Genomic DNA, 102,292 nt, shown 5'->3' with positions numbered 1-102,292 from the left:
AAGTTATGACCAACCTAGACAGCATATTCAAAAGCAGAGACATTACTGTGTCAGCAAAGGTCCATCTAGTCAAGGCTATGGTTTTTCCAGTAGTCATGTATGGATGTGAGACTTGGACTATAAGGAAAGCTGAGTGCTGAAGAATTGATGCTTTTGAACTGTGGTGTTGGAGAAGACTCTTGAGAGTTCCTTGGACTGCAAGGAGATCCAACCAGTCCATCCTAATGGAGATCAGTCCTGGGTGTTCCCAGGACTGTTCCCAATGATCTGTTCATTGTTCATTGGAAGGAATGATGTTGAAGCTGAAACTCCAATACTTTGGCCACCTGATGCAAAGAGCTGAATCATTTGAAAAGACCTTGATGCTGGGAAAGATTCAGGGGAGGAGGACAAGGGGATGACAGAGGATGAGATGGTTGGATGGCATCACCGACTCAACAGACATGAGTTTGGGTAAACTTCAGGAGTTGATGCTAGACAGGGAGGTCTGGCATGCTGTGGTTCATGGGGTCGCAAAGGGTCAGACACAACTGAGCGACTGAACTAACAGAACTATATAATCTCCTGATTTCTCCACTTGCAATCTATCTGTTCTACAACCTTATCTTACTTAACACTCCCACAGTAAATCACCCAAACTGCAGAGCTCTAATCTAGCAACCTAGCTTTAAATAAAATTCCTTAGTTGAGATGTATAAATATTAATCAGCACTTGCCATAAAGAAAAAAAAAACTGTCCAATAATGGCAAAGTATAGTCAACTGTAGCCTTAACTACTTGAAATAATTGTGACAAACACTAGGGAGAGGAGGAAGAGAGAGGAAGAGAAATGGAGAACAAAAATGAATGGGTATAAGAGCTCATCAAGGCTATGGTTTTTCCAGTGGTCATGTATGGATGTGAGAGATGGACTGTGAAGAAAGCTGAGCGTCGAAGAATTGATGCTTTTGAACTGTGGTATTGGAGAAGACTCTTGACAGTCCCTTGGACTGCAAGGAGATCCAACCTGTCCATCCTAAGGGAGATCATTCCTGGGTGTTCATTGGAAGGACTGATGCTGAAGCTGAAACTCCAATACTTTGGCTACCTCATGCGAAGAGTTGACTCATTGGAGGGGACCCTGATGCTGGGAGGGATTGGGGGCAGGAGGAGAAGGGGACGACAGAGAATGAGATGGCTGGATGGCATCACTGACTTGATGGACATGAGTTTGAGTGAACTCCAGGAGTTGGTGATGGACAGGGAGGCCTGGCATGCTGCAATTCATGGGGTCACAAAGAGTCGAACACGACTAAGAGACTGAAATGAACTGAACAGAAGCAAAAATCAGCTGATGGTACTTTTCACCTTAAGTCACTTCTGAGCAAGATGGAAAGGTAAATTAACAGACTATCAACATTATGGAATACTAACAGAATGTAACATTAAAACTAGTTTAGAACATGTAGAATCTTAGAAAAACAAAGGCAACCGCCATATTCTAATGAGAACCATTCTAAGAAATCGTGTCAATTTTTTGTCTTTATCAGAATACTGTTGATTATTTAAAAAAGAATCAAAATTTATTCATCCAAATAATGCCTCTGCTAAAAATATTAGCAATTCTTCCTTCAGGATTTTACAGGTAAAAACTGCAGAAACCTGTATTACTTTATGCCACAATTAGTCCCATATTTTCACCATATTGACATATTTCAGGAGTGCGCTAGCACCAGGAACTTGGAGGTTAATTTAACAAAGGCCTAATCAAGTATAGGTCAGGTACTATATATCTAGGGCGGGTGGCAGCACTGTTCAATTCTCTACCCTACTTGCCCTTTTGAATGAATAGTCATCTACACTCGACTTTATCAACACTCTCCAACACCCTGTAATTCTTTTATGCTCCTGAAATAACTAATTTGACTGTCAGTGGCCTGTCAATCCTCCTCAATCACACGTTACCTAACTCTTAAACCTCAGTGCCTTTTTAGAGTACCTCTTCATGTTCTGTATTCTATCAGTTACCAAATTCTACCACTTACCGCTGATCAATCACTTCTCAACTCACATTTCTTCTAGGTCTCCACCTAAACTGAGGCTTTCATTTCACCATCTGGATTATTTAATAAGAATGCCTATTGACAGACAACTGTTGACATCTGGCCCCCATCCCGTCAGCTCACCTTGAGCTGGCACAGAGTATTCTGCTAGCTTCCCAACTTCAACACTTCTCTGCTTCTAAGTTCTCCAGCCAGACAGGAGCTTGCCCGGCACTAGCTAACCAACAGAAGGACAATCTCAATCAGTGAGGCCTGGGAATAGGTAGAAAAACTCCCCAGCTACCTTTCATTTGCTGGGACAATTCTGAAGCAGTTCTACAAAAATTTCCACAGGATTAAACCCCCAGTTGCCCATCACTGGCTTTTTCCCCTTTCCTGACTCTTTACCCTTGTGCTTCCTGGCATCTCACCTGCATTCACATTATATCCAGGTCTGCTTTCAAGATAGCACTTCAGAGGAACTGTAAGAGTCACAAAAGTGACATTATCAAGATCTTGCTTAGCCTAAAGCTGCCCAGGTGTTCTCTTGGTCTCAATCCTCTCCCAAATCACAGCTCATTCTGCATTCATGTGGATCACATACTGTGTGTGTGTGGTAAGTCGCTTCAGTCGAGTCCGACTCTTTGTGACCCTATGGACTGTAGCCCACCAGGTTCCTCTGTCCACGGGATTTTCCAGGCAAGAATACTGGAGTTGGTTGCCGTGCCCTCCTCCAGGGATCGAACCTTCATCTCTTCTGTCTTCTGCATTGACAGGGCTTTTTTTTTTTACCACTAGCACCACCTGGGAAGCCTGAAACACACACCTCTCCTAACAAAACATCTTCAATGAAGGCTTTCGAAATTTGTCTTTTTCATCTCTTACTACTAGCTTATATAAACCATAACTTATTATCAGCCAAATTCTCAAATATAAGTTGTACCTTCCCAGGAACGCAATAATCTGTTCATTAGAAATGTCCTCCTGTTGAAAATCCTGCAAAGCTCACACACGTCAAATATCATCTCTATCAAGATTCAATCACAAGTAATGTCTTCTTCATCTGAATTCCTGATTATAATACCATAGCATGATTATATGATTATAATACCATAAATACCTGATTATAATACCATAATACCATATACAACCTTACCATAGTTGTATAAAAAATTACCCAAGCCTGACTACAAACCTGACTCTAAGGGCTGAAACCATGTTTCACTCTTTTTCTTTTCCAGAGGGCTTTCCGTGATAGACCCACAGAAACTGACCTACTTGGTATTCTAAAGTAACTTTTGAAAAGAATAGTTATTTTGAAATATGCATTGTCTCTTAAGTATTAGTTCTCCTGATACATGTTCACACACACACTATATTGTAAAAAAATTCATACTTTTTATAGACAAACGAACTATATTCATCTCATTCTCTTTGCAACTACTTATCAAAATGCTCCTGAAATTGCATGCAGACTTGAAAAGTTTAAAAACTGTATGAGGGACTTCGCTGTGGTCCAGTGGTTAAGACTCCGAGCTCCTGAGTCTGATCCCTGGCCAGGCAACTAGATCCCACATGTCACAACTAAGACCCAGCGCAGCCAAATTAAAAAAAAAAAAAAGTCAAACAAAAAATCTACATTAAAAAAAGCTGCTATTTATCCCTTTATTTTTTAGACATGACTACATTTCACAGTTCTCCCCCAAAATCGTTCACTATTTATGCTCTTCATTTCCTTTAAAAGTCCACAGTCTGTCACATGTTGCAGTTCACTGTGCTCCAAAATCTAGCTGAATTCCAATTTATATCAAAGGTTATTTCAGCAAGATTATTTCAGGCTTTAGAGAAATTCTAATCCTTCCACAATCTTAAAATGTCTCTGTTGTGGGAAAAGGCTTTACTTCTTGGAATTCCTAACTCAGTGAACAGGCATGAGGATCAAATAAGATTGTATATTTGAAAAGTCACTGAAGATTATAACAGCAATACATAAACCTTAAAATTATCTCCTCAACGTTGCATTTCAAACGATTAAAATAATTTATCTACTACAATCTAATGCCATTGAATGCATTTACGTTTTTGGTTTCAAATAGGTTATAAAGAATCACAAAAGACAAAAAAGTGAAAGCTGGCTCTAAACCTATAAGAAGCAATGTTAAGCAGACAATCTCTCTTGCATATGGCAAGAGGTCAAATAATTTATTTCTGGAATATTTCTTGTACTGTCCATTTTTTTTCAATCCTGCCAAAGTATAGTAATATAAAGCCCCTGGTGTAGCACAATTTATTCCTAATACTTTTTCTTAAGATTATCATTTCAATAAGATTCCTATTTTCCCTCATGTTTATATTAACAGCATGAATTCACTAACAATATTCATATTATGTTCGGACCAAATAGCTTATTATTTGCTTTGGTCAGACCTTTCCAGATGATACATTTGCTTCAACCAGAAACGAACTAGGACAGCCTCATTCTATTTTGAAAGAGATTTTCCCTAAAAGAAAAATAATCTGATCAAACTAAAAAATTCTACAATTCTATACATCTTTTAAGCAAGAAGTCTAGAGATCCTTGTGGTAAAATTCAGCGTCAGTTCAGAGCCTACGCGCCTGCCGGTGTTGTCACCACTGTCCCAATTTTCCTGGCCTTATACTGATTATATGAAACCGTAAACCCTAAAAATACTTGTGTAAAGCATCAGAGTCACCTAACAATCATTCAAAAGAAGAGCATTTTATAGTGGGTAAATATGTAAGAGTTAAGGTCTGGGAAACCACACACCATGGAAACTGACTCAAACAAAAGCTGCGGATGGACAGACCGCAAGGGCTACCGTAACCTCTGAAAACAGTCGGGATTATATATTCATCGAAGAAAAATTCCAGGGACGACGCCGCCTAGGTTTTCCTGCTGACAACAAAGAATAACGGAGCCCCTGGGGCTGCACAAATGGGTCCGATCATCCCAACTGCACCGCAAAGCGAAACCAGAACCCCGGAGCCAGCGCGCTGCAGGGCTTCCAGTCTTCCGCGCCCACCGTGCCGGGCTGGCAAGCTGGAATGCGGACCGAGGAAGGAACGGAGACCTTCTCAGGGACTCCCCTCACCCCTCCTGCCTTCCAGGGAAGCGCCCCCTGGGCACCCTTCCTCCAATGTACGACTGACTCGCGTCCTCCGCCGACCCCTACCGGGCCGGCCACCAATCATCAGAGCAAAGCACTGGAGGGGTCTAGGCCTTCTACCCACACGCGCGCTCACCACCATCCGGAATCAAGAAAAAGAGGCCGCTACAGCAGCCACAGCCCCGGTGCGCGGCAGCGAGAACACAGATCGGCCCCTGGCTGCAGGCGGGCGCCCTTCGGCCCTGAGCCCCTCCCAGCAGCGTCGCGCTCACCTCCAAGGCCTTCCCCACGGGCCCCGCCAGCGCGGCCAACGGTGGCCTGTGGCCGCACCTTCACCAACTCCTCTTTTCTTCTCCTGACCTAGGAGACGGGAGGCGTCACGTCCTGGGGGCCGGAAAACAGCTCCGCAGCTTAGCCCGCGGGCTCCCCGCCTCCCGCACCCGCCACTTCCCGCAGCAGCTACCGCTCCTTCCGGTGTCTCAGCCGTCGCCGCAGGCGTCTGGGGAGTTGCGGGAGGGCGGGGAGGGGCGGGGCTTCGAAGAGAGCCCGCCCCGCCTCTGGGGCGTGGCCGCGGCGGCCGGGTCCAGGTGCGGAGACCCAGGCTGCTGTCCCCGCTGAGACTTCCTAAGGAGCTAGTGGCTCGGGGAGCGTGTACCTGTAGAGCAGTTTTGGATTTGAAACACTTCGTTTCTACACGAGTTCTCGCCCTCTTGTACAGTCACACTACGACTGTTAACAGGTCTGTCTCGATGCATTACAGAATTTGAGTTTAGGCTGCCCACTAAAGGGGCAAAGAAAGTTTACTTAATTCGACACTTTTTCCTTCCTCTCTTTCTTCTCCCAACATCCTAGGACCTAGACTCTCTGATAGTCATTGTGTTTCTTCTTACACTTCTACAAAGTAGAAATTCATCTCTCCCGTTTTCCCTTAGGCCAAAATCAAGATCAGGTCAAATATTTATTGAAACCTTAGTATCTGCTTAGTGACTAGAGCATTTAAAGAGATCTGCCTTCTATTAATAATTAATGGACCTGTTAAAATCCATTCAATTGATTAATATGCAAACAATAAAACAGTTAATATTAATTGTTTCAACTGTGAATTTCAACGTGTCTGTTTATCTCTAACTTTTTGGTCTCCAAAATGGGAGCTTGAACTCAAGTGTTATGTAAGATGATCAATCTCTGTCAGAAACAAATAGAGAATATGGGAGCTTCTAATTCTATCAATTTATATCAAAGGTTATTTCAGCATCTTTGATATGGTAAAAATGAAAGAAATGAATTTTTGCCATCATCTTATGTAGGAATTGACACCAAGTCCTCAGTTTGCACCACAACCTATCCTGGGTTAACTGACGGTCAGCATATTTCAAAATATGGCAGTTTACATGCTGGAAGATCTCAGCAATGTGTTTAATTTTTATTTCGTGAAACCATTGGTTCCCTGATACCTTGTAGCAAAGTACTGTCTGACAAAAGGAGAGTTTTATAGGTTTATTTGAAAACAGACATTTAAAATTTTATGAACCTTTCTGGTGATAAGTGGCTGTTGTTAGCAATGCAAACAACAAAACAACTTTTTAATGTATACATTTTCCTGTGGCCCTAGAGTAAAAGCTGTGTTTCAAAAATGAGTGAGAACTGCTTTTTGAAAGAAACCTGTGCAGTAAAGAGAGCATTTTGAAAAAGGAGGTTTGAAACTGTTTCCATTATTAAGTAATACTGCTGGCAAAAATTGTCACCTATTAAAAAGTCATCTCTGCATCAAAAGACACTATAAAGAGATGAAGGAGTTAAGTCAGCAAATAGGAGAAAATATTTGAAATATGTATCAATGTAACTAATAAAGGGCTTATATATAAATGTGTATATCCATATATATATATTTCCATGAATCATTAAGATACTAAATAGACAAAAGACAAAAGTCATTGCTCCAAAAATTCCTGTGTTGAAAATGTATCAGTTATGTTATGGTATTGCAGAGTTTGAGCAAATTTAGCTCAGACCCAAAGTCTTCCCACCAACCTGCTTAATAACCAACATCTTCTTTTCTCTTTGACTTATCTGTCCTTCAGGAATTCTAGGACAAAGGGAAAACAGATGATGTGACTTTTCAAGGCAGTTGTGACTCATTGCCTAGATGACAACAGGCAACTGCCTTTCATTTGGACACCAGGTCAAGTCCTTGCTATGGATCAGTCCTTAAAAATGAAGCAAATTCACACTGATAATGCAGTAGCTCTCCCACTTTTAACTTTCATGGATTCCCACCCTTCCTGCCAACCCCTGGTTTACATTTATCCTTTTATCCCTATATATCTAGAATCTTTAATTCCTTACTTTTTTTCAAACGATACCTCAACAATAGGCTATAAGAAAGGATGCTGTCACTGGGAAATCTATCAACTCCCTCTCAGACAGGAGAGATTATACATTCCATAGAGTGGACACCCAGCTGAATCACATTAATTCTGGCACAGAACTCTGGAAGTGCCACTTGTGTCCAGCCTATATGAACTGTACACCCTGAAGTCATGTATCAGGCCAGAGAGTGAAGGCTCTCCAAACGGGATGGGGAGTGGGGCAGAGGGAGGGAATGAACATTGAAACAAATACCTTCGCATTTTTGCAACTAAGAGCAAGTAAAATAGCAAAGCACAAAACATACATTTCAATGCTCCTTAAAACCCTTTACAAATGCTGTTCCCTCAGATACACTTGTATCAGATATAATTTGACCAGATACTCCAAACTCCAATCCCTCATTTACCTAACTCCTACCTAGATAGTCCCTGTTTAAAGAAGCACTCTTGAGAACTTCCCAGGTGGTCCAAGCAGTTAAGGATCTGCCTTGCAATGCAGGGGGCTCAGGTTTGATCCTTGGTCAGGGAACTAAGGTCCCACATGCCTCAGAGCAACTAAACAGATGAACCACACTGGAGAGTCCGTGTGCTACAACAAAAGATCCCATGTGCCATTTAAGACCTGACGCAGCTGAATAAATAAACAAACATTAAAGGAAAACAAAGTAGCATTCCTAAAATAAAGTAGCACTCTTCACTCCATTATTTTTCATTTTAGTATCCCATTTGTTTCCTTCAGAGAATTTATGAATGTGAATTATTTCAAGATTTTTGTGTGCATTTAATTCTTTGCCTATTTTCTCTGAACTGTATTTCTTTATTGTTCTCAATATTCTCAGAGATTGTACTGAAGGACCCAAACCTTTGTTGGCTTTCAACTGGGGGCATTTAACATCGGCCCCCTGGTGGATATTTGGCGACATCCTTCAATAGGACTAGAGAAAAAAAGAATCACATTCCTTTGCATTAACCTGACAAAGGAGTCCAAAATGTTATTAGTGACACTGTTGAGAAACCATATTTGAACTAAAACTGATGCTTTAGAATATGTCTTTGGTTACAAGTGACAGATAAGATAAGGTAAATAGTCACTCAGTGGTGTCTGACTCTTTGCAACCCCATGGACTATACCCACCAGGCTCCTCTGTTCATGGAATTCTCCAGGCAAGGATACTGGAGTGGGTAGCCATTCCCTTCTCTAGGAGATCTTCCTCACCCAAGGCTCAAACCAGGGTCTCCAGCACTGCAGGCAGATTCTTTATCATCTGAGCTACTGCTGCTGCTGCTGCTGCTGCTGCTGCTGCTTCTGCTGCTAAGTCACTTCAGTCGTGTCCGACTCTGTGCGACCCCATAGACGGCCTCCTACCAGGCTCCCCTGTCCCTGGGATTCTCCAGGCAAGAGACTGGAATGGGTTGCCATTTCCTTCTCCAATGCATGAAAGTGAAAAGTGAAAGGGAAGTTGCTTAGTTGTGCCCGACTCTTAGCGACCTCATAGACTACAAGAAAGCCCCAATAAGTGACAGAAATCTAATTAAATCATCATTCCTAATTTGATAAACACACTGGATTTGGTAGGGAGCAAGAAGAAAACAATTTTGTTCTCTCTCATTATTGTCCCTGAATATCTCTAAGGATCCCTCCCTATTCCTCAGACAAATCTGAGTCAAAGCCTTTAGCTTTTTCCCTGGAATTATGATCTCTTTAATATTCTTTTTTTTTGAGTTTGCCATCTTACAGGGTTTTGGTTTTTTTGGCCATGCCGCACAGCTTGTGAGATCTTAGTTCCCCAACTGGCATGACAAAACTCTCCTAGCCTTTCCCCTGCTTCATTTTGTACTTCAAGGCCAAACTTGCCTGTTATTCTGAGTGTCTCTTAACTTCCTACTTTTGCATTCTGATCCCCTATGATGAAGAGAACATCTTTCTGGAGTGTGAGTTCTAAAAGATCTTATAGGTCTTCACAGAACTGGCGAACTTCAGGTACTTCAGCATCAGTGGTTGGGGTATAGGCTTAGATTACTATGATGTTGAGTAGTTTGCCTTAGAAACAGACTGAGATCATTTCGTCATTTTTGAAGTTACATCCAAGTACTGCATTTTGGACTCTTGTTGACTATGAGGGCTATTCTATTTCTTCTAAGGGATTCTCACCCACAGTAGCAGATATAATGGTAATCTGAATTAAATTCTCCCATTCCCATCCATTTTAGTTCAGTGATTCCTAAGATATCTATGTTCAGTCTTGCCATCTCCTGCTTGCCATGTCCAATTTACCTTGATTCATGGACCTAACATTCCAGGTTCCTATGCAGCAATGGACTTTATTTCATCATCAGACACATCGGCAACTGAATGTTGTTTCTGCTTTGACCCAGCCCACTTCATTCTTTCTGGAGCTATTAGTAATTGCCCTCTACTCTTCCCCAGTAGCATATTGGATACCTTCTGATCTGAGAGGCTCAGCTTCTGGTGGGCTGTCTTTCTGCCTTTTCATACTTCTCGGGGTTCTCGAGGCAAGAATGCCAGAATAACTTGGCATTTCCTCCTACCATTTCCTTCTTAAAGAGATGAGAATACCAGATCACCTTACTTGTCTCCTGAGAAACGTGTATGCAGGTCAAGAAGCAACAGAACCAGACATGGAACACTGACTGGTTCAAAATTGGGAAAGGAGTATGACAAGGCTGCCTGCTTACATAACATATGCAGAGTACATCAAGCAAAATGCCAGGCTGAATGAATCACAAGCTGGAATCAAGATTGCCAGGAGAACTATTAACAACCTTAGATATGCAGAAAATACTCTAATGGCAGATGGTAAAGAAATACTAAAGAGCCTCTTGATGCAGATGAAAGAGGAGAATGAAAAAGCTGGCTTGAAACTCAGTATTAAAAAAAAAAGCTAAGATCTCATCTGATCTCATCACTTCATGGCAAATAGAAGGGGAAAAAGTGGAAGCAGTGACAGATTTTATTTTCTTGGACTCCAAAATCACTGCAGGAGGTGACTGCAGCCTTGAAATTAAAAGATGCCTACTCCTTAGAAGGAAAACTATGACAAACCTAGATAGCATGTTAAAAAGCAGAGACATCACTTTGTTGACAAAGGACCATATATAATCAAAGGTATGGTGTTTCCAGTAGTCACATACAGATGTGATAGTTGAACTATCAAAAAGGCTGAACACCAAAGAATTGATGCTTTTGAATGGTGGTACTGGAGAAGACTCTTGAGAGTTCCTTAGACAACAAGGAGATCAAACCAATCAATCCTAAAAGAAATCAACCCTGAATTTCATTGGAAGGACAGATGCTGAAGCTGAAGCTGTAATAGTTTGGTCACCTGATACAAAGAGCTGACTCATTGAAAAAGACCTTGATGCTGGGAAAGATTGAATGTAAAAGGAGAAAGGGGTGGTAGAGGATGAGATGGTTAAGTAGCATCACTAACTCAGAGGACATGAATTTAAACAAACTCAGGGAGACAGTAGAGGACAGAGGAGTCTGGCTTGCTGCAGTCCATAGGGTTGCAAAGAGTCAGACCTGACTTAGTGACTGAAAGACAATTTCCCCAACCAGGTATTGAACGATGACCTTTGGCAGTGAAAATACAGATAACCAGTGGACCATCCAACAGATGATGAGGTGGTTGGATGGCATCTCTGACTCCATGGACATGAGTTTGAGTAAACTCTGGGAGCTGGTGATGGACAAGGTGGCCTGGCATGCTACAATCCATGGGGCTGCAAAGAGTTGGACACAACTGAGCGACTGAACTGAAACTGACTGAACCACTGGACCACCAGGGATTTCCCTTCATCTCACTGTTCTAAGAGCAGAGATTTTAGTTTAAAAAAATCTCAGATTGGGACTTCCCTGGTAGTCCAGTGAGTAAGACTCCAGGCTCCCAATACAGGGGGCCTGGGTTCAATCCCTGGTCAGGGAACTAGAACCTACATCCTACTGTGAGTGAGAGTCTGCAACGAAGATCCTGAGAAAGCCGTAACTAAGACCCAGCACAGCCAAAACAAACAAATACATGAATATTTAAAAAAATGTAAATCCCCAATAATGGGCTTATTGTCTTCACCTGGATTAAATGTATGCCTTGGAGCATTCAGCAAGTGCATAAAAGAACAGAGTAGCTCCAATGACAATTACATGGATGAATGGAATGGAAGTTTCCAAGAGAGAAAAGTAGGGGATCAGGTCAACCCAATATCACACACACACAAACTGATACTGGTTTAAAAGCTGAGGAAGAAGGTTTCTGATGAACCAAAGAGGGGAGAATTTTTTAGGCACAGTGAACTGCTTAGATGAAACCACATCACCAAGAGGCCAAGGGCTAATCTGGGAATTTGCAAGCGGTCAGTTTTACTGGTGCAGAGATTGAGGGGAGGGAATAACAGGACAGACTACACATGGAAGGCAGGTCATGAATGATCATTGCAGTAAAGCAGACTTTCCTCTCTAAAGATCCATGAAGAACTTTGAGAAAACCAACATGATGAGATTTACCAACGACATGAGTTGGATTACTTGGATAGTAATGGTGAGCATAGACTGGAGACTATTGCAGAATCTAGACAAAGCGAAGTAAAGGCCCAGCAGTGGAGATGACTTGAGAGCTACTTAGGGGAATAAAATCAGTAGACTTTGAACTGACTACATGGGGATGGAACCTCAGAAGTTTCCTCCACAGAGTCTCTTCCTCTCTATTTTGATAGTTCCCTACCAAGTTTCTCTGACTCTAGTTTCACTCTACTCTAGTACCGTACCATACTTCTGAACACGACCCTTTCTAAAACACAAATCAAATCACATAATGCTTTAATGATTCCTTGTTGCTCCAGAGATTTTCTTTTTTCTCCTCAAGGATCTACAATGAGAGGAGCAAATTGCCCAGGGTTTAACATCTAAGTATCTTGCACCTGTCTGAACAAGAGACTAGCTTTTCAAATGGTGTGCCCTAAGCACCTGCTTCCCTAATCCTACTCCCCCTTGGCTTTAGTATTAGCCAAATTTACTCCTCTTATCTCATGTTTTGTTTACCAAATGAAACGTCCTATCCTCATCTATTCTAACCTACATCCTATTCTCCTAAAAGGCAAAACACTTGCTTGTGCCCCTCCTATTTAGTGCCGCTTTCCTTAAGCCTAAATCCTTAGAATGCCCCCACTCCTTTTTTTAAAATCTCCTGCTCTGCATCTTCTCTGTAGAGTGCAGGCTCCTTGTTGCTGGAGCGCAGGCTTTCTCTACTTGTGGCACCTAGGGGCTTCTTTCTAGTTGTGGTCGCAGGGCCTTCTCTTGCGGCCTAGCACGGGCTCCAGAGCACGCTAACTCAGAAGTTGTGGCAAGCCGGCTCTCTAGCTGCGGCCCTGGCGCCTGCGGTCACTTGCCCCTAGGTATGTGGAATCTCCTCTCATCAGGGATCCAACATGCATCCCTTGTTAGCAAGGCAAATTCTTAACCACTAGACCCCCAGGGAAGACACTGTATTTTTTGTTAAAAGTGAACCCCCACTCATCTTTCAAGAGTTATCTTCTAGAAGAAGCTTTCTTTAACTTTCCTAGGCCGTGTGAGCCCATTCTTTTATTCTCTAGAGTACTTTCTAGTGATATTATACTGCTGATTATAAATTGTATAGTGTAATATCATTATACATTGCAGTAATTTTTTCAGTCTCCTGAATCAAACCAAGGCAGGGATTTTTCTTACTCATTCTGGTATTTCCAGCATTAAGCATAGTACAAGGCACAGTGTAGAAAACGGACAAATCAATAAATTTGCTGCTTAAAAATATGAATAAATGTGAAAATATGCAAAAATTATGTATGTTCTAACTTGGAGAGAGAGTAACTTTTTTAGGCTTTTCAAAATGTCCGTCATTTAAATATACAGGCAGCAGATGTAGTTCATCTTATTAATTAATTAATTAATTAATTTTTGCTTTCCAGCTGCACTGGGCTGCATGCAAGAGTTCTTTGACCAGGGATTGAACCTGCACCTTCTGCAGCAGAAGCAGGGAGTCTTAACCACTGGACCACCAGGGAAGTCCTTCGTTTTATTTATTTATTTATATTTTTAAAGATTTATTTATTTATTTATTGAAGGATAATTGCTTTACCAACTTTAGTTGTTTCCTGTCAAACCTCAACATGAATCAGCCATAGGTATACATATATCCCCTCCCTTTGGAGCCTCCCTCCCATCTCACTCCCCATCCTACTCCTCTAGGTTGATACAGAGGCCCTATTTGAGTTTCCTGAGCCATACAGTGAATTCCTGTTGGCTATCTATTTTACATATGGTAATGTAAGTTTCCATGTTACTCTTTCCATGCATCTCACCCTCTACTCCCCTCTCTCCATGTCCATATGTCTATTCTCTACGTCTGTCTCTCCTTTGCTGTCCTGTAAATCAATTCTTTAGTACCATTTTTCTAGATTCCATATATGTGTATTCAGTTCAGTTCAGTTGGAGTAATTTAGTTCAGCCGTGTCTGACTCTGTGCGACCCCATGGACTGCAGCATGCCAGCCTTCCCTGTCCATCACCAACTCCCGGAGCTTACTTAAACTCATGTCCATCAAGTCGGTGTTGCCATCCAACCATCTCATCCTCTGTCGTCCCCTTCTCCTCCTACCTTCAATCTTTCCCAGCATCAGGGTCTTTTCAAATGAGTCAGCTCTTCACATCAGGTGGCCAAAGCGTTGGAGTTTCAGCTTAAACATCGGTCCTACCAATGAATATTCAGGACTGATCTCCTTTAGGATGGACTGGTTGGATCTCCTTGCAGTCCAAGGGACTCTCAAGAGTCTTCTCCAACACCACAGTTCCAAAGCATCAATTCCTCAGCTCTCAGCTTTCTTTATAGTCCAACTCTCACATCCATACATGACTACCAGAAAACCATAGCCTTGACTAGACGGACCTTTGTTGGCAAAGTAATGTCTCTGCTTTGTAATATGCTGTCTAGGTTAATTCTTCTAGGTCCTTGTTAATTGATTCTTGCATTTTCTCCATTTTGTTTTCAAGGTTTTTGATCATCTTTACTATCATTATTCTGAATTGTTTTTCAAGTAGTTTCCCTATTTCCTCTTCATTTATTTGGACTTCTGTGTTTCTAGTTTGTTCCTTCAATTGGTAGTTTCATAATTTTTTTTTTAACTTACTGTGTTTGAGGTCTCCTTTTTCTAGGTTTCAAGGTTGAATTCTTTTTTCCTTTTGGTCTCTGCCCTCTTAAGGTTGGTCCAGGGGTTTGTGTAAGCTTAGTATAGGGTGAGATTTGTGCTGAGAATTTTTTTTTTGTTGTTTGTTTGTTTGTTTTTCCTCTGATGGGCAAGGCTGAGTGAGGTGGTAATCCTGTCTGCTGATGATTAGGTTTGTATTTTTATTTTGTTTGTTGTTTAGATGAGGCATTCTGCTCAGGGTGCTCCTGATTGTAGGGTGATGCTGGGTCTTGTATTCAAGTGGTTTCCTTTGTGTCAGTTCTCACTATTTGATATTGCCTAGGTTTAGTTCTCTAGTAGTCTTGGGTCTTAGAGTCAGTGTTCTTACTCCCAAGGCTCAGAGCTTGATCTCTGGTCAGGAATGAAGATCCACAAGTGATTTGTTATGGCATTAAGTGAGATTAAAACAAATACCTCACAACAAGAAACCAAAGTTGAACCCCAGACAAATGGCAGTTACAAAATCAGGCAAATAATAGTTAAAATAATGGAATATGTACATATACGTATACATCCATCAGTCAGTTCAGTTCAGTCTCTCAGTCATGTCTGACTCTTTGCAACCCCATGGACTGTAGCATGCCACGCTTTCCTGTCCATCACCAACTCCTGGAGCTTGCTCAAACTCATGTCCATTGAGTTGGTGATACCATCCAACCATCTCATCCTCTATCATCCCCTTCTCCTCCTGCCTTCAGTCTTTCCCAGCATCAGGGTCTTTTCCAGTAAGTTAGTTCTTCGCATCAGGTGGCCAAAGTATTAAAGTTTCAGATTCAGCATCAGTCTTTCCAATGAATATTCAGGACTGATTTCCTTTAGGATGGACTGGTTGATCTCCTTGCAGTCCAAGAGACTCGCAAGTCTTCTCCAATACCACGGTTCAAAAGCATCAATTATTCAGAGCTCAGCTTTCTTTATAGTTCAACTCTCACATCCATACACACCCATAAGCAAAGTCCAAACAGTCCAGCAAAAATAAAGTACAGTAGATTGACTTGGCAAACAAAAGAAATCAAAAATCATATTTACCAATTAAGAACAAAACTAACTAAAGCACAAACTGGAAAACAAAACTAAAGCAAGGTGCCAAGTGGGGAATAAAGCAATGAAAATAAAGCTAACAAATATATTGAGAGGAAAAGAAAAAAAGAATAGATATGCAAAGTTAAATAGAAGTAGATGAAGAAGATTTATATATATTAAAGATTAACTGCAAGGGGAAAAGAACACAAGGAAAGGCAAACAAAGAAATAAGTGTAGAAAAATATAATAGTTTTAACTAAATTAAAAATCAAAATTATAAAAAAGAGATAAGAAAAAGGAAGAAGAAAGAAAAAAAGGAAAAAAGATAACGCCACAGAACTGCAAAAGCCCAATGTAGAGGCAGAGACTTATAACAACAATAAAAAGTGTGACTGAATATACACATATACATATACACCCATAAGCAAAATTAAAACAGTCCAACAAAAATAAACTACAATAGATTGACCCAGCGAACAAAGGAAACCAAAAATTATATCTACCAATTAAGAACAAAACTAACTAAAGCACAAACTGGAAAACCAAACTAAAGCAAGGTGCCAGCTGGGGAATAAAGCAATGAAAACAAAACTAACAAAAACTAAAACAAAAAAGATGAAAAAAATAGATATGCCAAGTTAAATAGAAGTAGATATACATTAAAGATTAACTGAAAGGGGAAAAGAACAGTAGGAAAAGCAAACAAATGAATAAATATAGAAAAAATAATAATAGGCTTAAAAATTAAAATTAAAAAGATCGGGGAAAAAAAAGGAAAATTCCACAGAATTGCAACAGCCCAACATAGAGGCAGAGGTATATAACAACAATAAAAAATGTGACTGAGAAAGAAAAGAGCTCAAAAGCTTAGTTAGATTTCATAGTACCAATAAAACTGACAATTACAACAGAGGGAGAAAAAAGGAAAAAAAACACCCGAAAGAATCATCATAAATTCATCTGGGCTTCTTTGAAATAGGCATAATATTAAAGATGAAAAAATAACATGCAAAAAAAAAAAAAAAGAATCCACAGAACAAGTCAAAACATAGGAAGAATAAATGTTTCTCTTGAGTCACTGCTATCAGAGTCCTTTCCCTCGCTGAGAGTCACGGTCCACCTCACCTCCCTAAGATGCCCTCCAACACTGTGCTGATTTCTGGACCTGCTGTGGGGGCAGCTCAGATTCCAATCTGGTTCTACCCCTGTGTGTTCTTGCCTCTAATGTCCACAGCTATCAGAATTAGTGTGTTTTCTTTTGTGGGAGCTCTCAGTGTCCTTTTATATATTCCATAGACACAGAGTCTGCCTAGATAATTGTGTGGATTTAATCTGCAGCTTGTACAGCTGGTGGGAAGGTTTTGGGTCTTCTTCCTTAGCCACACTGCCCCTGAGTTTCAATGTGGTTTTATTTCTATCTCTGCATGTGGGTCGTCCACTGAGGGTGCCCTGGAGGACTTGGGTTTGCCCCTGTAAGGGCCAGGTGTGGAGGTGGTGCAGCTGCTTGGGTCGCAGGGGTTCTGGCAGCACCAGGTACTCAGGGGAGTTGGCGGCTAGGGCAGCAGGAAATGGCAACCAGTATTGGGCAATAAGCTCTAATATTCTTGCCTGGAGAACCGCCCCTGACAGAGAAGCCTGGCAGGCCACAGTCTACAGGGTTCGCAAAGAGTTGGACCAAAGACAGATAGACGGAAGGTGCATAGATGAAAGACTTTTTTTTTGCCTGTGACAGCTCTGTTCCAGTAAGAGTTGAGCATGAAGGTGGTGCAGCTGCTTGGCTTGCAGGGATCCTGGTGGTGCTAAGTGTGCAGGGCCACGGACTGCCTCCACTGCAGGAGTTATGGCCGTATGAGAGTCTGTTTTCGAGCCTCTTGTAGCTGGCGATCAGAAGGCCTCTTTGGCCAGACTTTCTCCGTAGCTCTGCCCATTCAGGCACTTAGAGGGTTCCCTTGCCTGGGGTCCTACTCTGCAGATCAGCACATCAGGCACTTAAAGGGGCACCCTGGGTGGGGTCCTACCCTGCCGTTCAGTGCATCAGGCATTTGATGGGCCAGTCTCTTTATTATGCACCTTCCAGTGGAGAAGGAAATGGCAACCCACTCCAGTATTCATGCCTGGAGAATCCTAGGGATGGAGGAGCCTGGTGGGTTGCTGTCTATGTGGTCGCACAGAGTTGGACATGACTGAAGCGACTTAGCAGCAGCAGCAGCACCTTCCAGGGGACCTGTGTCCCTGTCTGGGGTACATATGGCTGCTGCAAGGACTGTCTGATTCTCATTCCATTTAGGCTGCCACAGATCAGCTGTTTCTCTTTCAGCCTTAAATGTTTCTCCTCTGACTCAGACACTTGCCCTGATGTGGGGATTGGACCCCTGTTTCAGTTCCCCTATCCGCCGAGGTCTAATCCTAGTAACACTCCTGTTTTTCCCCCAGTTCCTTCGTCCTACCGAGTTTTGCTGTGATTCTATATATTCTTTCCTGCTGGTCAGGTACTCCTGTCTGCTCTCACCAGGTATTCTGCATGGACTTCTGTGTCTGAAGGTGTATTCCTGATGTATTCATGGAGAGAGATGAACTCCACATCCAACTACTCCTCCACCATCTTGTTCTCTCCCTTCAACTTATTAACTTTAAAAATACAATGCGGTTTTCTAGACCTTTGAAATATTATGAGTTCTTAATGTACAAAATAGGAATTATTGTTTCCTTGAGGTTTGATTCTAATTTTATTACTCTTCACTTTAAAGTAGCGTTAGAATGAAGCTCTTAATAGGAAAACATTTGTGTTGTTTACGCTTTATATTACATTTTCATGTAAATACCTTCTGATAGAATGCATGCATCTTATTGGAGCAGCTCAGTATTTTGATAACTACTGAGGCCCGTGTTCAGTTCAGTTCAGTCGCTCAGTCGTGTCCGACTCTTTGTGACCCCATGGACTGCAGGACGCCAGTTTTCCCTGTCCTTCGCTAACTCCCGAAGCTTGCTCAAACTCATGTCCATCCAGTTGGTGATGCCATCCAACCATCTCATCTTCTGTCATACTATTCTCCTGCCTTCAATCTTTCCCAATCTTTGGGTCTTTTCTAAGGAGTCTGTTCTTCACATCAGGTGGCCAAAATATTGGAGTTTCAGCTTCGGCATCAAAGGAGATCAAACCAGTCAATCCTAAAGAAAATCAGTCCTGAATATTCATTGGAAGGACTGATGCTGAAGCTGAGACCCAGGTGGCTCAGTGGTAAAGAACCCGCCTGCTAACACAGGAGACACGGATTCCATCTCTGGGTCAGGAAGATCCCCTGAAGGAGGAAATGACAATCCACTCCAGGATTCTTGCCTATAAAATCCCTTGGACAGAAGAGCCTGGCAGGCTACCACTCATGGGGTGGAAAGAATTGGACATGACTGAGTGAGCATGTACACAAGGCAATGCAGGAAAAGCATGCTCTGGATCAGTCGCTGGCCTCCCATCTCCAGCTTTTATCATTTTCATTACCTCCTTAAGTCTCAATTTTTTTCACATAAGAAATCTTGGAGGAGAACGCCTTTATTAAGATACAATTCACATGCTATACAATTCACATATTTAAAGTATACAGTTGAATAGTTTTTAGTATATTCACACATTTGCACAACCAGAACCACAATCTAAATTTAGAACATTTCACTATTCCGCAAAAGAAGTATCATGCTGTATAGGAGTCCCCTCCATTTCCCCGCAGCTCTTTCTACCCTGGGTGACCATTAACCTGCTTTCTTAACAGAGTTGTCTTCTGGAAGTTTCACATAAACAGAATAGTACAAATTATTTATGACTGGCTTCTTAACGTATTTTCGAAGTTTACCCATGTTGTAGCATGTATCAGTATTTCAATTATTTTTATGGCCAAATAATATTCTATTATGTAAATTTACCACATTTTATTTATCCATGTATCAGTTAGTAGACATTTGAGTTGCTTTTATTTTTCTTTTTGTTCTTTCTTGATTGTTTCTTAGTTCCCCTACCAGGGATAAACCACGTCCCCCACAGTGGAAGTACATAGTCTTAACCACTGAATTGCCAGGGAAGTCCCTGAATTGCTTTTATTTTTCAGCTATTATGAATAATGTTACTATGCACATTTATGCATAATCTGTACTTTGATATATGTTCTCATTTCTCTTGCGTATTGTCTAGGCGTAGAATTGCTGGGTCATGTAGTAACTCTATGTTTAACATTTTGAGGAACTGAATCTGCAATATTTGGATGCATGGAATAGATGTTCTAAATTAGCATCTAGATGTCTTGGTTGGCTTAGTTCTGACTTGTAGAGGAGGAGTCTTGTCAAACACTCTCGGGTGGGTGAAAAGAACAAAGATACAAGAGCCAGTATGTACCCAATGGCATTCTGTTGATTTAAAGGAAGAACCTGAGTTATTTCTGGGGACTCTGCCAGGTTTTAGCAGTTAATGTAAAAGGTAATTGGATACATGAATTACCTAAAATAATTCATTTACTTAGGTAATGTAATTGGTTTTGTCGGAGTGCTAGACTTTGTTCAGGCTTATGTTGACTCTTGATAAGTGCAGGTTCCACCAATGAACCACATTGTGTGAATATACATTGGATATAACAATGAAGTACATTGGTTATATATTATCTCAGCTGGAATGAGCAGTAATCCTAAGTATCTGGAATAAGATGTCAGATATACCCAATCAGTAGAGTCAAATCCAACTTTGGTGTTTTCTGCATGTGGTCTACTCCTAAGAGCTGGGTCTTTTCTTCGGTCCCTTTAACACATTCCTCCATGATGATCTCCTCCCCTCTCCCAACTTGCTGGGTACTTTTCACTGTCTCATTTCCTAATACTTCAAAAAAAAAAAAATTTCTAGCTAACCATTTAGATGGTCCACTTTTGTCCTGATTTCAAGATATAATCTTTTAAGATATAATAATTCAAGCCTGCTACATTCTGTTGTATTCTCATGGCTCATAGGAAAATTTTCCTTGCAAAATTGCACGTATGGGCCACTTCTGCTGCAGTCCTCTCTCTTTCTGCTGTGTCATCAAATGCCTCTTTGGATAGTCTATTGCCTTTAGATTCTCCCAGGTGACACAGAGGTCAAATTGAGTGTTTTTTTTTTCTTTTTTTGCTGCGTCACACAGTATGTGGGATCTTAGTTCCCTGACCAGGGATTGAACCTGCATCCCCTACGGTGGAAGTATGGAGCCCTAACCATTGGGCCGCCTGGAAATTCCTGTCTGAGTTTCTTAAAGGTCTTTCACTTGGCTCACGTTGGGGGTAGGATGAAATAAGCAAGTACTCTTTTCTCTCCAGGCTTCCCTGGTGGCTCAGTGGTAAAGAATCTGCCTGCCAACACAGGAGACTCAGGTTTGATCCCTGGGTTGAGAAGCTCCCCTGGAGTAGGCAATGGTAACCCACTCCAGTATTCTCGCCTGGGAAATCCCACGGACAGAGGAGCTACAGTCCGTGGGGTCCGCAAAGAGTCAGACGTGACTTAGCGAGTAAACAATAACTTCTTTTTCCATTATGGGAGTGGAGAAAAAAATGCATAGCACTCCAGAAAAATGCCTCGGAGGCATTTCCGTTCCCCAATCTTTTTTGATCAATTTTGCCATATCATTCCCTGAAGGTACTTGTAGACTAAAGGTTGCAAAATGGGCTTCACATTTTCCTAGCATGCCCTGTGTGGATGATCTAGCATTGTTTTTTTTTAGAATGCTCAGGGGACTTGGCATCTATTTTTCTCCGCTTTAGAGCTTCTGCCAAGAGACATGGAAAAGTCCCACTTAATATGCCATGTATCTTAGAAGTAAGTGTTGGGGAGTATTCTAAATTCTTAGCCATGTTTTTTCTTTTGGTGTCATGGGTGGACTCCATTGACATTCTGATAAAGCCTATGGACCCCTTTCTCAAAGTAATGTTTCTATGTTTATATAACAAAATACTTATGATTCTGAAGGAAACCAATTTTATGGAAATAGAGTTTTATCCTTGGATCCCACCGAGGTACAAGTAAGCCAAGTTAAAAACTTATATGAAAATCTTAGTGCTTTACAAGTGTTATTACATTTGTCTTCTCAACATCCCAATAAGGAAACTGAGACATAATGAGGGTAAGTACCTTGCCTAAGGACATGTACCTAGTAAGTGGCAGAGAATGAATTCAAACCCTGGCAGTCTGACCCCACAGTATGGTTTCAATGCTATACACATAGGATCCCCAAATTCACTAATGGCTGGTGTAGCAAGTACCTCAGTTTTTTAACAATAGTAACAATAAATCTTACTTCATGAATTCCACTTCCTGGTTTGCTGAGCTTTACATGATAGCTTTAGTTATCTGGGGGAGGGCAGACCTTTAGAATTAATACAAGCCACATTCTTTTTTTTCCTGGGCCAGGATAGCAGAGGATATCAAGTTCAAATATGAGACTGTGTCATCTGTTGCTAACATCCATGTGGGCCATCCTGTCCAACAGTTTAAGTTACTATTTGTTCAGTTTTCTTCTGTTTCTAGCTAACAGCATCTTACCCGATATATTCAATAATGGCTAAGATTGAATATTCTGATAATCCATGAGAAAGGAGGCTTGGAGCACATTATAATTATTTAGAAAAATAAATAAAATATGGTATTTCCTAAAGAGTAAAATCTATACGCAGTGTGTAACAATATCTTTCTCATAATGGCTATTGTGGTATTAAGGAAGATAGTGTTCACAGGAAAGTTGCTTTAAGTGGAGTCATCATTATTACTTCCCAAGTGGCATTAGTGGTAAAGAATCCACCTGCTAATGCAGGAGATGCAAGAGACGTGGGTAAAGATCCCTGAGTTTGGAAGATCCTCTAGAGTACGAAATGGCAACCCACTCTAGTATTCTTGCCTGGGAAATTCCTTGGACAGAGGAGCCTGGCAGGCTACAGTTCATGGGATAGCAAAGAGTTGAAGAGGACTGAGCACACACATCATCATCATTATTACTCTTTTTCCCATTAGGCTGAAAGTTTGAAAGTTGTGGAAAGTAGGAAGGAGGCAGCAGAGAGAAGATGGAGAAATAAACACAGCCTTACAAATTTCAGGTTCTTCAAGTATCAAGAGCAGTATTTAGTTTATGCTGCTGCTGTTGCTGCTGCTAAGTTGTGTCCGACTCTGTGCGACCCCGTAGACAGCAGCCCACCAGACTCCCCCATTCCTGGGATTCTCGGCAAGAACCCTGGAGTGGGTTGCCATTTCCTTCTCCAATGTGTGAAAATGAAGTCACTCAGTTGTATCCGACTCTTAGCGACCCCATGGACTGCAGCCTACCAGGCTCCTCTGTCCATGGGATTTTCCAGGCAAGAGTACTGGAGTGGGTTGCCATTGCCTTCTCCGATTTACTTTATAAGTGCACAATATTTTTAAATAGGGGCTTCCCAGGTGGCGCTAAAGAATTGGCCTGCCAGTGCTGGAGACAAAGAAATGGGGTTTGATCCCCGGGTTTTGAAGATCTCTTGGAGGACGGCATGGCAACTCACTCCAGTATTCTTGCCTGGATAATCCCATGGACAGAGGAGCCTGGCAGACTACAGTCCATAGGGTTGCAAAGAGTTGGACACGACTGAAGTGACTTAGCACCCACGCATACGTTTTCACTTAGAACTCAGTCTGTACAATTTCAGTTATTATTCATCTAGTAATGTCACCAGTGGGCTTCCCCAGTGGCTCAGCATTAAAGAATCTGCCTGCAATGCGGGAGACAAGGAGACTTCCGTTCCATCTCTGGGTCAGGAAGATTTCCTGGATTAGGAAATGGCAACCCACTCCAGTGATCTTGCCCAGAAAATCCCAAGGACAGGGGAGCTTAGCGGAGTACAGTCCATGGGGTTGCAAAAGAGTCAGACACGACTGAGCCACTAAACAACAATAATGTCACACGTTGGTATTACTGTTCACCCTATTTTCCATTTCACTAAAAGGGAATTTTGAACACCACCAGAAATAATTGTTAATTCTTGTTTCTTAGGAATAGTAACATGTGCTCTCATGTTTTAGCAATCCTTGCAAAATTATTTTGGCTTTTCACCACAAATATGCTCAGAAGATGGAATTTTTAAATCTGCAGTTTGGATGAAACGTTTGGACTCAGGACTGCATATAAAAACAGCATGTTATTTTGTTGTTCTCCGTCCTCCCTCATTAGTGTATGTGTTTTAGATAGAACCTCAGAGCTGTGAATACCTTGCCTAACTTAGGGAAAAGCTAAAGAGGAATTGAAGTAAATAAAAAATCATTAATACAGGATTGGAATGCTCAACATTAATTTGTTTAGGGGCTGAAGGTCTATAGTAGAAGTTCTTAACCTGGGAGCCATGGATTGGTTCAGAGTATCCAACTATATATATATATATATATATTAGACGTATATATTATATATATTCTCTTGGTAATGTACAAGCTATTTTCTTTTACTAATGTATTTAAATGACATATAGAGAAAATGCCCCATATTTTTCACCGGATTCCTGGGATGGTCCTGGGGCCCTCAAAAGGTTACAAACTGCGATGCTATCTCAGCATTGTAACAGGACGCAATTCTTCCACTGTTCATGTCACAGCCATTGGGGAAAGGCAGGAGCCTCTACCCTCAACAAAAATGGCGGGAGCTGCTTCACACGTAGCCCCTCACGCAGAAAGGCTAGGAGGCCCCCGCTACTTTCTCTCCACCTTCCCACTCCTGACCCCGGAAGGACTCCGCCCCCGGGGCCAGGCTGCGGCTCAGAGCCGGGCTGCGGCGGGGAAGCAGGGGTAGACTGGCTTCGCTGGGCCTGGAGCATCAGGTACGTGGGTGGAGGGCTGTGTGGGGTCTCAGCGGCCGCGGGTTAGTGGCAGAGGGGTGGGCGGGAGCTCTGGCCTTCGCCCTCTGGATTCCGTGTATAGGAATAGAAAGCCTAAGGGAGGCCTGCCACGGAGCGCTGAATCAGGGTGGGCTGGCTGGCGACCGCTTGGAGCCCGAGTGAGGGTCTGGGTGGCTGAGCCGAGAGGGAGCCCCTTTCCTGGTCATCTTGGTGAAGAAAAAGAAGCCCGCAGAGGAGAACGCAGTGAGGGCGGAGGAGGCTTGCGGGAGGAGCCGTTGGTGTGGTCCAAGTTTCTGCAAGAATGTCCGTGGTTTGAGCGGGGAGTGGTTTTTGGAGGAGGAAAATTATGCTTTCTTTGAAGGGACTTACTGAGAATGATTTAGCATCAGGAGGTTTGTCGCGTCGGACCCCTCCTGTAAATAAAGTTATTCAACGTTTATTTTATGGAGAGAAGACTCTAAAAGGTTTTGCTCGTGCATAGACCTTTATCATTATTATTTTATCAGTATTTCAAGTAAGAGTTTTTGCTGTATTTCAAATATTTTCTCAGAATTCTGTTGTATAGATTTACATTTCACGACAAAATTTGGGGGATATTTCAGACTGTAATTCTTGCTTGGATTATAAAGTCCAATGGCACCCCACTCCACTACTCTTGCCTGGAAAATCCCATGGACGGAGGAGGCTGGAAGGCTGCAGTCCTTGGGGTCGCTGAGGGTCGGGCACGATTGAGCGACTTCACTTTCACTTTTCACTTTCATGGAGTGGAGAAGGAAATGGCAACCCACTCCAGTGTTCTTGCCTGGAGAATCCCAGGGACGGGGGAGGCTGGTGGGCTGCCGTCTCTGGGGTCGCACAGAGTCGGACACGAGTGAAGTGACTTGGCAGCAAGAAACAAACTGTATATATGACTCATTTTTTAAAGTGTCTCATGGTTAGAATGGAGAGAAGCGAGTGATATTACAGAGTATAATATTTTTGCTGATGATGAAACTGTCTCCATTTTTTTTTATTAATACGTTTGAAAGCAACTGAAATGACTGGTTTTAAAAAGCTGTTCAATTATTAATGATTAAGTTTGGAATCACGCAGCGATTTTAAATGAAAGGGTATGAGGTGGTTAGAATGCAAAAGTGGATGTTTATTTTAAGAAAACCACTGCAGCAAATTGAAGTGTTTGCTTTATTTTCTTTCTCTTCTGCTTCAAAATCTGGAACTGTATTACGGAGAAAATCACTTTGGATGAATTACTTTCAGGAATTTTTTAAAAATGCAATAGTATAGGTAGCTTTATTGGTCCAGAATCTATTTAGTTACTAAAAATGTTTCTCAAAATGAAGTTTTTTTTTTCCAGGGGGAGGGGTAAATGTGCTTCCTTCTTGTTTTGTGAAACATTTGAAAAAAGTAATACATGAATACACTTTAAAAAGCAAATATTACAGAAGCACTTTTAATGAAAAATAGTGGTTTTCTGCCACCCTGCATTCCTAGTCTCATTCCTCAGACTTATTTTTCACTTGTTTAACAGTTTCTTCATGGTTTCCTTGTATTTCTCATTAATATGTCTGTACCACAATTTGTCAGTTGGGATTAACGTATTGATTATACTAAGCCGAAAAATTGTAGTTAGAATATGAGTGTGGGGAAAATTAAGTTTCCACTCCTTCGGTGTCACTAATAGGGAAAAAGTAAACTGTCAGTAGCAGTAACCCACCTTAAGAAATCTTACTGTGTTTGATATGAAAAGGAAACTACTAATCAGTGGTTTTGATAGTCTTCTGGAAAAAAAAGTAGGGTTATTAACAGAAAGGTTAGAAAAAGAGCAGAAATGACTTAAAGAAAGAATAGCAAATAAGCTATAGAGAGATTGTTGGTAATTTTAATTTTCTGATAGTTTGTACAGCACCATCCAAGGAAAAGAAATATATTTGGTAGGCATAAACATTCTTCTTAGTGGGAAGGCCTACTCTTGTATAATACATCAGAAACAGTTCTCAGGCTTTTTCCCAGCCTGTATGAAATATGGTTAAGTGAAAGTGAAGTGGCTCAGTCGTGCCCAACTCTTTGCGACCCCATGGACAGTAGCCTGCACCAGGCTCCATGGGATTTTCAAGGCAAGAGTACTGGAGTGGGTTGCCATTTAATTCTCCAGGGAATCTTCCCAACCCAGGGATCGAACTCAGGTCTCTCCCATTGTAGACAAGGCGCTCTACCGTCTGAGCCACAAGGTAAGTACTACACTTGATCTTAGCCAAAAGGCCGAGAAGTGAAAGGACCCATTAATTTTGTGCTTACCACAGAGCCTTTTATACTTAATTCAACTCCCTACGATGTCTTATTTCAGAAAGGTTATGTTTTGATATCGTATAAAAGTATTGGGAGGTGATATATGTATACCTATGGCTGATTCATGTTGAGGTTTGGCAGAAAACAAAATTCTGTAAAGCAGTTATCCTTCAATTAGAAAATAAATAAATTTTTTAAAGTTTTCTTTGACTAGATAGTGTATTTCCTTAATATAAATGAACAAATGTGTATACTTAATTTATATAACAGTATTGTGTGAATTTGTTTAATGTGTGTCCAGCTGGGTACACGTATAAATTTTGAGTTTCTGGCTCTATAAAGCATAGACCTAGACCCTGAACCATTGTGTTTTTATCAGCAGTCTGCTACCTTTATGGGTCTCTCTTAGTGATGACTGCCTTCTCTGTGAACAACTGACATTTCTTTCTTTGGTTTCAGTAGAAATAGGCATTAAAACAATATTAAAATTTCATAGCAGGTATGTGTCATTTCTTTCAAGAGCTTAAAGATGGGACAGTAGGATCAACTGTAGTCCAATATAAAATAATTTTTTTTTAAATGGAACAGTAGGAAGATAAATGCTTGAACTATAAAGTTCATTGAGCCCTGAGGTTCATTTCTAGCCCCTAAAGTCAAGATTCCAATCAAATTTCTTTCAGTGCCCCCCCATCCCTGCTGTTGTTGGAAGGAAATAAAAATATTTTATGTTACTATTTAAAAGCTGAAACATTTATTTCACCAGAAAAGAGAGAATCTAGAACCCACAGTTTTTAAAGGAAAGTTTACTAGCTGAACTCAAAGTTCAAATCTAACTCATTTTCTTTTTGGCTACTTTGGCTAATAAATAAACTTTTAGCTTAAGTAAATTTGGCTCAGAATATTATTTTCTTCAGGTTAGTGTAATATGATTAATTAAGTGCAAAAAAAAAGCGCTTTTTAAAAGAAGAGTTAAATTTTCAATTTGTATCTTTCATTTGGTAGAATAACTAGAAATCTTTGTGGCCAATATATTTTGTGTTTCATTTAATTAAGATAGAAGAGGAGTCATGTCAGAAGAAACGGTGAACGAATCACAGTTTTCCTTGAAGACAGCAGCGCTGAGAGTCTTTGATCTTCCTCTGTCTTGGTATTATTCTCTCTGCCAGGTAAAACTAAAAGAAATACGACGTTGAATAATAAGTTTATTGCTTATTATTGCATATAATATTGCATATTATGTTTACAGTATTTAAATTTCCTTTGGGGTTTTAAATGGTTCAAAGTGTTTGTTAAAGTAGTTTAAAACTTACTTGTTTTTATTTACTTCATGTTTTTTTTTGTTGTTGTTATCAAAAAATCTTCCTACCTTAAGTGAATTTACAGTCTATTATTAGAATTATTTTCAGATAATTATGTTATTTAAACAGACTTGTTCTCACTATTAAACAATCATTTCATTTTAATTTTGTTTTACTGTGGTAAAATATATATAGCATAAAATTTACCATTTCACCATTTTTAAATGTGCAGTTCAGTAGCATTAGGTGCATTTATACTATTATGCAACCAACCTTGAGAACTCTTCATCTCGTAAAGCTGGAACTCTAGTGCCACTAAGCAGCAATTTTTATTTTTCCTCCCACCAGCTACTTGTACCCTCCATTGTATGTTCTGTGTCTGTGAATGTGACTACTCTAGCTACCTCACAGGGCTTCCCTGCTGACTCAGTTGGTAAAGGATCTGCCTGCAGTGCAGGAGACCGTCGGCAATGCAGGAGACCTGGGTTCGAAAGATCCCCTGGAGAAGGAAATGGAAACCCACTCCAGTATTCTTGCCTGGGAAACCTCTTGGACAGAAGAGCCTGGTGGGCTGCAGTCCATGGGGTCACAAGAGTCGGACGTGACTTAGTGACTAAACCACGACAATTACCGTGAGGTGCTTCGTAAGTTGAGCTATGTAGTATTTGTCTTTTTGTGACTGGCTTATTTTCAGTTAGCATAATGTTTTCAAGATTCATCTATGTTGTAGTGTGTGTCAGAATTTCCTCTTTTCCTCCCAAGTTGAATAACATTTGATTTTATGTATATATCACATTTTGTTTAATCATTCATTGCTGGATACTTGGGTTGCTTCTGCCTTGTGGTTTTTGTGACTAATACTTTTGTGAACATGACTGTACAAATAACTACTTTCAGTTCTTTGGGACGTATACCCAGAAGTGAGATTTCTGGATCATATGGTAATTCTATTTTTAATTTTTTGAGGAATTACAGTACTGTTAACCATAGTGGCTGCACCATTTTTTATTTCTGTCAGCACTGCACAAGGATTCCAATTTCTTCTCATTGTGGTTTTGATTGGCTTTTCCCTAATTAGTCATGTTGAGCATCTTTTCATGTGCTTATTCGCCATTTGTGTATTTTATATAATAACGGTCCTTTTTTTTTTTCCTTTGGGCCAGGCCACACAGCCTGCAGGATTCTAGTTCCCCGACCAAGGATTGAACCCAGGCCCTGACAGTGAATGTGCTGAGTCCTAACTACTAGCCTGCCAAGAAATTCTCAATCCTTTTATTTTTAATACCTGCTTCCAATGCAGTTTGTACTCCATTGTAGTTAATAAGTAAAGGCTTCCCCGGTGGCTCAGAGGTAAAGAATCTGCCTGCAGTGCAGGACCTACAGGAGAGACAGGTTCAATCCCTGAGTCAGGAAGATTCCCCTGGAGAAGGGCATCGCAACCCACTCCAGTATTCTTGCCTTGAGAATCCCATGGGTAGAGGAGCTTGATGGGCTACAGTCCATGGGGTTGCAAAGAGTTGGACATGACTGAAGCAACTTAGCACGTACACGTAGTAAATAAAAAGATACATATGGAGTGCTCGCTTTGGCAGCACGTATACTAAAATTGGAGCGATACAGAGAAGTTTAGCTATGGCCCCTGCGCAGGGATGACATGCAAATTCATGAAGCGTTCCATATTTCTGAGTTAGAAAGAAAAACACCAATACAGTATACTAACACATATATATGGAATTTAGAAAGATGGTAATGACGACCCTGTATGCAAGACAGCAGAAGAGACACAGATGTAAAGAACAGTCTTTCAGACTCTGGGAGAAGGTGAGGGTGGGATGATTTGAGAGAATAGCATTGAAACATGTATATTATCATATGTGAAACAGGTCGCCAGTCAAGGTTTGATGCCTGAGACAGGGTGCTCAGGGTTGGTGTACTGGGATGACCCTGAGGGATGGGATGGGGAGGGAGGTGGGAAGGGGGTTCAGGATGGGGAACACATGTACACCCATGGCTGATTCATGCCAATGTATGGCAAAAACCACTACAATATTGTAAAGTAATTAGCTTCCAATTAAAATAAATAAATTAAAAAAAGATACATATGGAAAGTAGCATTTATTTCACTAAACTTAAAATGAATTTCATCAAATCTAAGATAATCATTTTTTACATTTCAACATTTCTAAAACTTGCTTACATCTTAAAATGAATAGTGTCTTAGAATGATAAAATATAGTATCATTTTATTTCTTTCTCTCTTTTTTTTTTTGGCCACATCATGTGGCATGTGGGATCGAATAGTTAGTTCCGTGACCAGGGATCACTTCCTGGTCCACTTCCCCAGCAGTGGAAGCTTAAGAGTTTTTAACCACTGGACTGCTAGGGAAGTTCCCTATATAATTTTATATAGGAGAGGATGTTACACAGATAATAATGTATGAGAGGGATACTACTTAGTGTTCACTGTGTTTAAGATATTAGTTAGGTCTTTTTTATATATAATGTCTCTAATCCTTGAAAGATTCTTTGAATTTCTGTATCATCTCTAGTTTATAGATCTGGTGGCTTTTTAATAGCTTACTTGTGTATATTATATGGGATTTGAACTTACTTTTCTTTGATCCCAAAACCTATTTTCTCTCTTTTTCTTTCTTTCTTTTCCTTTTTAGGATTACATGATTAAAAGAAAATTTGAAAAATACAGAAAAGAATTAAAGAGAAAATAAAAATTGCCAACAACCCCTCTATAAAAGTTTACTTTACTTAGGTCTTTTTTCCTGCATACATCTCTCTGCTCCCCAGTCCCTCACTCCCCACCCCCACCGCCTTGTCCCCCTCATTTGAGATTACATTTGAGATTATAAAGCTGTATATTTTGAGCATTCTCTCTATCATTAAAAGTGCTTTATAAATATGGATGTGCTATAGTTTATTGAATATTTCCCTATTTTTTGTTTTTATGTTGTTTCAACAGTTCATTATGTCTATATATGTGTGTGTATATGTGTGTATATATATATATTTGTGCAATTTATATATATATATATTTTTTTTTATTCCTAGAGCTGAAAATGTTAAGTCTAAGTTTTTGGTATTTATTCTTTTATTTGTTTATGTTACCACACCATTTGGATGACATTTAAAAAGACCAGCAACAGGACATAGCACCACCCACTGTGTGTAAAACACTGTCTTAGAGATTTTATATTGTATACATTTGTAAATTCTTTAATCCTTACAATGATCCTAAACTAATGTTATTCTTTAAAATGTATTATTTGAATAGTTGGAGGCTTCCCTGGTGGCTCAGTGGTAAAGAATCTGCCTGCTGATGGAGGAGATGGGGGTTTGACCCCAGAGGGGTCGGGAAGATTGTTTGGAGAAAGAAATGGCAACCCACTCCAGTATTCTTGTCTGGGAAATCCCATGGACACAGGAGCATGGTGGGCTACAGTCCATGTGGTTGCAAAAGAGTCATTGACTAAACAACATTCAGTTCAATTCAGTTCAATCGCTCAGTCGTGTCCGACTCTGCGACCCAGTGAATCACAGCACACCAGCTCTCCCTGTCCATCACCAACTCCAGGAGTTCACTCAGACTCATGTTCATCGAGTCGGTGATGCCATCCAGCCATCTCATCCTCTCTCGTCCCCTTCTCCTCCTGCCCCCAAACCCTCTGAGCATCAGGGTCTTTTCCAGTGAGTCAGCTCTTTGCATGAGGTGACCAAAGTATTGGAGTTTCAGCTTCAGCATTAGTCCTTCCAATGAATACCCAGGACTGATCTCATTTAGGATGGAGTGGTTGGATCTCCTTGCAGTCCAAGGGACTCTTCAATAGTCTTTTCCAACACCATAGTTCAAAAATATAAATTCTTTGGCGCTCAGCTTTGTTTATAGTCCAACTCTCACATCCATACATAACTCCTGGAAAAACCATAGCCTGGACTAGACAGACCTTTGTTGGCAAAGTAAAGCCTCTGTTTTTCAATATGCTGTCTGCTGCTGCTGCTGCTGCTGCTAAGTTGCTTCAGTCATGTCTGACTCTCTGTGACCCCAGAGACGGCAGACCCCCAGGCTCCCCTGTCCCTGGGATTCTCCAGGCAAGAACACTGGAGTGTGTTGCCACTTCCTTCTCCACTCCATGAAAGTGAAAAGTAAAAGTGAAGTCGCTCAAGTCGTGTCCGACTCCTAGTGACCCCATGGACTGCAGCCTACCAGGCTCCTCCGGCCATGGGATTTTCCAGGCAAGAGTACTGGAGTGGGGTGCCATTGCCTTCTCCGAATATGCTGTCTAGGTTGGTCATATAATTTTCTTCCAAGGAATAAGCGTCTTTTAAGTTCATGGCTGCAGTCACCATCTGCAGTGATTTTGGATCTCCCAAAATAAAGTCTGTCTCTGTTCCCATTGTTTCCTCACCCATTTTCCGTGAAGCAATGGTACCAGATGCCATAATCTTAGTTTTCTGAATAATGAATTTTAAGGCAGCTTTTTCAATCTCTTTCACTTTCATCAAGCAGCTCTTTAGTTCTTTGTTTTCTGCAATAGGGGTGGTGTCTTCTGCATATCTGAGGTTGTTATTTCTCCTGGTAATCTTGATTCCAGCACAATGCTATAATGAATAAGCTTGATATACATTAATTCACACGGTACAGATATAGGATTAATTTTTAGGCTTTGTATTTTTGGATTGAGGAGTAAATGTATTAAATTGTGATAGATACTGCTAAATTTTCTCCCATAAGGATAGTATTGTTTTGCACTCCCCAAAGCTTTGGGATTTTTGCCAGTTATTTTTGTATGTTTTATCCAAACTAATTCTACTATACAACCTGCTTTTCAATCATAGGACTACTTTTCTGAGGCCACGACTATTGTCCACATTGTTCCATGGAATATTTTTTAAAATAATATAAAGAATCATTGCAGATAAATTAAGGATACATCCTTTACTCTCCAGTTGTAGTATTGGGTATCCAAAACTCATTCCATGTTATGAAATGCACCAAGGTGGGTAAGCAGTCTACAGCCTATGGGCCAAATCAAGGCCACCACCTGTTTTTACAAGTAAAGTTTTATTGGAACACAGCCATGCTTATTTGTTAATATATCACCTGAAACTGTTTTTGTGCTGCTGCAGCAGAGTTAAGTGGTTGCAGTAGAGACCCATATGTTCCTCAAGCCTAAGATAATTACTATCTGGCCTTTACCAAAAGAGTATGTTGGCCCTGTACTAAGAGAGCAGACTATGCTTTGAATAGCATCAAAGGACCAAGGAAAAGCTTAGAGTTCCTGTGTAGACAGTTCTGTAGCTTTAGAATTATATTGATGTTTTATGGAAAAAGACATGTGTGAAAATTTTTGCTCATTAGTTCAGCCTCCCAAAATTGACAATCCATTTTGGATGCCATTCAGTTATATAATTAATTGCATACTAAGATATGTCGTCAGTGTGACTGAAGTAATTTTAGCACGTGGTACATAGTGTGCATGGATTTAAACACATCTTCTGTGATATGTTTTGATTCACATCCCACTGCTATGGAATTGTGTGATTTTTGGCAAGTTTCTTAACCTTTTTGAAAGCCAATTTGTATCATCTATGAAAAGGAATGAAAAGCATGTTGTCTGGCATACGGAAAAGATGAGTGAACACCTCAATAAATGTGAGCTCCTGTTTTATTTTCTTGTGTATTTAAGGAATGATATATTTTCCAAATATTTTTTCTTTCATTTGATAAATACATACTGTAAATAAAGTACTTGTCTTTTGCTTCTGTGGTCTTTTTAAGGATTTCTTTGGTATATTACTGTGTTTCATACTAAGACAAGCAGACTTTTTTCAGTTGGAAACCACAGAGTGAAGTGGTAAGTAGTTTAGTTGGTTCTCCAGATTCAGGGTGTTAATCAGAAGAGTCTAACAATTAACTTAGCACTTTAAAATATTAATAAAAAATCTGTCTAAATGTAATGAATGTGGTATCCTGAATTGGTCCTACAATAGAAAAAAGAACATTAGTGGAAAAACTGGTTAAATTAGAATAAAGTCTGTAGCTTAGATATTATTGACCTAACGTTAATTTCTCAGTTTTGACAAGAGCACTATGGTTATGTAAGATGTTATTGTTAGAGAAAAACTGAGTGATATAAGAACTCTCTCTGTTGTCTTTGCATCTTCTCTGTAAATTCTAAAATTATTTCAAAATAAGGTGTTTGTTTAAAATTTTTTAATTAAAATAATAAGCACATTTTTAGAATGCATGCTATGTGTCAGATATTACTTTCAGCAACCCTTTGAAGAAGATGGTATTATTCTCTCTTGTCCAAAGGTCACAGTTAGTATGTGGCATGTGATGTGTTCCAGTTATCAGAGAGATTCATTCAAACTATGTTTATTGAATATCTTCTCTGTTTCAGTTGATATAAAGTAGTAAATAATTTCTGCCCTTATTGAGCTTAGAACTTCATAAGGTTCTTAGAGCTGCCCCTGCGCCCCCCTACTCCACTTCAGTAAAAAGGTGTGTAAGGTACTGTGTTAGAGGAATAGATCAATTTAGTTCTAGTTAGAAATGTATGTTGAGTAGCAGGAAATAGGTTATTGGAGCAGGAAACTTGAGAGTGACTGACTATTCTCTGTCTCCTGAGAACATCAGATGAGGTGGGGAACTTGACAAGAACATTAAACAACAGCATCATGTTATGGAGTGGGGAGGATTGTGAAATCTGAGCACAAGGAACAGTGTATTATTCCTTTCTTGTTATTCTCAGTGTTTGGCTTATAAGTTGGTGCTCAGTTCATGTTGAATGAATAGGACAATATTAGGTTTTCATTTTCTCTGGAGTTAAGGAAATGGACTATGTCACCTCAAAAAGCCCCTCAAGAGTTTGGGATTGTGAGATGCTATATTTTCAGTTTTCTGGGTGATGATATAGGAAGTAATTGACTTGGGGAAAAAAAGTAACAGAATAAGTGGTAGACAGGAGTAATAGAAACTTTCAGACCTTGTGTTACCTAGATTACTTCTGATAAAAATCTTTTCCTGGGAAATTTACCTTGTTTTTGTCTTGGAAAGGTTTCTTTTTTTTATAAGATTAAGACTGTAAGTTGTAATGGATCTTTTATGCAAAAATGATAATATGTAAACAGAACTTGGATCTTAAAAGTGAATTGATTTACATTTGAATTCATATTAATAAAGCATGTTATATTTCTGACAGTAGTTTTAATATTATATTTATGTCTCCTAATAGTTCTCTAATTTCAGTGCCCCAGGATAGAGCAGAACATGACCACTTAGCTGTGGCTGGGCCTGTGTTAATATTCTTTCTTTTTTTTTTTTCACCACACCAGACAGCTTATAGGATCTCATAGTTTCTGGGATTGAACCGTAGGCATAGTGTGAAAGCGCCGAATCCTAACCACTAGTCCACCAGGGAACTCCCAATAGATTATTTTCTTTAGTAGAGGTCTTAATTTTCTTATCTTACATTTGCTTATGCCATAAATATTAAAATTTGACCTAAGAAGCATTTTTTTGGAGGGTGGGATAATAAGATCATGGCAGTTTATAAAGTATAATGAGAAATAAGGTGTTCTTAATGACAGTGCTATTTTTAGAATTTATTTTATTATTGGATGTTTAGCATCCAAATTCCAGGAACTGTTTTCTTTTTTTCCCCCAAATCTCATTTGGTTGCCATGAACATTGGAGCTATGGTTCCAGAGGGAAAAACAGAAATGGAAAGAATCAAAAATTTGGCAGTACCTGTAGTGAAGACATTACTGAAGAGAATAATTCTTACAGTTTGTAAAGGGAAAAAAGCCTGGGACAGCACTGGAATGTTCCGATTTTTCATGATAGTTTTGGAAGACTTAAGTGGATTTGGAAGAAAAATAGAGTAAGAATAGTTTTAAATTTTTTGTTAGATCATAGTCCTGGAGGCCAAATTCTAATGACAAGTGGAAGTAAATCATTTCTGGTATACAAAAAAAAAGAGCTTTTTTTTAAACTTTATTTTATTTTTGGATGTGCTAGGTCTTCGTTGCTGCAGGGGGTTTTCTCTAGCTGTGGGTGTAGGGGCTTCTCTTATTGTGGAGCACAGCCTCTAGGGCCGCAGACCTCGTGGTTGTGGCCCACAGGCCCTAGAGCACACAGGCTTCAGTGCTCGTGCTGTGTGGGCTCAGCAGTTGCGACTCGTGGGCTCTAGAGCACGGCCTCAGTTTTTGTGGTGCATGCGCTTAGTTGCTCCTCCGAATGTGACATCTTCGTGGACCAGGGATTGAATCCATGCCCTCTGCATTGGCAGGTGGATTCTTAACCACTGTACCATCAGGGAAATCCCAGTGTTCATGTCAGCCTTTCCTTGCAAATACCAGTCTTCCTAGTTTGGGGGCCATTTGATTACCCTCCAACTTCAGCATTCTGATGGATTAAAAAAAAATTGAGAATTTGGCATTTGGCTTTTTTGTAGTTGAAAGATTGAACTCTTTGATACTCTATCTAGCTCTCATGATATCCCCAAAGCTATAGCTTTATTTTAAAGTTCTTTTGCATTTTAGGTGATTAATAGTGTTTGTCCTCCAAGAAAAAGATAATTACCACTTGCTATTATGTTAGTACTAGGTTCATACTTAACATTACTATATTTATCACATTATACTGTAGTTATTTGTAATACATTATTTGTCTATCTGTCTTTACTCTTAGCACACTGATTGAAGAAATCAAGATCTGTATTCTCTGGTGCTTCTTGATCAGTGGAAGACGTTTAATACATACTTACTTGTTTTTTGTGGCAAAAGCAAGTTTATTAGAGAAAGAACAGAAAGAACACCTCAAGGGAGAGGTGGCCAAGCCAAGAGAGGCACTGGCTGATACATACTTACTGAATAGAATTATACCAAAATTTTCATTTTCATTTTCATAACACAGTCCTGGTATATTGTAAAATGCTGAGTAAATGTTTGTTGATTAATTCATGAACAAAAAGGCTTATTCAAATGACTGGTGGCTCAGTGTTAAAGAGTCTGCTTGCCAGTGCAGGAGATGTGGGCTCAATCCCTGGGTCGGGAAGATCCTCTTGAGTAGGAAATGGCAACCGACTTTGGTATTCTTGCCTGGGAAATCCCATGGACAAAGGATCCTGGGGGGTTGCAGTCCTGGGGTCTCAGAGTCAGACACGACTGAGCATCTGGTCAACAACAACAAATGATATTTATAAATTGAGTTAATTTATGTTTTCCCAGATTTCCAGATAGTTTGGGAAAAAAAAAAAAACCAGTTTATTTTAAGATGGCCAATGGAAATTTGCTGTATGACTTGAAACTGAAATGGGGGCTCTGTAACAACCTAGAGGGGTGGGAAAGGGTGGGAGGTGGGAGGGAAGTTTAAGAGGGAGGGGACATATGTATACCTATGGCTACTTCATGCTGATGTATGGGAGAAATCAAACCAATATTGTCAGGCAATTATCCTCCAGTTAGAAATAAATAGAAAAAAATTGGTTCATTTTAAAAGTCTGATTAAATCATTCCTGCAATGATTCCTGCTGTTATTCAGATAGAAGATAGAGTTGCATGAATTAATCTTTAGTTGTTTAACAGATATTAATGGAATTGAATTATTTTGTGCTCCTGATGACTTTTTGATTTTTAGTGTTTAGCTGAGAACTTGAGAGTAGTGGATGATAAACTACTACATTTTTTTAGTATGTTTTTTGAAATTCATTTGGGCTAGCTGTCACTGAAAGAGTGAAATAATGTTATCTTTGTAGTATTTAGAACTATATTAGCTTCAGAGTAATTTTACTCTTTTTGTAGGTTTTAAGCAACCAAATAAAATACTTTTTTTTTCACTCGTGACTGCATCTTTTCTAGATCAAATTTTCGCCAGTAGCTAAAAAGTTATTCATGGTAACTGCAGTGAGCGCTGTGTCTGTAATTTTTCTGGCCCATCACTTTAAAAGAAGACGTGGAAAAAAGAAAGGAAAAATATTACCATGGGAACCAGAGCACCTCATACTTGAATACACTAAAAGAGCAGCGTCAGACAAAGGTATGTAGAAGTAGCTGAATTAAGTCTACAAAGGAAATTTTATCTGTACATCATTACTGGAGTGCAGTAATTCCAGTGTTTTAGTTTCCAAAATTTCCTTGCTTAATATGTAGCATAAAATTGGATTAAATATTTACTGAGCATGGCCCTGTCCATCAGAGCAGGACCCAGTTTGCCCCTCAGTCAGTCTCTCCGATCAGGAAGCTTCTATAAGCCTCTTATCCTTATCCATCAGAGGGCAGACAGAGTGAAAACCACAATCACAGAAAACTAACCAATCTGATCACATGGACCACAGCCTTGTCTAACTCAGTGAAACCATGAGCCATGCTGTGTAGGGCCACCCAAGACAGATGGGTCTTGGTGAAGAGTTCTGACAAAATGTGGTCCACTGGAGAAAGGAATGGCAAACCACTTCAGTATTCTTGCCTTGAGAATCCCATGAATAGTATGAAAAGGCAAAAAGATAGGACACTGAAAGATGAACTCCCCAGGTCAGTAAGTGCCCAATATGCTACTGGAGAAGAGTGGAGAAATAACTCCAGAAAGAATGAAGAGACAGAGCCAAAGCAAAAACAATACCCAGTAGTGGATGTGAGGAGAAGGCAATGGCAACCCATTCCAGAACTCTTGCCTGGAAAATTGAAATATATTATAGTCAATATCTAATAATTCTACTTTCTAAAGTTCTTGGATCTAAGCCTGCTATCTCTTGTATGCTGAAGAGGTAGGCTGCAGTCCACGGGGTCGTGAAGAGTCGGACACGACTGAGCGACTTCAATTTCACTTTTCACTTTCATGCATTGGAGAAGGAAATGGCAACCCACTCAAGTGTTCTTGCCTGGAGAATCCCAGGGATGGGGGAGCCTGGTGGGCTGCCGTCTACTGGGTTGCACAGAGTCATACAGTTGAAGTGACTTAGCAGCAGCAGCAGTGCATGTGACTGTTGGTGGAAGTAAACTCTGATGCTGTAAAGAGCAATATTGCATAGGAACCTGAAATGTTAGGTCCATGAATCAGTGCAAATTGGAAGTGCTCAAACAGGAGACGGCAAGACTGAACATTGACATTTTAGGAATCAGTGAACTAAAATGGACTGGAATGGGTGAATTTAACTCAGATGACCGTTATATCTACTACTGTGGACAGGAATCCCTTAGAAGAAATGGAGTAGCATCATGGTCAACAAAAGAGTCTGCAGTGCAGTACTTGGATGTAATCTCAAAAAGATAGGATGATCTCTGTTCGTTTCCAAGGAAAACCATTCACTATGACAGTAATCCAAGTCTATGCCCCAACCAGTAATGCTGAGAAGCTGAAGTTGAATGGTTCTATGAAGACCTACAAGACCTTCTAGAACTAACACCTCAAAAAGATGTCCTTTTCATTATAGGGGACTGGAATGCAAAAGTAGGAAGTCAAGAAACACCTGACTAACAGGCAAATTTGGCCTTGGCGTACAGAATGAAGCAGGGCAAAGGCTAATAGAGTTTTGCCAAGAGAAAGTACTGGTCATAGCAAACACCCTCTTCCAACAACACAAGAGAAGACTCTACACGTGGACATCACCAGATGGTCAACACCGAAATCAGATTGATTATATTCTTTGCAGCCAAAGATGGAGAAGCTCTATACAGTCAGCAAAAATAAGACTGGGAGCTGACTGTGGCTCAGATCATGAACTCCTTATTGTCAAATTCAGACTTAAATTGAAGAAAGTGGGGAAAACCACTAGACATTCAAGGATGACCTAAATCAAATCCCTTATGATTCTACAGTGGAAGTGACAAATAGATTCAAGGGATTAGATCTGATAGACAGAGTGCCTGAAGAAATATGGATGGAGGTTCGTGACATTGTACAGGAGTCACCATCCCCAAGAAAAAGAAGTGCAAAAAGGCAAAATGGCTGTCTGAGGAGGCCTTACAAATAGCTGGAAAAGAAGAGAAACTAAAGGCAAAGAAGAAAACGAAAGATACACCCATTTGAATGCAGAGTTCCAGAGAATAGCCAGGAGAGATAAGAAAGCCTTCCTCAGTGATCAGTGCAAAGAAATAGAGGAAAACAAAAGAATGGGAAAGACTAGAGATCTCCTTAAGAGAATTAGAGATACCAAGGGAACATCATGCAAAGATTGGCACAATAAATGACAGAAATGGTATGGACCTAACAGAAGCAAAAGATATTAGGAAGAGGTGGCAAGAATACACAGAAGAACTATACAAAAAAGACCTTCATGACCCAGATAACCACAATGGTGTGATCACTCACCTAGAGCCAGACATCTTGGAATGCAAAGTCAAGTGGGCCGTAGGAAGCATCACTGTGAAAAAATGTAGTGGAGGTAATGGAATTCCAGTTGAGCTATTTCAGATCCTAAAAGATGATGCTACATAAGTGATGCACTCAAGATGCCAGCAAATTCGGAAAACTCAGCAGTGGTCACAGGAAGGTCAGTTTCATTCCAATCCCAAAGAAAGGCAATGCCAAAGAATGTTCAAACTACTGCAAAATTGTACTCATCTCACAGACTAACAAAGTAATGCTCAAAATTCTCCAAGCCAGACTTCAACAGTACGTGAACTGTGAACTTCCAGATGTTCAAGCTGGATTTAGAAAAGGCAGAGGAACCAGAGATCAAATTGCCTACATCTGTTGGATCATTGAAAAAGCAAGAGCATTCCAGAAAAACGTCTATTTCTGCTTTATTGACTACGCCAAAGCCTTTGACTGTTTGGATCGCAACAAACTGTGGAAAATTCTGAAAGAGATGGGAATACCAGACCACCTGACCTGTCTCCTGAGAAATCTGTATGCCAGTCAAGAAGCAACAGTTAGAATTGGACATGAAACAACAGACTGGTTCCAAATCAGGAAGTAGTACGTCAAGGCTGTATACTGTCACCCTGCTTGTTTTAACTTATATGTAGAGTACATCATGCGAAATGCCAGGCTGGATGAAGCACAAACTGGAATAAAGATTGCTGGGAAAAGTATCAGTAACCTCAGTTTTGCAGATTATACCACCCTTACGGCAGAAAGGGAAGAACTAAAGAGCCTCTTGATGAAACTGAAAGAGGAGAGTGAAAAAGTTGGCTTAAACTCAACATTCTCAAAACGAAGATCATGGCATCTGGTCCCATCATTTCATGGAAAATAGATGGGGAAACAATGGAAACAGTGACAGACTTTATCTTTTTGGGCTCCAAAATCACTCCAGATGGTGAGTGCAGCCATGAAACTAAAAGACACTTGCTCCTTGGATGAAAAGCTATGACCAACCTAGATAGCATATTAAAAAACAGAGACTTTACTTTGCCAACAGTCTGTAGTCAAAGCTATGGTTTTTCCAGTAGTCATGTATGGACGTGAGAGCTGGACTATGAAGAAAGCTGAGCACTACAGAATTGATGCTTTTGAACTGTGATGTTGGAGAAGACTCTTGAGAGTCCCTTGGACTGTAAGGAGATCTAACCAGTCCATCCTAAAGGAAATCAGTCCTGAATATTCATTGGAAGGACTGATGCTGAAGCTGAAACTCCAACACTTTGGCTACCTGATGCAAAGAACCGACTTATTGGAAAATACCTTAATGCTGGGAAAGATTGAAGGTTGGAGGAGAAGGGGATGACAGAGGATGAGATGGTTGGATGGCATCACTGACTTGATGGACATGAGTTTGAGCAAGCTCTGGGAGTTGGTGATGGATCGGGAAGCCTGGCCTGCTGCAGTTCCTGGGGTTGTAAAGAGCTGGACACGGCTGAGCGACTGAACAGACTGAACTGAATATATAGCTCACACTTAATACAGTGACAGACTTTATCTTTTGGGGCTCATTTTAGACAGCTTAGATAATACAGATCAGTTCAGTTCAGTCGCTCAGTCATGTCCAACTCTTTGTGACCCCATGAATCGCAGCACGCCAGGCCTCCCTGTCCATCACCATCTTCTGGAGTTCACTTAAGACTCACGTCCATCGAGTCCGTGATACAGATAAGCATCAATGAAAAATGAAAATCGCTTGAAATCCTGCTACCCAGAAATAACTACTGATAATATTTTGGCATTTATATATAGTCATTTATATTTGCATTTAAATACATTGAGACATAAAATTTTTATTATATACAAATAAATGATTTATATATTTTAAGTGAAATTCATACCTTTGTAGCCTTTTAATATTTAATATTATGGGGGCTTCTCTGGTAGTCCAGTGGTTAAGAATCTGCCTGCCAATGCAGAGGACATAGGTTTGATCGCCGGTCTGGAAAGGTTCCACACGCTGTGGACCAACTAAGCTCAGCAACTTTTGACTGCATGTGCCCAGAAGTCCACGCTCTCCAAAAGAGAAGCCACCACAATGAGAAACCTGTGCACCACAACTAGAGAAAGCCCATGCGCAGAAATGAAGACCCAGAGCAGCCAAAAATCAATCAATAAATCTTAAAATATATATATATAACATTATGTAAGAATGTTTTTAAATGTCAATAGATATAGCTGTATGCTATCAATTTTTAATATATACTTAGTGTACAAATGTGCTTTACTTTTTTAACCAGTTCCCTATTGTATTCTTTAGGTTATTTTTCTTGCTTTGAATATACTTATCTGATTATTTTCTAAGTTTATAAAGTTCTAGAAGTAGAATTGCTGGCCTTTAAAAAAATCTGTGTATTTTTTTAAAGATATGGTACATATTATCAAATTGTATCAATTGAAATAATTTCTTGAGCATGCTGGATTTATTCTTTAGATTTTAAATTATTTTTTATTTGTTAGTTTATCGTATGCTCTTGTGATTTGTTGGTGTAGCAAATAATGAAAAGTTGTTTTGTGCCAAGTGTTGTTAACATTACAACAATAATGATGCCTTTCAGGTTCAGTCCCTGTGTTGGGAAGAACCACTGGAGAAGGGAATGGCAACCCACTCCAGTATTCTTGCCTGAAATATCCCATGGATGGAGGAGCCTGGCAGGCCTCAGTTCATGAAGTTGCAAAGAGTCGGACATGACTGAGCGGCAAACACACCCTTACTGAGGTTTTTATTAGATCTTAGGTGCAGTGTGAACATGCTGTATATTCACTGTGTTAAAATAACCTTTATAACAATCCTATGAATTAGGACTATAATCCTATTGCGATATGGAAAAGTTAAGTGACTTGCTCAAGTTCATATAACTAGTAAGTGTCAGGATTTGATTTGAGAAGTTTAAGTGCTGTATTAAGATAAACTAAGACACAGCATCTGCCCGAGATGAATGGGTAGATGGTTAGGGCAGACAGATGTATAAAAGACTAAGATAATGTGATATGGATAAAGTTTTGATATAATTCAGGAAATAATATAAGAAGTGCTTATATTTTGTTAAATTTCTAATTTGAAGGTTCATAGTTGCCAATATTTTTATACTGATTGTATAGTAGGCCATTCAGATACCACCTTAATTAATTAGATGCATGTTTTAATCTTCATTTCAGAAGCAGTGTTAAAAATGTTATTTAGAGATGTAGATTTTAGTAATGGTATGATACATTTAATAATTTACACAATTAGGGGAACTGTATTTTAAAATGAGCCCTCTGCTGGTGCACGGTGATGACCCAGAGAGATGTTATGGGGAGGGAGGTGGGAGGGGGGTTCATGTTTGGGAACGCATGTACACCTGTGGTGGATTCATGTCAATGTATGGCAAAACCAATACAGTATTGTAAAGTAAAATAAAGTAAAAATTAAAAAAAAAAAAAAAAACCAAAAGGAAGGTGTATCTGCAATAAAAAATAAATAAATAAATAAATAAAATGAGCCCTCTGAATGAATATATAAACTTTGAAATTTTATCTGAAATTTATCATAGGAGTTATTGATACTTTTAATATGTTTGTTTGGTAGGTTCAAGTTGTTCCAGTAGCAGACAGAATTTGACATTATCTTTAAGTTCTGCCAAAGACAAAGGATCTCAGTCTTGTAACTATGCTAATGGAGGACTCTTCAGTAAATACTCAGGTTCTGCACAGAGTTTAGCCTCTGTAAGTAAACATTTTATTAATTTTTTCTTTTAATTTTAATTATATATCTATCATTACATATTGGTTTAAATGTCATACAATTAGATAGCTTTTAGTGTGGAAAGAACCTTAAGAAATCTGGTTGATCTTGTTTTCTTCAGACAAATAAAATTACCTTTTTGTGAAATATTCAGCCAGCTTGGTTCCAGGTTTTTTTGAGTCAGGTAATGTGATCCTATGAGGTCCTGTGAGGATGGTGTTGGTATGGAAGAGTTGCTTCAAAGCTAGATATTTTACAAAAAGCTGGAAGATGCAGCCAAATGTGGTACTAGGTTACAAAAACTGCTTGGTGAACCTGCTTATGTAACAGTATTTGGCTTGCTGAAGCCAAGGGTGGAGTCTTTCACCCCTTCCTTTACACCATTAACATAGTACTGATTGACAGGTGAAGAGTAAAGTTATATTTATTTAAATATAATATAGCTTAAAAGTTATTTTACAGAACAGGTAGGATATGCTCTTGCTACTAAACAATGTACGTGAAAAATGTGCTTCTAATCTTCTCAATTCCCCTCCTTAGAGATGAACACTGACAGTTTCTTATGTGTATTCCAGGGAGAATATGCCTCTAACATCATGTATATTCATTTAAAAAATAGTTTAAAGAATACTGTAATCTGTTCATACCTTGCTTCTGTATTGTATTGGAACATATAGCTGCTCCTTTCTTAAATGCCTAAAAATATATCACATTTTAAAGGCTCTTCTGTTGTGCTGTGCCGTGTTGTACTTAGTCACTCAGTGATGTCTGACTCTTTGCGACCCCTTGGACAGTAGCCCGCCAGGTTCCTCTGTCCATGGGAGGAACATTTAGATCAAAGACATGCCCTTTCAATTCCTCTGGGAAACTTGAGTAGGATAATGAAGTATATGCCCACTCTATAATCTGGACCTCCTCTGTGTCAGAGAAGTACCTTTCTTTTAAATTTTCTCAACTGAAAATTGAAGCTGTTCTTGACTAGAGAAAAGGAGTTTTATGATAACAGTATAAATAATTAGTCTTTAGAATCACTTTGCCATCCATGCCTTAGCTGACCTACTTACTTACTCCGCTGTTAGGACTGTGAACCCAGATTTCTGCCTCTTAATGAGTGCCTGAGTGAAAGTCATGACATCAGGAGTAGAAAAGGAGGGGACAGGGTCCAGAAAACTTGATAACTAGGTATGAGAGGTGTGGGAAGAGAAGTTAAAGGTGACTTCTTGTTACCTGGTTTGAGAAGTTATGGAGATAAAAGTAATTTTACTGAACTTGGGAGGAGTTTTTGTTTTGGGAAAAGGCAAAGCACTTTTTTCGTATTATCAGTTTGAGATGCCAGCAGAAGAGCCATGTGGAGTCACCAAATAGGCAGGTGGAAATGTGAGCTTAGATTTCTCAAAAGAGGGCAGAACTGAAGTTCAGGATTTGGGAGTCTTTGCAAAGAAGTGACAAATGACTGGCTCAGCAGACCTTGCTAGAGAAGTAAAGATGATAGAGGCTTTTCGATTTTCATTATTACAGCAGAAAATCAGCATTGTAATAAGTTCTGAAAGGAGAGTAAGCTAGTTACCTCAGATCAAAGTAGGTGTGGGTAAAATTTATAAGTAAATACTCAGTGACAGTAAACTGTAAAAATAGCTGCTTGATTTTTGATGGAAATAAATTCCCTGGTGGCTCAGTGGTAAAGACTCTGCCTACAGTGCAGGAGATGCAGAGATGTCTGTTTGATCCCTGAACTGGGAAGATCCCCTGGAGAGGGAAATGGCAACCCTCTCCAGTATCCTTGCCTGAAAAATCCCATGGACAGAGGAGCCTGGCAGGCTACAGTCTTTGGAGTCAGAAAAGAGTTGGATGCAACTGAGCGACTAAACAACAACTGGTTTATGTTCAAAATATTGTTCTACATGTATAATTTTGAGCAAATAAGCATTCAGAGTACTTAGAGTCTTATGAATTCTAAGTTTGATTGAGTATAATCAGATTTATTTCTTCAGGTAGAAATCCCATGGGTTGTTTAACCAGGATTAGGATTTATGTAAATAATTTATAAAAGAACACAAAATACTGTTATAAAAGAGATTTTGAAGTAACTTCTGTCCATCCAATTTTAGGTCCAGAGTGTCAATTCTTGTCATAGCTGTGCTTGTGGCAATTCTAATTCCTGGGACAAAGCAGATGAAGATGATATTAAACTTGTTAATATTCCTGTGACGACTCCGGAGAACTTATATTTGATGGGTAGGAATAACATAATAATGGTTTAAGATACTGTACTCACATGTAATGTGAAAATGAAGAATGATTAATTGTTCTAAGGGGAGCAACTGCAATTCTAAAATGTTCTCATATCTTTTGACTCCAGTCTACATAACATAACCTGTTGTATTAGTTTTCTGAGGCTGCTATAGAAACTACCACAAACTTGGTGGCTTAAAACGATAGAAATATACTCTTTTGGAGTTCTGGAGGTCTGAAGTCTGAGATCATTATCACGGGACTGAAATCAAGGTGTTGTTTGGGCCATGTTCCCTCTGGAGTCTTGGAGGAGAATTCAATCGGTGCCTCTTGCAGCTTCTGGTGCCACTTTAGGCTTGTGGCCACATGACTGCAACCTTTGCCTTCCTCTCCATTGTGTGTTATAGATCTCCCTCTGCCTCTCTGTTATGAGGATGGTTGTGATTGGATCTGGAGCCCATCAGATAATATAGGGTAATCTTCCCGTGTTAAGATTCTTAATCACAGCCACAAAGACTGTCTTATATGGTAACATTTGCAGGTTCCATGTACTGGGAACCGTTTTTGGGTGGTCATATTACACTCACCTAACCTCATCTGCTGACTTCTATCTAATGAATCAATCAAAATCCACTGAAAGGAGCCTTTTATCTAGCTATCATTTGTATTCTTCCTGTATCTAGGGAGGATTTTACATAGAAAGGGGCCACTGTTTACAGCTAGAACATAAGAATGTCTAGAAAGTTTCACTGGAGCCCAGAAAGAGGACCAGAGTCCTTAATACTGAGTCAGACTCAAATACTTTTTCAAATCCTTGCCTGTGTTCCTCTGTACTCTATTTCAGGCTATATTCCTTTTAAGGGAAATGCATACTAACTGAAAAATAAAACCAAAAAGCCTGTGGTCCTAACCAGTGAGCAGTAAGAGGGTGATGAGTTGGCAGAAGGACTGTGTGCCTTCCTCGCACTTTAGAATCAATCGTTAAAGATGCTGTCATCTGCTGTGGTACACTGGGTACCCCTGCCCTTGGCGAAGGATGTAAGAGTAGTTCTTCTGCTACCTTTTCCGAAGTTTCCAAGAATTAAGCTCACTGTGCTTCTAGATTTAACTATGCCTAGTAAACCTACTTTGGTCACTTCATAGGAATATTGAGAGAGTTGAAGAGAAATAGAGCAAAGCTAGAGAAGGTATAGGGAGTCTCAGTGTCATAGAATTAGGATTGGTAGGAAATACTGTTTCAATTCTGTTAACAAAATTGCTGATATGTGACAGTTGGGCCATGTTCTGCAGTGAGGCGAGACACAGTACTTCCTGAGAGGCACCTTTTTCCTTTGGGCACTCTGGCATTAAATAATTCTTCCTTATTTTCTAAAATAATCGGAGGGGCAGAGGGGATGGAGTGAGAAAAGGATGAAGGAATGAGAATTACATAGCTTAGAAAAAGGAAGTCTTTTAAGTGTATAACTTTTTTTAGAAGGAAGATCCAGTGAATATTCTTTGCTACAGAAAATGAAACAAAGGAAAAACCTACATTTCATTCATAGAACATTTTATTTGTTTAGAGTAGTAGATTCTCTAGATAACCGAAGAAATGATTTTTGAGGACAGGTGTTCTGTTAACTCCTGGAGAAGGGAATGGCAACCCACTCCAGTATTCTTGCCTGGAGAATTCTTATGGACAGAGGAACCAGAGCTGCAGTCCATGAGGTCGAAAGAGTCAGACACGACTGAGTGATTAACACACATTCTCTTAACTACCATATCTTAAAAACATCTTGAGAATGACTTGGCCAGATTCTTAAGCGGCTTTTAAAGATCGTTTACTTATGTCTAGAGAAATTGAGCTTTTGAAATATTTTGGTTTTGTTTGAAGCACATAATTATTTTGGTAAGCTTTTTTTTTTTCTTTGAAAAAATTTGAAGAAAAAGAGGCATATAATCACTTATTTTTTCCACAAAAGCTTTCTCTAAGCAGGGATATGAAATTCCTACTTGGACTGTAACCCTTTATGGATTCTTCTTGTTTATTTTTAACTCTGGTCCAGCACTTTATCCATCCAAGTCAGCAAGTTGGTGTCATAGTGGATTAGACACCTTTTGGTGGAAAAAAGATAGAAAAGACATTATTCTAGACTTCTGTGCTATTATTTTTCTTCTTAGCTTTGCTTTCTTCTTCTGAAAGCCTCTTATAAACCTTGTAGTTTCTTCTCAACTAGTTTTTCTATTTGCCTATCAGTTTTTAATTTAGAGGGATATTTTGAAAGATAGTTCTGTGACTATAAAAATTAGGTATTATTGTTGGGACTTTTGATGAATCCATGATATTGTTATGGAAAAATTCCAATCACTGTATGCATTTGACTTACTAGTTTTTAAAAAGGAAAAACACATCAGTCATTTCTCCCTTATTGTTGGTTGACTGGAACTGTAGACCTGAAATATATTAGGATATTAAGATTCTGCTAAGAAGGACTTCTGGTGGTCTGGTGGTTAAGACTCTACACTCCACCGCAGGGGGTGTGAGTTATCCCTGGTCGGGGAATTAAGATCCCATAAGCTGCGTGGCATGGCCAAAAAAATAAATAAAATTGTTCTGTTCTTAATTTTTAGGTATGGAATTGTTTGAAGAGGCATTGCGTCGATGGGAACAAGCTCTAACTTTTCGAAATAGACAAGCTGAAGATGAAGCCTGTGGTTCCATTAAATTGGGTGCAGGAGATGCCATTGCAGAAGAAAGTGTAGATGTAAGAGTGACTTATTTGGGAGTGGTCTTCATAATATTGGAAAATTTTAACTATTTTTAATGTTGATTCAGTGTCCTTGATTTCTGTGGCATTTAACAGAACTTTTTATTTTTTTTTCCTTTGGGATTTGTGTAGGGATATTTCTCACTGGGCTCTTCCTGTTCAGTTAGCTGTTAAATCTCAAATTTGCAATTCATCATTTCATGATTTTCCAAGAATATATAGAATTAAGCAGATATGATTTCTGAAGGAATTTTTTAACCTCTGCTTTGTGCTTTGGGTTGAATTAAGTACCATTATATTCATATAGTCATGTAGAGCTAGACTGTTATTTATTGATCATCGTCTAGGCTAGTGATTTTCAAAGTTGAACAGGCATCACAAGCCTCTGAAGGGCTTATTAAGAAACAGACTTGGGGGCCCCACCTCCAGAGTTTCTAATTCACTTCTAATTTGTATTTCTAACGAGTTTCCAGGTAATACTGATGCTCCTGATTAGGGACCTTACATTGAGAAACCCTGATCTAGTCCAACTCAATTATACAGAGTACGAAATAGAGATGATTCTATGTGAGGCACAGCCAGAACCCAGGCCCCCTGACTTCTATCACAGTATTCTCACCACCCAATCAATAGTTTTTTAAATAACATTCTTCACTTTTCTTTCATTTAAAAGTGGAAAATGTGTAGAATTTTAACATTAACATCTAATACTTGCTGTGTGTATGTGTTCTCTCCTTGTAGGATATTATTAGTACTGAATTTATCCATAAACTTGAATCTCTGTTGCAAAGAGCATATCGTCTCCAAGAGGAGTTTGAAGCTACTTTGGGGGCATCTGATCATAATTCCCTTGTTAATGATACTGGTAAGGTGGTTATTTTATGTGGTTTTTATGGAATGTGTCATTTTATTCTTTTATATTCTTGAAATCATTCGCTGAAGTGTATTAATATGGTTACTACTGTTTAGAAGATAGCCAAGAGATAGTTCTATCATATTTATTGGTTTTTCTCTTTTCAGTTTAACTTTGCAAGTGAACTTACTGATACAAATTCAAGTACTTACCATAGATAGGATTGTAACATTATTTTAAAATTACATTCCAGGTGAAAGAATCCCAGTTAAAGTGTTGGAGGGTGGAAAAAAAATAATAATATGAGAGAGAGACATGCTACTTCAGAAATGGTCATGTAGCTCATGACTTACATTTAAAGTATTTTAAGTAATTTTATTTCTTGTCCCTGTTTTAGTTGCAGGCTACATTTTGATGTAAGTAGTCAATACATATATCATCATATACCATTACATTTGTTTCCTACTTTAAAGAGAAAAGAACTTTGAATAGACTTCTTAAGTGAAGTCTTCTAAGGAGGAATGATTAAAACTGCTTCTGGGAGTAGTCATTAGGATTCTGGGCTTTCACTGTGATGGCCCAGGTTTAATCCCGGTCAAGGAACTGAAGGCTGCCCAGTGCAGCTGAAAAAAAAAAAGAGAGAGAGACAGAGTGAGAAAAAAAAAATTGCTTCCTTGACTTACTGTCTTAAAAATTTTTTCATTAGACTTGAGTGTTTTTTAATAGTTTCTCTACTCTTGGCATAGGTATAAGATTTTTGACATATAGAGATTATTGGCCAGAAAAAAAAATAGATAATATTTATGTCAACAAATAGAATTTGTTAAAGCTTTCTATATATATATAGAGGTATATATTTATACAATTTCTTTTGTAACTTATTAGAATGGTATTTGTGACAATAAGTTGGGAAAAGAACAAAGAGAAGGATTTTTAAAAGAAGACAGATGTAAAAGTGGAAATGGAACAACTAGAAAAGATAGCAAAGTGGATAAGCAGCAAAGAAAGCCACAGAGAAAAAGAAGTAGGAAAAATTTATAAATATGAGGAAGGGGGCCTGAGACTATTCATGTTTTATTTTAGGAAAGTTGTGTTTGCCCTCACTATTCTAATCTTCTGCCTGCAGTTTCTGTCTGACTCCATGATAAGGATCAGGTAGATGTGTTGTTGTATACTTATTAGTCTCCTAATACACGTCTCAGATTTTGTTCTGTTTGGCATGCCCAGAGTTTGTTTTTTCTACTGATCATAGCAGTTGGTGGAATCCATTTCTCATTTCTTCAGGTTATTAGTTATAAAAGGTTTTTGGGGTACTGCTCAGAGGGTCTGTGTTGGGCTTACATTGCGTCTGGCCAAGAAGACCTCTAGGCAGATGGTTTGATTTCTGAGGCTTCAAGTTGTTTCTGAGGAATTGTTGTTAATTTGGAACTCTAAATGGGTAGGATTTCTAGAGTGGGACCCATAGTCCACCCATCCATTCGGTTAGCTTAGGTTTGTAGTAAGTTCCTGACCCCACCCATGTCTTAACTTGAGCTGTCAGTGACTATTTGGCTGGCTGGCTTTGCCTTTTCTCTGCAGCCTAACAGTGCCTTGGCCTCTTATTGCCCTGGAGACCCCAGTTGACATGATGCTGTTATATTTTGTTCCTTCTTGGGAATTATTTGAATATTTTGTTATTGCAAGTTTCCATTTTGGAACTTCTGGACTGAAAGAGCTGAATCTATGGCCAGAACTCCAGTAGGGAGTACTTCTGTTATATCTGTTATTTGCTATTAATCAGGATTGCTCAGAAGTCATTTAACTATCCTCATCCCCTAAATCCAAATTCATTTTTTGCATTTGATATATATTGATGATAGGCAACTTATTAATAGTCATAAATGAAGAGAGATTAACAAATGCCTTCAGAGGCTCAGGGGTGAACTTTAACCAAGTATTGATCTGACTTCAGTGAGTACTTTATCATTTTGGAATTTGCTTTGTCTTATTTGATAAAAATTAATTTTTTTTTCTTGCTAAGAATTTGATTGGTTTTCAAGGTTGGATGATTTTTTTTTAGCAGCAGTCATCTAATTCATCTCCTTTCCCCTGAACTTAATATCTAACAATTACCATTGTTTGCATGTCATGTTCTAGGGTCTTTGCTATGGCCCATGGTTCCTTTTCTGGGTCAGGCACAATTCTGAGTAAAAACCATCTCACTTAGTCCTCACAACAGCTTTTATGAGATAATTATTTAGTTATCATCCTCATTTTTCAGATGGGGAGAGAGATACACAGGTATTAAGTCACTTCCGCAGAGTTACACAGTGATAAAGTGGCAGAGCTTAGACTTGGACCCAGACAGCTGACTCTAGGGTCCAAAAGCCACCGTGCTGTATTGCCTCCCCACTTAGAGGACAGGTGTGTTCTTTGGATTGGAAGACTGATTGTGAACTCTTTGTGGCATAGTTCTCTGTAAGAAATGTTGCTTTGAAGCTTGTAGTCTGGCATCTCCACAGCTCCCGAAGTAAGGAGCTTTATTTTTGGTAGTGGTATCATTTATTTTGTGTGGATCTTCCTTTCCTAGAAATTGATTTCTTCCTCCGTATCTACCTGGGGATCTGCATTAACTCATGTGTCTTTCCTCCTCTCTTAGGCTCTCAAGGCAGTCTAGAGAGATTTCACTCATTTTATAGAAAGAAGTTGTCAAGGTTTAATCCAGGAACTAATGGAGTGATCTACTCAATTTAACTGAGGGAATAGGGGGAGAGGGCCCAACTGTGCCAACTGAATTTAGCTTATTGCTTTAATAAGTTACTCTAATGGATTACCTTTTGGCCCTTGTCTGTATAATGACTAAAAATACAGATTGTAGATTCAGACTGATGGAGTCCAAATTCTAGATTCACTATTTATTATTTATGTTATTATATAACTTGTCTAAGCTTCAGCTTCTTCATCTGAAAAATGGGTATATCTTACTTAACAAAATAATTATGAGAATTAAATTATAGAACAAATATAAAGACCAGGGAACAGGGTAGCAATATTTATTGGCTTGGAGTTTGGAACTTCTCTAACACACCAAGGAAGATGATTTTTGCCTCTAGGGCTATGGTTTTTTAGGATCTGCTTGAGTCTCCATTGGCTAATTTCAAGGTATTCTCTAAAATTTCTGGTCTGATGATACCTTTTCCATGTTTTCCAGTGATGCTGTTATTTTCTTCCTGTCTTTTGTTGGTTTGTTTGTTTGCACCATGTGGCTTGATTGAATCCATACCCTTGGCAGTTCAAGTGGGGAGTTCCAACCACTGGACTGCCAGGTCTCCCACATTGCAGGCAGACGCTTTAACCTCTGAGCCACCAGGGAAGCCCATCGAAAGGAGAAGTAGATCCTTATGCTCTGGCATACTGAACAAAAAATTCTGAACATTAGAATTAGAGAGCCTAAGGACTATATTAGTTTGGGGGTTTTTTTGCTTTGCTTTATTTATTAATTTTTGGCTGCTCTGGGTCTCTGGTGCTGCACATGGGCTTCTCGGATTGCCATGAGTGGGGACTACTTTCTAGTTGTGCACGGGCTTCTCATTGTGGTGGCTTCCCTTGTGGAACATGGGCTCTAGGCGCGGGCTCCATAGTTACGGCTCACAGGGGTTGGTTGCCCTGTGGCTGTGGAATCTTCCCAGACAGGGATGGAACCCATGTTTCCCTGTACTGGCAGGCAAATTCTTAACCCCTGGACTACCAGGGAAGTCCCTACATTAACTAACATTGCTAATGTTGAGCTAATGATAAGCTGAAACTTAAGTTCTTTGTTGTTATTGTTAGCTATGTTATTTTTAAGTCACTTCTTTCCTCATTTGTTCCTGTGTAGTCGTTTCTTTGGACGCAAGCTTTTAGATGTTATGTTTCTTTTTCCTATTCAGTACTAAATTGTCCTATCTCCAGTCATCATCCTGAATTAAGATAGATTTAGATTTTACATCCCTCTCAGCTTTCTATCACTTTCTCCTTTGTTCAGTTTGGTCTTCTTGGTCATCAAGGCTCTCATTGAAACTATTAACAAAACATGTTTAAAGCAAAACTTGTTTCCCTTTATTTACAACTTTTGACACAAAATGAATGGATTTTCCATGCCACGAAATTCTCCAGTTCTCTGTGGACACCAGTTGGGGTGTCCTGCAATTAATTCCCTTCAGTCAAACACTTAAATATCCAGTGTTAGTGCAGACTCCACAGGTTAAGGGCTTATCTCACAAGAGTGCCCCCCACTCATATGCCAATTGCAAAGCCAAACTTCTCGTGCTTCTGACCAGTGTTTTTACTGTAAACCACAGGTTCCCACCAATCCCTCCTTAGGCTTGATAGTTTGCTATTGATAGGATGGCTTACAGAATTTTGAGAAATACTACTTTCTATTACTTATTTATTATGAAAGATATAATTAAGCAACAGTCAAGTGGAAGACATGCATAGGGCAAGGTATGGGAAATGAGTGTAGAACTTTCATACCCTCTCCAGACACAGCACTCTCCTTGCACCTGGATATGTTCACCAACCTGGAGCTCTCTAAACTCTGTTGTGTTCTTATGGAGGTTCCATTATGTAGGTTCAGTTGATTAAGTCATCAGCTATTGGCAATTAACTTAATTCTCGGCCTTTCTCCCTTTAGGGGTCCGGGTTAGAGTTGAAAGTTCCAATTTTCTTTCTTTTTAATTTATTATTATTATTTTTGGCTGTGCTGGGTCTTCATTGCTACACAGGCTTCTCTCTAGTTGTGGTGAATGGGGGCTACTCTAGCTGTGATGTGTAGACTTCTCATTGGGATGGCTTCTCTTATGGACTGTGGGCTCTAACATACACAGGCTTCGGTAGTTGCGGCTGCCTGGCTCAAGAACACAGGTTTAGTAGTTGTGATGCACAGGCTTAGTTGCTCCACAGCATATGAGATCTTCCCAGATCAGGGGCCGAACCCATGTCTCCTGCATTGGCAGGCCTATTCTTTACCACTGAGCTACCAGGGAAGCCCCAGAAGTTCTAGATTTCTAATCACAGGATTTGTTCCCTTGGTAAACATCCCCCATCTTCCAGGAGTCACGTCATGAGCATAATCTTTGGTTATAGTTGAAAGGGACTTATGCATAGCACTGCTCTCACCCCATCACTCAGGAAATTCCAAGAGTTTTAGAAGTTTTACTGTCTCATTTTTTTCATGTTTATAAAGAGATCTTCAGTTCAGTTCAGTCGCTCAGTCGTGTCCAACTCTTTGCGACCCCATGAATCACAGCACGCCAGGCCTCCCTGTCCATCACCAACTCCCGGAGTTCACGCAACCTCATGTCCATCGAGTCAGTGATGCCATCCAGCCATCTCATCTTCTGTCGTCCCCTTCTCCTCCTGCCCCCAATCCCTCCCAGCATCAGGGTCCCCTCCAATGAGTCAACTCTTTGCATGAGGTGGCCAAAGTACTAGAGTTTCAGCTTTAGCATCAGTCCTTCCAATGAACACCCAGGACTGATCTCCTTTAGAATGGACTGGTTGGATCTCCTTGCAGTCCAAGGGACTCTCAAGAGTCTTCTCCAGTACCACAGTTCAATTCTTCGGTGCTCAGCTTTCTTCACAGTCCAACTCTCACATCCATACATGACTACTGGAAAAACCATAGCCTTGACTAGATGAAGCTTTGTTGGCAAGTAATGTCTCTGCTTTTGAATATGCTATCTAGGTTGGTCATAACGTTTCTTCCAAGGAGTAAGCGTCTTTTAATTTCATGGCTGCAGTCACCATCTGCAGTGATTTTGGAGCCCCAAAATATTAAGTCTGACACTGTTTCCACTGTTTCCCCGTTTAATTCCCATGAAGTGATGGGACCAGATGCCGTGATCTTAGTTTTCTGAATGTTGAGCTTTAAGCCAACTTTTTCATTCTCCTCTTTCACTTTCATCAAGAGGCTTTTTAGTTCCTCTTCACTTTCTGCCATAAGGGTGGTGTCATCTGCATGTCTGAGGTTATTGATTATTCTCCTGCCAATTTTGATTCCAGCTTGTGCTTCTTCTAACCCAGCGTTTCTCATGATGTACTCTGCATATAAGTTAAATAAGCAGGGTGACAACATACAGCCTTGACGTACTCCTTTTCCTATTTGGAACCAGTCTGTTGTTCCATGTCCAGTTCTAACTGTTGCTTCCCGACCTGCATACAGGTTTCTCAAGAGGCAGGTCAGGTGGTCTGGTATTCCCATCTGTTTCAGAATTTTCCAGTTTATTGTGATCCACACAGTCAAAGGCTTTGGCATAGTCAATAAAGCAGAAATAAGATGTCTTTCTGGAACTCTCTTGCTTTTTCGATGATCCACGGATGTTAGCAATTTGATCTCTGGTTCCTCTGCCTTTTCTAAAACCAGCTTGAACATCTGGAAGAAGAGATCTTAGGGTACTTTAATATATATCACGGCAAAATACATGTATCTACAAAATATATTTATCTACTTAACTAGTAATTTATAAGAAAATTAAATTTTTTTTTGAAAAAGAGGCAGATAACAATTCACGGTTTGGGGCAATATTGTCAATGCTGAGATTTTTTGCAGATAGGTATTTGCCATCAAGTATTCATGGCTGATTTTATACTCATTTGCAAATAAATAAATCATTTTAGTTTTCAAAGGCACATATGTCAGATTTTATTGATACAAGAGCCTTAGGAAAACTTCCTTCACTAATTTGAGAATTCAGAATATACACAGGGACTCTACTTAATTTCACATTCTCTTGTACTGCTTATAGTAAGTAGTTTTCCATGTTAACATCGTGCACAAGTTTAGAGACACTTTAAATCCTCCCCAGCATGATCCTTTTAGTATGTTTAAAACTGTCTTAGCATTTTTCTTTTTAGACAGTAGTGTGTTTGTTGAGAGTAAATTGTATCTTCCCATTTGAGCAGATCCAAAAAACTTTTGTCAGTATTTTGAGTTAGTTTAGGTAAGTGAAGGGCTTTCCTGATGGCTCAGCAGTAAAGAATCGACCTGCAATACAAGAGACTCAGGTTCCATCCTTGGGTTGGGAAGATCCCCTGGAGGAGGCAATGGCCACCCCCTCCAGTATTCTTCCCTGGGAAATCCCGTGGACAGAGGATCTTGGCAGTCCATGGGGTCAGAAAGCATCATATACACCTGAGTGACTGAGCACACACAAGTAAGTGAAGCTAATAAATCTAAGATTTAAATTTTAGAGTTTAAAAAACTGTATAGTATGATTCTAACACTGGATTATAATAGTTGCAAGACTATATATTTACTAAAATTCATTGAATTGTACACTTAAAATGGGGAAGTTTTATGGTTTGTAAATTACACTTCAATAAAACTATTTAAAATACAGTATGATTCTGTTAACTAATTTTAAGTGATTTTTTTGTGTGTGAATTTGAAACAATACAAATAGCACTTTATACTACACATTTTAAATAGTACAAATGTCAAGCAGTTTATGAATCTCTTAGTTTCAAAGCTGATGGACCTAGTGAATTACAAACCATGTTTACTCTAGGTGGTACCACTTCAGCTGGTAACAGTAATAGAGCATCATATGTCAATATCTAGAGAACCATACTGTTGTTTACATGCATGAGAACTGCTACAAATGGTTTTGATGATTATTGTGCTGTTATTTTTACTTTTATTCTTAAATTTTATATTCTGTAATATTGTCATTCCAAGTGGGCATTACATGTGGTAAAGAAAAGCTCAAATAACTGCTGATGATCTTGCTGTTAATTTAGTACAGAGCATCCTGGAAGTATTGGAACCAATGCTAAGAAAATAAAAGAGCAGAATTGAATGAGGAGCCCTTTTATTTAAAAAAATGAAAAACTTCTGGGAACTTGGCTTTAAAATCTCAGTCTAGGGCACCCCTAAGCCAAGCTATCATCTGTATTAAAATAGAAAATTATTTTTGGTGTTTGGGAAGGAAGTGATAGTGATACAAAAAACTTTACTACAGGTACTTTGTGTTTTTAAAGCATTCTTAACAACTTAACATTCTTTAGTATATGTGCTGCCCACTTTGGCAGCCCACTCCAGTACTCTTGCCTGGAAAATTCCATGGACTGAGGAGCCTGGTAGGCTACAGTCCATGGGGTCGCAAAGATTAGGACATTCACTTTCACTTTTTCATTATTTTCACACTAAAATTGGAACAATACAGAGAAGATTAGCATGACCCCTGCGCAAGGATGACACACAAATTTGTGAACGTTCTGTATTTTTAATAGTCAAATTAATGAAAAGAAAACAGTAGCTAATAAACTAATAAAAACTATGTGCTTAGTCGCTCAGTTGTATCTGACTCTGTGGCCTCATGACCTGTAGCCCACTAGCCTCCTGTGTCCATGGAATTTTCCAGGCAAGAATACAGAATGGGTTGCCATTTCCGACTCCAGGGGATCTTCCCGACCCAGGGATTGAACCCACGTCTCTTGGATCTTCTGCACTGGTAGGCAGATTCTTTACCAGTGCACCACCTAAGAAGCAATAAAAGCTATAAAAGCACACCCCACCCCCCAAAAAAATACACCCTGAAACAAACTACATTTCTCAGACTCCCTTGTCCTTTGGAATCTGAGTTTGGGTTTCACAAATGAGATAGATTCTTATCAGATTTGGAAAGCAAGAAGAAGCAGTGACCGTCTTTCTACAAATTCTGTTTCTGATGATTGAGAATATTGTGGTTTTCCTGATAAGTATGCTATTTTATAGTAGAAAAAACTGGAGGAAATAAACCTTCACAGATTAAAAAAAATAGACCTTATTATAGTCACTTACTATGCTTTGAAACTATGCTTGGGAAAAGACATACAGCACAACAGTTGTAAGGTACATTAGTGTCTGTTTACATTTATTCTTATGGGAATGTAGCTGTGAATTAGGTAGTGTTTGAATTATATTTTAAGGCATGAATTCCTTGTATAAAATGTAACTACCTAAAAAAAAAATGTAACTACCTGGTATTCTGTAATTCATCTTTTGTCGTATTCTGGACTGATATTTCCTTAACTGTTATGAATTAGTGAATCATTATTGGATATAGTTCTGTATTTGCTCTTATACATCAAAAGTTTACTCCTGGCCTAAGCAGTCATTGTTTGTTCTGTTCTTCTGATTATTAAATAAAATGAAGATTTTAGTTCTCCAATTTAAAAAAAGTTTTCCTTCTTCACTTAGGAGAGACTGTTTAATGTTAAACGAAAGGTGTTGAAATCACTAGAGGGCAGCACATTTTATCTGAGGGTGGCACACCTATGACTCATAAATGCCATTCTGGGTTGTTCATAGCACTGGGAGTTAAATTTAGGTCACCACTCTTTCTGGCATGTTCCGTATACACCTGCTGCTGTAACTCATAGTGAGACAGAGCCAGGAGGTTATGCACAGAGACTTGAAAGAACATTAGTGTACGTTTCCATTTGAGTGTGAGTTCTTCTAGCTAACAGCACGTAGTTAACATTTATTTGCAGTTTCTCTTTTTCAGATAATTGTTAAATTATAATTGTTAAACTATAATTTTGTTATTGTAATTTTTGAAGGCATACCCAAAAAACTCCAGTGTTTTCAGTTGTAGACAGTATAGCTTAGTAGTTCAGGACATGGGCTTTGGAGTTAAACAAACATGGATTCAAATCCTGGTTCCACTACTCTTACTAGCTGTGAAACCTAAGTAGCCCTTGACCTCTCTTAGATTCATCTCCTTCATCCGTAAGCTGGAGGACTGCATTAGGGTCAGCTTCACAGAACTGTGAGGATTAAGTGAGATAACATGCATGTTGTGTTTTAGCACTAGTACATGGTAAACACTTGCTGTGCATTCATACATATTCTCACATTTTTATGAGGCTGTTCTAATATTCTTAAAAAAATGCGTGGTTCATCCCCATAGAGTCCGCCTAATGGATCTCCCACTCATATCAATCTGTTCTCTCAAGTGGCAAACTGTATTGTGTCCTTATCATTTCTTTGACATTCTTTTAGTTTTGAAGCATGTAAAATTTCCAGTATTTGATCCTATTTGCCCTATGAAACAAGCAATAAGATTAAATGCCATTGACTTATCACCCCTGTATGTATTCTTGTCCAGTTTATACATTTGACTCTTTCTTAGCTTGTTAGAAGATCAATCTTAATAGAAGATTAATCTTAAAATACAAATTTTATGTCCTGCTTGTTCCTGTAATTATTGCAGTTTTGAGGTTCAGTCATGTTGGTGTAGCAGAAACAAACTCATTGCTAATGCTTGGGAATTTACATGTGGTATCTTTTAAAGATATATGTTCCTTCTGTTACTGACATAAATTTTGTTTCTTTGTAATTAGTTCTCTGCATAAATCTTTCTTGAATAGGCTTTTATTTTAAAAAATTCATGGTTACTGGCAGGTGATATCACATGTCCATAATGTTTTTTACATGATATTTTTCAGTTATATTCCAGGAAGGATTTATTTATTTCTGGATATTAATGTGACTTTTTCTCATAATAATAACATAAGTTTCGTTTCCTGAAACAAAGTATTTAGGCCATGTTCAAAGTTATTTATTTGGGAAGGTAAAAAAGATGCCCCTTATAAATCTTTTTCTTTGTGTTAGAAAATTGCCATCTGAAGGACAAATACTTTGTCAAAGTATTTATTCTAGATATAGCTAAGATTACTGATTTTCCTTGATTCTTGATCTTGCCATATGCAAAGGAGGAAAGCAAAAAATGATAATGAATATACTCCTTGCCAGCACATCCAGTTATCTAATTCAGTTCAGTTCAGTTGCATCCGACTCTTTGTGACCCCATGAATCGCAGCACACCAGGCCTCCCTGTCCATCACCAACTCCCAGAGTTCACTCAAACTCATGTCCATCGAATTGGTGATGCCATCCAGCCATCTCATCCTCTGTCGTCCCCTTCTCCTCCTGCCCCCAATCCTTCCCAGCGTCAGAGTCTTTTCCAATGAGTCAGCGCTTCGCATGAGGTGGCCAAGTACTGGAGTTTCAGCTTTAGCATCAGTCCTTCCAGTGAACACCCAGGACTGATCTCCTTTAGGATGGACAGGCTGTATCTCCTTGCAATCCAAGGGACTCTCAAGAGTCTTCTCCAACACCACAGTTCAAAAGCATCAATTCTTTGGTGCTCAGTTTTCTTCACAGTCCAACTGTCACATCCATGCTTGATTACTGGAAAAACCATAGCCTTGACTAGACGGACCTCTGTTGGCAAAGTAACGCCTCTGCTTTTGAATATGCTATTTAGGAACTTTCTTTCCAAGGAGTAAGCGTCTTTTAATTTCATGGCTGCAGTCACCATCTGCAGTGATTTTGGAGCCCCCCAAAATAAAGTCTGACACTTGTTTCCACTGTTTCCCCATCTATTTCCCATGAAGTGATGGGACGAGATGCTATGATCTTAGTTTTCTGAATGTTGAGCTTTAAGCCAACTTTTTCATTCTCCTCTTTCACTTTCATCAAGGGGCTTTTTAGTTCCTCTTCACTTTCTGCCCTAAGGGTGGTGTCATCTGCATATCTAGTAAGTTCTGTCAATTCTGCCTCTTTAATATAGCTGTCATTTGTTCTCCTTTCTCTGCACTCTCATTATATTTTGCTTGGATTTAAGAATCCTCCAGTAGGGTTCCTGCCTCCTGTCTCTCCCAACCCGTGAATCTGTACCTTGTTTCTGGAGTTATCGTCTTGATGCAAAACTCTCATCTTGTCACTCCCAGGTTCTTAGATCACTTTTTTGATTCTATTTGTTTTACTGTTTCCCATATATTCCAGCCAGACTATATCTTCCAAAACTGAAATTCTTCTCTAAGATTGTAGTTTTATAATCAACTCCAGGTTTTTAGTAAATTTTCCATATATTTTTTCTTTTTTTCTTTTTTACTGATACTCTTCTTTTGCATAATTTAACATGAATCATTTTTTTTCTGCCTATTGTGGAATTGGTTAGAAGCTGATTTTTTTAAATGTATATTATTACTCCATTTTTTGTTTTAAGCATTTGGGTAACTAGTGGCCTCAGTATCATTCATTGAATGAATGATGTGTTCTGTTCTTACTGATTTGAAATACACCCTCTCATATGTAAAGTTGTTTTTTATGTGTGTCTTCTCTGGACTCTGTTTTGTTCTGTTTATCTGTTTCTGCATTGGTTTCTAGTATCTTAATTACTATAACTTTATGAAGTTTTATAATGAGTCTGGATACCTGGTAGGATGAGTCAATTCACTGCTTTTTTAGAACTGCTTTGGCTATTTTTAAGCCCTTTGCTTTTCCCTGTGAAGTTTAGGACAGCTTGTCAAGCTTCATGAAAACTCCTCTTGGGATTTTGGTTATGTTAGGTCAACTTCATAAGCTGACCTAATATTATGAAAAATTTACATCTTCATAATATTAATGTTTCTATCTACAAACATAAAATGGCTCTTTATTTACTTAAATCTTGTATGTCTTTCATAACTTTTTATGGTTTCTCCATACAGGTCTTATGTATCTTTATTCCTAGGTCTCTTACAGTTTTGTTGTCATTGTACATGGTACATTTTCTGAATTTATTTTCTAATTTTTTATTACTGGTATCCAAAATATTGTCAATATTTACATATAAGTATTATCAGCAACCCTTGTTAACTCAATTAGTTGAGCCACCCATAATTTGTCATGGGTTCTTTTGGAATTTTTATCTAGACCGCATATCTGCAAATGATAGCCTGTTTATTTTCTTTCTTTTCAATCCTTGTGCTTTTTTCCAACCTTTGTGTGTTCCTTTCTTTCCTTTTTCCAGCCCTTCCCCGCCACCTTACTGCTCTGGACAGATTCTTAGAGTCTTTCTGCCTCTGAAGAGCTGTTTGCAAGGGAGGACTGTGAGCTAACTGCACAGAATCGAAGGCTGTGCCTCTATTGCTGTAGCCTCCCAGTTAGGTGCAAGAGCATTTACGTAGGGACTTGTGAAGCCTGCTCAGGTGAATTACAGCTTGAAAGTGTGTGGTGACATGAGTATGAATTAAGGACTAAAGTGCCTGTTTTCAGGTTATTTGTGGTCTGATTGGCAAAGGAAGACTTACTTTTAGGAAGCAGTTAGAAAGCAATATCATATAGATTAGTATAAACCTCAGTGAGCTATTTGATAAAACACAGAGCTTAAGCTCCCTCTACAAAGCAGAAGATCCTTCTTTTATCTTTCCCGCCTCCATTCTTTCCCATACTTCCCAACTGAAGTGCCCTCAGCCTGCTTAAGAGCCTAAGATAAGAACTTAAAAGTAAACAGATCTGGTTTGGGGCATGTGGTTGTCTTTGGTTATCTGCTGCTGTTTTTACTGAATATCTTTGAAATTTATTTGGAGACTCATCTATCATGAGTATCAGATATCTACAGTACTGTCTTCTGCATGATTATACTTTTCTCCTTTCAATTCAGTTCAGTTCAATTTCTCAGTTGTGTCTGACTCTTTGTGACCCCATGGAGTGCAACACGCCAGGCCTCCCTGTCCATCACCAACTCCCAGAGTTTACTCAAACTCATGTCCATTGAGTCGGTGATGCCATCCAACCATCTCATCCTCTGTGGTCCCCTTCTCCTCCCGCCTTCAGTCTTTCCCAGCATCAGGGTCTTTTCCAGTGAGTCAGTTCTTTGAATGAGGTGGCCAGAGTGTTGGAGTTTCAGCTTCAGCATCAGTCTTTCCATTAATTTTGTAAGTTTTATGACATGGTTGCAGGGACTTGCCTGCAGTCCAGTGGTTAGGACTTTGCACTTCCACAGCAGCGTACCCATGTTCCATCTCTGGTTGGGAAGCAAAATGCACCATGTGGCCAAAAAAAAAAAAAGTGGCTGAAAATGAGTAGTAGATTCACAAATGTTTGTTTTAGTATTTTGATTCAAAATATTATACACACCTGATGGCACCCCACTCCAGTACTCTTGCCTGGCAAATCCCATGGATGGAGGAGCCTGGTAGGCTGCAGTCCATGGGGTCACTAGGAGTTGGACACGACTGAGCGACTTCCCTTTCACTTCACTTTCCTGCACTGGAGAAGGAAATGGCAACTCGCTCCAGTGTTCTTGCCTGGAGAATCCCAGGGACGGGGGAGCCTGGTGGGCTGCCGTCTATGGGGTCGCACAGAGTCGGACACGACTGAAGTGACTTAGCAGCAGCAGCAGCATGCTATGTATAGTTTTTGTACATATCAAATATTGTATAATAAAAGTATAATATCTATTGTATTAAACAGAAATTTATGTTATTTGAATTATTTTGGAAATAAAGTTAGACTTTAGTTGATCACAGCAACTAATGAGAGATTGGTAGACTATGTGATTAAAACCTGACACCAAGGAATGGTTTATATTTTAGGAGACTTTTCTTATCTTCATATCATGCAGGGTGTACACCATTACATGGTTTGGTAGTTTGTTTCTGTAACAGTGCATTCAGGAAGTAAGGTTATTTTTTACTCACTTTGCTAGACTATTATGGCAGGACCAAAAGGCTGAATTTAATACAAGTGTAAAAATAAACCTGATTAATGAAAGATGAAGCTTGTTTACAGTTTCTTGGGCTCGTTATTTAATTGATATGTTTTACAGCAAACATAATTTAAGGAATCTGTATTTTAGATCTCTTCTAAAATTAATTGGGCTTTATAGTTTGCTTACATTTCTCTCTTTTTAAAATTGAAGCATAGTTGATTTACAATATTGTGTTAATAACGGCTGTACAGCAAATTCTTCCCAGGTAGTGTTAATGGTAAAGAACATGCCTGCCAATGCAGGGGACATAATAGAAACGGGTTCGATCCCTGGGACGGGAAGATTCCCTGGAGAAGGAAGTGGCAACCCACTCTAATATTCTTGTCTGGGCAATCCTATGGACAGAGGAGCCTGGCGGCTCTAGTCCATGCAGTTGCAAAAAGTTGGAAACGATTGAAGCATAAGCACAGATACAGAAAATTATCTCAGTTAAAGGTATATACATATATATATATATATATATATATATATAAAACACACACATTCTTTTTCATTATGGTTTATCACAGAATATCCAATATAGTTCCCTGTGCTCTAAGTAGGACCTTGTTGTTTATCCATTCTGTGTATACTAGTTTGTGTCTGCTAATCCCAAATTCCCACACCTACCCTCTCCCATCCCTCTCTCTTGGCACCTCCAGTCTATTCTCTATGTCCATGATTCTATTTCTGTTTCATATATAGGCTTATTTGTGTCATATTTTAGATTTCTCTTATAAGTGATAGCCTACGGTATTTGTCTTTCTGACTTACTTCACTTAATATGATAATCTCTAGTTGCATCCATGTTGCTGTATGTTCACAGTTTCTATAAAGAATAGTATGTGTTTGCAATAGCTGTGTTAGAAGGCAACTCTGAAGCCATGAGTTTGATAAGTGTTGATTTTTTTTGGCTAAAGCAAAGGACTTTAAAATTCTTTCATAGTGATGTGTACGAATAAATTATAAATTTAGCCCTTAGAAACAAACCAGGAATTTTTGTAGCTTAACAGCATCACTGCATATTTCAGATATGTCTTTAGGGCTCTTTATAATCTATTTTTTAATAGAATGAACTCAAAATCTTAGGGCTGGAATATTTATTTAGTCAACATTTGATTTCCTGGTGTATGTCAAACACGGTATAAGACACTGGAGGGGCTAGAGTGAAGAAGGTCTCACTCTTGCTTTTAGGCAACCCAGAATCTGTCTTTGAAAATAGGCATTAATTGTTTTTATTTTAATAAAAAAGTACTGTAATAATGTGTTTAGAAGGTGCTCTGGAGGTGTCACACAGAAGTGTGCTTGAAGAAGGTCCATCAGGAATAGGAAAAAAGGGTGTTCCCAGTGGAGGGAACAACATGGGTCAAGGTGGAAAGTGAGGCCTGTTTAGGGAACTGTAAGTTGTTTGATACATCTTGGGAACAGATAAGTAAGAGAGTGGTGGGAAAGGAATCTAGAAAGGTGGGCAGAAGATAAATCTTGCAGGACTTTGTTTTATACATTTAGGCCAAAGGGAGCCGCTGAGAATGATAAAAAGTCATTTAATTAAATTTACCTGTTTGCAGGAGATTGTGGGAGCATTTACTGATACAGTTTAAGTATTTTATCCATCTTTCTTTCTGCTTACTTATGCATAGGACTTCATTGAGACAGGGAAAATTAGGGATTTTTCCAGCCTAGTACTGACTGTTGAAGAAGGAAATGGCAGCCCACTCCAGTGTTCTTGCCTAGAGAATCCCGTGGACAGAGGAGCCTGGTGGCCTGCTGTCCATAGGGTCGCACAGAGCCACACACGACTGAAGCAACTTAGCATGCATGCATGCATTGGAGAAGGAAATGGCAACCCACTCCAGTATTCTTGCCTGAAGAATCCCAGAGACAGAGGAGCCTGGTGGACTGCCATCTATGGGGTTGCACAGAGTTGGACACAACTGAATCGACTTAGCAGCAGCAGCAGTACTGACTGTACAAATTTTCTGGCAGAGAACAGGAAAAGCTGTAAAGTGGGACCTCCTAACCACTAGAGTCTTCTCTCTGGTAAGCAGCCAGGTAGAACGTTTAGTGAGATTGATAGAGCTGGCAGCAAGAGGAAATAACCTTAACTTATTGTCTTATGTCAAACGTCAGACAGCCCAGAGTTGACGCTTTAAGACCTTGTCCCTTTCCTTCCATGCAGTATCACTGTGGTCAGAGGATAAACTCCCTGAGGGTTTATTTTTAGGAGGTGACATGAATTACAGGCTTAACTTGTATACTCAGACTTCTAAATATATATACTGAAAATTGCAGAACACATGAGAAATTTGCCCTGTAACTTCCTGTCATGCATCAAGGCTCATAATCCTAATTTCAAAATGTTTAATAATACTACAAAATGAAGTCTAACTGGTGTTATATATACAAGTCAGAATAGGTTCAGAGATGAAAGCAGTATAATGAAAATTGCTGGGGTGCCACATAAAAGGGAAATTCCTGCTTCTTGACTTTGCTTTTTACGTATTCAAGTTATATCTTACCCACTTGGATTTCGAAGTGCAGGACCTACGCTAACCCATCCAAGGCCTTTGTTTGATGTAGATAAAGGCCTATGTAGCCCCTTGGGAGTGGGCTTTCCTCATGGCTCAAAGAATCTGCCAATGCAGGAAATGCGGGAAGATCCCCAGAGAAGGGAATGGCAACCTGCTTCAGTATTCCTGCCTGGGAAAGCCTATGGACAGAGGAGCCTGATAGGCTACAGTCCATGGGATTGCAAAAGAGTCAGACACGACTTACCAACTATACAACAACAGGCCCTTGGGAAGGGCACCTTTGTGATAAGAAAAAGGTTCATCTTCCAGGATAATATAGGCCCAAGATGTGGGCTGGAGTTCTGCCTGCCTTTGTCCCATTGACCAGGGACCTTTTGTGTAGTGTACAGATTGACTAGCGGTACTAGTGAGCCGATTAAAGTCTCTATAACATCAGACCTACCCTTTATTACTTTTTGCCCTTTTGGTTATCCAGTTACTTCTCTCTTCTCCTAAAAAAAGATATAAAATGCTGTTATTCCTTTTTCTTTTCTTCTGTTACTTGTTTTGCATCAGCAGCTGTATTCCCTAGTTAGGAAATCACAGTTGTTTCATTGGCCAATCATGGCATCTAAGAAGTTTTGATAAATAGGGAAAGCCAGAGACAACTGTTGTGGAAATATTGTTTGGAGTAGTGCCATAGTATGGGGCTGCTTTGTGCCTGTGTTGTTTCATATAGGCAAAATTGTGTACATGATAATAAAATAAGAATTGATTTGACTAGATAGCCTTTTGTTTTAGGAGATTTCATTGTTATTCTTTTCAGTGTGAAGGCTTATCGAGGGAAAAATCAAGAAAATATCATGTTAGCTCACTTAATTCTTCCTCTTTCTGAAATTATGTTTTTTTTTCCTTCCAGTTTTATTGAACTGTAATTGACATATAGCACTATGTAAGTTTAAGGCATACAGAATAATGATTTGACTTACATACATAGTAAAATGATTACCACAGTAAGTTTAGCAAACACCCGTCATCTCATATTGGTGCAAAATTAAAGAAACAGAAAAAAGTGTTTTTTCATTGTGATGTGAACTCTTAGGATTTACAGTCTTAACAGCATTCATATATAACATACAGCAGTGTTAATTATATTTATCATGTTGTACATTACATAAGTTGAAGTTCGTATCTTTGACTACCTTCATCCAATTCCTCCCCACCATTGTTTTTGGTTTTTATATTCCACTTTGTTTTTAGTATTAAATGAGAATAAAAAATTATCCTCAGTATGGATGGAACAGATAGTCATACAGGGTAAACAACAGCAGTAATTTTCTAGATTTCTTAATTATTTTAACAGATTATAGAAGATTCTGGAAAATAGCTTGTCTTGTCAGCAGCAAACCTTTTCCACTTTTAATAAAACTGTAGAAAAGACAAGGTTCCAAATCATATTTTAACTGCTAAAAATCATCTGGAGAATAGCTGCTGACATAGAAGTCAGATGACATTGAGACATTTGGCAGACATCCTCTTCTTGCTGGTGTTACAAAATCCACAGCGGACAGCCTGGATTTGAAAAGAAGAGTGGCATCTTTGGAATCTCCACGAGAATCTGTTGAAGTTAAAATAAACCTGATGCCTTCTAAGTGACAGAAAATGGACCATGTCTGGGAATGGCAAAAGTGAGACATGTTGAAAACCCACTTGGATTGATTTAAAGAAAATAGATCCAGGCCTAAGGTTCCAAGTTCCAGAGCCGAAGTGTCTTCTGATTTTTTCTTTTTATAACTTTCAAGCAAATTCTGCCTTGGAAAAAACTTAAGTAATATGTGAATTATGAGATTGTGAAAGGAGGAGGAAGGCTTGAATCCAGTCAGATTTTTGGCCTAAGCTTTATGACTATTTAGTTAAAAGTAAACAGTATTCTTTCAATGTTCTTCCAGAGAAGAACGTAGTTTATGTCTGTGTATGAATATTTTAAAAGTTCTGGTGATTGAGACATGTAAAAAAAAATGTTCTTAAAAATGTTAGAATTACTATTTAAGAAGTTTAAAAAAAAAAGAAAGCTGCTCCTCTAAGAGCCAATGAGGTAACCCATGGTACATTTTTTTGTATTTAGTCATCCAATTATGTGGAAAGGTTTTTTTTAGGTACTTCTAAGGTTAATGATGAATCCTTAAGGGGCTTAAGCTACATATTTCAGGTTTATAGTATCATAAGTTTAATTAAGTTAGTATATGGAAACATAAGAATTTTAACAGTGCTCTCAAAACAAGATAAAGTCATATAACAGGCAAAATGACCCAGGAGAAATGTAGGAGAGGCTCAGCAATTAGCATTAGCTCAGTCACGTTGGACTCTTTGTGACTCCATGGACTCTAGCCTACCAAGCTCCTCTGTCCATAGGATTCTCCAGGCAAGAATACTGGAGTGGGTTGCCATGCCCTCCTACAGGGGATCTTTCCAACCCAGGGATCAAACCCAGGTTTCCTGTGTTGCAAGCAGATTCTTTACCATCTGAGCCACCAGGGAAGCCCTCATAGCCCGGAATCTGGTGTCAAATGACCTGAGTTTGAATCCTGCCATTCCATTTCTAAATGGTGTGACTATGGGCCAAGTTACTTGACCTTCCTGTCCCTTAACTTTTTGATATATAAAAAGAAAAAAAAGAGTACCTACCTAAAAAAATTGTGAGATTATTGTGAGAATCATTAGATAATATATGTGAAACATGTATTTGGTTTCTGGCATTTAGTATGTGCAAAATAAATGTCTATTAATCACAATTTTATTGTTATAATTATATTACACACCTCATAATTTGTCTTCTTCCTGAGAATAGTTGATTATCTCCACCTAAAAATTTTCACTTAAAATTTGAAAACAATCATTGAATAGCAAAGAAAAATCCGTGAGCTTGGAGAAGAAAGCTTGTGAGGGATACACACGCGTGGCATTAGACTCTGCTGTTGCTACTGGTGTTTGCCGAGAGGGTGCAGGTAAATTATTTTCAGTTTGCTCTTGTACTTAACCAGACTTACCAGATTTTTTGACATTTTGAATTTAGCATCTTTTAGATACTTATTCTATCAGGGAATAGAATTCATATCTAATAATAATTTACAGCTTCATTGTGAACGTTGAAATATGGAAAGCATTTTGTTTTTTTCAGCCATCAGGGTCCAAGATCCATAGATAACGTCATTTTTCTTTCCTTTTGTTTAAACCCTTAGAAGAACTGTGCACAAAACAAAATATCACAGTGATTTATCATACCCTCTTGTGTACCTGTTAGTAGATAGAAAAATAAAACATTGCCAGCTCCCTAAAAGATTCTTCTGTACCCCCTCCCAATCAGTACCCCTACTACCAACCCCCCAAATTAGCCCCCTGTCCTGAAGCTCATGCTAATTACTTTCTGGCTTTTCTTTATAGTTTTACCAACCAAGTGTGTAGTCCTGATCACTCTTATTTAGTTTTGCCTGTTTTTTTAAATTTTATTTGAATGAAATCATGCATAACGTTTTTCACTCAACCTGTTGTGAGATTCACTTGTGTTCCTGCATGTAGCAGCAGTTCATTCAGTTTTATGGTTGTATAGTATTTAAGTGTATAAATACACCACAGTTTGTATATTCTATGGTAGATGGATAATTGTTTTCTTTCCAGTTTGGGGTTACTGTAATCAGTGCTGTTATGAATATTTCTATGCATTTAAGCACGTATTTCTGTAAAACACACCCAAGGAGAGAATTGCAAAGTCATAAGAATGCAATCTTGAACTTTCATAGATAATGGCCAAACTTTCCACAGTGGTTTTACCAACTGTTTCTACCAGTGATGTGTAAGTTTCATTGTTGTATACCCTTAACAAAAAAATGGCCATTTTTTTCTCAAATTGATCATTCTGGTAGATGTGTAATGATATCTTATGGTTTTAGCATTTTTTTCCTAAGAAGAATTTGGTAAGAATTTTCTAAAACTATTGACTAAGATGAAGCCTTTGGTTTTTAATTTTCCTTGCTTTCCATGTCTTTTAACAATTAAGTTGATGATACTTTTAGAAAAAGTATTTTAAATTTTGAAACTACATGATAGCAGTTAATTTGAGACATTACCCAATATTCTTTCTTTATACTTTTTGCTGGCTTATCTAAAAAACAGATGTATTATTTCTCTTCATAATTATTAAGCTGCCATTCCAGGAATCATAACAATTACTGAAATGAGAGGTATGGTCTGTAGTTTATGAAGTTGAGTTTAATGAATAAAACTTTCCAATTCCTCTGAGCCATTTTTCTTTGTTAGATTTTTTAAAAAATAAAGTACAACCATGGTAACTCATCTGGATGACATTGAATGGCTAGTTACTGTTGAGTGAAGTAAAACAGACTTTTAACAGCTCGTGGGTAATGTCTGAAAGGTAAAGTGACATAAGATAAATGTCTGTGTTCCACTCCGAAAATAGCGAAAGGCATATGGAACCAAGATTTAACTTAGTTGACTTGTAACTTAATCCTACTTTAAATATGCTTTGGGGTTAATGAAGGTTGTACTATGATGTTTTTTTGCAGAATTAGTACCAACAATGGGAAATAATTAAGAAGATAAAAGTTTGAAAGTTCTGAATGCTGATTTAATTTTGTAAATAATTTTCAAAAAACATACATGCATTGAAAAGAGAATATTGGAAATTTTTTGGGATAACTGAGTGCTCCAAGTAATAGTATTACAGCTATTTATAAGTGTAAAACAACTTGTTCTCAAGCTTGAAAAAATTTTAAATTCCTAAAAGGACTTGTGTTTTTGAAAATAGAATAATTTAACCTCAGATTTTGTTCTGTTCATAGTTATTTATTAGTAGGATTTTGAACTGAGAAGTTAGGTATTTTAAAAGGATTGATGTAAGCTTTATTGGAAAACAATTATAACTTAAATTTGGAATATAAATGGTTAAAATGTCAACCATGGTCCCACCAAATGTAAAGTAGAAAAAAATATGCTATGTGTATTTATACTTAATTGATAAGAATTGATGAACTTTGTCCCAATTTGCTCTTTTGCTTGGCTTAGAGATTGTAATACAGATTGGTTGGAAATCTTTTGAATTTCAATTAAATTAATGGTTTGGACTTTTTAAAAAACTTTACACTTCCTGTAGAGAATCACAAAATGTCTATTTTCTGGTACTTGGGGGTTGTAAATGGGATTTGGAACATTTATGGTAAAGATAATGAACTTTATTTGGGGAAAAATGATGGAATAGAAATCTGGATGAATGAAAGCCAAAGATTTCTGATTTCTTTTCGAAGAAGATAAAGTATCTGACACGGTTCGCAGATTGAAAATTAAAATAAAAATCTGTATATTTTATTCTTTGCTTTTTTTATTCTTGTGATAGAATTTGAAGAATATCACTTGCCTGCTACAGTGTAGTCAGATCTATAAACAGGTATTGAATTTGTTTGAAAATATAATTTCTTCAAACTTCATTTTATATTAGAATTTAGTTGATTAGCAATGTTGTGATAGTTTCAGGTATACAACAAAGTGATTGTTATACATACACATGTATCTATCCTTTTTCAAATTCTTTCCTCATTTAGGTTGTTACATAATACTGAGCAGAGGTCCCTGTGCTATACAGTAGGTCCTTGTTGGTTCTCCATTTTAAATACAGCAGTGTGTACGTGTCAATCCCAAACTCCCCATCCCCCAACCATAAAGAGTCTCTGAGTCTGTCTTTCTGTTTTGTAAGTTCATTGGTAAGATTCCTTTTGCATATAAGCAGTATCATACATATTTTTCTTTTTCTGACTTACTTCACTCAGCACGACAATCTCTAGGTCCATTCATGTCGCTGCAGATGGCATTATTTCATTCTTTATAATGGCGAGTAATATTCTATTGTATATATGTACTATATCTTCTTTATCCTTCCTCTGCCAGTGGACAGTTGAGGTTGCTTCCATGTCTTGGCTATTATAAACAGTGCTGCATTGACCATTGGGGTGCATGTATCCTTTCGGACCATGTTTTTCTCTAGATGTGTATGCCAGGAGAGGTATTGCAGGATTATATGGTAGTTCTGTGTTTAGTTTTTAAAGGAGTTTCTGTACTGTTCTCCATAGTGGCTGTACCACTGAAAGTGTAACATCAACATTTCAGATTCCGGATGATAGTATGTGAAGATACTGACATCCACATTCAGAATGCTAGGTGTTGGCAATAGGTAGCCTGACTTGGTATGGTCAAATTAATCATTTAGAAATGCCTTTAACACAAAAATAAACTCAAAATGGATTAAAGATCTAAATGTAAGACCAGAAACTATAAAACTCCTAGAGGAGAACATAGGCAAAACACTCTCTGACATAAATCACAGCAGGATCCTCTATGATCCACCTCCCAGAATTCTGGAAATAAAAGCAAAAATAAACAAATGGGATCTAATTAAAATTAAAAGCTTCTGCACAACAAAGGAAAATATAAGCAAGGTGAAAAGACAGCCTTCTGAATGGGAGAAAATAATAGCAAATAAAGCAACTGACAAACAACTAATCTCAAAAATATACACGCAACTCCTGCAGCTCAATTCCAGAAAAATAAACGACCCAATCAAAAAATGGGCCAAAGAACTAAATAGACATTTCTCCAAAGAAGACATAACAGATGGCTAACAAACACATGAAAAGATGCTCAACATCACTCATTATCAGAGAAATGCAAATCAAAACCACAATGAGGTACCACTTCACACCAGTCAGAATGGCTGCGATCCAAAAATCTGCAAGCAATAAATGCTGGAGAGGGTGTGGAGAAAAGGGAACCCTCCTACACTGTTGGTGGGAATGCAAACTAGTACAGCCACTATGGAGAACAGTGTGGAGAGTCCTTAAAAAATTGCAAATAGAACTGCCTTATGACCCAGGAATCCCACTGCTGAGCATACACACCGAGGAAACCAGAATTGAAAGAGACACATGTACCCCAATGTTCATCGCAGCACGGTTTATAATAGCCAGGACATGGAAACAACCTAGATGTCCATCAGCAGATGAATGGATAAGAAAGCTTTGGTACATATACACAATGGAGTATTACTCAGCCGTTAAAAAAAATTCATTTGAATCAGTTCTGATAAGATGGATGAAACTGGAGCTGATTATACAGAGTGAAGTAAGCCAGAAAGAAAAACACCAATACAGTATACTAACACATATATATGGAATTTAGAAAGATGGCAATGACGACACTGTATGCAAGACAGGAAAAAAGACACAGCTGTGTATAACGGACTTTTGGACTCAGAGGGAGAGGGAAAGGGTGGGATGATTTGGGAGAATGGCATTCTATCATGTATACTATCATGTAAGAATTGAATCGCCAGTCTATGTCTGACGCAGGATACAGCATGCTTGGGGCTGGTGCACGGTGATGACCCACAGAGATGTTATGCGGAGGGAGGTGGGAGGGGGGTTCATGTTTGGGAACACATGTAAGAATTAAAGATTTTAAAATTTAAAAAAAAAAAAAAAGAAAGAAATGCCTTTAAGCCTTTTCAATCCTTTGAAATCATTGTGGGGAATTCCCTGGCAGTCCAGTGGTTAGGACGCTGTGCTCTCACTGCCAAGGGCCCAGATTCAACCCCTGGTTGGGGAACTAAGAGCCGTAAGTCACTGCGCTGTGGCCAAAAAATAAATGAATAAAAATAAAATCATGAGGGCAGTTATATTTGACCCTTAGGTAAGCAGGATCAACATCAGCGAGCTGCCCTGATCACTTTAGGTCTTTCAGTGTTTTAAAGTAGACCCTAAAGACTAAAATCTTCCTGAATTACTTTAATTGATTGGTTTATCACAGGTGACTAGCCAGATAACATTTTATGCTGATAGCTCATTTAATGTAAATGAACCTGCCAGTTATCTCAATTTGGGTAAGGCCACTTGCAACTTAAATTGCTGTGTTTCAGACTACCTGTGGTATAACATATACTGATTTACCATGCTTTGTAGATAATCAACTCCAGTTATTATATACCAATTTATTACTTACCCAAAAGCTTTAAAAATCTGAAATAGTTTAATCTCTTTTAAAAATAAAAGTGTCTCCTGTATACTATATAGTACTTTCCTCTCTGCCTCGTGGTGTTCAGCATCAGTTTGAAGCACTTTGAGAGTCTTCTTAGAGTATATCCCATCAGTTTCTATTGTTTTTCTTTTAGATTCCAGAATTCTAATAAAGACTGAAGTTTAAACAAAAAACAGAAAAAGTCAGCAATAGAATATGAACTATGGCAATGACAAGGAATGTCAGCTTCTGAACTTTTCGCCTCTTCTTTCCAGATAAAGATACAGATATCACCACGAAAGGGAACACGGATGACTTCGGCCTGAGAGACACCTCGAGTGTCGCATCTGCTGATTCCTTTGCTTCAGCAGCAGAGGTAGGACATGCGTGTTCCTCATGAAGATTTCTTATTCTTTCTCAGCTGGACGTTACTGTTTTGCCATTGTGCTGTAACTCAATTCAGTAGCCATTTATTTAGTATTAACTCTGTGGTAGATACCAGGCTACAAAGATGAATGTACCATGAACATAAGTTCCCACGGGAGTGTAGAGTCTCTTTAGAGAGGTGGACGTATAAACATAGACTTTAAGTGAACACTTTCATAGACTGTGGGTTATGGATGAGGCCTATCAGTATGTTAGTGGAGAGCAATTCACCTTAAGAATCTTAAAATTATTCAGATTATTTAGCTGAGAAACCATGTTTCTAGATTTTTTTCCCAAGGAAATGAGATTCCAAGATTTATATATACAAACTATTCACAGTAGCATTTTTAATAATAATGAAAAACTGAAAATAGTGTAATGCCAAATTATGGAATATCCATAATTTGAAATATTATAGTGCCATAAACACGCTTCCAATGTTTTTAATGACATGGGAACATAAGTTAAGTGAAATGAGTATACAGAGTGTGTGCTTGTAATTTTGTAATGAAGTAAAACCTGTATGTGGTGTATTACGTGAGTATTTAAGCTGAGGGGAAAAAGGCTAGATATAAATACACTAATATGTAAGCAGTGGTGATCACTAAATTAGGGATTTATGAATAATTTGTTTTATGCTGAGACTTAAAATTTTTTATCTAAAGAGAAGGTTGCAAAGTGATCATCTATTTATAATCTTTTCTACTTGAGACAGTTTAAAAAATTATATATGGCCAATTTTATCTTAGAATTATTTCATTTTTATGGTAGATTCTTAGATATTACTGCTGTCCTTTTTCATATAAATAGTATCACACATCTGTTATTGATGTGTGGATTCAAGCTCTAGTGTGGAAAGCTTAGGTATTCCAACACCCTTTTCCCTAAATTTTGATTCTGCCTTCTTTAAAGCTGTACAGACCATAATCTTTCATCCTCTCAAGATTTTTCTGTATATGTGTATTTTAGCTATTGCTTACAGTATCATCTCCTGAGTTCACAGTTTTACTTATATTTTTATAGTTGTAATTTGCAACACACAAAATATATCTACTCGTTTTATGAAGTAGCTATTTTGTCTGCTTTTTATGGATTGTTATATACAGGGTTATCTTTTTTTTTCCCCAGCTTTATTGAGATAACATGAAGATAACATAAACTTATAACATGAAGTTTAAGCTGTACAGAGCAATGATTTGAAACATATATTTGGAATAATTACCACAATAAGGCTAGTTATCACCTCCAGCACCTCACATGATTACCTTTTTTCTTTGTGGTATGAAGATTTGCTCTCTTAGCAGCTTCCAAGCATATGATACAGTACTGTTAACTAGAGTAACGATTCTGTACATTACATCCCTGGGACTTATTCATCTTCTAACTGGTAGTTTGTACCGTTTGATCAGCATTTCCCCAATTTTTTCTACATCCTGCTCCTGGTAACCACCATTCTCATCCTCTGTTTCTATGAGTTTGGCTTTTTAGATCAAAATTATGTGATACCATACAGTACAGTTGACCTTGGCACTACATAGGTTTGAACTGTGTAGATGCACTTATACATGGATTTTTTTTTCAGTAAATACATAACTGCATCATCTGCAGTTGGTTGAATCCAAGGATGTGCAACTGTGAATACTAAGTGCCAACTATGGGACTTGAGCATCTGAAGACTTTGGTATCTGAAGCAGGTCCTGAAAAAGGAAATGGGGGGGATGACTGTTTCAACCACAGATGGGGTCAATTCCCCTAACCCCCACATTGTTCAAGGGTGAACTGTATTTGTCCTTCTCTGTCTTATTGCACTTTACACAATGCCTTCTAGATCCTGCCCCATACATATTGTCACAAATGGCAAGATTTCTTTCTCATGGATGAATGATATTTGATTGACTATACATACATTTATGTATACTACGTCTTCGTTATCCGTTCATCAATTGATGTACACCTGAGTTGTTTCCATTTTTTGGCTATTGTGAATAATGTTGCAATGAACATGAGAGTGCAGATATCTCAAGATAGTGATTTCATTTCCTTTTGATACATACCCAGAAGTAGGATGCTGAATCATGTGGTTTAAGCTACAAAGGTTTGATAAATTACAGAAACAAAATGCATGAATACCACAGGAAGGGCTCACTATCGGCGAAACCTCCTAGAAATGCTTCTAAGTATAAGTGTATGATCTCAGAATGTGAATGTTCCAAGATCAATTCCTTTTTAAGAAATGTTTGTTAAATTATTTTTAATTGCACTTACTATATGCCAAGAACTTAGCAGAAAAAAAAAAAACTGTTTAATGAAGAAAGTTGTTAAGAAAATAAGACCAGAAATCCTTGGTAAGTTTAAACAGTTTGTGATAATTTGAAAGCTTTAATTCAGAATTATCAGAAAGAGTTTTTGCCTAAATATTTAGATTAAAGCACGTCCTGGCATAGACTTTTCTCTAAGGTTGGTCAGTCATTTTTGAAAGTGATTAACAAGATTCTCCTATATAAGCTTTACCAGACAGTGGTTTGGAACCAGAGCATTTTTTCTCTGAAAAGTCTTTTTTTTTACATTAATACCTTTATTGAGATATAATTCGTGTACTATAAAAGTTCACTCTTTTAAACTGTACAGTTGAGTGGTTTTAGAATATTCACAGAGTTGTGCAAACTTTCTAATTCCAGTACATTTTTATCACCTCAGAAGAAACTCCTACCTATTGGTAATCATTTCTTTTTCTCTCCTACCCCACTGTCCTAGGCAGTTACTCCTGTACTTTCCATCTTTGTGGATTTGCCTATCCTGAACACTTCATGCTAATAGAATCATGCAATATGTGATCTTTTGTGTTTGATATTCTTTTAGCAGAATTCTTAGCAGAATTTTCAAGTTCTGAAAAGTCTTTTTAATCTTAGGGTGCCACTGCATTGAGTACTCTCCTGACTTCCCTGTCTGTTAAAGAGATTATCATTTAATTGTTGTTGTTGTTCACTCAGTGGTGGCCGACTCTTTGCGACCCCATGGACTGCAGCAAACCAGGCCTCCCTGTCCTTCACCAGCTCCTGGAGCTTGCTCAAACTCGTATCCCTCGAGTTGGTGATGCCATCTAACCATCTTGTCCTCCATCAGCATTTAATAGGTAGAAGCTAAAATTGCAAAGGGCTGCCCAGGTGGCTCAGTGGTAGAACATGCCTGCCAAGCAGGAGATGCTGGTTTGATCCCTAGTTCAGGAGGATCCCCTGGAGAAGGAAATGGCAACCCATTCTAGTATTCTTGCCTGGGAAATCCCATGGACAGAGGAGCTTGGAGGGCTACAGTCCATGGGGTTGCAAAGAGTGGGACATGACTTAACAACTGAACAAGAACAACAGTATTTTTTAGCTGTAAATTTAGTTTTTCTTAGAATCACCACAATTACCATTGTGTGTCTGTATATAAATTTGCCATATAAGTTGTAGGGTTCTCTTTATTTTTAAATTTATTTATTTATTCAGCTGTGTCAGGTCTTAGTTGCAGCATGTGGGATCTTTCAGTGCGTGCAGGGGCTTAGTAACTGTGGCACACAAGCACAGTTGTTCTTCAGTAGGTAGGATCTTAGTTCCCAGACCAGGGATTGAGCCCGGGTCCCCTGCATTGCACAGCACATTCTTAACCACTGGACCACCAGAGAAGTCCCTAGGGTTCTCTTTAAAGATGAAGTTTTATTTCTTATACTTCAGATCCCTCTAGTCATATTCTAAAATGAAGCTTAGAAAGCTTTTGCTTTACCTTTCTGACTTGATAGCTCTTGTTTATAGCAACCCAGAGTTATCTTATTTCCTCTGGGGTCAATTTTGTCTGTTTATCTTGGGCTTTCACTTTTGTGCTGATAGTTTTCTTTTCAAATTTGAAAGCTTAATTGGTGACTGGATTGATTTTCTCAAGTAGATTGTGTGGGATAACAGCCTTGCTTTATGTTTGTTTCTTCTGGAAGAGGTGAACAGGAAGGATAACTGGGCTCAGTCTATTTCTTTGAGGTTGTTGATTGGCAGGTATTTCTTTAGGATGAATGAGCTGGAGAAGCCCAATCATCAGGGCACAGCTGTATACAGAATAGAAAGGGCTTTACTCTGGCAGATCCATCTCTCACCCTGGCGGACTTACTTTCCCCTGGTGGTTCAAGTAATTTGTTTTGCTTTTTGGCCATGGCACATGGCTTGTGGGATCTTAGTTCCCTGACCCTCAGCAGTGAAAGCATGGAGTCCTAACCATTGGACTGCCAGGGAATTCCTGTTCAAGTAATTTCAAAGAAGAAATGTTCTCTGGTTGCAGATTTGTGTTCCTGTAAGCTGCCTTTCTATTCCATGGCAGAAAGGAGAATAAGATATAGGACAGCTACAGTTATTTGGACACAGACTTCCATCTAAACTCCCATTTTCAATCCCTCTTCTTCAGTCCTGCCCTCACACCTGCTCACTGTGGGCCTGGTGCTCCTCTTTGACTATATCTTCTCTTGAACTTGGGTTTCCCTTGTGGCTCAGCTGGTAAAGAATCTGCCTGCAGTGTAGGAGACCTGGGTTTGATCCCTGGGTTGGGAAGATCCCCTGGAGAAGGGAAAAGCTGCCCACTCCGGTATTCTGGCCTGGAGAATTCCATGGACTGCATAGTCCATGGGGTCACAAAGAATTGGACACAGTTGAGCAACTTTCACTCACTCTCTTGAACTTATTCAGGACTATGGCTTCCTCATCTCTTTCATCTGTCAACACACTTCCATTTGCTTTCCAGTTTTTGGAAGTCTGTGTATCTCCCCATTATTACATTCGTAACTTGTTGCTATATAATAAACTACCCAAAACTTATTGTCCTAAAACCAATAAAATCCAGATGTGGACTGGGGGCTGGTGCCAAGACTGTAGGTCTGTCCCAGGTCTCAGGAGTGTGTCTTAAAGGGCGGGACCATGTGCTCCAGTCTGGAGGTTAATTGCCAGAGTCCTCAGTTTCCTAGGGATTAAATCAGTTAGGGGGCATGTGTCTTTTTGTTAGTCTATATTAGAGCCTTCTATATATCCTGGGGGTTCCCCAGTCGGGGTTTAATAGAGGCCCAAGCATTTTAGGAGTCTCCTTCTTAAAATCCAACGCTTATGGGGTAGTTTTCTGGAGGTCATGGGCCTTAGGGTTAGTCCTGTGAGAACTACGTCCTGAGCACTAATCCAAAGGGCCCGTTGTTTTGGTATTTAATTCTAAAGTCATGTATATTAGATAAGAAATGACTCCTGGACTGAGCATGCCTACCAAAGGCAGCAGACACCATTTTTCAAAATAGAAAGAGGGTCCTGCTTGAAGAAACCATCAAGGAGAGGCTCTCACAATACAAGAACAATGGTCTGGACTTCTAGGCACCCAGACGGCCATTGAGGGCACCTACACTGACAAGAAATGTCCCTTTACTGATAATATCTCCATCTGAGGGCAGATCCTGTCTGGTGTGGTGACTAAGACGAAGATGCAGAGGACCATCTGCATCCCCTGAGACACCTCTGTTATATCCAAAAATACAGAAAAACATGTCCGTTCACCTGTTGCTCTACGTCAGGGGTGTCCAGGTTGGTGACATTGTCACAATGGGTAAGGCTGCCCCCTGAGCAAGATTTTGCGAGTTAGCATGCTTAAGGTCACCAAGGTTGCCAGCGCCAAGAAGTGATTCCAAAAATCCAGAGACTGGACACCTGCCCGCTCCCCTAGTTATTTCCCATTCAACAGTAACAGTGATAGCAAACATTTATTATCTCATTGTTCTGAGAATCAAGAGTCTAGAAATGGTTTATCTGGGTGGTTTTGACTTGAGGTCTTCTGTACACTGTAGTCAAGTATGTTGGCTGGGGCTATAGTCATCTGAAGATTGACTGGAGCTGGAGAATCTGCCCTAAGATTACTTAGATAAATGGCATGCTGGTGCTACCTTTTGGTAGGAAACCTATGTTTTTTATGGTTTTATGGACTTTTCAATAGGACTGCTTGAGCATTTTCATAACATGGCACCTGGTTTCCACAAAAAAGAGTGAGGCAGAAGCAGTGATTGTTTTGATGTAGCCTCAGAAATCACACGCCATTATTTCTATCTGTTATTGGTTACCCAGGTTAGCCCTCTTCAACATAAGATGCGGTATGAAGTACCAGGAAGAGAGAATGATCATGAGTGGCATTTTATCTTTTATTTTATAATTTAAAAATGTTTGTTTATTTGGTGGCATTGGATCTTAGTTGCAGCATGCAAGATCTTTCATTGTGGTCACATGTACATGGTACTCAGACGTGGTTGCCCCATCGAATGGGGATCTTAGTTCTGCGACTAGAGATCGAACCTGTGTCCCCTGCACTGGAAGGCAAATTCTTAACCACTGGACCACCAGGGAAGTCTCATGAGTGCCATTTTAGAAGGCAGTTATTGTAAGTTTATTTCCTTTTTTTTTCTTTTTTATTAGTGAGATAGGGGATATAGTCATCCTGCTTTCTTTATAGGTCCTATTTATAATTTTAGGTGGTTATTTTGAAAGGAAAATGTAAACGTTAAAAATAGTCTATATTAAAATTGAACTTAGCCTATTTTATGATCCAACTTATAATAGTTTTGGGACTTTGGACATTTCTTTCATGGTTGTTCAGAGGCTTTTAAAAATATTACTTCACATTCAGCAAAGTCATTGCTTGCCAAAGAAGATAAGGCCCAGTCTCTCTTGCATCTCTTGGAAGGCACAGGGGAAGTAATTTGAGATCTTAAATAACTTAGAAATGAAGGGCATTTCAAGTTTCAGCTAGCAAATAAAAGAACCCTTTTTCATGGTGAATTACATGTTTCCATATGTGGGGATTAAACTGTGTTACTGACTTCTGCTTCTGAAGTAACATCTCAGCTCTAGTAAAATGTTAACCTTTTTCTGCAACCTTTTAAAGTTTTTAAGAATTTTGTCCAAAAAAATCTTACTATAAGATATACTCTAAATGAGAATTTAAGCCATCATTTAGTGATTTGGTTTAAAAAAATTCAATCCTAATTTAATTTAGGATTTAAATTAGTAAATTCTGCATTGTCATTGTCTCTTAGGAAGAGTTGATGATAATGTTAGCTAGTGTCAGATCTTCAATGTGACGTATTTTCACAGCTGCAAGCTTATTTTAAGAGACTTATTTACACAGTCATGTCAGCCAAACCAACAAATAAGCAAGATAGACTAATAAATCAAAACTTGACTCTGGAATCTCTTATTGTTGGTTTTGTTCACTTCTTATTAGTATAAAGTATTTTATGTAGCAAATTTAATTGGAGCCCTAGTTTCCTCTGTAGGATTTTTTCTACTGGTAGATCCTATTTGTTTCAACAGTGATACAAAACATTAAACTATTTACTATCTAAAGAATTTCCACACTAATTTTTTAAACTGTTATCTTTCTTTTTAACCTCAAAAACACTTTTCCTTTAGCATAATCTATTTTCTGTAAAATATAAAGGGAAATATTAGTTAAAGCTGACAGTATGTAAAGTCAGATATTGTCATTTCTGTCTACTTTTTTTTTGCCTCTGGACTAATAGACATATATATATATATATATATATGGACACTATCCAAAATAATGCTAACACTTAAACTACTCCTTTGGATTTTTGGATAAGGCTGATAGTAGAGTACATATCGTTTGATATTTAAAAGTACATATAAGCTCTGGAATAAATGCCTGGTTATAAGTTCTGCCATTTAGTAGTGGGCCTTGGGGCAAGTTCCTGCTAATCTAAATCTCTGTTTCTTTGCCTCTGAAATGTAGATAGTAATTTGTTGTTCAGTCACTCAGTCGGTCCAGTTCTTTGTGACCCCATGGACTGACTGCAGCATGCTAGGCTTCCCTGTCCCTCACCATCCCCCAGAGTTTGCTCAAACTCAAATCCACTGAGTCAGTGATGCCGTCCAACCATCTCATCCTCTGTTGTCCCCTTCTCCTCCTGTCCTCAGTCTTTCCCAGCATCAGAGTCTTTTCCAGTGAGTCAGGTCTTCGCATCAGGTGGCCAAAGTGTTGGAGTTTCAGTTTCAGCATCAGTCCTTCCAGTGAATATTCAGGGTCGATTTCCTTTAGGATTGACTGGTTTGATCTCCTTGCTGTCCAAGGATTCTCAAAAAAGCCTTCCTCCTTTATCAGTGGTTGTAAAGAAGTGAGATAGTTGAATATTTAGCACAGCATTTAGCATAGCACACTGGGTGGAAATGAAGTGCCAGAACTACAGCATGGAGAAACACTTCTGAAATAGTAGGATAAAAGCTTCCAAAGATCTCCTCCACAAAAGCAATGAAAACTCTGGCAAAAATTGTCAGAAATTTTCAGAACTCTGAAAATTAAACACTTGTAAAAATTCAGAGAGCATTTATTTAAGGACAATGGCTGAATCTCCATGGGAAGAGTGAACTTTGTAAATCTTTTCTTTAACTGTTAAAAATTTTTGGCTCTGCTCAGTCTTTGTTGCTGCCTGAGGCTTTCTCTAGTTGTGGTGAGTGGGAGGTTGCAGTGCATGGGCCTCTCATTATGGTGGCTTTACTTGTTGCAGATCACAGGCTCTAGGGTGTGCAGGCTTCAGTACTTGTGGCCCATGGGCCCAGTAGTTGCAGCTCACCAGCTCTAGAGCTCAGGCACAGTAGTTGTGGGTCAGCTGCCTTTTAGCATGTGGAATCCTCTTGGACCAGGGGTCAAACCTGTGTCCCTTGCGTTGGCAGGTGGACTCTCAACCACTGGGATCACCAGGGAACGCCACACTGTAAACTTTTAACTTGTTTGTTTTCCATCCCTCTCTCCAGAGGAGTCTTGAAAACCAACAGGTTCACCACTGTGGTGACTGTGAAAATCAAGGGCTCAGCAGCCACTGGAAGAAACTTAATAGCTTTGGAGCCTCCCAAAAGTCCCATCAGTAGAGAATTGTCACCATTTAACCTGTATGGCAGCTCCTTGCAAAGCTCCGTTCTAAGGATTTGTCTTTATTTGACCAGACTTAGAGCTTGCTATGTACAAAGTTTCTATCCCTAGAATCTTGTTGAAAAATATCAGCGGGAATTAACACTGCAGCTGCTTGAAGTGGTAATACCATCAGAGCTAGTAAGAAGGTGAACAAAAAACTTAAAGGAAAAATTGGGCAATGAGCTTTGAAAAGCTCCAGCATATTCCTGAGAATCTAGAAGGCCACAAGCATGTGCGGGGCTATGCCTGTGTCCAGGGAAGACCTTAGAAATCCCTAACCTGTCACCTCTGGCCAACTTTCATGTTCTGCACAAAACAAAACTTAAGATGGACAAAAGAAAAAAAAAGCAATTAATTTGTGTTTATCAGAAGTAGAAACTTTTGTGCTCTAAAGGACACCAACAGGAAAGTGAGAAGGTAGTAGAATGGGAGAAAATATTTGTAAACCATGTAGCTGATAAAGGTCTTATATCCAGAATATATAAAGAACTGTTGTAACCCAGCAATAAGTGGACAAATAACCTAACTTAAAAATGTGCCAGGGATGTCAATAGATATTTTTCCAAAGAAGATACACAAGGGCCAATAAGGATATGAAAGATATTGCACATCATTAGTCATTAGAGAAACTTAAACCACTTCACACCCACTAGGGTGGCTATAATAAAACAAGATGGACAATAACAATTGTTGACAGAAGTGTGGAAAAATTTAAATCATTATACATTGCTAATGGGAATGGAAAGTGGTGCAGCCACTTTGCAAAAACAGTTTCCTCAAAAAGTTAAACACAAAGTTACCATTTGACACTTCCATTTTTTAGTTATATACTCAAGGGAATTGAAAACATAAAAAACTTGTTCAGTTCAGTCGCTCAGTGGTGTCCAACTCTTTGTGACCCCATGGACTGCAGCACGCCAGGCTTCCCTGTCCATCACCAACTCTTGGAGCCTACTCAAACCCATGTCCATTGAGTTGGTGATGCCGTCCAACCATCTCGTCCTCTGTCGTTCCCTTCTCCTCCTGCCTTCCATCTTTCCCAGCATCAGGGTCTTTTCCAGTGAGTCGGTTCTTCACATCAGGTCGCCAAAGTATTGGAGTTTCAGCTTCAGGATCAGTCCTTCCAATGAATATTCAGGACTGAAAAAAACTTGTACATAAATGTTTAAAGCAGTCTTATTCATGACTATCAGAAAGTGGAAAAAACCCACAAGTCTGTCAGCTGTGGAAAGGATAAACAAAATGTGATATACTCAACACAATTCAGTCATAAAAAAGGATGGAGTACTGTTATATGCTTCCTTATAGGTGAACCTTGGAAACATGATGCTACATGAAAGAAACCAAATGCAAAGTGCTGCATGTACTTAAATCTGTCTATATCTCCAGAGTGGAAACTTCACAGACACTGAAAAATTATTGGTTCCCAGAGCCTGGAGAGAAGGGGGATGGGGAGTGACTGCTAACAGGCAGAGGGTTTCTTGTTGGCATAGCATAAAAATATTTTGAAATTGCAAAGTGGTGTTGATTGCATAACCCAGTGAATGTACTAAAAACCACTGAATTGCGTACTTAAATGGGTGAATTTTATAGTATGTGAATTATATCTCAATAAGGTGTAGTTTATTTTATTTTTAAAAACCAAAAACTCCTACAGCATTCTATTTAAGTGGATCACCTGGTATTGAAAAATAAAATTGCTCTGGAGTTTTCCTGCTTAGCTGGCAACTCTGTAGTGTTTACAGTTATTTTTTAATGAACTGTCAGAAGGCTGAAGTTCCATTTGTAGAGTTGTTATGCTAGCCAGAGTACATGACTATTTTTCAGTTATACAAATGTTAATCAAAGATACACATAAGAAAAAAAATTCCCTAGAATTCACCAAGTTGAGATTATTACAGTATTTTTGTAGAAAGTTTTACTTAACATACAGTCATTAGTTATAATACTTTAAAGCATTCTTTGGATGATAAAAAATTCTCTTTTTTTTCCAGTGCTTCATCATCAATTATTATTGTTGATGAGCTGTGAAATACTGCTTTTCTGTACACTCTGTGAATTTAAGTAGTTGGATTCAAAATAAACTAAGCTTGTTATAAAGTTTTACTCCTTACAACTGAATTTTGAAATAAAACGAATTCAGATCTTACTAGTTGTAAAATCTTGCTGAATTATTTTCACATTTTAATCAGATTGAGTATATTAGTAAGATCCTATTTTTTATTTTTTATAATTTTTCATCCTGTATCATCAGTGTAGTCTGTGTTAACACACTGTATTCTTAGCTTGCAGAGCACAAAGAAGTGCGGCATACCTACAGCCTGGAGTCCCTTTGCCACTGCCCTTTTTACGAAGAGGCCATGCGCTTAGTTGAAGAAGGAAAAATTTACTCGAGAGTGCTTAGGTATCATGCTTATGTTTATGAAAAATATTAAGATGCTGTTGATATGTTTTCTGATATTTGTTTAAAATATTTATGAGAATAGGGGGAAAATGTTTTTAGGCTCAACACAATTTTTTAATGTATTTTGTCAGTATTGAAAAGACATGTGTTTTTTATTAAGGTCCTGAGGTTAAGCCTTATTCCAAACTTGTAGTAGTAGGCTTGATCTTAAATGCACTTTAACAGTTGTTTCCCCTGTTTGTTACTTAGAACTGAAATGTTGGAGTGCCTAGGAGACAGTGATTTTCTTGCCAAACTTCACTGTATTCGACAGGCTTTTCAGGTATTTTTTTTTTTAACATTAAGTGACTTCATCCAGCCACTCATCCCCACCCTCATGCTATAGAGTCCAGCTGAATATAAACAGGACAGCTCTTTGCTCTTTATTATCCTTATTTGTAACGGCAAATAAAAAGTACTGTTTATTTTTCCTCCCTGCTGTCTCCCGTCATTTGTCTTCATTTGTCATCCTCTCCTGTAACTTCCTGGGTCTACCACATTTTGTCAGAATACAATATTTTGATGCCAGAGATGTGTGTGTACAAATAACTGCTTAGAATATAAGTCCTTTTTCTTATCAATTAGTATGTGTTCTAGAATGTTTTTCACTTGACTCAGTTGTAAAATCACCAATTTCCTAAGGTAAAATAAGGTCATTTAACAACAAAATTCTCTTTATTTTTCTGTTCTAGAGTTGTGTAGTTATTTCAAATTTTTCACATATTAAATTGAACAAATTTAAATTCAGATTTATCTCCCTTTAATCTTTTGAAATTTTCTGTTCAAGAGCTCTTTTTATCCTAGTTACTTAGGACTTTTTAATTCCTGTGGTGTACCTGCTGAAATAGTACCATATACCATGTATTAACTGTATTAGGGTTATTTGTACATACATGTGCTATAAAGTCAGATATCCATTCAAATTAACTATAGGTTTCCTTTTTTCTTTGGGGATGGATATTTTTCAGGTAATTCTTTCAGAAACAGCCAACAGGATATTCCTTGTTGAGAGTGGAAGGAAAATTTTGTCAGCGTTAATTGTAAAAGCACGAAAGGTAAACTTGTTTTGTTAGCAAGTTTATTTTATTGTTATTATTTCAATTGAACTGATGATTAAAATCATTAAATTTTTAATAGAAGAAAATGTTTTTTTAGATATTTGTAAAAATTCACATACTAAAAATAAATAACCCCTAAAGTATTTCTGCTTGGGTTGGTTTATCTTCTGTGTATAAAGTTCATACAGTTTTGAGCAAGTTGATGAATATATTCACATTTCCCATTAAAAAATCTGTTAATGTCATGGTAAGAATTATCATTAAATCAGCTATATGGCCACCACTATTGTTATTTCTGATACCTCTTTTCTTATGCCTCCCTCAATCCTGTTCAGTAAGAAGGTCCTAGGAAATAGTGTAGATCTCAGAAATCTGGAAATACAAACTGAACTGCCTCTCACTCTTACTCATCTTCATGGGTCTGAATGAGGCAGAAGCAATGGCAAGAATTTTATTAATACTGTAAGGAACCACTTTTCATTTATGCAGGATGTGTCTAGATGATGAAAAAAAAGAAACCTCAAACAGACTTTCCCTGAGCCATTTGAACACCTGGTTTTCAAACACAATCCCTTTGAACCTCAGTTCCCTCATTTGTATAATAGAATTATATTTATGGTACCCTATTTCAGAGTTCTTATGATGATTAAATAAGTGATAAATAGGAAAACATATTTTAAAAGTGCTATATAAATTTGCAGTTTAGTTGCTAAGTCGTGTCTGACTCTACAGGATACGGTAGCCCTCCAGACTCCTCTTTCCATGGGATTTCCCAGCAAGAATGCTGGAGTGGGTGGCCATTCCATCTCCTGGGGATCTTCTGACCCATGGATTGAATCCACGTCTCCTGCATTGGCAGGCAGATTCTTTACCACTGAGCCACCAGGGAAGCCCAGTATAAATTTAGGATCATATTAACTACTTATAATTTCCAATGTAAATCTTTTTAAAAAACAAACAAACAAAAGAAACAGAATATTTAATAATTATATGAAAAAGTTCCATAGTATTATAGTCAAATAAATTCAAATTAAAATAGCACAATAGGACTTCCCTGACAGTCCAGTGGTTAAGACTGAGATTCCAGTGCAGGGGGTGTGGGTTCCATATCTGGTCAGGGAACTTAAGATCCCACATGCTACGAGGCCAAAAGATTTTAAAACTAATAATAAACAAAACATAGTAGCCTGTTCCGCCTATCAGATTGCCACCACTAGAAAGACAGTGCTGGTTGCTCAGTCCTGTGTGAATCTTTGTGACCCCACGGACTGGAGCCTGCTAGGCTCCTCTGTCCATGGAATTCTCCAGGCAAGAATACTCGAGTGGGTTGTCATGCCCTTCTCCAGAGGATCTTCCTGACCCAGGGATCGAACCCAGGTCTCCCTCATTGCAGGCAGAAAGACAGTAAACCCAATATAAATCTTTCTTGGCCTTCCCAAGGCTGATAAACCCATTGATTTGAATTAGAGTATGATTTGAACTAGAGTTCCTCCGAAAGGAATAGAACTCTATCAAAAGCATCACATAGTATCTTCTGTAACCAAGTTTTCATCTTAAGGACTAACCTAAATAAGCACATATATTTGAGTAGTAAGCATTTGCTTATGACATTTTACTTACATTCTTAGTCTTGACTTCTGCAGAATTTTGGACTAACAAAATAAACCAAACAAATATGGCATACCTTGAAAATGTTTTAATTGTTACCTAATAGAATGAAGATCTTACAAGCTTACTTGAAGAGTATATTTACTTTGAGGGTTTGAGCATTGTTATAAAGTTGAGATTAAAATTAAAGTGTGTTTTCTTCTGCAGAATCCAAAGAAGTTTGAAGATGTTTTTGATGAAATGATCTATTTTTTAGAGCAGACTGATCACTGGGATAATACTGAAATGGAACTTGCTGCTAGAGGAGTAAGTCAGATTTTTTATAATATTTATCCCCTTTCATTATTTATATATAATATTTACATAATTTGAGGCCACTGTTTCCTTGTCCTTGTTAAATGACAGTAAAACCAATTTTGTGATGGTGATTATGATACAGTCGTAAACAATAGCAACCACAGTCTTTATACATTAGGGCAACAATTGAAAATAGTATATTTAAAAAAAAAAAAACCTTTGTTCCTTCTTACGCTTTTTCCTTCCTTCCAAAACTCAATGAGCAGAGCCTTTAGCAGAGTGGTAATGGTAACCTGTGTAAGGGTGGTTTCAGATAGGATAGTGGCAGCTCAGGAGATGGGGGATTGGCTACATATACAGGATCAAACAAAAATACATATATTGAGAATAATCAGTGAGATTTCTTATGATTATAGAAGTGAGGTATAAAAAGCTAGGGTTGGAATTGGAGCTATTAGCGTGAATTCATAGTTTACTAAATAGAGAAATAAATAGGAAGGTTTGCATATACGTAAACATACATAAACTTACTAACTCTATTCACAGAGAGGGTCTGGGAGCAAGAACACCTCAAAGGAAATTATCCCTAACACACAGATCTTGGCTTCTAAGTCCCACTCTCCGCTAAAAGGAACTAGGACTCCTTGGAAATTTGGCTGATTTCAGCACTAGGATACAAAAAGCATGTGATGAGCCTGGAATATTTTGTTGTAATGGAAGCTTAAAGAATGAGTTTGCAAGGGGCTTTCTCATTGTAAGGCTTTCTTGGCAGAGAAAACAGTAGATGCCAAAACACAGAGGCACAGTCTTCACAGTCCTTCTTTCTCTGGTGTTCCTTCACTCAGTTAAGAACCTCTCAGTATCTAGTTCACACATGGTATAGCATATAGTACAATACAGTCTGCATGAATGATAGAGTAAGAGATTCATAATGTGGTGGAGAAGACAGGCAGATATACCAGTAACTAAATGACAGGCTTCCCCTGTGGCTCAGCTGATAAAGAATATGCCTGCAATGCTGGAGACCTGGGTTCAATCCCTGGGTTGGGAGGATCCCCTAGAGAAGGGAAAGGCTACCCACTCCAGTATTCTGGCCTAGAGAATTCCGAGTCGCAAAGAGTCGGACACGACTGAGTGACTTTCACAAAAATGACAGAGCAGAAAGAGCCTGTAGATACCATAATAAAAGCTTGGACGAAGGACTTCTAGAACAGAGTGGAGGGAGAGATTAATTTCACCTGATGGGATCTAGGAAGGAACAACTAACACGTGAATTACAGTTTTTGCGTGTGAGTTGTTTTCAGTGTTGTCTCTCCTCTTTTAACCTGATTCAACTAAAAACGCGCTGCTGTTGTCATATATGAAGCCCTCACTCAGACTTTATTTCAGCTCTCTGTAATAATAATTTCTATTTAACTTACAATTTAATACAGGTAAAAAATCTAAACTTTTATGATGTTGTTTTGGATTTTATATTAATGGATTCCTTTGAAGATTTAGAAAACCCACCTACATCCATACAGAATGTAGTAAATAATCGCTGGCTAAACTCCTCCTTCAAAGAAACTGTAAGTGATGGTTCATGTTTCTCAACATTTAAATTTGATAAAAAAGTAGTCAGAGCTGAGAAGATGAATAAGATTAATATATATAAATATATGTCTGCCTGTAGAACGACTGTTATGGAAACTGAGCTCATCCTTTGATATTGGGATCAGATGTGTATGATATATAACATATGAAAGTGAAATTTTCCTTTGGGCTCGTCTATCAGTCCCTGCCTTGACTTTGAGGACCCAGTATTTCTTTAGATCTCAAAAAACACTTGGGTTTCAAACTAGGTCAGGCCTAACAAAAAATTGTAATTGAAATGACTCTATGGCTAAATAAAAATGTAGCAGTTTCAGTGAAAAGATGATATATATATTTTTGGAGGAAAATACAGAGCTTCTTGTTCCCAAATACTATAAAAAATTCAAGTAGAAGGGAATCCCCTGGTGGTCCAGTGGTTAGGATTCCACACTCTCAGTGCCAGAAGGCCTAGGTTCAATCCCTGGTCAAGGAATGAAGAACCCCAGGCATGGACTTGCAAACCCCTCCCCCCTACACACACACAAAGATGATTAAGGTAGAAAAAAATAAGAATGTGCAAAAATAAAATGGGTTTAAACTGTATTGTATGCTTTGGATATTTTTAGTTTCTGTTGTTTTTTGTACTAAGATTTCTATTTAACTTTTTTTTTTTGTTGGGCTGAAGTGTGTGCCTTGAAGTAGGTGGAATTAGTGAAAGTTTAAATCTTTAGAAAACTAAAAAAAGTTTCAATTGGGTATTTCACAGTTATTTTGGAAATGCCTGATACTACATTTTAAAGCATTTTTTCATAAATCCACTTTTCCCTCAAAGTATGTTTTAACCATAAAAGGTGGATGTTCTCCATTTCCGTAACTGCTTTGGGACAGTGACCTTGATCAAAGTTAGGTCATGCCACAGTAGGGTCAGTTTTCTTCAGAATCCACTTGGGTGTTTTAGTTCCTGTTATTAGGGATGTCTCTTAGTTCTTTATTTGAATAAAACTTTTGGCTCAACTTATAACTATTTCCAGCACTACTACAGTTCTTGAGGAAAAAATGTTACTTGAATTTAATGACTGAGTTCCTTGGCACCAGAGTTCAGCCTTTCTGTGTCAGTGGCTTTGAATTTAATTTTAAAATTTATAAATACCTTTTCATTAATATTTACAAACAATGGAAAGAACATGAACTAGTTCTTTTTAGTTAATATTTTAAACAGTTTAGACCTTTTAACTTTGAATTTCTAATAAAAGTCATTCTTTTTTAAATGGAAAGTTCATAAAATTATTCATTTAAATTTTGCTTTTTCTCCTGTGTATATATTTAGGCTGTGGCTTCAAGTTGTTGGTCAGTGTTGAAACAGAAAAGGCAACAGATGAAGGTAAAACGCATCACGTCTTGGACTTCTTCATAATCTGAGGCTCTTGTTGAAGGAGCGTCTGCGTGTTTTCGATGGGGGATGGCAGCTCATAAGCCCTGTCCTTCAAGCTCGATGAGTGATCTGTTGGCACTGGGTTGGGTTCTCTGGTTTTGAAGTTGGGAACAGAGTTTTTGCTTTATGTTTTTTCACTTAATGATATTACAAGATTTAAAAAATTGTTTAACATAGTGGATGTTATTTTGTGTAATCCCATTGAGAAATGATGATTGATTCTTAAAGCTGCTTTATTTAACACCAAAAATCACCTCAAAGTCTATATCCTGTGCCCACACTGTACACCCTCCAGCCCATCTCACCCTCCACACACTGCTCTCGCCACACACTCCTTTGGTAAAGGATGGACTCGAGTGTGACTGGTTCCAAATGCCACTTGTCAGCCATGACCTGGGGCAAGTCTTAACCTTCCTATGCCTTAGTTTCCTCATCTCTAAAGAAGAGCATAGTATCTACCTTGTGGGGTCTTTTGTTAGGATCAAAGTGCTTAGAGTAGTGCTTGGCATAGTACATTATGCAAGTGTTGGTTATCATTATTATTTTTTTATTACTTGCCCACTGACCTATAGTATTTTATCATGTCCATATTTCTAAGCCTGAGCCTTATAACTTTGAGATAGTATTTCTGAGGGCAGTGTGTTTGAACATAGTCCTCACAGCACCTGCAGAAGGGTGCTTATTACAAATAATTCTGGAGACCATATATTTGAATAATTGTGGTTCAAAAGATGTTGAACAGGGATGTATTGTAAAACATGGGGAATGTAGCTAATATTTTGTAATAACTGTAAGTGTAATGTAACCTTTAAAAATTGTATAAAAAATGAGGGACTTCCCTTGCAGTCCAGTGGTTAAGACTCCATGCTTCCACTGCAGGGGGTGCAGGTTCAACCCCTGGTCCAGGGACTAGGACCCTGCATGCCGGGCAGCACAGCCAAAAAAAAAGAAGAAAAAAAATTGTACAAAAAATGATTCCAAAGACCCTGTGTTTTAAACAAGTTCCCCAAAGATGACTAGAAACTCTAATGTTTGAGAAACACTGGTTTAGGGCTGGGGAACAGACTTGTAGACTTGGGTTTGATTTTCATATTCACTGGTATGATCATAGGTAAGTTACTGTCAGCTGACCTTCAGTTTTCCTACTTGCAAAATGGAATTAATACTTGCCTCATAAAGCTGCTGTAAAGATGAAAGGAGGTAAAACATAAAAATTAAAAGAGTAAATATATAAAAAAGTAAATATAAAAAAGTTTAATAAATAGTAGTATCCATAATAATAGCAATTATTATAGAATATTATTAATAATGTTATTATTATTATACCTAACCTTATTTCTTCTTAATATAAATCTTGTGCCTTGGACTACTGTTCTTCATGTACCCACAGATGCCTATATATTTCACCTATTGGTGAACTATTTCCTATACCTGGAATGCCATACTCTATCCTCTGTGCTTAAATAATTCTTAACCTACTGTTGAGTTCAGCTTACATTACTCCCTGGTGCCTGTGCTAACTTCTTACCTGTCTGAATTCCTAGTATAGTTAATATAAATATAGGATTTAGAATTTTAATATATGTAGAACATCTCTTAGACTATTGTCAATGTATCCATGAAAACCTTTTGGCCTTTACTTAAGTTTGTGAGTTAGGATAGCTTTTATAACCCCTCTGAAGTCTCACTTTTTATGACTGATAATGATGTTAACATGATCTACTTTTTCAGGAACATTTTATTAAATTAGGTAGAACTTAGCTCATTATCTTGAATATAATAGGTACTTAATCAATGTAAATTTTATTTTAGTCTTTTTCGGATAATCTCAGTAAGTGAGTAGAAGGTCTTCAATTCTACTGAACTAGCTAAAACCATGGTAGTCTCATTAATCCTAAAAATTGTACTGCTAAGGAACATTGTAGCATTATTGTTATTGCTTGGTTACAGCACTGTGATTTCTTTTTTATGAGGTGAAAATGTCTTTAAGAAGTAATGTTTTCAGCACATTGAAATTGTTGGATAGATTATGAAAGGTTCCTAAAACATTCTGTGACTCCTAACTGTTCCTTGTAAGTTTATTAGACTGGCTTATCACTGACCCTTGGTCTGTCCTCAAAAAGAGCTGGTCATATGATGGCTAGCAAGCAAATGGAGGAAGGCAAAAATAATTTGTTTCTCCTTTATTTTGCAACAGATCCCAGATGGATTTTTTGCCCATTTTTATGCCATTTGTGAGCAGATCAGCCCTGTCCTAGCCTGGGGCTTTTTGGGTCCTAGAAATTCTCTCTATGATTTATGTTGCTTCTTCAAGGTATGTTCAGTCATTGAATCATTTGTTTTTTCTAAATTGAAAAAAAGTTTTACTGTTCCTTTTTGCTTTTGTAGAGGAAAGAATGTTATTTAAATATAAACTTATAAAAGTCATCCATGCCAGTGGAACGGTTTTATATAGATCTGTGCTTTATCCTGGAGAAGAGACAACAATTCCATTCACCATATCAATTCCTTCTGTAATGGATACATGTTTTCATATGTGTTACAATGTTAAACAAGTTGCTATAGATAATTCTTCATGCCTGACACTTTTGAAATTTGTAAAACAAATGATATCTATTTTATTGTACATGTAGTAGTTTAAAAATAAGTTCTGGTTCAAAATAATGTGAATGATAAAATCCTGGCTATAAGAAAGAAGATGGGAGTTTAAAATGGTATTCTAATATCAGCAATTTAAATTGACCAAAGCACAAATTGCATCTTGTTGCAGAATTTTCTGCCTGGCACAGTGCCAATAAAAGTCTCACTATTTAATAGTCCTTAATTTAGACTGAGTTTAAAGGAGCAAATAAAAGTAAACATAATCTAATATAAATTTGAAAGTTTTTGATATTTGGGGTTTTGGATGTTTCTCTCTACCTTTCATTTAAAAAATTAAATTATTTTGTTTATGTGCTATTAATGTAGCATTTATGTAAATAGCTTAGGACTTTTTTTTTTTTTTTTTACTGTCATTGAAAACTCATACATCTTTGATGCATTTACTTGACCTCTCAACTGTAAGGTGGGTGTTTAGTGGGAAAACTTTGGACTGGGAATTGTCTACCCTTAATGAACATTCGTGACTGTGGGCAAATCATGCTTTGTTCTCCTCCTTATCATCTGTGAAATGAGGGTACTGGACAAGTTGATTGCCAACAACCCTTCCCAGATATAAAATCCATTGAAATCTATGATGTGCCTTCTTAGTACTTCTTAACATTTGATTTCTGGAGCTTCCCTAGTAGCTCAGATGGTAAAGCATCCGGCTACAATGCAGGAGAAATGGATTTGATGCCGGAAGATCCCCTGAAGAAGGAAATGGCAACCCACTCCAGTATTCTTGCCTGGAGAATTCCATGGACAGAAGAGCCTGGCAGGCTGTGTGTGAGTGACTAACACACATAACATTTGGTTTTCTGTAGGATAGAAATTAAATATTCCTGTTTGTTTGTTTTCTTGTTGTTGCTCTTTGGAAATACTTTTTTCCATCACAACATAACAACCTGAGACTTAATACTTAGTAGTATACAAGATGCTTAAAATGAGTTTCAGCCTAAGTATTAAGTTACTGAAATGAAATATCCTTCACCATTTTCCACTGATTTGAGACCTGAAATTATTTTTATTTTTTACGTCTTAACTTTTTTTGGCACAGAAAAATAGGCATTTGGAATTTATAATTATTGGAAATAGTTTACTCTTCTGTCTTCAAATGGTACCAGTGCTCATAGGTAACACTGAAAACTTCAGTTATTGGGAATGGACTAATAATAGTAGACCCTTACATTTATATAGTGTTCTAGTGTTTACAGGCATTTCTCAGAGAGCTCTTTTTTGGTTGTTGACTGTTACGTTAGCCATGAGTAGTCAAAACAAGTAGTGAAGTGAAAGTGAAGTCACTCAGTCGTGTCCAACTCTTTGTGACCCCGTTGACTGTAGCCTACCAAGCTCCTCTGTCCATGGGATTCTCCAGGCAAGAATACTGAAGTGGGTTGCCATTTCCTTCTCCAAGGGATCTTCCCGACCCAGGGATTGAACCCGGGTTTCCCACATTGGAGGCAGACGCTTTAACCTCTGAGCCACCAGGGAAGTAACTAGCCCTTATTTTACCGAAAAAGAAAAGACCTTCCAAAAAAGTTGAAACACTTTTCCACTGAGATTTGAAATTAGTAGTGGAAGTGACTCCTAATTCAACATTTGTTACAATATTATTAACTATTTGGATTTAATATAATTTTGGTCTAACAAGTGCCAATTTGTTTTGTGTTCATCTTCCAGAATCAAGTTCTTTTCTTTCTCAAAGACATTTTTGATTTTGAGAAGGTACGCTATTCCAGTATAGAGTCTCTAGCTGAAGACCTCATGCAGCTGCTTATTCGCCGCACTGAACTTTTAATGGCCTGTCTTGGAGCTGATGCACTGAGGCATACAAGTAGCTGTTTAAATAGTCATGTTCCTGTTATGCCCAGTGGCCTATTAGAAGCCAAAGTACAATAAGTACCATAAAAATCAGACAGTTTGAGTGTGCTATGAAATATTTTAAGGTGACTGTTAATTTTGTAACATATATTACAGAATTGGTGGATATGGACTCAGGGAGGATTAAAAAAACCTTGTGAAGAATGAGTGATTGTACTGTACTTAAACAGAAGTTCTGTCTTTGAATCCCTGTGTAGTGTATCCAAAGTGTCTTTTTACAAGCTTTTAGGTAATAATTGTTGTGAAATGTTGTTTATTTTATAGAAATATTGCTTGAATTGAAACCAGTATGTGGGAATTAATCGATTTGTTGTCTTCAAGCTGTCTGAAATGTCCAGTTTCATTCTCAAAAGCTTTGTTTTTATGCTTCACACCTTGAAGATACGTACTTTAGCCAAGACTTTTATGGCCCACACGTGCAAGAATATATTACTCCTAGTGTCAATGAACTTAACTTTGCCTGAAAATGTATTTTTAATTGTAAAGTTGTTCATTGTTAAATCTAGTTTAGGCAGTAGTGGTGTTTAATATGTACTGCTTATGTTATTGCTTGTGCATTTGCTTAAGTATTTGAATCAAAGAAATTGTAATGGCTGAGTATTGTCATAAAACATTTAAATGAATTGCCACTGAGAAGTTTACAAGTTTATATTAGATTTACTAAAGTTTCCAAAATATATTACTATTGGTCCCATAAGTTACAATAGAGAGACTGAAGAAATTTCTTTTATCTTGGTATAGATAAGAGCATTTCCCTTGAATGAATGTTGATTAAAAATATATCATTTATTAACTATGACAGCAATTAAAATTTCTCCCATGTATTTTTGAGACTATCTCTCAACATCCTAAACTATTAATTTTGACTTAGTAAAATCATTTCTTCTTTCTCCTTCTAAAAAACTAGCTTTTAGTTATTTCATAGAGACCTTAGCACACTTGAGAATTTGTCATATTATGCCCATATTTTTAAAATATTCATTGACACTTTGAATCTTAGGGAGGTCTTAAAGAAGATTTTTTTTCCCCTGAATATAGAACAAAATATTTTTTAATGGTATGGAAGTATGTTTTCTTGTCCTTTGTGATAAATATATGAACAAATAGGTTGTTTGTATGAATAAGGGTCTGGAGTATATTAGATACTTTCACAGTTGTTTTAATTTTGTGTGTAAATTATATACCACTTACTTAGAGTGGCTGGCTTAGTATAACAATGGATTAGATTTGTTGATTTTGCTCCTAAAGTGATCTTTATTCATTTTGGGAATGAGTTATCCAGAAGGATCTAAAATATATATTTTTAAATGTATTTTTAGATTAAAGTGCTTAGTTTCTGATTAATGAGTAGAAAATGGAAAGTGGGGAAAGAAGCATAATTGTTTAAGGTTTTAAGTCTATGTATGTGCCATATTTATGTAATATTAGTTACAAAATAGATTCAGAATCTTTATGCTAGTTGCATGTACTGTATTCCATAGTGTGTAGGTTACAGCATTAAACAATATGAAATATTGCTGTAATATTTTTTGAGTATGTAGCTCCTGGATTCTTCTTACATGTATTCTTAATTTAATAGTTCACTGTTCATAATTCTTATTATTAATGGAGGAATATCTTTAGATATATCAAAGCTAAAATTTCCATTATATAGTATTTTGTATTTCATTTTTTAATTTAAATTCTGTGTTTTGGTTTCTTGTTGAGGTACCACTGACCTTGAAAGATTCACACATATACATATGTCTGCACATACCCATCCCTATTATTATGTAAGCAAGATAGTTATTGCTTAGGTTAATTTTCCTGTTTGAAGGACTGAATGTTTTAAGCTGTGGTTTTATAAACAAAGCTATAAGTAAACTTAATTACTTTTTTATTTGAGTAAAATATTGTTCGAAATCTCTTTCAAAGAATTGCACTATTTAATAATGCTGCTAGTACATGAAACAACTCTGGGGAATTTATTTCATCAGATAAAATGAATGGCTTTCCAGAATTTGTATTTTTCTCTTTTATACTTTACCTTAAAAAAAAAAAAATTGTCCATGTTTAAGAGATTGTTTTGTCATGTTCAGTGCTTATGATTGATTAGTTTCTGGTCAGTTCAGAAGCAACTACTTTAGTAAGATGCTTTCTTTGTGGCCTTTGACACAAGAGACAAAAATGACCAAATAGATTTTTAGGGTAATGGGTATAAAAAAAACCCCTCTCTATTGTAAGGGAAGAAACTTGACTTTTGTAAAGAAACATCTCTTAAAAATGTTTCTAACCACTGAAGAGTACTTAAGGTGTATGTTCCAATTCCAATTTGCCTTGAAATTGAGTTGAACAGATAAAGCAATGTTTTAAAAATACAAAGTAAGTAAACTGGTCTAGAGCCTTTTAGGATAAAACCCTGTTTAACACTTACTCATGGTAGTATTATCAGAAAATTGCCTTTGCCACCATGAATCCTACTATCTGCTTCCCTATATAAATTATAAGAAAACCTTGAATTAATCATGAGAAAATGGATTTTTTTTTCCTCCTATTTTCTGGAAGAAAAAAAGTAAGTGTTCAGGTGATTTCTATTTGATAATTTTTCTTTCTCCTTTGGTTTCTTTACATCTTTGTTCAACTAAAAGGCTAGTTATTCTTGAAGGATTACAATATGTTTATTAAATGTCAAAATGATTCTTTTTTAAAAAGAAGGCAAGTTTTTCATACTGTTACAGTCAGCGCCAAAGAACTTTTTCCTTCCCATAAGTATTTTTTATTTGCATCTGTTTGATTATATTAATTTTTTCAATTAACTGACTTTATAAAAAATATTTGCAAACTTTTTCTTGCCTTAAGATATAATATTTTCCACTTAACTGATTGCCTACAGATGATTATCTGCATTAAAAAGAATTCTTTAGCTTATCATTCCTTTAAACCTATGAGATAGAAATGCCAAAGTAACATTTAACATACTTCTCTGTGACCTTTCATAATCAGAAATCTCAAATTATGTTCATAACATAACTTGCTTTTATTTTTAGTGAACACATATTAGGGAGTTATTTGGAATATGTCAATACATTTCAAAGTGATTATAAGAATGACACGGAATTAAAAAAAATTTTTTTTTGCTTGGATTAAGCAAATTTAGAAATATCTCTGTACGTGAAACTGAAGAATTTATATAATCTGTGATTAATGGAAATAAGGGCATCCTTTCTTTGTTACTTGTGTTTATATTGTTGTTTTGCTTAGTTTGAGAACAGCTGTGTATTAGCTTCACTTGGCTGAAATCTGTAAGTGTGTCTATTTCTTAAGTGTAAAGACTGCATTCATTAATTTATGTAAAAGTAAAACACTACGGTAGCAGAAAAAAAAAATAGCACTGACTCTTTAGCCAAAATAAGCACTGTAACATGGTATTTCTGTATTGCCAAATAAAAAAGTGATGATACATCTTACTGATGTATTGAGTACTTTATACAATACTTATAATTTGCAGGGTCACACTTGTCTCATTAAATCCTACGTACCCTATGGAAACTTTCAGACTCCATAAGACCACATATATAGGCATGGAGAATATAGAACAGTGCAGAAGTACTGAAATCAAGTGTGAAAGTATATGTTTCCTCTACATACTATCTGGGAGAGAAAACAGTTTCATGGTGAATAAAGGTAAAGTACTTGTGGGTTTTTTTAAGTTAATAATTTCAAGGGTTATGGTTAAAATTGCCATCAATCTCAATATGAATCTATCATATTGATGGACATGCATCCTTCCCTATTCAGACATACATGCCCCTTGCCCACCACTTGGTAGGGGTTCAGATACATTTACTTAAGGAGAGGGATACTGCCTGGATACCGCTGATGATACCAGATGGAGAGAAGGCTTTTTTGGTTATAAAAACAGTATTTTGATTTGGGACTTTTAATGAAGAGGTTTGTTTTAGAACAAACATGTACAGGCTAGGTAAATGTATATAGCTATATTTTTAGACTCTTAAGTTAGACATAAACTTAAGTATATTAATAAGCAAATCATATAAATAGGAGTTAAACTTTTTCCTAGCAAGGATTTGAGGTTGGAGACAGAATGGAAAACTAGATCTGTGTCTCCATATCATCTTCTGTTTTCTTTGCTGTCTGCCATCCTTCTGTTATCTCATGCCATTTTCACTGACTGTGCTATGTGAACTTAATATTTTGCACTTTAAATACATCTCTCTGAATTATTATGTTTGTTTAAAATGCTTCTCTACAAGCATCTCGGTGTCTTCATTGCTCGCATGCTCACAGGTGTTAGTCTCTCAGTTGTGTCTGACTCTTTGCGACCCCATGGACTGTAGCCAGCCAGGCTCATCTGTCCATGGGATTTCCCAGGGAAGAATACTGGAATGGGTTGCTGTTCCTTTCTCCAGGAGATCTTCCTGACTTGGAGACTGAACCTACGTCTTCTGGGTCTCTGGCATTGGCAGGCAGATTCCTTACAACTGCAGTGCCTGGGACGTCCAGTTGTTCACACCATTTGTAGAGCTTCGCTGGAAATCGTTAAAACCGCCCTTGGTTCAGACACTGTGTCTCTTGTTCCTGTGCTGCTCTGATTCTGTTTTTTATGTAGAGTTGCTTCCTACACCCTGCATTCTGTAATCCTCTACCCTGCATTTCTTCTCCTTTAATCTCTTTCTCTCCTCATGCTACTGACACATTTGATCAAGCTG

At 38.2% G+C, this 102,292-nt stretch overlaps 1 protein-coding gene and 2 non-coding genes across 3 annotated transcripts; all 3 read left to right on the top strand.

The window, feature by feature from the left end:
- Nucleotides 1–24,543: 24,543 nt before the first annotated feature.
- On the top strand, nucleotides 24,544–97,601 carry MIGA1 (mitoguardin 1). The gene is made up of 16 exons (XM_068965197.1): nucleotides 24,544–24,605; nucleotides 27,963–28,075; nucleotides 38,084–38,261; nucleotides 44,158–44,294; nucleotides 46,422–46,548; nucleotides 49,156–49,289; nucleotides 50,034–50,157; nucleotides 75,532–75,632; nucleotides 86,938–87,056; nucleotides 87,306–87,378; nucleotides 88,064–88,150; nucleotides 89,969–90,067; nucleotides 91,492–91,626; nucleotides 92,958–93,011; nucleotides 95,260–95,376; nucleotides 97,383–97,601. The coding sequence occupies exons 2-16, from the start codon at nucleotides 27,977–27,979 to the stop codon at nucleotides 97,599–97,601; spliced, it is 1,803 nt and encodes a 600-aa protein (XP_068821298.1). The 5' UTR covers nucleotides 24,544–24,605; nucleotides 27,963–27,976.
- On the top strand, nucleotides 29,784–29,891 carry LOC138074676 (U6 spliceosomal RNA). Its single transcript, XR_011144502.1, has one exon. It is a non-coding gene; the product is annotated as a U6 spliceosomal RNA (small nuclear RNA).
- Nucleotides 58,292–58,393, top strand: LOC138074671 (U6 spliceosomal RNA). Its single transcript, XR_011144498.1, has one exon. It is a non-coding gene; the product is annotated as a U6 spliceosomal RNA (small nuclear RNA).
- Nucleotides 97,602–102,292: the final 4,691 nt, after the last annotated feature.

Source organism: Capricornis sumatraensis, chromosome 2, assembly GCF_032405125.1.
Source record: "Capricornis sumatraensis isolate serow.1 chromosome 2, serow.2, whole genome shotgun sequence".
Taxonomy (NCBI): domain Eukaryota; kingdom Metazoa; phylum Chordata; class Mammalia; order Artiodactyla; family Bovidae; genus Capricornis; species Capricornis sumatraensis.
Note: the sequence above shows the minus strand (reverse complement) of the source record. Positions and strands in the feature narration are given on the sequence as shown.

Coding starts and splice junctions, on each gene's coding strand:
- MIGA1 (XM_068965197.1), top strand. CDS start 27,977: ATGTCAGAAGAAACGGTGAACGAATCACAGTTTTCCTTGAAGACAGCA. Junction 49,290..50,033: donor TTGCAGAAGAAAGTGTAGAT/GTAAGAGTGACT, acceptor CTCTCCTTGTAG/GATATTATTAGTACTGAATT. Junction 87,057..87,305: donor ATTTACTCGAGAGTGCTTAG/GTATCATGCTTA, acceptor TTTGTTACTTAG/AACTGAAATGTTGGAGTGCC.